This window comes from Galendromus occidentalis, unplaced genomic scaffold, assembly GCF_000255335.2.
Source record: "Galendromus occidentalis unplaced genomic scaffold, Mocc_1.1 scf7180000075740, whole genome shotgun sequence".
NCBI classification, from domain to species: Eukaryota; Metazoa; Arthropoda; class Arachnida; order Mesostigmata; family Phytoseiidae; genus Galendromus; species Galendromus occidentalis.
The window spans coordinates 20,713-159,336 of record NW_003803730.1 but is presented as its reverse complement, the minus strand read 5'-3'; the positions used below and the strand labels follow the sequence as shown (position 1 = coordinate 159,336).

Below are 138,624 nucleotides of genomic sequence, written 5' to 3'. Positions count from 1 at the left end.
GAACCTCCACAGACGGACAAAGAAGTGTGAGCTCGGGACAAGAGACGATTAGAGGACGATGTAGAGCTGGACGGTACGATACCACGGAAGCGAGCCGGTTATGCAAAGACAGGTCACCGGATCCATGGAAGCTGATTCGACGGAAGCCCATCCGAGATCAGATGAGAGCCGGTCCCTCCCTCTCAAGCTGAATACAACGCACAACGAAGCGGAGTTAGACACAAAAAACATTGACCTAATTAATCCGGATCGAGTCGATTTTAAGCGCCGGAACGACATTCAGGCGAGAACGAAAAGGACAATCGCGCTGACCATTCAGCAGTATTGTCACCTATCACCCACACAGAAAGACGACAGATCCGAAAACTCCCATTCGGAAACTGATTTTCCCTCAGAATTCCAACGTCCCAACCAACGATCGACACCAACCAGTTAGGTACATTCGGTGGCATCACATATGGGGTTATTCGGTGCAACGTATCGACGAAGAAAGTCCTCTCACTCGTGAATAGAATGATTTTTCCTAATGACTTCCGATTCAATCCGCAACCCGTGGTCGGACTCATCGAGCGGAGTCTAATTTCCCCCTCGGAGAACGAAACGGGTTGGAAGAGCTATTATTCTTGTGAGATCGCCTCCGAGTTTGAGTGTAAGAAGTCTTCGTCGATCTGATGTTCTACGAAAGATTAGCGAGACTACGACAGGTAGCGTGAGTGAGGGAACATCCGACTGTTAATACTTCGAGTACTCACGGACGTAAGCGACAGCTTGGTAGAAAAGACACGCCACGAGCAGCAGAAGTCGCAGACCTGCCATGGCTGCTCTGGGGGAAGCCAATTAGATCTCACTGGAAAACAACGGATAAACTAGTTATTTCGGAGTTTTCAGCTTTTCGACCGGGAGGATATTCGGGCTTTCGATTTCGTTGAGTATCTACTTCATCTGAGGAATATAATCAGTGAAATAATCTCCTGCCGCCAGTATAGTACAGAATTTCTTATAGGATGTAGTTATTTATTGCCATTCGGGTTAGGTAGACATGAGAGGCGTCACACTGCAAAAAGCGAGGTTTCTGAATCGGAGATTGGGATAAGTGAATATTCTATTTGAATAGTTTGAACGATCCGACTCAATCTTGGGATATTCGGAGATTTGTATATTCTATACGAATCTATGTATTTTCATTCGAGCGGGGAATACCGATGCTTTAGAATTCTCGTGCGCTCCCTCGAGGGGGTTTTCTAGAGGCCATGGCAACTCCCAAAGTCACACGCTCGATGTGACCGGGATCGGTCCACAATTCGTTCGGGCCATCGCCGAGAAGCGGCCCCCGAAAGAGCCCGTGGACGCTCCGGGGGAAGTCCTCGGGAGATGTAAGATTTCAGCCAAGGTTAATTGAGTAAATACTCGAGAACGCTCTATCTGCTGAGGAAAAGACGAAGTAGCCCAGAGAATCGCTCTACGACCGCATCGATGACTCGCGAGACCAGGCTTCATTATTTTCCTAGTGCACAAAACAGTGGAGCGTGAAGGTCCGCTTTCAAGTAGCTTTGATTAAATACGTTTTCAAGATTTATGTGGCGTCGAGCGATATAAATGACGCCCCCGCGTGTTGTTACTGCGCGCGCGAGTCGTCGTATTCTGTTGGCATTGTGACTGTTTGCAGCGCAGCGGCGTCAACGACAATTCCTTTCAGAAGAACAAAGTGTCGTCACTCTTGTCGACCGCAGGGAGAGCAGAACTTCTGCCAAGTCTGTTTTTTCTGCTTCTGTCTCCTCAGCATTGCTCGTCCGAGCTTCGCACCGCGTCGCTCGGTATCATTTAGGGATGGTTTCCCGCAAGATGCTTACTCACACCTTCTCGACTTCGTAGGAAGACTCAGAATTCATTCTCAGAGAACCCACGGAGCCATGCAGTGAACACATCCGGTAGTGAGCGCAATCAACGTAGGCGCCGAAATCGATCTCGCTTCGATCGAGCCTCGAGTCTTCGCGCATGAGAGCTTCCGCGTCGACTCGAGGAACTCGAGCAAGGTCCGAATTCGAGCTCGAGAAGAAAATGCGGAGCTTGGTTTTACGGCTCGAGCGAAACTGGATTCGGTTCTCGTGCAGCGGAAGAATCGATCCCTCGTACGCCAAAACCTGACGGGAATCTTTGTTCGACATTGCTTGCGCGATCTCCTCGCTCGTCTGCTGCTGCCAGAGCATGCGGGACCGGCGACGGGCTCCGCTGTGCATCCAACCGCGTCACGAGCTCTTGTCGAATGTCCAATCGATGATGGATCTCAACGATACCCCTAGTTATTGGGATTCTTGATTGAAGGTTGTTCGAAGCCGATCCACAGAAGAAGACACAAATTTGAGAAGAAAACGTTGATCCTCCCTCATGTTTCCTTCTCTCATGGGCGATGCGTCGCTCCAAAAGTTTGGAGTAAAGCCACGAAGTATTCCTCATCTATGACAGGAATGCTCGAGCGTAATCCCATAATTTCTGGGTACAGTTACACGCTTCTCAGAATGCGGAAAATGCCTTTCTGAATGGGAGGAGGAGTCCCGATAAAATCATTGGACTCAGATGATGGAAGACGAATTCAATCGAAGCCGATCGTCATTCTGCATCCGCGTCGGAACCTCGATGATGCTGATATACTCTCCCAGCGGGAAATCACCATACGTTCATCGATTCCTGTGGGATATTCGCTCGTTGAAGAGCGATCTTTGGGGAGAAATTCTCCCTCGCTTTTCGGTTTTCGCGAGTGACCACTTGGAGGGAAGGACCCGCCATAAACGAGTCGAGTTCCGGTTGCGGATAAGATCCATCCGTACAGCCCGAAAATCCGAAAAAAACACGCAGAACCGAGAGAGGGTGACTTCGGAAAGAGTCTGGTCGGGAGCCCGAAGAACGGCGAGGTAGAGAAAAGTTATGTGGAAACGCGTATCACGTTTCATACATCTGTGAGCGAGAGCTCCTCTTCAAAAGATCGCTCTATGACAGCTACTAGTCTTGTATCGGCTAAAAAAAGCGAAGCAGAAAGCGTCAGAATTTTTCTAATGACCTCCGAACTTCAGATGAGGAAGAGTCGTCAACGAGACGGTTATGCAAGCTGTCGATTGGGCCACCTTCTATCTTTTTGAGAATTCTGGGCGATGATCAAAACTACGTAGCGTCGAGGCGCACAAGGTTACTGCCGTCGAGGGTGGGGGTCAAAGGGAAGGCTCGCCGGAACTTTTCGAATTTCTGACAGAAGCCCACCGGTCTCTTCTTGAGTGTAAGCAGTGAAGATAATTGTCAGTGTTCAAACATTGTTGCGAAAAGTAGCAATTAGAAATCTCAGACCAACAAATCACAGCGTGAATATTTGTGCCGATTCACTTTTTCCAAGGGAGCGATTTTCGGGAGAAGCGAATGATGGAGAGAGTTCCCCAACTCTGAGGGCGTCCTCCGGAAATCCAACTTAATTCGCCGGGCTGTGGATTTGACGCGACGCGCTACTCTCTCGCGATCAATCGCGGTTTTTCGAGTCAATCATATTCCAATAGAGATATAATGAGGGCAGCGACGAGTCGCGATGTCTGCGGCTAACCGCGAAGAATCCTTAGCCCTGATTATGCGTGATTTTAGCAACGGAAGAGGCTTCCGGATCTACGATGAACCCTGATAGGGACGAAATATATCACGCTGCACGAAAAAATGAGATGGATTGCAAAGACAACACTGCAGAAATGTCTCAGGGTTCTCAGACTACAATGGTGGAGATTCATGACTAATGGAATCCCTCTCGCGATCGTCGAGCCGAGACGATAGTCAGGAGCTCGCTGTCTTCGATGGATACATCTAAATACAATCGGAGTCAAGGTCCGATAGTCCCCAGAACATGAGGCTTCGCCGAGAGGAGCGAGATTAGGCGGCACGCGGGATTAAACGGAATGTGGGATTAGACACCTCACTCTGAACAGCCGAGAAGGCATCCGTGAGTTGTCGAGAAGGCTTTTCGCTGGATTTAGACTTGAGACTCACCTCAGTTTTCAAGAGGCCATGTCAGGGAAAAACTTTGAGGGATCACGCTTGTTCAGATGAAAGACTCTTTGGATCTGAGACGTCCAATACATGTGATCCGCGGTACTCATTGAGAGTGAAAAAAGAGACGGGGAGGATGGATGAGAGAGTGGGGAAGTTCTGCCGAGCTTGAAATCAAACATCTCTTGCAAAGAAGCCCGCCAGACAGCAAATAGAACCTCTGTATTGGTATCATAATTATTTAAGATCCGAGCGCGGCGCGAGCGCACCGGGGGCTTCGAGCACAGCGATGCGATCGACTGCTCGATTTGTTTTTTCTTTCGCTCCTCCGAGAAACTGACGAGCGCTCGAGACCGCAATCGAGGGGCGTCCAGCAGTTTACGCCCCCTCCCGCGTCATCTTCAGTCGCGACAATGGCGATTCGTTTGAATCGGTGTTCGTGCTCTCATACACCGCCCCGGTACCGCTATGCGGAGAGAAGAATCGTACGGAATCCGGTTCCGTCACAGATGAATTGTTCGGCCAATAGCCGACATCGAATACGGACAAAGCGTCTCATGTACATAGGTACTGCTCCTCAGATAATAGGATCTGTGGACATACGCGTTCAGGTAGACTGCGGAACTTTTTTTTCAAATATCAGATCGATGATGCATCGATCTTGAGTCGTTGATAGCCGACGCAGGTGTCTTCGAAGCGCACCTCACAATCGGAGGAGCTGCAGCGAACAGGGATGCGCATGAGGACAGAATTGGCCTGCAGAGTCAGTGCCTCTAGATTGAGATTCACCTGAGCTCTTAAAAGATGATCCGAGACGAGCCGGAGAGCCAACAATGATCAATCCGTGGGGGCTAGTGATTCAGAAAATCTAGTCTATCAGCAGACCCGCCTCTACCTGCTGTCATAGACGGCCAGACGCAGGGTCAAGTTTGAAGTTCATCACTGTCGCAGTAAAAGCCGGATTGACGCCTAAATGGAGGCGATATGCGCCCCTGAAACAAATGATCAAGCACGCTCGAGTCAAGGCTTTCAAAAGTGAAGCGCGATAGACATGAGTTCATCATCCCGGCGGAAGATGCGCCTAAAAGCAAACTTCTGTGACGGTGGTGGCAGAGGCAAGAAAAGCAGTTTCTTCTACAGCTCCTCCTGCTGCCGATAACGACCGTGATTTTCTGAAGTAGCAGAGAATGAACTACGCGCGCTATCCGCGTCCTCAAAGTCTTCGAAACTTTTCAGGCCGACGAGCCAACTATCCTCCCACCACTCGTTTCGAACGCATCGTGCCCAGCAGACCATCCTGCCCAACCGCCATAATGATTGATAAGCCCCGAGTGAATCACAGTGAAATTCTACTGAGTCAATATGTGGGAGGATTTCTGTGAAATATTTGCCTCCCAGCATCGGGACATAATGCCCCGCGATTATCAGAAACGGGAGTGTGGATCCGATGACAAATTATGCGACACTACGTTTCGTTCCTGAGATTTTTCTCTGGACAGAAAAGAAGAAGACACTTGCCGATTCCGCGTCGCGTCTCATAGATTTTTTTTTCTGAGAAGACATCATCATTTTATGATGGTCTCAAGAGCCGCCCAGTGTATGTGAACGACGAGCTCTGTTCTGTCCGCGCGCGCTCGTTCGTCGAGTGCGCGCGTGAGAACCGCCTGATCGATTGGGAGTACCAACAAATGGCAGTCTAGCCGGGGTGCATTGCCAATAAACAAAAACTCCACGGGAATCGAATCAGAAAGATTTTTTTCCGGCGCGAGCTGCACGTTTCCTGATCGAATGCGAACGACGCAGGTCCTGAGCTAATTCATTTGACGGAAGAACGAGTCGTGACAGAAAGTGGAATTTTCATGATACTCTCGACTTCACACTCGACCGGTCGGCAACGCAAACGGAGGTAGTGTGACGTTCCAGCGAGAAATTCAGATTTAGATGTCATCTGAATAATTGCTATCGCGTGTTCCACGTGTTTCTCACATTTTAGAAGTTTAAATCACGAATTCACGTGACCGCGAACGTTCTTGTGAATTCGCCATCCAGACCCCGTCAAATGAAAGATGAAACGAATTCTAGCATTTAAACAGAATCCGAAGTTCCGGAAAGTCGCCCCTCTCTGCTCCTTTAAATTCAGTGACTCGATCCAGTCATGGGTCAGGACGGTCCTCTAGTCGTCTGTACTGTGAGTGATCCCGCCCAGAAAAACACTCCCATTTCATGTGGATTCCCGTCGATGCAGCTCATATCACTCCTTCAATTCCGACTAATATCCATCCGAGCTCGTCATCCGGTCTCGCGTGGCAAGATGCAAGAAAGATAACGGAATCGATCAGTTCTTGATTGCGCCCGAGAGGATCCGCGTCCGAGAAACTGGGCCATAATTGGTCGTTCACTTCTGGCGCTCGGAAGATTCTCGTCGTGCCAAACTGTTCACGAAAATTCGTGGTCGTCACCTTTATCCAAGTTCTTGAGAACGCTCCGCTACGATGAGACGGAAAGAAACTGGCGGAGGGCGCTCGAGAGGGCTCCCGACTGGGAGTACGGAAGATTTTGCAACAAACCTTTTCGCACTTGGAGCGCCGCCTGTCACAAAACTAACACAGATCCTCGATGGATGGACCTCGGCACTCACCTCGGATTCACTTTGGTCATGAACCGAGGAGTCTGTCAATGAACTAACTCTCAATTTTTGTTCTGACCGACCAGAGCTCGGCAACAACTTATAAGGTTCCCCCTCTCCTCGATTCGTTTTCCAGCCTTTCCACTGCCTGTTCCTGCATGGAGACGTACGATGGGAACTCTTTGATTTCGGCTGGCGGTGATCTTCGGCCCTCTCCGGCGGCGGACGCCCTTTCCGTCGTCGCTAACTTCGGCATCAACGTTTCCTCTCTCTCTGTACGATGAAGTTGACGTCTTCGCGAAGCTCGCTGCCGCAGAATTCTGCTGGGCGCGAGACCTAAATCAATTTTATTCGGGCAAACTCTGTCCTGTCCAGCCCGTCTACCTCGAGACGCCGTTATGCGAAACTCTTTCGAGGACAGTATGTTCCAATTCTTCAGGGGGTCGTGGAATTTTCCCCGAGCATTCCGGCAGTTGGCAAGCTAGAAGTAAAGAATTCCATGTCGTCGGAAACGCGATCCTGTAGAGCAGTGGTTCCCAAACTTTTTCCTCCACGATGTGGGGTTTCTGCTTTCTTCACAGGGGTTCCGCAGGTAGACTTTGGGGTTGCGCGCAATCCGCCACGGAACCCAGTTCGGGAACCTCTGCTGTAGAGAACTCCGATGCCCGGCTGACGGCCTCTGCATGACTTCCAATGCTGGGGCTCGCCGTAGCATCGATCCGACGAGGAGAAATCGGTGCAATGCTCTTTCATTGGACCTATGCCGATCCTCAGAATGGGAAGCTCGGAAAAACTATTCCGCAGCTGCCGTGGTATCGCCCCCACCCCCCTCGCCTTGCCCTCGGACTTGAATGATCTCTCTATTCATTTTCTCGGTACGATGTGATCGGCACTCTTTTTTGTGGAGCTCCATTCCGAGGTGCCGGAGTGGATCGCTGTGGGTGCGCATTCAGTACGGAGACTTATAATCGAGCTGCCCCTACGTGACCAATCATCCGCACTCTTCCATGGAGACATGGAAATGTCGTGGTGACGTGCACTGCTAAGTCAAGCCATATGAGCGGGCGTCCGTTCGTCAACTCGGTTTCGGATTACGCATCTGTTCCGAGCAAGCAGCCAGATGCGAAACGCGACGAGATTAAATCATTCAATGGTATTCATTTAAAAAAAAAGCCCAAGAGATATTGTAATCATACAAGGCCAACGATCAGCTAGATTTGAAAATGCAATACCGTAGCCGATCGCTTCCAGGTTGGAGGGGAATGAATGGAACGGATGGGCGGCGTCATTTGAGCTCCTCAAGCAACTTCGGAAGCCATTTACGGATCCAGCTACTTTCTATCCGCCAGTCGATACGGACATCCATCTGTTTGTTCTTACGGATGTCTGCCCAAAGCTTGTAGCAGGACCCCCGAAGACATGCGTGCGTCACAAAGGTCACTTCGGCAATCAGAAGAGAAGAACAGAAAATTTTCCTCCCATAGAAATCAAGCTAAAAGAGCATCGCTGTCTGCCGTGCGCGATCGCCCGCTCGCTCGGAAGTCGCCCACAACCTTTACACACTGAGGCTTTTCTCTTACCGGAATTGTGGAGATCGTGTAACGAGGCGCCCCATCAGTCCCCAGTGTCCATCATCGTTACGTGACTTTATGAAGCGGACCCTCGGGACAAGCAACTGTACACGAGCAAACAAACAGGAAATAAGATTTGCCGCCGGTTCGTCGTCTAGTCAAATGTTTTCGGTACCTAATGGCCGATTCAATGGGTCATCGTAAGCGAGCGAACACGGGGAAGACTGTCGCTACTCATCGAATTTACGTGGGAGCCCATTTTGAATGGTCAATTGACCGGCGCATCAAACGGGTAGCTTGTTGCACAATTATCGTTCGCGTCCGACGTGTACGCGGGGGTTTCTGTGAGTAGCCGCATCTCCATTCATCAGCGCGGCAGATTTTGTTGCGGTGATCTCTTCCGCGCTCAAATCTCTGATGTGACGACTCGAGGCAAAGTCGGGAACTTCTGCTCACGTCTTGTCTTTGCGCTGCTTCTCTCGAAAACGGGATACGGGAACGAAGGGACAATGAGACTCGTCCGAGGATCAGCTTCTTAAGCTTGGTGGATTATGCTCTTGACCCCCCCCCCTCCCATTCAGCCAAAGACCCTCCGATAAGAAAATCCTCCCCACCTCGCAGAGGGCGGCTCGAAGTCGTCCTTTCTCTCGAAGGACTCCACTAAAATTTCAACCAGCTGCCCGATAATGACTGTTGCTACTTGAGATAGGAACCCGAGAGTCGATGCAGTTCCGCGATGGCATCTTCATGGACGGATGGCTCCTCCATGAACTTGCGGCTGATTCTGCCCGCCATAGAAATCTGTGTTGAGCCGACCGAAATTCCTTACCCTCATCTGATATGAGTCGAATTCAGCGTATTTTGACACTCTTTGAACTATCGTCACATGGAGTCACTTCCAACATTCCCCATCTCAGAACACACTGCAGTGACTCGAAATTGTGAGGGAGATTCTCGACTGACTGAGAATGAAACTCGTGATCTGCCCTATGGCCTCCATTTTTTACATATTCCGTCGCAGTTGCCTTTGCGGGAATCATGATTTTTTTCAACAAGCAAGGAAGGGAGCAAGCCAGCCAGCAACGTAACGTCATCGACGCTTGCGTAATCCGGCATTAAACCATTCTTGGAAGAAACGCGCACAACTCCACTCGGGCGTGGCGTTTACTCGTGTACATAGATATTGCCCGATGGGTACGCTGTACTCTAACCTTCCAGCCCCGCCGAGAATGAGGGGAACGTGCCAAAATGAGGAAGTTCTGTGACATCGTCCATCTGTCGATCAACGGAGACTGAATTTTCCTTTCGGTCGTAGACAGGTCACTTGTCTGCTCGATCCGAGTCGTATCGATCGCCGCCGATGCATGTTCACCCGTTCTGCAACCGATTACGGGCATGACAGGCGATTCTCTGATCGATCAATTCTCTCACTTTCTGACGTTTCTGGGTGAACAGTGATCCGTGAACCCGTCTTCCAGAGCCGCACACCGAGTTCCACACCCTCCTGTCCGGTGTGAACGACAGGGGTGGTGCTCCCGCCGAACGGCGAAGCGGGGGACCATCCATCGCGACGTCGGCATCGCGTCGGTCAGATTCCATGATCTCTTCCGTACTTCCAGACTCGATTTTCGGTGCAGGTCTTGGTCCAGGATCAGTCTGGACATCCGGAGAAAGAAGTCTTTGTTTGCTCGGGCGGATGATTGATTGTTATTGGCGAGCGTTCCCTTCCGTTTTAAGACTCTTTTGGAATTGCGCGGAGCAAGAACCAGAGAAATTACGAGGGTTTTCTGCGGTTTTCTCAATATCTACGATCGATCCCGCGGGAGGAAGAGCGAGTGAGCCTCCATTGTGGCGGCGTAAATTTGGTTCTGGAAGAGACCAGTGCTCAGGATATGAATATTGGAATCTCGCAGTGGTCACCGCTTCTTATGCTGAAGTCTACACGTCATCTGCCACACAGCGTTAATCGGTGGTTGATGTAAATCAGACGTACTTTACCGAGTCAGACTAGTTAGTAAACTGAACATTCGATGATAACAATCGTTGGGATACCGCCAGAGCGATTCCAAGGATGCACGCGGCATACTGCACGTGCTAAGCGCATAACTCTGGAGATGATTGGGAATAAGATCGAGCGCCGGGGCGTCTAATTGAATCTCATAATCAGTCCCAAGAAAACAAGAAGCGGCTCTCTCGGAGAGTGGACGTCACCCGTTCTTGGACTCATAGTCTGACGCTCCTGAAGCACAAAAGCACACTACGATCGGCGCGTCGCTGAAATAAAGCCTATGCACATTCGGGTTTACGCGCCCTGAGAGCGAAATATCCGACGGATCCAGTCAAGGAATTTGCGATTCGGATAACATTCGCATGGTCGACGATCAACACATCCGTTGACTCGCCGGACTCGGAAGACCGATGACTCCGATCTTCTCTCGGGTGAGTCATAGGTAAACTTCTTCGGACGGCGCTCCGTCTGGTATCTCCCGGGGATTTGGGAATTCTGCTCCCCGTGCTCCGATTCGTCACTTTCAAAATATTACGATGAGTAGGATTACAAAAAAAAAATACTGTTACTGATGATCTTCTTAACCACATACTTCATTTCTACGCAGTACTTGATTCCGAACAATCGATCCCAAAGGAAGTGAGAAATCTCATGGAGATCAAGTGACCTCGTAATCGTGTCATCAGTCATCGCTCATAACCCACTCTCGTGATCGCAGAGAACGTCTCTTATCCTTTCGGTCCGGCTGACGCCATCCCTCGTGACATCAGCTGGCGGGACCAGCGAGCCCTGTGATTAAGAGTTTAAGGTCCCGTCCGAGTATCCTCTGGGGTCCGCGGGGGTGGAGTCTCGACATGAATAATCGTCATCGATATTGCCAAGCGAATTCCGAGGAGCGGGAAGCGCGATCGCCTAGCGATTACCGTGCAGAACTCGAGACGTCGAAAGGGTGATCACTAGATTTCTGGACATCTCCCGTGAAAAACCTAGAGCGAAGTGATTTAGAAAGTCGACGAACACCGTTCTGCTCTGCACCGGAGAGCTGCAATGAGGGGCCATTGATAGCACTAAATTGACTCTCCGTTCCTTTCAATTCGGCAATCGTGAAAACTTTTCTGAAACTTTCCTCCGACCTGCGCTCGGAATGGACGCGCACGATTCCTGCGAAAAATGAGCCTCATGCCAAGTTTTCCCCTACTCGCAGATTTTCCAACAACCAGTTTATCTCCTTTCCCTTCCCCCTAGTGCACATGGGATGTTTTTCAGGCCGTCTCGCGAATCGTTCCCGTGCCGTTCGAATTCGGTTACTACATTCCATCGTGGGAGGCTTTCGGGGCGGGATTTTCCGTTTTCCCGTTTCGTGAACGATGCTCACCGGCAGCGGAGTTGTGAAGCGTCGGAAACCGCTGCGGAAATATTCGCATAACGCTCGAACGTATGGATCTCGTCGTTGGCAAAACGAATGGTTCGAGATTCGATGAGATTCCTGTCCCGAATGAGGAGACAGTGTCCCTTGACATCTGTATGTACGAGTGAGGTAACATCTCGGTATAGTACGACTGGTAGTCATTGGAGACATGATGGAAAAAAATGTTGTCATCTTGAGCTCCTTGAAGAGTTTCCAGAAAGTCTGAGACATGTTCTGCGCCTCAACGTCATGCGTCCACGGAGCTGTTGCAACTCGCGGCTCGGGCGTTACTTTCAATCGGAAGCACCTAGAATTCTCATGTTTCTCTAAAATTCATGACTTAGGGGCGGGCGCCCTCAAGAGCAGTCCTGACGAATCGGGAAAGTATGGCTGGACGGGTTTCGGCTCTCGGCTCGAGAAGTTGCAGAATCGAAACGCGCCCTGCTACCAATTGCGTCTGAGATTCTGCCTCCCTGCACCATCGAAGTAGATATCCGATGATTCACCGTGATCGCTTACGAGACGGGTACCGCGTGATGACATCAGGCCTGTCCAGCTGGTAATCGTACAGGAATATGGGCGAATTTTCTATGGTATCGAGATGAGGAAGCGGTGAGGGCAGCCACCGATAGGCTTCTCCATGTCCGGACGGCTCGAACATCTAGCGAGAAGGTAAGGTTTCTACGCTCGCGGTACTAATCTATAGAGACCATCGGGGCTCACTCGTCGACGCAAATGTTTGTGAGCGGAAACATCTGTGTATCATTGTTTCTAAGGTCACGCCGAAGAGAAATCGCTCCCGCCATTATTGAATTAATCGACTTCGTCTTCGTCGCTGTTTACATTTCTCATGGTGTATTGCTGACGGATTCCAGAACATGGTGCATCGCTCGAGTAGCGAGCATTCCCTACGCAAACGGACATGGTGAGCGACGGACACACAGACAGACAGACAGACGAACGGACGTATAGACAGATGGATAGATGGCATCACCGAAGTTTACATCACGCGTCCTCAATTTCTGACGAACATTTTTCGGCCAGAAAAGCTCCATGTCGACCGGCGAAAGGCTCCCATGAGAACACGGTGTCAAATATATTGGATAACAATCAGCTCTGGTGCATGTGTTTTTGACTGAAAGAGCAGGAATATTTCATGAAGAATCTGTTGTCCGGCAGTGTACGACCTATTCCAGCTTCCTATCTCATCGGATTTTTGGGAGAAATTCGGTTTTCCCCTGCTACATCAGCGTCGTCGCGAGGATCAGGGTCGGATTGTATGTCAGCCTAATCCACGGAGGTTGGTCAGCCGGTAACCTAACCGCGCACGCAGCATAAGTAAACATGCAAAAAGTGATGTATGATGGACGACCCGCAAAGTTACCCAGAATGGATCTTGATGACATCGACTCGGGTAGCGCCGTGGGGATTATTCCGTTGAAGACGCGCTCAGAAATAATCCTGATGCCGCTTTCTCGCCGAGACTCTTCCCGCTTAGATTACTTAGTCGGTGCGTCAACTCTATCGGTCTATTCTCCCTGGACAGGGAAACCCTGGACAGATGCACGCGTTCAAAAATTCCGCCTCCATCAAGCAGACTGTGAGGTCATATTCGTGATCGACCGAACATCGTTTCGACTTCACTGAGCCTCAGAAACATTTCTGGGCTTTCCCGGTAGACTTTCCGACGAGATGACCAGAAAAGCGATCGGGATAAAACCGAAAAAAAGTTTGAGCTCAGAGAGGAGAAATAGTTGGAGAGCGCGGAGACCGTGATGCCGCTTGCCAACCAACCAGCGAGAGGGAGCGACACCGACTCGACTTGGCAAAAAGTCACGCGAGTTTTGTGATGCCCCAACGAGCGCCACGCTTGCTAACACATTCAGATCTCGACTCGAAATTTGAACGTTCGACGAATCCATGCGGCTGCGGATAATTTAGCGTAGACGAGCGTCGATAACTCCGAGGAGGGATGCCGCCGACGCGCTCCAGGAAAATTCTCCGTCAGACTTGTTCAGGGGGAGAGTCCTAGAATTACAGACATTTTGGTTGACCGACGATCGGATAAAAGACGATCTGATTGCGGTCACTTTCCAGTCATACCGGAAAGTGACCGGTATGACTGGAAAGTGTTTCCCACACCCCACCGCGACGGGAAAAACTTATCAACGGCGGTCCGCATGCAGATGTGGTGGTCGATCCGTGTCAAAAATTCAGGAGCTCCATCAGGTAGTTTTTTCCTTCTTCCCGACGAATATAGTTCTGGAACAATAAAAACCAACGCACTGCGGACGAGTCGATAATCAAGAGGAAGACGCTCGGTCAGGACAGAATAGAACGAATATCGAAGTATCGTTCAAGAGTGGGCAGAAATCGGTTGGACGTGTTTTCCGTCGTGAAGTCTAACGGGTTGGTCATGAGGTCACAAATTCTGCGGGGTGTGAATCAGGCAGGCAACGGTTCATCGGCGCATTCTGCTCCGACGTCATATCGGTCATTCACCTTTGCTGGCTGTTATCTCTGCGGTGTCTCGTTCGGGAGTACCGTCGACGCTGTTCATCAGCAACTTTTTCTTGTTTTCCGAAGCATCGAACTGTCCAGCTCCGCGTTCCGGGATCGGTCGGACAAGTCTGAATTACTTTGTTGCTCGATTTGTGCCCCAGAAGGGCTCGCCGGTACAGCGTTGTGGAGCTGTTGACTCGCGCGGCGCATCATCGGAGAATGGGATTTCAGCTCTTTTGACAACAAAAAAAAACACCCTGTGACATCCTTCGCTTAATTTCTGAAGGCTAGCCGCGATGTTTTCTGGGACAGACTTCTTTTGGAGGTGGGACCGCGTTCCCTGTCGCGCTCAGTTAGTGGACAAACCTCCCGTACAAATATAACAGATGCAAAAGAATTGATCCCTGCTCGGTTTCGCCAGAGCGTCCGAATGCGTCTCGGGAAGCACGAACGTCGTCCCTATCCACTTCTCAGGCATGAGTGCAAGAGCAGCGGAACCGATGAACGAGTGTCGTCTCATCGTCAGTCTTAGGTAGTCTTGTGGAGGGAGCTCGGACCAGCGTATCGTCTGAAACCTGTTGTGGTGCTATCGTGATTCAGACAGATATGGATTGAATAATGGGATCGTACTGCGTTCGCACCGCGCCCCTAATCCTCCGATAACTATGTCGCCGATCCTTCCGTTCATATTCTTCCATTATGAGACCATTGAGTAGATCTTGGCGCCCGTCGGAATTTCTCAGGGAAAAAACATTCACTGCCACGGACTTCAGAACGCGAAATATTGGGGATTGGGATATCAGAGAAGACGGATAGAGACGGGAAAACGGTTTCCAGCTGGATCGCTGTGGCTCTGTCTGTCAAGTTCATGTCAATGAGGACCTTCGATGCTGATTCGGGACAAAAGTGAAGAAAACAGAATTTCACGCGCGAAATCTGTCCACAAAAAAACGAACTTCGGGCGGATATAAGTGAACTTCCAAAGCATGGCGACAGCATGAAGCGGGGAGTCGGCGTGGAGAAGCTCGCGTTGCTGTTCGAACCTTGGCTCGGCCTCCCAGAACCGGAGGTCGGGACCTGTGGCTGAATTCGAAAACGACATCACGGGAACGACGAGAGAAGACGTAAAGATCCCCTCCTCTGTCACCCTCGAATTCGCCATAAATTCCCCGGGTAGAGGGCCAGAAGTGTACTGCAGGGCCCAGAAGAGTACTATCTGGGAGAAGAATCCGAGGATCTGACGACAAATTCATACGCTGCTCACATTTGATCTGAAAGGTTTCGCCTTGCCCTCCCCCCGCCAGGCGTCGCGGGGACCGGCAGCCCCTTCCTTGATGCCCCGGAAGGCTGCTAACATCCGGCGGCATCATCAACTCTCAATTCTCGCTCAGGTTCCTGATTCTGCGCTCGGGGGGTCCTTCTCAACCCTCATCGATCATATTGTCAAGAGTGTATGTTGGAGAGGTCCTCCAATCCAAAACACCAGAAGAGACAGTTACTATCGGACTGGACTAAGTATGATGTGGACGGAGACACTCGGTCATTTCGAAAAAGCCGACATTTCGAAGAAGCGAGTATGACGCGATTTTTTTTCAGGTCAGCATCTTGGCTCGACGGTCCTCCGCTGCCGGAAGTATTGCACGCGATATTCGAAAGCCGATCGGGTGAAATGCGGAACTTATGAGGTATCTTCCTCTAATGGAGACTAGACGCTGGGGTATATTGCTAACAGAGCGCCTGAGGGAGAAGTCTGAGTTTGAACTTTGAGCAGGGCAAGTCCCTCGGGAATTCAAGGGAGACGGATTTATTGTGCTCCGGTCACCAAACATCCTGTCGAGGATGAACCGTTCATGTTCTGAGTCTCTCTCATTCCGTCTCTCACCTGAGCAATTGAGCTCGTCAGATCCCGGGACGAAATTGAGAGTAATGCGCTCGACTCGGTCGGCCTTCGACCTTCGCGAATGCTTTCCTCATCAGAAATATTCGCGGCTCGGCTGGGCATCCGGGGCGGTTATAGGGCTCAGGGTTTGTCAGAGAAAATACCCTCCTTAATTGATGAATCCCGATATCTCGTGGACATAGGCTCGGTCAGTGCGAGCTCTTCTTTCAAGCGCCAGAAGTGCGCAGAGGACCATCAACGGAAGATAGTGGCTCCCTAGGCTCGGGCAAGCCCCCGCAAACGCGAGACTTCAAGTACTCTGGAGACAGGCTGGCAAGGAATCGCGACAGGGTGTATACATATGTATGTACAATTGAGCGCGGTCGTGCCCCAATACGATACCGATCGGTATCGGCCCAATACGGTACCGGAATTCATAGGAATAGTTCTTCAGGCGCACGAGAAGCGTCACGCGTGACTCGCCGATTCGACTCCCGCTCGAACCGCGGTGATGAACATCCGCAGCAGAAGCATAATCTGGAGAAATAACTATGACTTGGTGATACTTTTTTTTGCCCTCAGCTGGATCCTGGGAATATTTCAGAAGAGATTACGTCACGTCGATCAATCAATCGAGAGCTGCTAACACTTCAAAGCGCTTCATCCGGCTACTCAATCTATACGAGATCGCTCACCGGGTCATGAAGGCTCTGCTGCTGATAGGTGCGATCCCGCTTCGATCCCAATCGGTCATCCACCTCCAACGAGTGAGATCTTTCTCCGCAGGGCGCCGAAAATTCGACTGCGGTTCAAGCCACGCGGCATTCTGACCGGGACAGTCGGCGTTTTTCTGTACGGCTCTCGGGTGCGACGAGTGTCAATCAATCCTGTGAGAGGGTGTGCTGATAGCTCCACAGAAGCTGTCTCGGCTGATAGACTTCAGAGAATCAACCCGGGGAGCTGATCGCTCCCTCGAACACATACCCGCAGTTTCGACAACGGATCAACCTCAAGGGGCTGAACCGTCTCCTCGCCTTCGATCTATACTTGGCTGAGCCGAGCGATATGCGTTGTCGCTATATTATTGAGTCATTATCCGAATTTTATTGCGACTGGAAGTGGCGCTCGAACCCTGGATGAAGTGGTGACTTGAGCGACCGTCACGAATGGCTCGTTCGTTGACCCTCCATTCGATAAGCCAGGACTCCTTTGCTATGATCTAAGTCTGTATGTGATATCCCTGGCACCCTCTCCAACTCCTGAAGATCCTTCCGCGCGTTTGGCGTCTCCTCCGCGACGCACTCGCTTAGCACCATCCGACAGCTCATTGAGAGGTGTCCTCGACCGCGGCCACTGCGAGAATTCGCAGGGATCCGGCATCTGAGGTTGAACCATCTCTTCGCGAGATGAGATTCGTCCCGCATATCGACATCATTTAGAATTTCTGAGGAGACCTCACAACGGGCGCCACGAGGCGGAAAATCCATGGCGGTTTGAAAATCCATGGCGGTTTGAAAATCCATGGTTCGGCTTGAGCCGGAATGGACTTCCCGTTGGATACAGCGTTCTACTGCCACTCATCACCCCTGGGTCCCGAACTTCGAGATTGTGGAGAAGATGTAGGGTATTGCTTTATGGTGGGTGAAATCAACGATGTGACTCATGATTTCTCCAGACGGGAATAATGCAGTATCATTAACCAACCGTTGCTTGACGTGGGTTCGGTGTCGAACCGCGCCTCCAGGAAGCTCGCTCGCTTCTCCCTGCGATGAGTGTAATGATGTACCGAGTACGAAGAGAATCCTCCTCCATTCCTGAGTTGGAGAAGCATATCTCTAAGGCTGCAATGGCTGCTTTGGCCGACGTATGGCCTCGAGGCGGACGATCCCCCCACCGCTTCACGGCCGGGAACTAACTCAGATATATGCTGCCCATTGTCAGAAGTCGCGATACCAGGTGTGAATTCCCTGAGATTCCAAGCAATTTGGGGGGACGCTTATCGACGAAAACGACGGGAATTCGGGAGATAAAAAATCGGTACATTCCACCTCATCCGACGTCTACCGTTCGAGTCCTTCGCGACCTGGACTTTCCAAGCGCGGAAATCTGGTGTTTGACCCGAGAGAACTGGACTGTGATTATTCTCATACGATCGCTTGATCGTTCTTTCCCCATGAAGTCGACTGTCTGAGGAGATTTTTCTCAGAACGCCGTTCAACGTAAGCGTTTCCCTGGGAATCATCGCACAAGTCCTGAGCGGTCGGAGGCCTGGCTAATCCGATTGTGGTTGGCATCTGGCGCCGTACCCATGACGTTCACTCGTTTCGATATCCGTCGAATTCGTCCTCCCCGATACAGGGTCTATAGCTGGAACAAAGGACGCAATCCATGGGTCAAAATAGACCTCTGCTCGCCGAGCGACTAGAGATTGCGTTTAGTCGATCCCAGTACCAACGTGTCGGTACTGGAAATTCGGTACCGTCGCGCGAGCAACCATCAGAAACGAAATCGTGCGCTGAAGCGGCCTCTGTCCCTCGGAGCTTCCACATACAAGGTCCTAGGCCGTAATCGACGATATGAGACACGGGTCACGGCCAGAGGGCGTGGAGGATCTCGTGTTGCGAGCTGTACCATCTCGCACTAACTCCGTGGTTGGGCGGGTTTCGTCAACACAGCGATGACATGGGCGATTGACCCATTATTCATCCGGCGACTGTTGTCTTATCTCCCCCTTATTCATTTCGCCGGCTGACGCTGCGCGGGATTAGTCGGAGAGAGGGGCACTTAGACTCTCCGCCGACTTCCCTCTTTCGATTCCCAATTCGTTGCCTATGGAAGCTATCATCTGAGGTGAACGAGAAACTCATCTATGTACCACGGTATTCATTCGTTTCATTCCTAGTGCGTACAATGGGATGCCATTACGCCCCATTCACGGATGGGATCATCCTCGTCCCTACGCTAGCACGCACGAACGCATGAAAGCACACAAGCCGGGGTGCATTTTGAATCTCGGAGAATGTCTTCAGGGATTCCGATTCGGGTATTTCGGGAAGAGAGCGTCATAATGGGGGCGCAGCGGCCAGATCCATCCGCAGGTTCTGGAAATTTCCCTGGCGTTTTTCTTCCTCTTGGTTCCCAGAGTTGTTGCCTGTCGTCTCCGCGAGATAGGAATCGAGATCAAGTTAGGTACAGTGGGCTCGGCTTGATGGGACCACGTCGGAATCGAGCCATCTCGGACGGTTGGTCCGACTAGCCGGAGTGGTTTTGACCAGGGAACCTCATTCGGGGATCCGGATGCCGGTCCGATGAAGCCGAGGGCCCGATTATCCGCTGGTCCCAATCGGCGGAGTTTACTCGTTAAATCAATTCTGAAATCTGAAGGGGATAGTCGTAGCGAACAATTCTCGAACGGCGAGGGGACCATTGTTGTAGCCTCCACGTCAGGACTGGGAAGACACCAGCGAATGCTGGCAATAGATTGGGAATGCTGGGAGCATTGCGATGTGTTCCATCTCGAGCTACGATGCGTCGCTGAGGATGAGTTAGACATCAAGCTCGAAGCATTCGTAGTGAAAGGCACATTTTCAAGATGAAAAGTCAAAGCAACATCTGCTGATGATTTTATTTTTCCATTCACTAAACATTAACTGTGATGTATTCTTCATTTATGATTCACTGAAAGGTCATCTTAGATAACGCGCCCCGACAGAAACTCAGTGATGTGATCTACTTAGATTGGTTTGCGACTCTTTTCCGAGCGATTATCAATATTCCCAGACGATACCGCTTTCCCTGAGCAAGTAACTGGCTTGGAACCACACTTTCCATCGAAACGCAGGAAAGTTCCGAGACTTCCAGGATTCGTCCCGGCAACTGGAAACTTGGACAATCATTCCGCGACTGGGATCAGTTCATTCGTCACCAACAGAGATCGACCATCGCTGTCGATCCGTCGCTCTCTAAACAGGGAACGTCGAATCCGTCAGAAAATCTGCTCCATCCTTGCATTCGAGACAACAAATAACATACAGGCGATTATCTGAACTGAACTCTGATTCTACCGCACCGTGTGGAATGTTCAGAACAAGAGAAGTCAGTCAAGTTACTCTTGCCTCGTCATCACGCCGTATTGCGTGCTATGGCCATTGATGAGAAAACAGAAAAAACGTGTCATAGCTGATTGAATTGAAGCATCGGAGAACGGTGAAACATAGCTTCAAAGCAGCGATTCGATCGGAGATGTGGTTTTACAAAGCTAGTGATACGTCATCGTCGTATTTCAGAGCAGGAACCATCTCTTCGCGACAGGTCGGCCGTTTGCCTTCATATTCACACCGCACACGTCCCATCACTCATCAATCAATCTTCATTCGCTCATCTTCCCATGCCAACATCACCATAATCGGTCATGCGCACATCCGTTCATATCAGATCGAGTTATTGATCTTGTTCCTCCGTGAAGTTAGGGTGCTATGCGATATTCAGTTCTATGCTCTTCTTCCCGTCCGTTTCCTCCCTCCTATCTGAACGATATAAAAGTGAGAGCTCGTAGAAAACTGTGAAATCGGTGCGTCTGTACCTAGGGAATAGATGTCTCTCTTACTCTCTCGTTCCGAAATCTCAATCAAGTTGATCGCTTGCATGACATCATCACCCCCAGCTCGAAACGCTGTACACTCGATTCTTCTTCCATCTAATCTTGAGCGAGCGTTGATGCTCCATGACCACAGTCGGCAGTGGTTTCGTTTCTCTTCCTCATGCTGCATTTGCGTACATAGCATATATATGTATTCATGGTGTCCGTCGAGCTCTATCCATGATGAGAGACCGCGCGCAACATTTTGGGGAAAGCTGTCTCGATCTTAAACCTTCATATTTTCAGACATCGCCACCAATCTATGTTCTCCTACCGCAAGGCTTCCCGTCGATCCGATCGAAACTCGTGAGTTAGACCCAGGACCGATGCTTCAAAACTCCATTGATAAGGCATACACAATAATTACAGTATTCCCAACGAAGATCTCTCACAAGATTATCGACGGGCCTTACCTCACACCGAATCCCGGGCATCCACAGTCCGTCCCTACGTCAGATCCCGGAGCACCACAAGGAATAGGCGGGAAGATGTCGGCACAGACCGGCAGACTAAGGAAAAGAGAGCCATAGATTGTCCACAGGCTTCCCCAAGCATCATCACATGAGTACCACATAAGCTGAACATTACATGATACGCTTCAATTTGTTCCCGTTCTATCGACTTATACGTCTGTATATCGCTTTTTGTCCGAACATTTCTCCTCTCAGTCTGCTCCGTACAACCTATGTAGGTATGTATTTCCATGTAAGATAGACAGTTAGCCACAACAGGAGCTGTGGTCGAGCGAGGTTGTTGTTGATAAGGGACGCTGTCCAACGTCGCCTATCGCGTCAGGAACTGCTTCGATAAGGGCTTAGTTCAACTCACATTGTTATTCCGGCAAATGAGAAAAGTACTCGCGGGAAGGCTAGACGCACCGATATCCTGGTGGGGGTTACGATCTTTCAATACATTTCAATAGCTTAATGGTATGTATATTCAAATATTTCTCTTTAGTCATTAGCTGGTAGTATTGTTCTCTGTTTCCTCCCTCGCATGTTCGGGGATTCTCAATCCTCTCTTACGGCTCCTCCTCTACATTTGGAATAGCAGGTACGCGTGTCGCTTTTGTGCTGATATCATGTTGAACTCACCACGAGTGAGGTTGCTCTCCATTTGGTTTCGTTCTTTCGTTTGTTTCTCTGATCAGTCAATTGGGAAAGTTCACTCAATCGGGGCAATTTTACTTGCCGTGTCCAGATATCGAATGGACCTCCAATGAGATCGCTTGGGAATCCCTGCGCACCTGCTAACATTGTCATTCCGTATTTCGGCGGTCGTTGCGTCAACTGTCGAAAAGTTCACTCGCATCGAGATGGTTTCACGCTGAGGAACCTCTCCGCACAACTCAAAGCGGCCAGCGATCGATGCATTCTTCAATCGATCAGTCGTTTGTCTCCCTCTCATTGGCCGTGTTCGCGAGACCTGAGTCTCCATGCGACTGTTCGAATAGCAGAACTTCTTCTTCTACTCTCGAATCGATCCGAATCTCTCATATTGTGGGTAGCTGAATCAGGGTCATGAACAAGAGAGTCCATCCGTACGATGACGTTGCTTCAAAGTGTTGAGTTGCCATTTAGGGTGCCATTGAGAAGGTCAATCATGCAAGTGCAAGTTTTTGGTCAATTCCGTGGATTTTGGTCGATCGATCACAATCGCACCTGATTATAAAATAAATTTGCCGTCCACGAGAATCATTCTCCACATTATTTTCACCTCTGGCTTCCCGTGTTCGCACACCCTCCCCTTGTTTTTATCTGTGAATAACTCTGCCTACTACATAATGCTTGTTGTTGAGGATGTCGCTGGTGTCAAGGTCATCGTGCCTTGAGTGTCGGATTCAGGTCGCCTTCGGCGTCGACATGAACATTTAGTTTGCAGGTTCGATTTCCTTCGCCGTTGATGCGCAGAGTTCGATTTGTTGTGCCGAGTTCTGATGGTGGCTCCCTCAAACTGGAGTCGTTCTACGCAATGTGTCGAGCGTAGTGGACACAGTTGTGCAGGTGAAGTCCCGTGAAAGTTCACGCGACAGATCCCTGGATGCGGCTCGCTCAAAATTTGTGCCGGATCTGGAGATGGGCCGGTGATAGTACGACAAGTCCGTCAGCGATTCGGACAGAGGGATAACGTTCGATACCGATCGACGTCGTTGATAGAAGTCCTGCTCTTCTACAGAGTAAGAGGACTGCAGCTTTCGGATTGAGTTGTTTCTGTTGAGGAACGATGACTTAGAGATATCACGTCAGGAATATGGTTATCCTCATCACCTTCATCTGGAAATTTCTCCGTACGGCGCGGCGGGGAGCGAGGCCGAATCTCAATTCACCGTCGTAAGTAAAAAGAACGTGACCATGGATCGCGGTATCAGGTTCGTTCGAGATCCTCTGGCACGTCTCATAAAACCAACCTGTGCTGTGGCTGAGCGTGAACTGATCCTGAAGAATGGTGGTGGTTATGACAACGACCGAAGCCCGCGCCTACGACTGCTCCATAGCCACCAGCACCGCCCACCCCGACGCCCATTAGACCCAATCCGCCTAGGTTATGGCTGCCCGGATGAACTGACGTCACGCTTCCCGTCGTACTTCCTGAAATTACGGCGTTCTTGTGAGTCGCCGTGCAGCCTCGGAAAGAGACACAGACTGCAGGAGGAGCCACATTCAAACGAAGATCAGGGAATTTCGGGGCTTTCGATATGAAAAATGAAGAGACTCCCAAGGAGAATGGTTCTCTCTCGTATGTATGCTTTCGGGTCTCTTCTTCCCTTCTCGGTTCATCTCGCGCCCTGCACTTCCGGCTGATAATGCAGAAAAAGTGCTGAAGCTTCCTACCAAATCCCCGGAAATAAAGTACAATAGAACATGACTTGGAAAATAGGCGGGAAAAGTTCCTCGAAATCCTAGCGGCTCCATTTTCCGAGAATAATATTCATCCCGTGCTACAGAATGATGGGAGTCGATCGCACCGCGAAACGCGCGAGAAAAACACGGAAAAAGGGTGAAGCTCAAAAATCGACACGCACCACACTCACCGGTGTAAGAGAACCTACTGCCGTGTCTCCTACAATGGGGTACATGAGCATCGTTGTTCTGTAGGAACGAATCTATTTTTCGATCAAGGCCTTTCTTTTTCAATTCCTGCCGATACCTGAGGGAGAATCGATAATAATTGGATGCGCTGGCGCTCAGAGAGACACCAAGGCACGTTGAACTGTTCGAATGATCACTCACCTGTGAATACAGAGAAAAATCGCAAAAGTTCCTGCAAGTTCGCTTGACATCAGTCCAGTGACTGCTAAAAGGAACGAGTACCCGTATCGGTACATGAACAGTGGACCCTGCAAGGAATCAGCTCGCCTTAGTTCGACAATTCGTGCTGATGACATCAAAGAATAGTACTCGCTTTCACTAAACTAAGTCCGGTCATTATCGACGTAGGTAGCTCTGATTCAGAGCTCGCTCGGCGACGTCCGCCTACACGATATAATGATTCGGAAGGTCGGAAAAATCGCCATGAAAAAAACGGCTCGGGTCCGACGCGGTGAGTTAGAAGCCACGAGGATCGACAGCTTCACGCTATCGCCCGCGTGCCGGCTGCGATGCTCTCGGAGCCCCGAGCGAGTTTGTTGAGGGTTGTCGACAGAAAGCACAGATCATGGACAACCACTGCTCAGATTTCTCGTACTTGTCGCTGAATCTCTTGAAGAATGTGCGCAGTCCGCGCGTGAGTCTCAACTTTCTTTTTGTCGAAGTCGTTCGCAACGGAAACGAAGGAACTCCGACTGAAGTTCGAAAAGATCCGTGGACGCAGAGTCGGACTCTCCCATCGCTGCTATGGAGTAGGAAAAATGAAAACAGGTGAAATATCGAGGGCATCTTCTTTCGGATACACTACAGAATTATGGAAGACATAATCTCCTTGAGGGATGATTGTGGGAAGCATTGCGTTCGATTTCGTAGCTCTCAATTCTTAAGGAAACGCGGAGGGAGCTGTCCTCACAACTTCACAGAGTCGGGTGCTCAAAATAACATGATAGAATGTGCAGGAACATGATAGATCATGGTTCCGAGGCGATTCTAGCCTTCGTAGGGGTTTAGGGGAGCTCGCTCGAAAGGCTGCTGCGCCGTCACTGGAATGATTGTCGATTGTCGCCGGAGCAGTCGTAATTTCATTTGGAGATATTCTGGAGAGCTCTGCGTTCGATCTCGGAGCCATCGGCTCATCGGCCAATGCAAAGCGAGCGGTCCTCGTAGTTTCGAAGACTCGGGCGGTCGGGATGCCATGAATGACAACATGACTCTCATGCGATGCTGACTCGCGAGCTGCGGTAGTAGATGAGCTTCTGAGGCTGGAGGGAATGGAACTCATTTGTACGCTCTCGATCCTCTGATCATCCGGATGAGCATTCGATCACCCCGATCATGCTCACTTAGGAGGCTGCTGCGTCATCGAATCGCACCTCAGCGGAACGGTCGGGGCACAATGTGAAGAGAGCTTGTGAATATGAGAAACATCTAGTGAACACCGGAGAAAAACTTGCTAATTTACGGAATAACTTGACAACGATGCGATTGATCGAGGGGGGAAATTTCTTCTTACGCTAGCAGGAATGATTCTGCATCGTATCGAAGTAATATGAAGTCCTTCCACACGCTATTAGCTCCGATTTCTGGTACGGTGACGGACCGACATCACGGCTTTATTCTATAAGGTGGATAAGGTGGATCCCCTTGAATGTTCTTCCCCGTACGGAGGAAACTCCGTCTCGAGCGGTGACATAGACGCGCCATTTTTCCTCCAGCCAGGAGATCCCTCCAGGTTGAGGGCCGAGACGTCGGGTTAGAATCGTCGGGCTTCCAAGCCGCTACGACGACGTCGATTCGTGCGCGTATCATTTCGAGTCGGAAGGAAAAATCAGGAGCGCACAAGCTAAGCCGTCCGTGAGATCGCTGCCAGGGATGGGGGCTCTGAACGCTGGCTAGTCTCGGCCGAAACTGGACTCCGTAACCACGGTCTACGAGCACACGAGATGCAACTTTTATACGGGCGTAAGAGTGTGGATTTTAAGCGGCCGAGAGAGGGAGCGGCAGCTCCGCAGGAGGAAGCTTTTCGAAGGCTCGATTTGAACCACGTCCCGTCCGTTCGAATGATCTTTCTGAGCCGATGGATACCTTCAACCCTTTCTATTTCCAAGTCTCGCCCACTCGTTCGTCCGCCCTGAGCGAGCGACCTGCCAACCGACCAGCGGGCCGACCGCCTCGCTTTCTCTCAGGGTGCCAGCCCGGGCGTACGCTTTCGCTTCTGTCGAAAATTCATCATCCGGAAACTGACTCGGTGTGCGTGAGTGGACGATCCGCAACGGTACCAGTCACTTTTGTTCGGGCACGTCGAGAAAGAGCTTACCCGAACAGAATTCCATCACGCCCGCGTTCCATCTAGCTCGTCCCCCGTGACGAATTTGTTAGCCCATGCTGAGTGGTACGCTCCTTGGCGCCTAATCTCACTAACTAAGGCTGCTTACCTGGAAGGTTGATTTGGGTCTGAGTTTGGCTCCGACTTCAGCCTTGAATGTTGAGATGTAGATCACCATTCCCACGAGGATCATGAGGCCCGAAATAATGAAGCATATGCCCGCCGCGAAGATTAGTACACGACGCCTCTTCAGTAGATGGCCCAGGAAACAGAGCACCTCGCCCAAGCACAGGATCAGCGCCGATACGAGGATGAAGGTCGATGCGCGGTTGACGGCATCTGGAATAATTGAAGTGTTGGGAATTTCAATATCGACCTCCTATCTGTTCATCTCAGGCGCTCCCTTCAGGCTACTGCGGAAATCCGAGGCCTGATTATCAGCTCTGATCTATGGTCTGACGCGGCTCCCGATAAGGTCGCGCTTTCCTTGCTCAGAACTGGAGGGATCCCCAGCGAATGGAGGGGGCTGAAGTAGGGGGAGCCAGGGCGGGGACACTGTCAGAGCCGTGGTGGAGAGAGGGCTTCCGAAGCAAACTGGGAACGAGGCCTCGGGAGCTGTCTTTCTGTCTCCTAAAGCTCAACCGTAAGATGCCCGGGAAGAGAGCGAGAGGAAAAAGCTCCGGAGACGACTTCATGAAGAAAAAAGGAGACTCCCCGAGTCGGCGTAACAGGAGAGAGGATAATCGTGTAGGTGAAACCGAATGGACCACTCGGTCTCGGCCGCCGCCGAGTCAGTCTCTCTAAGTGTGTTCGTTCCTCAGGGGCTGAGCACGAAGAGCGGAGCTCTGCAGGAACTTATGGCCTCCGCTGTTTAATAATGCAAAAAGTGACACCTTCACCCCCTCGGTCAAACAAATAGTTGGTATACCAGTCATTCCAACACATTTGTCGTCGAGGCGTTCCCAACGAGAATTTGGTCTGTCCATCTACATCTAATGTGGCATTGCGGGGCCAAGATAGCTTTCCGAAATCTTTCAGAGAAGAAAAAGCGGAGACCATCTCTCTCGCCTCCGACGTCACGACTTCGTACAAAATCGAGGCACACGGCAAAGCTCGGGCACTTGACTTGACTTGACGCTATGCGGGACGCGGAATTCTTCATGAATATGAATATATTCATTGGCTTCGTAGTCTGTGGATCCTGTGTCTGAAATTTCATTCTCGAGAATCCAGTCAACCGTCCCGAAATCGGCCCGTAATACCAAGGATGCCGGGCGTATTCCCTCTATACTCACAGGGGATAGCCATCGTTGAGTCGTTCGGATCCGGGCTGTATTCTTCGGCGGGGAAGTAATCAATATTTACGCATTTTTGAGCAATTTCGCCAGCTGTAAGGAAATATTAATTCATTTAGTCTCAGCTTCTTCCTTACTCCACAGGGAGCTACTCAGCAAAGTCTCACATGGGAGGTAGCGGAAAACATGCTCAGTTTCCGTCGAGCACGACAGGAAAATCGACCGCCGTGAGTCTCCACAATACAACAGACAACAGAAACTCGTCCTGGCAAAGTTCGAGGGACCGGAGGATTTGATCTGGTGAGGCCGGAGTTCGTTATATCCGAGAGAATCCAAATGGGAAGTATGAGAGGGCGGGGTCTCTCCGCTAATCCGCTATACAGGGAGGGTCCGCTGTCACGGTTTCTGTATTCGGGACCGTGATAGTGAGCTCCTTCTGAAGTAGATTTCTCCAAACTCTGGGCCTGTACGATCGCTCGCTTCCTCATTGCTTGAGCCGTTATTTCGGGCTTTGATCATTTTCGTCAGGCATAGAAAGTTTCTAAAAATTCGTCTCTCGATCCACGCTTCCATTCCAAGCTTGCGCCAGTCAAACAGAGAGTGATTTCCCTCTGAACCATCACAGAGCAGAACTCAACAATTTCTTGGGGTCCATAGTCCTCGCAATACTATCTCCTCTGAAACTGCTGGTCTGACGCATCTTCCCAGGGAAATTCCCCATGCCCCGAGTTCCAACAGCGGCTCCTACACCGCCGAGCGTCTGATAAAACACACCGTGTTCTAGGGGCTGGACGCTCCTGTTTCGAACGAAGCGATGGCGGCCGATGTATGTTGCAACATCTCATTCGTTCAGTCCAAGTCGCGGAACTTTCCGTTTGACAGAACTCGACTCGTCCACAACAGAAGCAGCAGCAGCAACATCAAACAGCGGCGGCCGTCGAGTTTCTCCCGCAGGGCTCGTAAACCGTAACCCTATTTTCTGTGACCCGCGATGTCTGCCGACGAATGGCCGAGCGACCACTTCCACTAAATTGAATGCCTTCTAACTAAGTATCATGAGCTGTAAACATTCCATTCAATTGTCGATCGGCTGCCGTCGTCATTCAACGGGAGCGAGAACGGCAGATGTCATACAGCGCACGGTAATAGAGACAGCTCGTGCTCTCACCTCTCGCACAGTTTTTTTTTTCGCGTGAGTTCGGCGATCTGCCGTTTGTTCACCGATTTCCATTCACAGACTCCTCCGGGCCCAAACAACTATTGCACCTCATGGTCGCCGATGGAGCGACGGGATCTCCACTGGACTCGTAGGACGGATCTGCGGAGGCACCGAGAGCATCGCCGGGAGATTGTTCATAAGAAAGTTCTCATGCTCCACTCCATTATAAGCCCGGCCGTCTAACAGCGCGGTGAGGTCGGCGGCCGCCACTGCCAACGCCAAGCACCTCTACCGCGGGCACTACCGCCAAGTGCAGTATGATGTATATCTTTCATGGAGATGGGTTCGGCCAGAGAGCGAATATAATTTACGAGATCTCTTCGAGCCCAACTGTATTCTACGCCGGGGCAGAGGAGCGGGTACTGATTGGTCTTCAACTTCATCTCGGCCAGTGGAAATCCTTGTCGGAGACGGCTACGCTGATTTTGCCTCGACCACCAGCACTGGCGCAGCTTGTATCGAATGGCGCTGACTCTGAACCGTGTCGACCGAGTAACATGAGCTGTGGTTCTTTTCCAAGATTCGCCCTCGCCGAGTTTTTCCTATGATGATAGAGAGGACGGGCTCCGTGGAATACGTGGTTACGCCGGATTGGCGGGCGTCCGCGCGATATTTGTGCTACAGCATCGCAGCGAAAGGCGGGTCGATAAACTTAGGAGCTTTCGAAACACGCTAATCGGTGCAGAGGAGAAAAATGCTCCCCGTGAGTTTCATGTAAATTCGGTATCAAAAACAGAATCTTGAAATTATCTGACGACCGACGCGTATGAGACCCGCGTTTGCGTCGTGCATTTCCGCGACCGAAGACGGGCTCATGAATCGAATCGTATTACCGAATTCTATCCGCGGCTGCGCACCCCGCGTAACGGACGAAATTATTTTTCATGGAATCAAATCGAAGAGTTCCGCAGGCTGCAGACCCCGGTTCGTTTTCGTGCCCGGATCGATATCATCGTCTGTCGGCAAAAATTGTCGGGAAGTATTCCATTGCTTTTTTGGAGCGACTTTCGAACATTGAATTATTGATGGAGGTCACAGGGACCGTTCCGAAGATTCGTCCCAAAGGATTTTCAGAGCGTAGCGATCCGGCCGGAGGCGACCAGAATGGAGGGACGCGATTTGTCCGGCAAGTTATGATTCAGGAATTCAATCAGAATCGGATCCAATGAAGTTGGGAGATGAGCCGACTATCCGCAACCAAGGAAATGGAACAGTTTCCCCATCAGGAGATAGGTAGTTCCTCCGTCTTCCGTCCGCTATATTGGACGCAGAACTCGATCCCTGTCGGTCGCTTGTTCACAAGGTCGTTCGGCCTGTCGGAAGGCGGTAGGTTCCCGGCGAGCTGGAGCTCCGAGCGCAGATTGTCAAGCGGGATAGCGGTATCATCCAGTCTTTCCAAAAACTATGTTTCCTTTGATTCTTGTGTCCCCGTCGACCCGCTCCGTGGCCGAGTGTGGAGCGCCGAGCCCACCGTGCGACCGCGAATTTATCTGAGCCGCCAACCAATCTTCTCTTCTCAGCAGCGGGAAAAGCGGAGCACCGTAGTAGCAGGAAAGGATATCACAGATCCAATGCAGCCGACGGAAGCCCGGCACTGGAGTCGCGAGGTGCCAGTTCCTCCTGAGACTCCGGCAAGAAAAAATAGGAACAGAGTAAAGTATTGAAGTTTCGTTCGGCTCCTCCAGAGTTCGCTGACTGAGCTCCATGCACGACTGATCCACTGGACGCCGACAATGAAGTTTCCAGGATCGGGGGCCGAAGCTCTTTTCTCCTCGATTCTCGCACGAGTTCAGTTCGAACATACTGCAAGTTCCGGGACTTCCTCGGATACGGAACCGATAGCTCTGGACTAAGAGCCAGAAGAGAAGGTTTGAACGTGGCCCCTCTTCCGGAACTATCTTTTTCGGAAACACGCTCGGAAGCAGGTGCAAGTTCCTCGGTCAGAGAGCAGCGGGAATAGGATGGAACGATCCCTCCGGTAGTCTCCCCTCAGTAAGTTGACAGACAGGGCTAGCTCGAGGCATCGGGAAGGCGGCGCCAGTGATGGAATGGGAAAAATAGGAGTTTGGAAACGGCGGTGCAGCGCTTCGCCTCGGAGAAGTTCCCGTTACACAAAGTAGAAAAGGGAGTGCCATCCACATACGACCACCCGTGCCGCTTCGCAGCTTGGCCGACTACTTGGCCCACAGGCTGGCTGGAAGCCTCTGCTTCGGAAGCCATTGCTCGACGGGCTATTTCAGTGCTCGCAGGAAATCCCGTCAAGAGACACCTCTTGCCTGCCGCTTCTCCTGGAGGACGGCTGAGCAGCAGTTAGGCGGACCCGCTGGCTGAGCGCACACCTGCCGTCTTCGAACTATTGGCCGATAGAGAAACGCGGCTTCGATCTGCTTTCGGTCAACTACACCCGACTCGGACGAGTTCCAGCATGACCGTGCAGTCGCCTTTCGCTTTGCTGCAGTCCGACTGACTCCCTAGTTGGCGGTCGTAAGGACTTTCGGTCGAGGACTCGGCGAGGGTGGGAAAGCCTGCGCACAGACCCAATGAGAGCCGACTCGGTGGTTCATAATGTAACAAGCGAGTCACATTTGAGCTCAGCCGAAAGCACGTTGCTTCCCCAAACGTCTCCGGCATGGACCGGTAAGACTGACAGACAGACCGACAGAGGGAGAGATGGTGGACAGATCGCCGTTCTCCGATGATTCGTCCGTCTGGTCCATCCATCTATCCATCCACCTAAATCCTTCTAACTCAGTGGCGATGGGGGAAAGGGATTTCCGAGGTCGGAAATCGCAGCTCCCGGTGCCCCGAGGACACACGCTTGCCCGAGTCGATCGGGCCCCTTCGTCTCCGGCGGCGCCTACTACAGTTGGACGATATCGAATCGACTAAACTTTTAAAATGGTCATCTTCGGATGGATACATGGAAGTGGCCGGCTCGATCGCTTCGCCTCCGATCTTGGTGCCCGGTTGCACAGACGCGAATCAAATCACCGAGACGCGGAGTGAAAACCGCGGAACTCCAGCCCAGGCTGTGAGTGAGCTGCCTTCGGGTTATTCAAATGATACTCAACTCACGCCTTGGAGTATTAGTTCCGCCTTCTTATATTCTGAGAAATTTATTCCGCACCGCGAGCTCCAGTCGGGGGTTCTGGCGAAGCCTCCCGACCAAGCTTAGGTGTCAAAATCCGTTTTTCCTCGCTTTGTCGACGGAGAGACAGTGGAGTGTTCTCGGTCCTCGAGTCGATGGCAGGGACGCGAATGACGGTCGAGAGTGGGATCCGACAATCAATTACGACCAATGAGGCAATCGTTCTGATATTAAACCTTGGTGGCTTTCGAGATTCAGCGTGATGGGTTTTCCTTGCAGAAGTACATTGCGTGGATGGTGCTCCTGGGAATGCGCTCGAATCGTAAATACGAACTGAGCTTCTCGTTCAGAGTCAGGATGCCGAGCATTTGTGAGCCGAATATTTAGCGAAGTTCGGATAGCAAACTTGTATCTATGATTGCAGGGGAAAACTAGGGGAAATCGAGTAGATGACTTTTTAGGAACTTTGTCGCTCAAAGAGCTCAGCGGAACTCTCTCCTGTTGGGGGAATGGTTCCTCGGAAACTAACGTGGATCGCATAGCACGCATGAGCGGCTCACCTAAGAGCTCGTATACATTACCGAGCTTCCCCTCTTGCGCGAGACGTAGGCGAGCGAGAAGGGAGGCTCTGTTTAGATGAATTGGAGAGCCTTCTTCTGGAGAATTATCATCGATCTGCTGTGACGTGTACCTTAATTTGCTGTTCCTATCCGGACCGGGGACTCTTCTCTGCAGGGAAGACTGCTGGCCACTCGATTATTGGCTCCTCCTCGACACAGAGACCAATACGGCGGCAGCAGCAATCGAGCACATACACTCACACAGCTCATCATAAGGAAAACCGTGCGACGTCCCTCTGACCTGAGACCCTGGATACGCCAATTCGGGATGCGGGAGCATGAAAATGAGTCCGTCTGATTCCTTGTCATGCCTCTGCGCAGAGAACAGCAGAATCAGCAGAAAATCGAGGGCGCTCCCAACCGCGAGATTTTTGCCGGTGAATATCCGTCTTTCCAAATGTCGCAAAGGATCGTAGGGATCGCTCGGGTCGAAGAGATGAATAATTCGTAGGGGAGAAGTTCGTCAGAATAGAACCCTAAGTACTACCCGAATATTTAGTGGGGAGCGTTTGCGTGAAGAGCAAACCACAAAGCGAAAAAAAGCGTCTTGCGGTTGCCGTCGAGGAGAACTCGGATGCGAGCGTGACCGAGGGTCACGCCACGCGGGCTACTCCTGCGTGAAGCCAGCTCCCATCAACCCCGCCTCCATGGCATTAGCGAAAAAAAACATCACGAAGCAGGATGTAGCGTCTTCTCCTGCCGAGACATCCACCCGAAATGCGTCATTGGTAAGAGACGCCAACGCGCGGATCGTGAGATCAATCTTGAGGGTATTCCTCGATGATTATCACGGAGAGAGCTTCGGCCGAAGTCCGTGCTCACCGGCATCGAGGTTTACGGAATTCCGACAAGCAGTCGCCCGCAAGGCGGCGTGATCGCTACGAGCGAACTCGGGAAGGGCACACTGCGCCGACAAGTCGATCCCTTCCATGTCTCGCTCAAATGATCCTCGACGGTGAATTGTCACAGCGAACAAGCAACGAGAACTGATGGTTCTCACCGTCTTCGGTAGGTACTTTTATGCTGGTGTAGGCAAGAATGCGTGTACTCGAGCTCGACGCTCAAGGCTCCTACGATGGCGCTTGGAATTGCAAATGTCTCCTGGCCCCTCCGACTTTCGCTTACTCTTCCAAGGAAGCTGCGGGAATCCTTCAAAAAAAATCTTCGAAGCGTTCGTCTCGCTCGCAGATAGAAACAGCGAATCGCTGGAAAGCGACTACTAGCGCGGCCGCCGTACGAGAAAGTGCTCAAACTACATACAACCTGAGGCTAGGAGTGAGCGAGAAACTCTCCGTCGGGGATCCAGTGATTCAAAATTCATAAACGCCCGATGAAGAACGGAAAAACTCAGATTTGCTCGCTTTGCCCGCAGTGATTCCAAAAGTACGATTCTGACGACTCACGGCGCAGTGCGGGCGCCTACGAGAGAATAAATGCTGTTCCTGATCGAGTATGAATTTTCCACTTCCGTTTCCTGGGCACCGTGGTCGGAAGCGACCCAGAACCGAGATACTCGGACTGTGGCTGATTGAACGTAGAGTTGAGCCCAGTCGTCAGAAACTCAGCTCGGTTGAAGATGCTCACCACGTACCGTAGCATCCGGGAAGGCTCACGGTGTCGGAGTCGTGATCCTAGTCGGAGCCCAGACCCCAGCGGATCCCCGCTGAGATCAGACTTGAGGAGGTTCAGACCTCGCTGTCTCTACGACCGTATTGACTCAGGGTTTTTTTCTTAGAATTCTCTCCCGTATATCCCACGCTCATCCGGCAAGCTAGAGCATCCGAATAGAATCGCCCGATCCCACGACAAGGGCTTGGCCCGTTCGTCAAGGTCTCTCATGCCCAGACTTGCTCGCTCTAGCGACGAGGACTAAACAAGGAGCAAACAAAAGTGGTATAAGATTGTTATACTGAGCTTCTAGGATAGACGCTTAGGGCGGAAATCGCTCCAAACACGGAATAGTTCCCCAGGCAGCTCGAGTCTGTGTGTAAGCAAGAGAACGAGTATTTATAATGGCGCTCGTCGGGAACGCCGGCTAGGCGGCTGGCGAGCGCGAGGGCTGGCGGCGAACAGACGGTTCGGTCGTGCTAGAGGTGCTTATAGTGTGTTTGATCGGTCGCATCGCTGGGGGCGATTCTAAAACCAAGAGCAGTGACTCTCGTTGCAGGGCTCTTGTTGTTGCTGCCGCTACAACGCCCCCGCAAACGCTGCTACCGTATTTGTTGAGTCATACGAGACGATCTTGCAGTACGCCATTCACTCGGCCGGACCGCGCGACGGCCGACCAGCGGTAATCCGAGGGACGCTCAGAGCGGAAATTTCAAAGAGAGGGCGAGCAAGCGAGCGACAAGACTCCATTCCTTCGAGTTGACCTTGCCCAAGGGCATGACGTTGTTTTTGAGGACGTATTCTTCTATATCCAAACGCGACTCAGGACACCCTCGCTGCGACACGCGGGCTTCTGCGCGTGACTCAGTTTACCAGATCGGGAGTCCATCTTCCCGTCGCAGCGGTTAGGGAACAGGCAAATCTGCGAAAAGCACACAGCGGGATTCCGTATCTCCGTATGCGTACCTGTTGCCGTCTTTCCGACTGTCTGACCGTGACTCTCTCCGTTTGTTTGTCTGTTGCGTGTTTTCTCAACCGAGTGACCTATCACTTGCATCATCGGGTACAACAATCACCAGGAGAACGCTTCTTACAGCAACAAGTTGCTCGCCTGGAGAGCTTAGTTCTTCAGCCGCTATAGTTCCGCGAGAAAGGAAACTGAATGAACGCACACGGAGGGGATCCTCGGGGTCAGCCAGGAGAGGGGCGAAGGAGCACCCGCGCAATGCTTCCGATCCCGACTCACGCCAGACAACGAAGGCGCTAAGAATGTGGACGAGAGGAATAAGGAACGCGCGAGGAAAATTCCGTCGCCCGCCGCCGTCAGCTTGCCCGAGCGGAGACCGACGCCGCGACGCTGGCGAGGAAGCCCGGGCTATTCGGAGCAGGGAATCGCACACAGGAAGGCGTCAGGAGAAATTTCATCGGCCGCCGCTCGGAGCACCCGTGAGCTCGAGCTGGTAGAGGAGGAAAGTGGGTGGCGAGCGTGGAGTCTCTTGGACAAATCAATCCCCGTTCAATTCGAGGACTCGACTACGGCTCTTGTCAAGCCCCGCTTCTCGCATTGATTTTTCCCGGAGGTTGAGAAACCTCCCGGAATTAGAGCAGGCGTTACGCTCTCTCAACTTCGGAACCTCCGAATTTGTCTTCGCGGGCCCTGGTACTCCCCCCATTCGAAGCGGAGGGACAAGGACAGTCTGTGGCGGAGTTATTGCACACGTTCTACAGAAAATTCGAGATCGATCGACTTCAGTCCTATTCATGACACTGGTCGATGGAGCCGTTTCCTCCCGAGGCAGACCTGATACGTGATCCGCATCGCTCAGGCCTTCCCGCAGAGTCTATCCTTCCAATCGGAATTGTGTCACATGATCAGTCGTCCCGGATCAGAACTGCGGACTGAAGTTCAACTTATCGAATGGGGGGGGGATCCTCAAACTTTTCGAAATTGAAGATGAGCCTTACGATTGACACACTCCGCCGGGGATCCCTCACCGCCCACTATCTGCCGCCAGGTTGCGTTCTCACGAACCGACAGGTTCTCGAGACAGGTCCCATCGAAAAGGTTGCTGCCCGATACTATTTGAGAATTATTCAAACAGCTGAAACGACACTGGCCGAGTTGAAGAAACAACGAGCGAAGCCCGAGAGCGAAGCGAGAAGATAAACTATGCGTTCTCCCTCATCCGCTTTCTGTCAGCGTTTCGCTTGATCCCTCGATTCCGTAAGAACGAGCTCCGAATCGTTGGGGCATCCTCAACGCCACAGGTCGTTTCCCCTTTTTTCAACAACTCCGCCGCTTTCAATTCTGGTTAGAACTCCACAAGAAAATTCATCCGAGAGAATTGTTCGATGGCCACTGTCTGAGATTCCGGTGCCATGGGAACAATTAACATTCCGGCGGGGGACCATCTGGGAAGCCTGGGCCGCGAAGCCGCAGAAGTGAGAGCTACCGGTTTCTGGGGAAGAAATTCGCAGCGCAGAATCTCACGAAGTCCTGGGAAAATGCACTACAGGAAAGGCGAGATGTTACAATAAAAGGAGGACGCATACGATCAATGCCATCATCGGCATCATTAACGAGCCGCTAAGGGACTCTATTCTCGTCCTGGCTCCGTCCGCGCGCGAATATTCCACTGCGGAAGAGGCGGAATACTTCGCATTCTCCCCAGATCGAGTTTGCCTGCCAGCGAGAGCAGGCTCCAGCGTTTCTCTTGAGACTTTCCGTTTCCCATTTGGGTAAACGCGCTCGCACCGGATTGTCGTCCAGAACAAGCAAGCGTGATAGGTTAATCGCGTGGAGGTTTTCCCCTGACGATGAGTCCGGTTCCCGCCTCCTATGGAGATTCCCGATTAGACCATCTGCGTATCGACTGCCCTAGCTGACTCCGGACACAGCAGATGAAGCGACTTCACTTGTTCCATATTGAGGATATAATTAGAAATCCTGATCGGGGACCTCCCCACGGCAGAGGAAATTTCGAATGCGGAATCTGGGCATAAAATTCTGCTTCCACCCATGATTCTCGGATTTCTGAGTTATGCTTCATCAGCATTTGCGTGGTCGGGGGAGGTGCCCGATCGTGTGAGCGCTGAAGATGTAGAGTTTTCATCGACGATGACTTCGTGACAGTTTCAATAATTTCGGTCTGGGCAACTCCAGAGAGAGAGCGTCTAGTCCACGTGGTAGAGGAGAGAAAAAAACTCACGATCATTGAAGCAGATTTTCCAGAGTCCGCTGATGGTGAACTTGGAGAGATATTCTTTATCACCGGTTCCATTGTATCGAGGATTGGGCATAAGTTCTTCGGACTGTAACCATCGATCGGTGAACAGCGCGACCCCCTGAGCTACGAGTGAGCCCAGGGCCGTCAAAGGCGTCAAAAGACGCAGGAGACGCACCGTGTGACGTGACATCCTTCACCAGCGATAGGAATGGGATCCACCGCTGGAGGATGGGGGGGCGTCTAGAGCGCCAGGGACGTCGGGGGTGTTCAGGCCGTCCGGGATGGCAAGCGTTGACGTCCGGATGACGACGAGCTCCTCGCTGAACGCCGTCGACAGCTCTCCGCTCATTTCAGTCAATCACATTGATGGGCCTGTGTCGGCCACACGCCTGCGTTTCCACATTCTTTCTTCACACACGTCCACCAGCCGATCTTAGCGGAACACCGGAAACGAGCAGAAGGTAGAAATTCGCCAAAGAACCGAATGCGACTTTTCGACGAACTGACTAGGAATCGATGGACTCGATCAATTCATTTATCGAAATTTCATGAGGATGTATGCGACGACTGGTTTTCGCCGGAGTGAAATCGCGGAACCGGCGTCGATCCTCCCAGAAGGAGTCCTGAGATGTCTGAGCGTAGACGGCGTCCTTGTCGTTGACTGTCGCGTCGAACTGGTCATAAACGTACGGTCTAATTTCGAACAACGGGTGGAAAAGAACGAGAAGTCGGTGTCGTACTCCAGGTGAAGATCCCGAACAGCGTCTCAACTTGAGTTGATTAGCACATCTTGCACAACTCGTCGGCAGTAGGTCTCACCGAACACCGGCAGGGACCGTCTGTATAATTCCGCGAGGTCTCCTCCTGATGTGGTCTTCCTGGTGGTGGTTCCGACCGACTAAACCGGGTCGGAGGATTCTCCGTACTCGGTCTCTGGAGGGCAGCTCCCGAATGATTCAGGTTCCCTGTGTTCCTCGCGTGATCTCCGATCGACGCCGAGGATTTCCCATATTTGGATTTTCAGTATCCTCGCTCGATAAACGGAAGTATCCGCTCGACGATCGGCTGCCGGAATATTTAAGAATCAGGAGCAGTCCACTCCGAATGGAAAACTCGAGCCAAATGCGTTCTCTTCACACAGCTGGGGTGTCCTCAACGAATCGTTTCGGGAGGAGCTGACTTTCAGAACGGACGTTCGTCGGACCGCTCCCAGAACTCGTGAGCTATGATGAGTGGAGGCGGGCGTGGGTTGTTCGGTTGATCGGAGGTACACCCCTATCCTGAAGTCAAGGCGTCGCGCAACAACGTGACAGACTCACGCCTCGGGGTCTGACCCCGCTCATTCTTTGGGCGTATCTCACTCAGACGAGGAACTGTTGCGCTTCGTTCGTTACAACCGGGTTCGCAGTCTCGCTCGAGCTGACGTATCCACTGGGCTGGCAGGAGGGGCTTGTTTGAGACCGTAGGTGCCGAGAAGCTGGTTCTCCCTCCTGGAGATTCGCACACACTTCAATTCACCTGGTATCCACGTTGAGATCAACTCGACGTTCTATCATGGCGATTCCAGCTCGTTGGCGTCCTTCAGTCGATTTCCGAAGCTCCCTGCCCCGATCGAGGGATGAGAGACACTCTTAGAAACACATGTTTTTCCGTCGTCGACTAGCCTCGATTCGCTTCATGTTTCAGCAATCGGCGCCACGGTCGTATGAGCTTCGAGACGACAGCTCGGTAGATCCACTCCGAGAGGAAGCTGATACTGGTACACTAGAACGTGAAATCATATCCAAAAGAGAGAAACCAAAAAGATGCGAAGTTTTCTAGCACGTTTTCGAATGCAAGCGGTTGAGTTGCAGACCGCTCGGCACTCCGGGGCGTTCTACAACACAGTGGAGGTCCGCGCGGGAGACATGATGGCGTAGATACACACTCTGCTCTCACCGCTTTTCCTCACACTCACACGGGTGCGCTGGCGCTTTTCCCCCTTCCCCCCGAGCCGCGCGTCGTCCCAACATCCGCCAGCCTGCAGCCTGCTCGTTCCCGACGCCCTTTCCCGCACAACTAGCAGCACCTTCTGGCGGCGGGGGCCACGTCACTTCCCGTTTTCCCCGGCAGCCAGCATTCGTGGCATCGACGACTGTGCGCGGACCCCTCTCTCTGATCCGATGCGGCAGCACGCGGAGCTTCGCGCTCCCTCCGAAGAACAGACGGGATCCCTTTCCCTCCAGCTGCTCCTGAGCTTCCCTCCTCCTCCGATCCGTGAGCATCCTGCTGGTGAACCCGATTCGGCAACGAACTCCTTCTTCCGCTGCCTTCCTGGCAAGCTTGTCCGCCAAGCCAAGTAGCGACTTATAGTCTTTCTCTCCGCTGCGGCACATCCTCGCGCGATCGAAGAAACAACAATGTACAACGAAAACTTCTCAACACGCTCCGATAGAACGGCAGCAGAAACCGAATGCCACCACCTGTGGCAAACCAGTTCAAGGACCACAAATCGGAACGAATCAATTAGATTTCATTCATTTCGAGGGAGGGTCGGATTCCCGGGGATCCCGCATGCCTTTTCCAACAAGTGGATATCCGTCCTCGATCGCGGGGAGCTTATCGCTCCGAAAGATGCCGATTGCGCAGCTCACAAGAACGAGAGAAGCAGATTCGGTGCGCGATGGCGGGACGGGGCCGTGTGTTCTTAAAATATCCAGCCGGAAGGGTACACCGCTCCCCGTCGGCCGCAGATACAAACACATCCCATGACACAGCTAGAGCGAGAGACGGATATAGTCGGTCGTCTAACAAATTACTAACCGCAGCGTGAGATCTTCATTCTTATTTTCCCAAACTCGCATGGACTTCTGCGGCCTGTCGCGGTTGGAGCCGCGACGAGGACGCCCAATCGAATGATCCTCTTTGAATGCGAACCGTATTCGAAGGAATCATACGTATATCCCTCGGTTCAAGCGACTGAAGCTCTTGAATCTCACGGACGATTCAAGGGTTCTCCGACTCCGAGCTCCGGGATGCTACACGAGGGATAAATCGTGGACTTTCGGACTACGGACCGTCGGAATCCTTCCCGACGTCTACTGCCGACTCTGGATGCTGAAGTCGCTCATTTCACGTCGGGAGTTGAGCTCACTTCTTCACACCTAGAGCGTAGAAAGTGACAAGCGCTAAGTACCTGGGAGATGTATAACGGCGAGGACAAGAACAGCAACAAGTGGGGGCCGAACGATCGTGCTTTCGGATTCGGGATATCTGGTCCGAGAGGTGCGGAAGCGGATGGATGTGTCTCGGAACAGGCGAAGAAAAGTTTGAATCACGGAACGGTCCGCACAGAGAGTTTTCGAAAGTTCAATGACAGCATCCTTTGTTTCCTCTTACGGTGGCTCTAGTCCAATATCTTGGCGGAGGTCGACACCTCCCCAACGAAATGCATCCACGAAGACCAGCAGGAAGAAAAAACCCATATCCTCCGATTCGCGGCAGTATTACTGTATCTGCAACGCCCGCGAGACATTCGCGATTACCGAGCTCAGCGCACCTCTGCCTGCCGCTTCCGAACATCAATAGGAGCCTTCGCCATAGAAGCAACGAAGATTTATGACATCATAGGGGAAATCTATCCGCGTCGAGGGATTGCGCCGGAATCGGCTTCATCAGGTAGTGCTGCGTCACGGCGCGGATATTGGAGCAGTTTATTCCACATTTTGTTTGTTTAGGGTTTCAAGTCGACAATGAAGCACGCCGCACATGAACATCATAGACCATCGCGACGAATATTTGAACTGATCGATGACCGACTGCGAGTGGTATGAGGATCGGAATCCCGAAAGAACACGATGCTCTAGGACCCGGCCCTCTCTGCGAAAGCAGACTGTGGGCCGTAGAACCAGGGACCGTGTCCTGCATCTGTGCATATATGCTCTGATTGTCCTTGGAACGCAACAATAGCCGGGGAGCTTCAGCTCCTCTTATCGAAGCCTCTGTCCACCTTTCCGTTAGTGAGTGTCCTCGCGCCTGCTCGCTCGAGCGCGGAGCGCGACGTTTGCAGATTCGTCGTACCGGTCACCTACGGAGCACTGGGAAAAGAGGCGAAATATTCAGTGGTGCATCAAAAATTCAGTAGGCATGTACGCGGGAAAGAGGAGTACGGGAAATGTTTGATCCTTCGAAATTGAGTATCCCTTGTTCCCATCCTCTTCGAACGTAGCTCTGCGAGTTCGATTAGCGGATGAGCTAGAAATATTCCCATGAGCGCAAATCCGAAACTCGTTGTAGCATTATGATGTCTGGAGGTCACCTGCTTAGCTCAGAGCATCGAGATAAGAATTTTGAGCTCTATGCGGCGTATGATACACACCTGATGATGAGTAATGACTCCGATGTAGTCCTCGGTATTTTCGCATTATCGCTCGCCTCCGACAGTATCCTGTAAGTCGAATACTGTGCCCTCGATAAATTTTGCGTGACTGACTCCTCCTCATGATCCGAAGCATCCCGCTCATCCCTCTCCTCGGCAGGTCCCTGCGATAGCTTCGCGCTATATTCCTTCGGCTAAGAATAGCAGTTTCAATGACGGTAGATCCTCCTGCCTCGCCGGCGGGTTGATTATACGCTGGAGGCCACAATGGTTTCCTTTCTCACGTCCGGAGAAATCACGCCTGAGTGTTAGGGGGATCATCTCACTCGGATAATTCATTCGAAGATTCTCATGGGTCCCGGGGCGAAGGGAAATTGAAACGAGATGCATCGACAATGGATCGTTCACCGTTACGCACGGTATCCTAAGCAGATGATGCAGCGAGGCGTCATTGTTCGTTCCCCGAGATGTGATCGGACCAGTTGGCAGCTCAATGGACGGAGACAGGTCTCATAGGATCAGGAGGACGGAAGATCGCGACAGATCTTCGCTGATGCACTCATATACAAGGATAAACGAAATTACGTGATGATGCACGCTTTCTCATGCAGCCAGCAGGTTGCCCGTACCGAAGCGACGAGTGAACGGACCTTGTTTGTCAGATAGCAAACATCACCGGCTTCATTGACCGATTGAAGATTCGACCTCTGGCTCCTCTCCGCACTTTTTCAAAATTTTCTGACGAGTAGATTCCTGATTGACTGACGGCCTGAGTCGAAAGAGTTTTGACTTCCCCAAAGTGCAAGCAGTTCTGACCGCTCAGGCAGCTCTCGTCATGCAAAATGAAGGAATTTCTCATTAAACGGCCTCTCCGCAGGAACTAACCTCGTGAGGAGCCTCCTTCCGGACAATAGCAATGGTAGACCACCAATTCGCTTGGTCCAGGGCGGACCTCGACCCATGCAAGATGAGGTCAGAATTCTTGATCCGATCCTCTTTCTTTTTAGTTTCAGAAGGCTACCTTCTAGAAGAAGACGCGCGTCGTTTCGATTAATCATCTGACTGACTGGGTGGGAGCTATCGGAAAGCACGAGGGAAAGCTTCTCATGTCGACGCCGGCGCCGCAATGCGACAAATCATGAGTTGAGAGCAGCTTTGTCATCAACGCAGGTCTGATTTCCGACGAAAAGCAGCGCTCACGCCCCACAGAGACAATATTACTAAGTGTTCGTGCTAATGCTGTTAGCGAGTTGCTTAATGCAGGTGATTCGCTCGGATAGAGTTGTTGTCATTGTATTTGTTTTTCTTGCTGACATCGTTGCCTTTGACGTCATTGGCTCTGCCCGGCCTGACGTTGCCCCAGTAAGTAACAGAAAGAGCTAAGAGAAGGATAGACTTTTCCCAGCGGGCTGCATAGCGTGAGCTCGAGTCAGGGGTCGTCGGTCCGATGCCTTGCCGCGGGAAATCAGCAACAATTCCGTCCAGGAAACCTGATTCGACGAATAGACTTCAGCCGACCAAACGGGAGCGACCGCGAGCTCGTTGGTCGTTTGTCGGTCGATACTCGTTACTCTCTCTAGCTCTGGACTCCATGGAGTTGTCCGATTCAAATGGCCAGAATCGAGAATCAAGGGTTCAAGCTCCCATCCGCATGTCATCAAAATTCTCAGCAGCGATCGATTCTTCGGACGAGACTTAAGCATCCTCATCGCTCCACGTCCGTCACTCGGACAAACGGCGATTATTCGCTCCAAGGGAAGAGATGCCGCCGGTCAGCGAAGAAATCGACTCGCAGGACGTCCAGATTGAAAAACCTTAGCTCGTTTTTCCTTTGCATTCTTGTCGCTTTCGCTCCTCCCGTATTTTTCTTCTTCGCCGTTTTCTCTCGAGCTCAGTCGAAGTAGTTTGCTCCAGCGGGAGCGTCGACGAAAGCAGCCGTCACGGCGCTCCCAGCGCCGCAACAGGTAAAATCCCCCGAGTCGGGCAGAGAATTGGCATGGTTCCGACCACGTTCAACTAATTTACCGCTACAGCCGCCCAAAACAGCCACATCAGCGCTGAGCAGGGCAAGAAGTGTTTTTATTGCTCCGGGGCCTCGACTGTGAGGGAGGAATATCGAATCTTTCGCTTCGTCCGCCGGATGTGCGCGATAAATTCCCTAAACTGCATCCCGCAGGATCACGATCGACTCTAATTCGTTAGAAGAGTCGCTCTCCCCGCCTACGATGAAGTCCCACGCGGGGATTCAATTAGCGCATTCCGGAAATTCCATGACCGCCTCGTATGCTTCTTCTGCTGCGCTCATCGTTTCAGCATCTGGACAAACTCAAGAGGCCGCAGCGGCGAGGACAACCGACTTCCTCCCTCACTTGCTTGGTAATAATAAGGTTCTCATCAGTTCGGGGATCGAGAATGCGCAAGCGTTGCGACGAACTTTCCTGGGAAGTATCCTGCCCCAAAGGCCTTGAAGCTCGATCATCGTGAGCCAATGCTCCCTCCGAGCATGGGATATAGAAGGATGTGGAAAATGAAAAATATTCACCATGGAAATTCTCGAGCTGGTGCGATTTGACTCGTCCAATCCCCAGGTCAACCACTGCAATTTTATGGGAGGACGAGCTCGAGGCTCGCGAAAATTGAATTGCTCGAGGAGACAAGTTCTCTTATATCGCTCCGTTCCACTGAGCGTGCATTTCCACTCAAGGCGCCGACTCGGGTCCAGAAGCACGGCGGATATCTTAAAGCCGATCCCGGATATCTAGGCTAGACATGCAGCAAGACGTCGGAGAAGACGGGCTCGGGATACTAGTTTCACTCGGATGACCACATAGTTCGAGGGGATCAAATCGTTCGCCCCGACCGAAGCCTCGGAAATTCGGGGAATCCGAGTGCCCGCTGCCTCGCGTGTCACCCTGACCGGACAAGTTCTGGATGGCAAAATGCTTGATCAATCCTTACCATTCGTCGATCATTGAAATATAGTGCTCTGTAATAACACGTCTCCTGAGCTCCGGTAAGCTCCACTGATTTATTCATGGGAGATTTTGTTTCTTGTTTCCTTGTGGCCGCTCTGTGGGGACTCAGTGTGGACTCAGTGTGTCCTCTTACCCCACCACCCTCACGGATCTGGCGGCGGGCTGAAACAGCAATTGGGTCCGGAATCGCTTTCCGATCTTCGTTTTTCGGTTCCGAGTCGATAGCGTTCTCGCTCTGATGTCGGAAGGAATGGAAAGAACGAGACGTGAAGGCTTAATGGAAACCCGGTCCCCTGGCGGCAGCCGTGCGTGAGCGAGGCTGAGTCCTGCGGACACTGCGCATCGAAGGCTACTCGGCTCGATCGCCCTGCTCCTGCGTATTCTCTAAATTATCCGATCGGAGTTCCGTCTGGGTGTCCGTCGCTCGCTCCCGTGGGCTAGTCTGGCTGGAGTCCATTCGATCCGCGTCCTCGCAAAAGCCTCGGGGCCCATTCTCGAAGCTAATCCGATCATCTCCAATCGACAAAGATGCACGGGGCAGCAAGTCCGGAAGGTCTGTGAGAAGCTTTCGCGCATCGAGGACAGCGCACTGACTCCAGAAACGTTCCACTTTGTTGTGTCTGCTCTGGAAGTGTGGCCGGGGCGATTCGCTAAGATCTTGCGCCGGGCATAGAAGACTGACTGATTCTGATTACATATGCCCGAGCTCGACGCGTGTATGCAATTATCGGCATCGAACTGAAGCAGTGCCGCTCCCTTGAGATCAGAGCGCGAGCCTCACTGCAGAAGAGTCTGCACTTTCTCTCCGCTGTTTTGCGATGATGAGGAACTCTTTGTTCGCTCGCCGCGTTTCGAGGATGATCATTGATCACAAGAAGCTAGATATTTCGAGTGTAGCAGTATTCTCAATCGAAGAAAGCCGCCTAGTTTCCCCGGTAATGTCATTTATTCAGCCCCGGGGCGCATGACGGGCGCCGTGAGCTCCTCCAGTATGATTCTTATTCCTTCAGCTTCGAAGGAGGCAGAAAGTGGACGTGAGCCGCCGGGATCAGAGGACTGGCCTGATCGAGAGATGAATGGGGGGATTAAAGACGTGGTACAAATAATGATTTCTCCATTGGCATTCCCACGGCATGTGATTAGCGTAGCACTTTGACGCAGGTGCCATTCACGACGACGACCGGCCAGCGAATGGCGGTGAGGGCGATACGCATGAGGTCGAGGCTGCACGACTTCGGCTACCGGGGCGTCCGGCCTCCTGGACACTTCTTCCGGAGAGACGGAACAGCAAGTACCTTTTATAGACCAATAATTCCGCCAGAAACTTCCACTTCATCCGAATTAAAGTCGAAATTGCTCGTGGGGTTTCACCAACAGTCAAAGTGTTCATCAAAGACTGCCTCGAACTATCTGGGACGGCATCACGCTCTAAATTGACGAATCGACTAACGATTACATTATGCATTCGCTCTCAGATCGGCTGTCACAATCGGGAGAGGCTCTCCAATCGGCCATCGCCCGCCATAGAATACCCTTCAATCGCCGCCGGCGAAACTCCTCCAGCTGTCGGTCGGTGGTCCGGAGCTTTTTGCAAATACCGAAGACGTTACTTTTGTAGAGGACGGAGATGCTTGAGAGACATGTATGTCGAGGTTGCTCGGAAACCCTCCAGCCTTCCGTCAGAGACCCTTAGGGAGCAGCTCCAGTGACGTCCCGCTAACAATATCTTTGCTGTCGACGTACGCAACCCCACCCCCCGACTCCAATCAATTTCGAGAGGAGTCTCCGAGGCTCTCAGGAACTGGATTACGACAGCTCTGGTCTCGGATCGGGTCATGAGGCGAAACTTCTCCTCTCGAAAGCTTTTTTCTAGATGGAAGAAGGGTCTCGGCGTTCTCATCCGTCATATTGTGAATCCGAGGACGCGGGCCCGGCAGAAACGGAATCTGTCCATTGCTGGAAGGGAGGCCTCTGCGCTGAGAATCCTTCGGGGGAGGTACTATACGTACACCGTATCATGGCCACAGGGACGGTCTGTTACAGCCAGGCCGGGCTCCAACGCTCCCGAGAGAGGTTGTCGATCTTCGGATGCGATTCTCCATGAGAGGCGTTCTGGGAATCGAATGAGCCTGTCATTGGACCGTTTTCTCACCCCTGAGCGTTTGCCATTGAGCATTGGCGAGGAGCATATGGAATCCCCTCACGATCGGGAGCCAATGCTCTGACTTCGAAAAATTGGATGAGTGTTGTAGAGGACTTTGCATGGACAGGATGTGATATGTGATTTCTTTCCTGTGGTGTGAGAGTAGTTTCACGACGCGGAATTACGTCGGGAAGCTCCGGCCTCGGAATCGCTCACAAGCAACACATTGTACGGAAGGAAGTTGTGGAATCCCTCAGGACTGAATCTCTCCGACGCTAGCTTCGCTGCTACTCACGAATCGCATGGCTTCTGGCTTATGAGAGATTCTAATGGTCACGGCTTTTACCGTTTGCTGAATCATCTTCTATGACGGTACCCTCGGGGCTATCGGGAAGCGAATCTCCGGGGAAGGGGAGGAAAATCATCAAGTTCCGCCTTGCAGACTAGTTGCTTGAAATTCTACACTTTCACCACTTGGGTATAATTTGTAACTCAAGTCGCAGTCGGAACCATCGCTCCGTAAAGCCTGATCATCGACCCATTAGCTTCTTTCCCATCCTCCCGGATGTCGACGAAATCGAATCGGAAAATCGGCATAGTAACGACAGCTCAATCAATGATTATGATGATGATTCGCGACGAAGAGATTGCTCACTGCGCTCTTTTTTCTCTTTGTTTGCGAATATTGTTCAGCATCACGTTCTCTTCCTATCCATTAGGCCTCAAAGGCGGAAGTGCATTCCTGCGTCCGTTCGAGCTTCGGCCGAAATCATCGTCGGCGTGCAACATCCTGATTCTTCCCGTGAGGAAGTCTTTTAGATGATTCAAGCGTGAGTTACCCCCTTGAACAGAGTGGATCGCCGGCCGACGGATGAGCAGTCTGAGCTCCGGTGACTCGCGCTTTTGCTCGCTCGTGAGCTCCATGGGAGCCGTCACCGCAATCAGATCGTTCGATCAGGAGAATTGCGCCTCTCGAATTTTCTGAAATCTCGGACCAGAGTCATCCAGCAGCGTTGTCGCTGAGCTCCTCCTCCGCATCGGTTCCCCCGAGAAAATCCGGTGCTTTGAGTGATGGATTCGATTTCCCGGAAGAAGTACCGCCACTCTAAGTTTTTCTGCCCGTTCCATGTGCATATCAGCGCGCACGGCGGAACGGTCGAGTCTCGTGGGCTCGAGCTCCCTGAGCATCCAATCGGCAATCCTCGGATACGATCCCCCTCTCTTCGTCGACACTCATGACGCGACCTACCTGACTCACCTGACGAGTCTCATTCCGTGGCTCGAGCTCGATGGGATACATGTCATGGAATAGACACGATTCGCTCTTAGGATTACCGGGACACTCGCACCCCCGGCTGAGCGTGGAGAGTTCTCCGGTGATTCTCAACCGATCTCTTCTCCAGCCCCTCACTCCGCCCCAATAAGTGCTGAGGTCGGTCCCCCGGGACCGATTCCCACGATTCACCTCATCCCCCTCAGAGGAACGCCTGTCCTTCTATTCTGTGTCCTCGAAGACTCTGGTGGTGACTCTTTAGGAAGTGTTTTATCCTCAGAGCATATTTCCCTATCAACAAGATGAATTTTATGTTGAGTCGTCCCATGATCGGAGACGATTACCCAAATCTCACGCGGACGTTCCCACTGGCTGGTATCGTATCGGAAGTCCGAATATCGCGCGGTGTTCTGACCGGGACCGACAGGGAAGGAGGGCGCTGGCTAGGACAGACTCCGTACCTTCTCCCTTTCCCTAAAAGCGCTGAGAAGTGTTCGCTGAGAAGTTGTATGAGGCTCATGTGCGCTGAGAAGCTGCATGAGGAACATATACGCTGTCGGGAAAGTAACACACAAGGGCGACGTACGGGATGATCATGAATTATTAATGGGGCTGTCTCTTGACAATAAATAAGAATCATTCTAGTAAGACTTGCATCTACTTTCGCTAATATGGGAGTGTATCCTCTCTGTCGTGTCATCTTCCAACGAGGTAAATTTTCTTGTCACCGAGGGTATCGTGATGGGGTGGCTTCCTTTTGGGTTTGAAGAGCATCTCCAGCAGATGGCTCGATGAATCTCCGTGAGATCCCATCCAGTGGTCATCGTGAGTATCCCAGGGCTCGGGTTCATGTTGAAACGGTAGCTTGCCTTCAATCATTCTGTGACAGTACAGTCCTTTTTTCAGCGAGTACTTGTCCCACGGGTCGTCGCAGATCACTTTGCAACAAGCATAATGAGGATCTTTGCAGTGCTTGTGAGTCGTACAGGGTCGTCCGCAATTCTTGTGGTAAACTCGAACCTTCGGACAGACGTCGTCGGCTGCACCTCCCTTTATATGAGCTTTGAGGATGTCGTGGAGTTTGGGCTGGAGACTGTCGTGTAATTTGTGTATGTGTTTGATTCCATCATGAAGGACAGACGTGTGGCCATGTAAGCCCTTCTTGATGTTCTTAATGAAGTACAGCGAAGGTTCCGTTTCAGATTTCCCCTCTTCCAACAGCACCTGATCTTCGGACACGGTGGTCTCTTCGTCGACTACCGTCGGAACCAGTAGACCCAAGCCAGCTGGACTGTGCGGTATGACCTCGTTGACGTTAGGAATCTCATCTGGAATTATTCGAGCTAATTAGAGCTGTGGAATCCTTCGGGCTAGACGAAAGGGACGCATGCCAGCTTGATGGGTTAAGAGCGTGTTCGTGAGTTAGTCTCTGCCTCTCTCTTTCGTCTAGAGTCTCACACCATTGATCCTCGGGGAGAGTGGGTCTCAGACGTATGCGGTCTTGAGACCTTAAGCTATCTCCCCAGCGATCAGCCGTAGAAACAATACCCGTTGCCATACCCGTCGACCTAATTTGGGAGGAGAATAAGTTTTCTGAGAAGATTCATCATCCAGAATGAAATCCAACCAGCACACTAGCCGGAATACGAGTATAGCGTCATACCGAGTTGAGCGCCCAAACGGAGCCAATCTGAAACATCGAATACGGAAGGATCAGAAAAAAAAACCCGGTCCATCGCCTACGTCAATATTGATCAGTTCTAAGAAGAGCGTTCGCTGCGATCAAATTTCATACCCCGTGCCCACGGACGTTCAGCACAGGAAGTTCGTATCAGACATGAGCCTACCAGGGATGTTTCGGGACGAGCTTGTTAGAACACACGACCCCTTAGCAAATGATTTGGATAAGGAATTTCGCTCCGCCGGACTTGTCTGAATCCATAAACATGAGGATACGTCCCATATATTCTTCTCGGCTCACTACCGGGTCGATGTCTGCCGGTTTCTTGTTCTCCGCCGCGACTTTCCGATACCATGAATGAGTTGACTCCCATAAGTGGGTATCGCGAAGCGGTGGATGCTAAGTCGGATGTCTCTGCCGGGGGCTCATTCCAGAAATCCCGAATTAAATCCCATATGATGGGAAGATGCCCTCTCACGCGCCGACGGCGGATGAGTCATCAATGAAAAGGTCCGCCCTGAAGGCATTCGCAGTAGAGCTATACGCTGACCTATTTCGGAAACGGAAGAATATCTTTTCTGTTTGTTTTTGCTGACTGTTCCGGTGAGGGATTCGCTCTGGCCACGATTCCGCGTCTTCTGTACGAATACCACTAGTGCCGAAAAATCGGGAGGCTTCCGAGCTGAGTTCGCGCATGGATTAGGGCTGATGTCTTCACTGCCGACATGCGAGATCATCCAGGATCGGACGAAATATATTCCCTCGGACATTGGCCGTGGGAGATGAGTGTCTCTCGGTGCCATTGTTCGGGGAATTTATTTTCCGTTCTCAGGTTAGAAAGTCTGATTGCTTGCAAGCAGTGCACATGGGATTAGTCGGTTTTCGGCGGAGTGAACTCTTCATCGAACTAACCTGTTACGCTGGGTCTTTTCTCGCTTTTGATGCAGAGTCTCGCAACTCTGGCGACTGTCGTCACACTGCTCGGTACACAGCAGGATCTTCTCCAACGGTTCGGACCCGGGAAAGCGTACATTCCGCAGCATTCACTTCCAGCGCACTCGGAAGACGACTCGCACTGATGGAGATAGTTGAAAGGAAATGGACACATCTTGTACATTCCAAGACCGAGATCAAAGTTACTCAGGGCCGTCGTCACTTGTTGGGTTAAACTGGAGTTTCCACCGCTCGCCTGACGGGGTCCGCCAAGCATAGCGGTTCCGTTCCCACTCTTTGGGCCTTGGAGCGTTTTTGTGGCTGCACTCAGAAACTCTGCTTCTTTAGTCGTTCCATTGCGTACTTCGCATGTCACACAATGAAGCACTAAGACCGCAACATACAGCTCCCATAACATTTTGGACTCGCTGTGGAAAACCGGCGCCAGCTGACGGAAAGTACATCTTTGCTCTTAAATAGACGCGAACGCGGAGAGGAGAAAGTGAAAGCGCTCCTGTCAACCGGATCTGCACGCTGCCGGCCGTTCCATAGACCGGCTAGCTGGCGAAGTGACTCGGTGCCTTCTGCTTCCCCTGCTTGCGTGAATCAATGAACTTAACGGGGTTCGAGCCGTGGCTCCCACTCTGCGGAGATCCGGGTTTGCGTAACTCCGGGATCGCGGTCGAAGAACATATGAGCGTATCCCCTCCGTAAGCGACAGTTTTGCGCGTTCCCCCCGCTGGACGACGGACAGCCCAGACGGAAATTTCGCATCGCTAATCGGCGGTGATGCATGCGGTGGCGGGGACGCAGCGCCCCCTTAATGGGAACCTCTCATTCGGAGGAATCCTTGTTCGGGCATGCCTCCCGTGGTTTCCGCTCAGGAGAAAGTATCACTTTGTACCGGTCGTCACGGGAAATCATCTTTCGCTTACCTAATGAACCGCTGCTCGAGCGAATTACGGCGGAAGCTCCTTCGGCCAGATAGAATCGCTCTTGTCGTCGTTCAGTTCCGGCGCGGGGCCAGAATTTCGTTCGGGCCGAAAGTCCCGCCGGGGATCGCGAATCTAGCTCTCGTTAGATCGCCACTTCGCCATTGGGTCGATGCGTGACACGAGGCTCGCGGCTCATTAGAAGAGCCAGAGTTTCGCGGACAGAACAAAATCTGGGAGCACTGTTACACCTGAGATTGTAGTCATCGAAACGATCGGAATTCCGTCTGACGTCTGTTGGAGCAGGAGATCCCCATCGGATGCGCGTCTTGGCTCCGCCAACGTTCGGGTACGATAGTAACAATTGTAGTACCTACATATAACTGAAAGTTTCAATGTGTTGATGGAGGAGAAGCGCGTCAGGTAACCATTCAGCTCTATCGTCTCGGCTCGAAATCAAGCTCAGCGCTCTCGAGAATGAGGGTCCTCTAAAAATTGAAAACACGTGATGATGACGTCGCGGGTATTTATGCAGCCGAGAAAGTTCCCTGCTCCCAAGACCATTTACAGCCGGGACTCAAATCCAGAAAACTGATCGTAAGAGGACCGTGAGTTTCTTCGTTCGTTCGCCTCGCTCCTAACAGAGGGGAACTTGATGATTTGCTGGTGCTGGAGTTTCCTCCAACCCAAGTCCCGTAGGTGCCATTTCCCCATCGAATCGGGGAGTTTTCGTGGGATTCATGCGGGCTGAATCTCATTGCGAGTCTGCTGTGCGCTTTCATAAAATTCGATTTGATTCCATTGAAGGAATTGCATATTTTCCACATGAGGAAAACGGCATATAACTCAAGCCCGGGGAGGGCAGAATGAGCATAATTTTGGAGGGGGAAGATTCCACGTGTTCCAGATCAGCGACAGTGTTGTCGCGTGTGCTCGAGCGGACTAATAATCCGTGTCAGAGAAGAATTCGGAAGCTCGAAGCTACTTCCGCAAACGCAGTACGTCCACTCTCCCCACCTTCACCGTCAAGTCGCAGAGATCCAGCCGCGTATCCAACGAAAGTCTTCGAGGCGAATCGCCCTGGAGGCCGATCCTTGGGGGAAGCCAAGGATCGGTCAGTTCCACTTCGTCAGTTCCAAGCGGTAGTTTCTCCCTGGGCTGCCACGGCCCTGATCAACGACAGATGGCAATTTTTCAACTTCCCTGGACTTCTCGTCAATCTGTACTAATCGTAGCGTATTGCGGGTTGATCGTGTTCATCCTTCTCATGGTGACGCGATCCTCCGGAGAGTCCGACGGAGTTTAGAGAAACGGATAGTCCCACCCCTTCAGTGATGTCCCTCTTATGTCCTCTTACACGGATTTCTTCCATATTTATCCGAGGCTGGGTGCAGAATTCTTCCTTTCAGGCGCCATCATCGTCATGGTGGAAATGTTCGGAAGGTGATTTTGGAAATCACTGGCAGTCGAGGATCGGGAGCGGACTGTGTTACGAAAGTGCAAGCGTGACCACGCGTTGAGGAAGTTGAAAAAATATTCGGCCTGTAACGCCCAGCATCCCCCTGCGTCCATCAGGTCTCCTTCCCATATTCCGGGGGACGATTATTCAGATGTCCGTTCCTCTTCCTCGGACTCCAGACGCGGCGAGGCTGGATGTTCACGGCTCTTGTCGCATCAAACCGAAGAGTGCAGGCGCTTCGATGGGTGTATTTACCTATATGCTCGTCTCTGTGTATTTTGATGAGAATCCATCCGCAGGAGGGAGTACCACCGTTGTAGCACAATGATATGAAGCTCATCGCTGTCCTATAGGAAGAGAGCGGGTGAAGCTCATCGACCAGGGCGACTTCTCCTCCCTGCATATTGAACATATTCAGGATCGTTCTCCCCGTGATGGATTCCCACTGCGAAGATTTATAGCACGAAGATTGCGCACACCCGCTTCGATCCTGTGGAATGGGAGAATCATCCGAGACAAGCCTACCCTCAGGAGAGGCTTGACGGTCGGATTTCGAGAAGTCGCACATTGGACCGCCCGGTGCCAGTGAGACTGAGTGTACGGATCATTGTCATCATCGTCATCACACATCCGCGGTGATAGACTCCATCTTTGTGAGGTTTTTGCCCCCTTTGTATCTCCACGGGCTTCCTTCCGGAGCAACATACGTTCTGTCGAAAGTTGTGTTCGGCATTCGTATTTCCGATCGGTCAACATCGTTCTCCTGTGTAGCCCGCGCGAGCATTCTCCCGTCTGCACGAAGCGCTCTGCCGATAAGAGTACACAGTATACAGTGGAGCTGTCAGCCGTCCATCCTCTTTTTCTGAAACATTGAGCGGATCCCGGGGACCTCCCCGACAGTTTACTCTTGCGAAGGTTCTCCCGTGCTCTCGTGTCTCGCCGAAGGATCTAAGCTCCCGAAAGTCAACCACCCTCGCTCCGAGTCGAGAGATTCTCATCCGGACCGGACTGCAAGGTGAGGGGGCTCATGGAATCAAACCAGAGTTCATCGCCGAAAGCTTTCAAGACCTAGGAAGCAGGTCCTCGAGATCGCTTCCCTGCCGGATACCTGTCACGTCCCTCTCAGCAATCTATATTCCAACTCATGAGCACCGCATCCGCGCAACTGCGAATGTCAACAGTGATGCTCATTCAATAGTCGCCTCAGCGTTTAATATTTCCAAACAGATCCTTTTTGGAGGGTTCGAGCCTTCCGGGTTGTTTGACAAAGATCCTCGAAGCTCATCGCCGACAATGGCGATCCGCGATGCTCATCTCGGATTTCAGGTCTACCCGTTTCGGAATTTCGAGTTTGAGTCTCGCTTCTCTCTGAATTCTAGGTGATATATCCGGCATTGTCGGATCGAGCATCACGATGGAGGCACTTGGCGGTCCCGTTACCAGGGGGAAGAGGAGACGCCTCGAAGGATCCGGTGAGTGGATCTCGATTCTTGTGCGGAAAGCAATGGCGAAACAGCCATAGCGAGGCTGCCTAACGAAACTTTTTTTCCAGGGCACTCTGCAGCTGGACCTTCGGGGGGACCGTCTTCCCATAAAATCGCCTTCAAGCTCCAACTGACGGAGGATGAAGCAGCTCGTGAGTTCTAGAATTTCTATGCGTCTTGCAGATCCTCCTGGTGGCATGACGCGTTCAATCCCGCCAGAACCAAACCGATAATATTGAACGATGCAATTCCAGCCGAATGGATTGGGGACGTACTCCGGTCGAATCAGCTGATAGTCGCGAAAATCTTCGAATATCTTGGGGTTTATGGCCTGAGCAGAGCGGCAAGAGTGTGCCGTTTTTGGAGGAGGTGCGCCCAGCAAGCTGCGCGGAACCGTCAGATGATCAAACATTTCAACGTGGTACGTGTTCAAGACATGTTTAGGCTCATATGCCTCCGATTCAGAAGAATCGATGTCCGTCCGCTGATAGAGCGGCGGTTCTCTCATTGGAGTCATCAGCCCAAGAACTTTCAATTCTCGTTCGACTAACTCGCGTCCCGACTTGCAGATAAATCTGGATGTCGGAGGTTTGGACAGAAAGCTCTTCGGCCGAGAGTTGGTCAGAGTACGTAATGGATCTTCATGACGCAATCTCGATTCGTCCTCCTCAGGACTCTTCCCAATCGAGTTCTTCTATTATGTTTCCCAAAGTTCTGGCTGTTCGTCCTTCTCACTTCCCATCTCGTCCGTACAGAGCCTACGCGAATGCTACGCCGCTCCGAGCCTCGTCATGATCTTCACAACGAAACATATGGCAGACGAAGGCTCGAAGTATTTCGATGATTTTACCGGATCCAGAGAGGAATTCAGCCGGAACGTCAGAAAACTACAGAGAACTGGGAAACTTGCCTACAACTCAGCCCGTGAGCCAAAATTCCTTCTAGATTCCCCTCGTCCGATCCATAAATTCCGCATGATCGAGTGCTGCTGCAGCAGCATGAACTCGGTCGCGCGAATGTCACCGTGTCGCGCAAAATTAACCGATATTTATTTTTCACAGTATCGAATTATCTATCCACCAAGCTGCCACCCGGATCGCTGCTCCAGCTCTGTTCCGGTTGGGGTTTAACGGTGACCGATGCGGTCGATGGTCCCATCGAACACGAAGATTGCGAAGGTTTCGCCGCGATCTGTATCTCACAATTCCCAAATGTCAAAATCCGCACTTTCTCTGTGAGAGAGCCTTGCCGCCCCAGCGAGGGAAGAGTCCGTCCCAGCGCGTGTCAACTCATTCACGCAGCTGGTCAGTCGCTCAGGAGCATGAAGCACTCGTGCTACCATCACGATCGAAGCATCTACTCGAAATGAGAATATGCATGAGCGCTTGAGACCGATCTGGCCGTGGGTGACACGTTTTTTTTCCAGCTCTGGGAGATGTCAAGGACGCCAAAGCTGTGATCGCATTCTCGAAGGAAGCACCCGAGCCCATTTCCAATGCGATGCATTTGATGGATGCATTAGTCAAAGATTATCCGAAACTTGCTATTGCCGGGGCTACTCTGCTCAGCCATGGAGTCTACGAACCTTACTCGGTAGGGAAATCTCGCGAACTTCGTCGCTCTACGCGGAAACACTCTGCCCCTAGTCTCGTCGAGAGGGTGGCGAAGGAGTCGGCCTCATTGGAATTTCTACTCGATCCACAGACACAGCAAGACTCCTCCTGGCCGGGAAGGAGCAAGCCAGATCAGAGTCCGCACGCTGAAGTGGGACTCTGTGGGATCGTCATCGAAGGGGATGTTAAGGCAGCGAGCATTGTCCTCGGCCACGACTGCAGGGGTTCTGAGGCTGTCAAAGAGAAGATGTCGGAGCTCAAATCGTTCCCAGTCATCCACGGGCGTACCGTGGGTTTCATGTTCTCTTGTTGTGGCCGTGGCCAATGCTTTCATTTGGTGAGTCTCTTGGGTTCTGGGTCGGAATCCCGACTGAGCGAAGTAATTTCCGTCGCGAGCTCTGATGCGACCATCCGAGGGATGACAGAATGCTCAAAGTCCCGTCTTCGACGCGATGGAAGAAGCGATCTGATCAGCTTGGACACCTTCGTTTCAGGGCGTGAACGTCGAGGGTAGTGTCTTCGGTGAACTCTTCCCCGGAGTCCCTCTGATGGGAGTGTTCGGGAGCGGAGAATTCGGAGTGGATACTTTCAGCGACGTACCTCCCGCCGATTTCCGATTTTCCTACACTTCGGTGATCATGTTGATAACCTTCAATCCTCCTCCAGAAGACGGGCAGGCGAACTAGGCAGTGAATAAATACATAAATCTGAAAGCAGCGGGGCGTTTTCGATTTCACGCGGACAGACACTGTGCAGAAACGACAGGGGACTTCCGCTATATTAGACATCTTTATTTACAGAGGCGTCTGAATGTAATGTACACTTCACCAAGATGCGTTCAATAAGAGTGTTCCCGAGCACGACACACTAATTCTATTGCACACAACCAGGCTCTCTCTCGGGTCGCATTGAACGAGGGAGCTCAGCTAAAATCATGATCGTCGAATGATGACGATGATGAGAACATTCTCCCAATTTTGCACTCTCGGGCCCCTCATCATCGATCGTCCGATGATTTCGACGTCATTCCGAAAATTGATCCATGTTTCGAATCAAGCTCAAATACCGCTCGTACTCTGCCGACATGCTCATTCTTTAGGTTTGTCTTTTGTTTGCGAGAGATAGAGAGCTCAAGTCGTCGTCTCGCGCACTTCATCAAGTTAAACCCCATGCGTAGTCTGGTTCTGCTTTGCATCACTTCGAGATATAAGAGCGGACGCACAATCCGCACTGCCAACAACGGAAAAAATATATGAACAGCACACTGGCCGTATGTCTTTCAGTAGGTGAGAAACAATGATTAGAAATTTACGACAGAAGTGAAAAATGAGAGGACGCCTCTACCCTATCGGCTCGGAGGACTCCGCGAGACTCTGCACTGCTTTCTCGGGCCGCTCGCTGGAACGAGTCCCCATTCCATCACTTGGCTCAACGCGGCGATTATATGAGTGAACACTGGATTGAGACTTATTACTCGGACTTCGCTTTTTCTTATTCGATGTCTGAGGGCGTGAATTACGGTTCCTGCGACGATCCCTCCTGTGCTCCTGTCGAGCTGTTCTTGTTGAACTTCACTGTTTTGAGGTCACGACATCATCCACATTCGCTCTTCATCAGGTCGATAAGGAGCGCTTTGTGACCCGTTTCTCTGATGTCTCCGACGCTATGATTCGTTATTTGACATTATTCGTTATACATTAGCTACGATCTCGGCTCACGGGATGATTGTTAAGGCAAGATTGAGACCTAGGGAGCGAAATCAATTCCTTAAGGCAAGATTTCCACCGATTCGGGCGATCGTTGTTGAAGTCGAGTGCGGTCAAGACTCGAATAATTTGTTTGGAGGGGAACAACAAGAGGATGGCGCTCCGGTCGGAAAGTATCGTTGCACAGAATTGTGTATCTTTCGGAGCTTCGTTGTATTTTTTACAGCATCGGTACAAACGATTCAGTGTGTGTGAATTTTTGGCTTCGCTTCCGATTATAAGACGGAAATTTGTCCGTTCTCTGTTTCGTCCAATTCTAGTCGCCGTATGCGGCCGAAGAAAAAGCTCGGTCCTCAGATTTTCCGCTTCGATCCCGAGCTCTTCCTTCCCGCGGCCACATGAGCGGAGCTCTACACATTGGAAGCGCTGATTGTATTGACGATTGGAACCCCTTTCTGCTGAGCAGCCCTCATGCGATTCTCGATCTCACGCTCTTCGCGCTGCTGTTTCAATTCTAATTGGTCGAGGAGCACCACGAGCTTGTCTCGTTTTTCGAGGATTTCGAGCATCTCACGCAAGATGACTCTCTCATCTTCGACGTCCTTCGGTGATTTCTTCGAATCTGTAAGGAGAGAGACCGATCGTATCAAGCGAAACTTTGTCCCTTTGAGCTTCTCCAGTCTTTCCGGTGCTCGGAATAATTTCGAGCACCGATGTGCAGCTCCCGGGAAATACACAAACCTTCCATTGCCATGCGATCACGCATTTCTTTCTGTAGTTTAGCATGGCGATTTTCCAGCTCCAGATCCTTGGCGCGGATCAGTAACTCCTGTTCCTGACGGTTGAGTTTGTTCTTCTGACGCATCAATTGGAAGAGTTCCTGGGATAACGCTTCTTTCTCGGCGGCGACTGCGCACCTCCTGAGCTCCTTCTCGACATCGACCCCTCTTGCTTCGATTCCTGCTCGAGCAACTTCGATTTCCTCCAGTTTTCGTTGTACTTCTTGAGCTATCCGGATCCTGTGGATTGAAAAAACACAATCATTCACTCCGGGTCCCGCCTACCAGACCGGACAGGTCTTCGATGACGCGTGGAGAAATTCCCGCTAAGCATGTACGATGAGCGACTACAGACCTTTTCAGCTCTTGTTGCTTATACACCCGCTGCTGGAACTTCTCCGCCTTGTCGGCTTCCACCCGTTTATCGCTCAAAATATCCTGAACGTCCGGAAACGGTTCATTATCGTCGCTCTCGCAGAGTAAATCAGTGCCAGAGATGAGGGTGCTCATGCCCATACTGCCGAGACGCATCTCGTGGATGGATCCACTCATGGCGCTGAGGTCTACGGAGAATTCCGACGAAGCTTTCGATGCGTTCGCCGTACCGCGGGTGGAATTCGTCGCATTCGCGGCCGAAGGAGAAGTTCCGGATGATTTCAGGCTGTCAAGGCTGACGTTCTTTTTCATTCGACGACCATCGACCGCGTCACGGCTGTCGACGGAGGTTACCGAGCCTCTCGGCGATTTGCTTGTTTTGGGTGAAAGGATTTTCAGTTTAGACGAGAGCATGGTCTTGCTGCTGGGTGATTTGCTCAGTCCCGTCTTCTGTTGTCCCTGACTCGACGTGGTGGGCTTCGTATCCCCCCCATTGGCCTTGCCGTCCGGTGAAGCGCCACTCGATCCGCCACTACTGTTTTTGCTTCCAAAGTTGAGCAGCGAGAATAGCGCGTTCTTGGCTTTGTTTCCAGCCGAACTTGGCCGAGACTGGGGTGCGGCTGTCTTAGGAGGGCTGTTTTCTCCGCTCGAAAATAACCTGCAATCGGAAAGAGCGCGACTGAGACAGCCGCCTCCGTGACTCGCTACCGAACGATATCGTCGTAGACCCCGGATGGGAAATGAGACACCGAAACGTGGGAGATGGTTTCGAGCTACGAGACGGCACGAAATGGTCCACGTAAGGCACCGTGCCGAGGCTGCGTATGACATCGAAAAGAGGCTTAAAGCATATATCTTACCTCTTCTTGGCAGACGCAATGGCGGGAGTCCTGCTCGATTTAGGGGCAGGCTTCCGCGACGAATCGATGACCGGCTTCTGAGACGAAGCGCGGAACACGGGGACCAGATCCGGATCCGGAGTTCTCTCGATGTACTCTGACTGGGGCCTAGGGTGTGCGCCTCTTGGCTGCGTTTCCCAGTTCCCATCCTCACTGCCTAGGCGTCCCGTATGCCTTCGCAGGTAGGCTGAGGGCGGACTTATTCCAAGTTCGGCATCCGATTTCAGCTTGGCCCGTTCCCTAGCTTCCTGTCGGGCGCGTTCCCGATCCACGCTGCATACGGAAGAGACGCTGCCTGTACGGTAGCGCCAGGCGTCTTTGGTTGGCTGGCCTCTGTTCGAATAGTGATCACAATTCGGAGTCACGAATCCGCCAGAATCCATCGGAGGGTTGTTGGTGTCGATTTTGAAACTGGCGAGGCTTGCCCGGTCGTCAAAGTATGGCAAGTTGTGCACGTTCTCGTAGACACTGGCTTCGTTGGCTGCTTTCAGTTGCGTCAGAGCAGCGACAGGATCGCGAGCTAACACTTGAGATTGTTGCGAAATTCGACCCGGAGACCTCGGGCCGAGGTCGTCGTTTCGTATCGACTTGGCCGTGCTGAGACTGGCGTGCAGGTTCTTGTTGTGGTCTAGCACACTTGGCGACGTCGCCGACTTCTGCAACTCGGCTGGTCTACGGAAAACCGAATCGGACTCTTCATCCGACAGAAGATCATCCTGGGAGCCCTTCTGGGATGAATTGGCCGACCGTATCGACGGGAAATCCACTTTCTTCAATTTAATGTTCAGGCTCTTCAAGTAGATCGAGTCCGATTCGGTCGGACGACGAACTTTCTCCGCAAAACTACCGCCATAGCCAGAAAATTTCGGAGGTGGTGATTTCTTCTCGGCTGCTTTCTTCGCAGCCTCGTCGATGCGGTTTGCGCTCGAGGACCTCTCCAACGGATTACCTGGAAACAACAGTATCCACTGAATATGTATCGGTGTTGCGTCCCAAAAGAGAAACCCAAGGGAAGGATGGCACGATGATTATGACGGCTAATAATAGTTATTGGTGTCCACCATCACCAATCTGGTTCTCTTCATAAAAAGATCTGCTGACTCACCTAAGAGTGAACTGTGCGTTTTGAAGGGTAACGTTCGATAGTTGTCGAGGAAGTTGATGTTATTCTTCTGTTGAGTGTCTCCAGCGTGGAGTGTTTGCTGCACTGGGGGTTTCTTCGGGAGCGTTGTGGAATTCACGTTCAGCTCGTCCATCGAGTTTGTGGGGGTTCGGTCTTTCTCTTCGTTCTCACTGCGGTCCCTCCGACTGCCACTCAAGTGGAAAGTATATCCTTTCTTGAGTTTAGGCATGCCCGAAAGCGGCTGGAATCTCTGCTGCATATTGAGGTCTTCAACGGTACTCAGGTGCTCCGAGCCTTCCTTGGCCCATTCAGAAACAGTGAGATCTTCCTCGTCGGATGTCTCCAATGTTGCGACAGGAGCCATCGTGCCATCGTTCGTCATCTTCACAACAGGGAAATCATCATCCAATCGAGAGATCGACTCATTGTCCGGGGACGCAATCGAGGCACTCGGCGCTGAGTTCGGCGTCACGGGCGACGATACTTTGTCCTCGTTGACGCTGGTCATGTGCGCGTCGGACTCACTTCTGAGGAGCGAATTCGGTCTGCCAAACGGCTTCAGCCGCTCACATGCAGGGGAAGCATCGAGGGTGTTCGTGACGCTTGACTCGCTGGTTTCGTCTTCCATCTTGTCGACTCTTGCACATGCTGCGAGGAATCGCAATCGAATTGATTGATTTTCATGGATATTAAGGATTTATGCATGATAATGCGACGGATGGGTCGAACGTCTGGAGCAACCCGAAAAAGAAGACGGGGCCGCATAGACATCAGGCATCAGGCATCTATCATACTCACGGTGCTTCCGATCAGAAGGTTCGCTCTGGCTGTCTTTAATCTGATCACAGCTGGCTCTCGGGGGAACTCGCGGATTTGATCTGTGAGAATCTTTAGATTCCTTCGACTCGTTGCTCCGGCGGGAAATATTTTCCTTGGGGTCGCTATCTTCCCTCAGATCTGAGCTGAGCTCCGCTCCGAACTCGGTCACCTGAAGCCGAGAATACGATCGTTGAGAGTACGAGCCTCCCGAAATGAACTTCCGGCCATTATTCTCTACTACCAGCGTCAGGTGCGCCCCGAGGGCACACACCCTTTATTCGCTACAACATGTATATATTCTCTTGATGACTTCATCCTCATCTAATCCGAGCAGAAGCACGATGGGAGGTCGCGTGAAAATCTCCCCCAACAAACTCACCTCAGTTAGGGAAGCGCTGAATGCGGCTCCAGGACTCGAGCCATCGTCTGGCGGGGATTGCATATCGGACGGAGTTAGAAGCGCTCCCGCAAAACTCGCTCGTTCTGGAGCGGAAGTTCCTTCAGCCGAGAACCCGGTCAGGGAAAGAACCTCACGGATGCCGTGTTCTCCCCAGAGCTCGTCACCAGACTTCTGAGGAGCGATTTCCTCATTCACCACGATCGCAGGAACCTCCTGGGGGCTCTGTGAAATGGAAGGTCTCTTGGAATTATATCTCGCGGTAAACGGGGCCTTCACGGCGAGAGAGGCTCTGGCGGAAGAGAGCGAGCAAACTTGGAGGGCTAATCGCAGGGAATATGAACAGAATCCCGCTGAACGTTCCAACAAACCGGTTCTGAATGATGCTCTCGAATCTACCCACCTTCGGATCCTCATCGTACGGGCCCTCCTCTTCTCCTGAGCTGTCCGTGATACTGAGAGTAAGTAGATCTTCTGTCGAGTTCCCTTCGTCCTCCGCGTCCTCCTCGTCCCGCTCTTGGCAGTCTGAGTCCCTGAGCTTTTTTGAGGAATCGATGATGAGCGGCGACACTTTCGGCACTCCCGCTGGCTTCTTACGTCGTATCGTCGAATAGTCTCCTTCAGTTCCTGCAAGGGAACCGTCCAAGTGAGCTTTCGAAAATCGCCTCGTTTGAGATTCCGAGCAGCCGGACAACAGTCACAACACACGAAGGACACAGTTGTACAGAAGCAGATCGCATAGCTTTAGTGCTGATGGAAGGTCGCTATGAGAGTGTTCCTCATACCGACGCCGAGCAGTTATTCTCATCCGTCTCGTGGGGGTCGATTAGAAAGCGATTCGCAGTTTCTCTACAAAGGAGGGTGAGCGACGACGGTCGCGGTGAAAAAACTACTGCAGGCAGCCAACGGATCTCCGTCGCAGTGCCTTTTGGTGAGAACCAGAAGTTTTCAGACTGAGAAACTTACTCCGGGAATCACCTTCGAGCCGATGGAGGACGTCGCGCGAGTCTGAGACCGTGAAACGTTCGATTATCGTCCAAACAAAATCACATCCTCAGATTAGATCAAGAAATCTCCTCCCCCTCCCCCAGCCCCCATACAGTGGACGGGACGGGGAACGGGGGAACCGCTTCGGGGCCGGAAACCCGAGAAACGATCGATGGAACCTCTACGAGAACCTCAAACTCGGCAACCGCAATGTTATTCTCCTGAAGATGCGAAATTTTGGCGCTAGGAAAGCCGATTCACCACAGCACACTTCAGGCTCGCTCCTTACCACCGGATTGTCGACTCGCCTAATTTCGGTGCTGCCCACCGATCTGTTCCACCAGTGCTATACATGAGATGCCGGCGTTTGACTTTGAGTTATTGGAACGGCATTCGTTCGCGTATGAGTTGTTGAAAGCAAAGTCTAGACAATCGATCAATACAAGCACGCTCAATAATGATAAAAACAATAATTAATAGTTATGATGATACTTATGCTAGTAAACCCTTGAATTGGTTTTCCGTCGGAAGCATAAAGCAAACGGAGGAGCAGGAAATCCTCCAGCGTCCCAGCGTTCAACAGATCACGCAATTGCTCTCGGAATTCACAGGTCGTTTCTTCTTGCTATTCGTTTCTAAGTCCTTGAATGCGGCGTTTAACTCGTTCAATGCCGAATTGACGCTCGCGCTTCTCAGACTCTCGCTCAGGTCGGGCTGCACATCTCGGAGAAGGGGAATACCTTCAGTGGGCATCGTTCCTTTATCGAGCGAAAAATCCATGAGCCTCTTGAGCTCGGGCTCGTGGTCACTGCCGCTGCTGGGGTAAGCCCAATCAACGCTGATGTCGGAGCTGGAGCGATCGCTGATACCCTCGAAGTTCGCATCGAAAATCTTCACTTTCGAAGGTTTCACCGGTTCGACGAATTCCTCGAGATATTTGATGCTGTTCGAGGATCGGCGCCGCGGTATCTTCGGGGGCGCGGCCGGCTGCTCGGGGGCCGCGACGCAAGAAACGATTGGCGGAGGTCGCTGGGGTGCGAGGCTCTGTTGGGGCGCGATACCATTGTTTCCGTTTGTCAAGTGGAGTTTTGTCAAACTGAGCTTTCGAGGCGGTTTAATGGGAGCCGGTGGGATATCTTGCAGATCAATATCCGAAAACGAAAGGTCGCAACTATTCCGCCTCATAAAAGGCGAGTTCCGCACTCTCGAAGGTGCGGCGAACTCTCTTTCGGCTCCGAGAGCGCGTCTCAGGAAGGCACCTTCGGACATGCTCTCTATTGAATCACACTTCTCCCTCTCTAAGATGAGACTGTTACGTTTCTTGAATTTCTCCGCCAATTTACTATCGGATGTTCTCCGCATGAAAACTGGACGAGGGATGGCGTTCACCGACTCAGAGGAAACTGCTCTGTCGTACCGCTGTTCGCTAGCGGCTCTAAACTTGAGCTGAGAAGCAGGGGAATTCTGAGCGCTGAACGAATCTGAGAGACTCCGTCGAAAGGGGACCTGTTGGCGTCCCGCAGAAGGGCACGTGCTCATCCTGGGTTTCGGGGGAGGTACAGGGGCCCGCGACGCAACGGACCGCAGAACCCTATCGCATTCGGTCACGAGGTCCTCGCCGGCACCTGTTTTCGAAAGCACTCGATCCAACTCCCCGAAGAAAGCCGGTTTCCCGCATTCGGGTCTCTGACCCCCGGAAGGTTCTACGATTCGATTTCCTTCCTTGCGATCGTTATTGAACTTTTCAGCTCCAAAATTTATCGCCGGCCGACGAATCACCGAGTTCTTAATCAGAGGAAACGAAACTTTTCGATGAACAACGGGCTCCATACGGACATAGCCTGACGGAAGATCGACCATGCTGGACGCTCGAGCGGTTCTAGGAGTGGGGACCATTGGGACTTGTTTGTAAATCGGAGCATGGAGATGTACTGGTTTGTTTGGGTTAATTTGCGAGACACGGCTATGAATATTCTTGTTGTTAGTCGAATTTCTACGGTGGTCAGTAAGCGCATCTTGTATCGCAACTGGTTCAGACGGTGGGGAAGGTGTGGACGGTGCGCAAAGAAAGCGAGTTGGTGCGCCTACGCTCAGAGTGGACTCGGAAGAGTCGGACAGCTCGAAATCCCGGAGAATTGGTTTCCTCGCTCCTACTGCAATCAAAGGTCGGCTCAGGCAATCGCCATCCTTGGTAAAATTTCAAGGAAGTCGATTGGATCTGCACGGGGTTACGCTATCCTCCCCGAGTTCTTGGAGACGCATCCTGACCGAGTCGTGGAGGGAAATGGTCCAGAGGGAATTCATGAGAGGACCATGGCGGGGAAAAATCATTGAATACACGGTACAGGGGAAGAACGAGAATACCGTGATCAAACCCGGATCCATTCGCAGTTCCCCCTCCTACTGCTATTAATCACGTTGCTGATATCGTCAAAACGATCGTCAAGACTGGATTATATCGTTTGTTTCAAAATCGACTTGCTCCAGGAAAATGTTCTTGGAAAGCGAGCGTACCATCTGAAATCTCATCGTGGGTTCCCGTAGACTTCGAGTCCGTATCTCCTTTGAGTGACTGGGAAGCTCCTGCCTGAGAAGGATGCGAATCCGAAGCGTATTCGTAGTCGCTATCAACATCGTCCGTCGTCGCGCCTGAAAACATAGGCGGTGCGCATGCTACAGTATTCAAGAAGCCGACAGTGGATAACAATGGATACATCGACAGCTTACGGCGAGAGACATTCACACCAACGAGTTCCACTAAAAATCATGGACAACACAGAATTCATTCATGCTTTTCGAGAAGGGTTACGGTTGAAGTTTACGCTCGAGGGGGATATCATTTGGGGTCTCCCGAATTATTCGAGAAAATTTCGATCCTCCGCATTATTTAGGAATGCCGTTTCATCGGTGGTATTTCGTTGGTGACAATTGATCATCTTGTTAGAGCTCAGTCGATTTCGAGAGATCTTCCCCCGAGCGGAGAATCCACGAGTATGGAATGATTATTATCCGTCAAGCTCGCAAAGTATACATACGTAGTTAGTCATATTTACCGTCATCTTTCTCAGTGGAGCTTTCGTCGTCGGTCGTTTCAGAACTGTCACAACAGCTCTGATTGTGCTTCTTCGACCAGGTTTCAGCCAGATGTCTCGTGGCGTCCGCTGTCAACGAGCGATGCAGTTGTTCGTCTTCTCCGACCTTCACAGCCACTTGCACCATCATCTCGTCTTCGTCCTCATCAGTGCTGATATTTTCGAGATCGTCGTCGGTTTGGACTTCGGTAGCGCCGAGGTTTCTTTGGGTGAGCTCTTCCTCTTCGAGTTCCGAGTTGAGTAGATCGTCTTGGTCCAATTCGGACGCGTCGCCGAGGTTCTCGAATTCGGCTCGCTCGGGTGTTCGATCCCTGGAGGCGACGTCACCGTCATATTATTTTTTGTGAACGTGCTCGACGACTGCTCCCACCGTCAGAAGGGAGAAATCCCCCGAACTCACCGATTGATGTCGATGAGACTGCTGCTGATGCCCGGTCTGAGTGTGTGATCGGGTGTCATTCTTATGGGTGTCGATGACTTCGGAATTTCCTCTCTCTTCAATGTCGGGAGCTCCTCTCTGAAAATAAACTCCGAGCTTGATGGAGCTGACGACGTCCTCCGCGTATTCTGACCACACGGGCACAAAGTGAAATTCTCTAAAAGCGTGAGCACAGTCCCCGCTTCGTCCAGGGCTGATTTCTCTCAGATAGATCGAGAGAGAAGTCGTAACATACTTCTTTGGTAGTATCTGCGCCGGTCTGGGCTCCTCCTGGAGGAAAGCCTCTTTCCTCCGCATCATCTGAGACCATCGCTCCGAAGGTCTCTCCATTCGGAAATGAGCGACGCAGAAGAATTTCCCCTTGCAGACACCCGAGCTATCGTAAGCGTACGAACCGATGCGTAGGTTCTCGTTGCAGTATTCGCATCGGAGACACGACCTGTTCGGACATGCGCTGTTAGTGCGGAACGGCAAACCATCATCGGATACCTAAGCTCACTGCAAACTGTTACTCAAACTTCGGCAACCAGTTTAGCTAGAAGAGCCACACTGAGCACCTACTTCCGCGGCATGACTCGTCCGTGTGTTTGGCAACAGCTGCAACGGCAGAGCCAACCGTATATTTCGAAGATCGCTCTTTCGAATCGACATCAAATGCAGTTCAAATCACTGCGGAACAAACGACACTGAATGTCCGATTGAGCCCCCGCCAGTGATGAACATCTACCGCTCTTCTCAACGTTGATCAGAGTTCCCGTTCCCCCTCCTCGTAAATATCAATAACAGACAGGACAGAAAAACTCACCGATGGAAAAAGTGGCCTTCGGCACTCAGTCTGTCTATGAGGTAAACTCGCTGACCGCAGAAGTAACACAAGTCTGAAGATTCCTGGGGTGGTGGGGATTGGGTGCGTTCACGAGCATCCGCATCGATATTGGGCCCTGCTTCGATTGGAGGCGTTTTCGTACGGAATGAGGCGGTTTCGAGTTCACAAGAGCCCCCACTCGATGAGCCAGGCAAATCTTCGTAACTTGTGGTACTGGACGAGCCGCTGGTATCGAGTTCCTGTAGGAAAATGCCGAATGAAGAAAGGATCACGTCGGAATTCATTGCGCTCTCATGCAGTTCAAGAACGGGGAAATTCCACAGAGCCGTGCCTAAACTTACCTTGCTATAATCTTTCCTAAGATACTTGTTGACCTTCGGAGGATTCAAACGGTGGGCAGGACGGTTCTGTTGGGCTTTGACGTCGAGCATGGTTTTCAACTCAGCCACCTTGTTTCGACCACGCTCTCCGGCATCCATAATGACTCCACCGTCCTTGAGCTGCCTTTCGACCCGTTGTAGTTTTTCGTCGATTACGCCGTATTTCGCACGTTCTGGGGCTTCACCTCGTAATCGACCTTCCATTTGTGACCGTTTGTCTCGAAACAGCTCCTCGAAAACCTTTTGGGAAACATAGAACACTCACAAAACATTCTCAGAACAGATATTGAGCGTACTACGATCTGACTCCGCGAGACAGCATTCTCCACCTTCAGCCATTCGACGATCTCATGCACAGCAGGACGATCCGGTCGGACTACCGAATCAGGCAGGCTCAGACATTTTTTCTCAATCCTGTTTCCATTGTTCTGTCTCGAGAAACGAAAACTACGAGATATCGGTTGCACGACGATATTTTTTCTTGCCTTCGAATCCCAATCGTCCAAGAGTTTCGCGCGCGCGAAGGGCTCCTCGAGATCCGGGCCCTGATCGGGAATCCGCTCTTGACCACTCCCAAACGGAATCTCCCGCGATCAAAATGCGCATCAATCTTCTCCCATTCGATAGCTTGCTAAACTCCTCCATTACCGCGCTCATAAATCGCTCTATAGCGACGAGCTCCAACATTCCTACAGTCCAGACAATCCATCTCTTGCTATTCGTTCACTATGAATCCATCCATTCATTCACTCATTCGATATGCTCTAAAAAAGCCTGCATTTCATAACGTCAACGAGGAAATGTTCCCCCCAGATGCAGATGCCTTGCACGTTCTTATCGATCAGTCTCACAGCGTCAGAACTCACTCGCTCTCGCGGCCCTCGGCCGTTCTCCTGGAGTCGGACCGCCTGGACATCGTCGCCATTTTCGCAAGAATCTAGCCGTCTAGATTGAGGCAGGGTATCTACCTGAGGTTTCTCGACCTTCTTCTTCTCTATCTTGGTCCCTTTTTCTCGTTCTTTCAGCCGTTCCTCGAGTCGCCGAACGTTCCAGTCGTCCTTGCCGATTTTGCCGACATAATGTCCGGGCGGTCTGTCTTTTTTCGGTTTATCTTCCAGGAACAGCTGCTGCTGAAGCTCCCTGATCGTCGGCCTTTGACCCGCTGAGGAAGAAGGAAAATAATTAATTTCCACCCACAATTTTGGACGAGCTCGAGGAGAATACAGCCCGATGGGAGCTCGGCAGGAATTCCGGGAAGCGATCGAGCCTTCCGAAACGTCGGGGTACGAACCTGCCAGACTTTTCCTGGTGTTCACTTGACTATGACCAGGCTGCTCGCTGACGGGCTTTTGTCCCGTGGAGTCGAGTTTGAATTGCTCTTGGATTCTTTCCTTCCGTGCGGAGAAAGCGCGCTTATCCATCGTATCCACGACGCGCTCCAACTGCGGTGAGGCAATGTCGGATCTGCAACCGCCATGACCCCGCGTCGAAGCTTCGAGATGAGCTCGCAATCTGTGCGCACGTTCGGTCAGCTTCGACCTTTTCGCCGCCTCCGGTGTGTAGCTCTCGTTGGTGGCCAGATTAGGTTCGTCGTATACTGACTTGCTCCGACTGTCGCGCAACGCCCTAGATCCTCTGTACTCTTCCACGGCGGCACGGAGATTGGGACGAGGCGCGACCGGTCGAGAGTTTTCGTGTTCCTCTAGCAGATCGGCGAACTGCAACAAAGACACTCGCGGATGAGTACCGCAGCACGTGAGGACAGAAAAATAAAAACAGGAGGAAGGAAGGAATTCCACTTGCCTTATAAACTGGCCGGCCCGTTCTCGGAATGGCTCCGCGGAATATTTCGTAGACCTGTGTCAGGTAGCTGACCATGGTCAGCTTATCGGGTACCTCGCTGGCATCCATATCCGCGCCTGTCATCACCGGAGGTATTCCGTATTCTTTTTCGAACAGATCGAAAACCCGTTGGCAATTGGCCGCGACGTCGAGAGGATTGATCTCGTTCGGATGTCCGATCAGCTCGGGACGATACCGATGGAGGATCGCCGTCAAAGCCCTTCCGTCCCTCCAGCATGACGTCATGTCGTCGACTCGGATGTCGTACTGGTACACCTGTCTCTCGCACCATAGCTGCAAGCTGTCCGGATTGACAATACTTCGATTTCGGATCCTCTTCCGCGCCATGCTCGTCATTTGCATTTCGGTGTCCGGTATCTCGAAGGTCATCGTCTCCATATCACAGAGATGTGTAACTTCACCCGGGAGTACTTTGGCCTCGCCTAGATTCATGTATCGCGTGGCCGGGTTGATAGTGTAATGGTTGAAGTCTTTGCTGATATTTTCCGGTTTCGTCTGATTGAGAAGTCGGTAAATGGATTCGCGCTCCGCGATCACCTTCACCGGGGGCTGACTCTCCCACGCTTTCATCATCCACGCGGTGTCCAGCGCGCTCAGAAAGCCTCGGGCACAGCCAGACCCCGTAGGCCAGAATGGTTCGAGCAAAGAGTCGCCGACAAGGCACAACAGCAGCTTCTTGCCCTGACGCTCGACCATTCGGCTCGCGTTCTCCGACGCGAACATCGACGTGAAGTCGAACATCGCAACGTCCGGCCGTCCGAAATGATTCACCGCGAACTCCAGGTTCGGGAGTTGGTTCTTCGTGGCGAAACGGGCCGCGTCCGTGGCGTAGTCGAGCAGAGCCGAATTGTTGACATTCTCTGGTTTAAGTAGGTTCGCAACGTCGGGATAATCGTTGATGATGACTCGTCGTTCGATGAGCGACTGCTTCTTCGCCGTCATTACGAAGTAATGGGTGTCATCCTTGTAATATACTATGTTCTCGAGATCGATGCCCGTCGCCATCTGCATGTCGCGGAAAAACTTTTGATTGAAGATGAACGTCACCCCGGAAATTTCCGGAACTTTATTCTCCTCCTGAGTCTGTCGATTAATGAAGTTGGCCGTGATTCCAATAGCGAGTTTTCCCCGAAACTCGTTCCTCGCGAAACCCTGGAACAGAGCGAGAGAATATAATATTTCTCTCGGCCATCTCAACCGCGTCGGCGATCGCAAAGCATTCTAAATTAAACAATAGAGCAAGACTCGAGTTCCGACTGGGGTTTGGTTCGGCGTACTTGTATGGTATTGCGTTTGCCATCGGCACAAACGAGGAAGTCGAACTCGTAGTTCGACGCCTCGTGATCCGAGGGTGAGAGCGCCGCTCTCCAGCCGGTCTTGACGCCGTCGATTTCGGAAGGTTCCACCAGGCCTTCGAATGTGACATTTTCGTGGATCTCCACGCCCAGCAGCAGGCAAACCTGAGGAAGGAACATAGTATTTTTTTTGGATTGACGTCATCGAGGGAATCTCCTCCCCGCTGCTGACATCTAGGGCACAGAGGAGCATGAACGAACCTTGACCAATATGAGCTGTAACTGCCTGATCGATATGTGGTCTATGCTGCCGGCACAGAACTTCCCGAAGAATTTCTTGGCTCCTAATTGTCTCAAGTCGGAGATGACGAATGGCCAGAGATGCAAAACGTTGTTCCGCGAGAAGCGGTCTCTCTTTTCTATCACGACGACCTGCCGGAGCGGAAAAGCGATCGTTCAGATTTCCAAACTAGACTGAGTTTCCTCCAATGCGATCTTCGAGCTAGACTTCAATTCGGAGGCTGAAAAAGTTACCCTCGAGAGAGGGTATCGGGTAACGAGATCATCAACGAACCTTCGCCCCCAGGAGTTGCGCTTCGATGGCCGTTCGGAGACCAACGGGACCCGAACCAATGATGAGAACTCGTGTGTTCTCGCAAGCGCGGCCTTTCTGATATTCTTTTTGTGCGGCTCGCTTATCTAATTTAGCCCAAAGGTTCCTCGCTTTCCATGTGTCTACTTTGGCCTTCAATTTGGGATAAAATTGATTGATTGGAGCCGCGGTCAGCTGGAGGAGGTCTGTCATCTGGTGGGTGGGAAAAGCGTGAATCATTAGGTGAACAGATCGGTAGAGATGAATTTAGACGATTAGATCCATGGGGGATACAGAGTAATTTAAAATTGATTTTCGATATTTTTTTCCATGTGATCACTCACCTGTCGGTAGTAGGCTAGAACATGTTTGAATGTGCCGGCAGATGTGAAGAGGTCGAACTTCGGACTTATGTAGCCGGACGGAGTGCCCGTTGGTTGGCTCTCTCCGTTTGGGCCGAGCCCCACCGGGCTCGTCTGCCTATTGACAGGCATTGGCCCTGCCAGAAGGCCTTATGGCCTAAGGGCCCACCGGGATACTCTATCGCATCCTACGACGAAGTCGTCTGTCTGGTACGCGCGCTCATGGTTGATATTCTCAATTATTTTACCAGTTTGATCTCTCGTTGCGTTAATCTTTGGTGCAAACTCTGCAAGGGAGAAATTAATTATGGATCACCGGGTCTAACACCATGGGGAGCTCTGAAGAGCTTGGACCGGTTCTTTTTGTCCATCTCCGAAATCGCCCTGAGCTTCTGCAATACATCCCGGCGCCCCCCAAGAGGCTGATAAGAAATCTCTATAAGTGACCCCTGGAGAACCGATTGCGACGTGACTGCTCAGTCCCCGACTCTTTGAACCATGTACCGCCATTCCGCAAGGTTGGTATCACATCGATAGGATAGTTATCCGTATGAATATGATGAATGAAGGTGAATATCCGCCGCCTGGAATCGCTCAGAACGATCTCTTGTCGGCATGATACAAAGCCGAGCTGAAGGGCTGTTTCCTATAGGATGCGCGTCTAATGAAAAGTTTTTCTGTGGCGACGTCCGATGCTCATATAATCGATTTCGTCGATGCGAAAAATAGTATTCGAACCGCACCGAACATATGCCATGCTGTCGATGGTTGTTCGCTCGTCCATCAATCTTGCCGGTCGTCTGTTTACATACGATCGCAAATTCGCTCCGAAGAGCTAGCCAGTTCGTCTCAGACATTTTGGAATTCCGAGACTATAATCAGAGCTACGAGTTGCCGATGTCATCGGAAACCAAAAAAAGCCGAAGGGACTGGAGTCTTGCATTAGAAGATGTGCCGATGCTCACGCAGGGCGTACAGCCCCAAGAACAAATGACAAACGCAACCCGTGACTCCGATCGAAGCTCAACCGCAAATGTGGTCGTATCTATTACGAGCGGCGAAGGAGATAACAGGAGGAAGCAGAATTTATAGACTTGGTCGAGTCGTGCCAGAATGGCTGCGAAAAGCGCTGGACGAGCATCAGAGTGGTTAACTGGGTGTCTCTAGGCCATCAGACTAGCTAGTAGCAAATTGTGTGAAGAATGATTCCGTCGAGTAATCACACGCATGACAACGGCAGAAAACGTCGATTGATGACATACAACGACTTCAGCCGTATGTTTTGCTTCGGGGCTGTTCTGGCGGCTCGTCTTACTTCGCCGACCCAGAATCATCGCGGCTTCCGTATTCGTCGACCACGAAACACTCATTACGAGCGACTTCATGGAAGCCAGCGATCCCTATGCGGCGGCGAAAGTTTTCTTTCCGGGAAAACCCTCCACACCGCGCTCAGATTTACAGTCAGGACTCCCGATCGCTCCCATCATCGGAACTCCGCGTACTCCCTGAGACGAGGCTCTGATGTTTCCCCAGCGAGAAAAAAATTTGCTGAGGAAGTCGCAGACTGGTCGAAACTTCCTCTGACAATTCGACGCACTGTAAAAAATGTTGACGAATGCCTCGCTCAGAGACCGTTTAGCGAACGTCAGTCGGTCGGTCGGTCGGTCGGCGGTTCCATTGTCATCCGTGGGGAAGATGATCTATCTTACGCGAGTATGGATTAAAAAACACGCCGGTACAGTTATGAGAGGCTTGATCTGTAGTTGGGGGACGCGCGATCGTTACATCCACTGATAGTTGAATGGGAACGGTTGCATCACCGCGAGGGATGGATTCCGCCGTTTCGCGTAGGAGCCTCTCAAAACACGCAACTGAGCGACTGCTTGAAATCGGCGGACAGTGATCGCACCACGCTTCCACGAAGAACTCCATCTTCCCGTTCAACCGACTCATTAAAACAAACGAACGTCTTGCTCACCGGGGCCAGTTGAAACTTAGCGTTCTTTCACGTTTTCTCCCGTTTTTCCCCACGCTCGATAGAGCTGACTGCGGATCGGGTATTGGATTCAATAGTCCGCACACAGCTCACAACAACTAAGTCCGGTACTTCAACGGCTTACTTCGGAGAGCCCACGTCAGCTTCAGGAACATGCACGAACAGCCACTCCGCGAACGTCTCGATGAGATCGGCGGACTTCAGTGATCTCGAGCTGCGGAATTTCGACCGATAACTTCCATCCGAGTAGATCAAAGAGTTCAACAAAAATCGGTGTTCAACTCCGTCGAGAGAGCGTCTGACTAAGCTCTTAAAGCGTCGACGTCGTTAATCGCGGTTGCGTAGATCCGCACCGTGATGTCGAGAACGCCACAGAGGCTGACAGGTGAAATCTGATGTCACCGGGGTCAGCCGAGTTTAGAAACCGCGGTGGCTGATGTTCCAAAAACGTTCCCAACGATTTGTATTGCGCCATCGATGGCATCGGAGATGGTTCGCCAGCCAAACAGCGCGAGTAGACCTGAATATCTCACGCGTGCTCGTGTGAACCCACCCGCCTGCCTGCCTGCCTGCCTGGCTGTCTGTTTGTCCACCTCCTCGCAGGTCCTGTTGCGCAGAGTCTCCCTCCTACGCAACGACTGCAAGCTCTGGTCAACCTCGCGGCTTCAAACCCGGCCAGCAGACTCATTCTGGGCTTCGAGTATCGCGAACTGAGAAAACGACGAGGGGACCGCTGAACGATGATCAGCTGAGGTTAGCAACCGAATGGCACTTCATCATACCGAATCGAAGGCTCAGCAAGAATACTAATCCCGCGATGCACCACGATACGTCGCCGCGCGGAACGGCGGCGAGGTATGGGGGTGTCGATGGGAAACGAAATGTCAGAACGGAAATCGAGCGAAAACCACCGTGGAGGCGGCGAGGGGAAGACCCATCTCGACCTCATACGAGTGAAGTGGCACGACTCTTGCAGGGCCCGGAATCGTATTCTTTGACGCGGACTACAAGACAGGGGCTCAGGGCTTCAGTGGATCAACTGGCTTCCTTTTTTCAATATATTTTCTCTCTTTCGTTCCGGTCTGAGCTCACTTCCCCCGACCGCAGTGAATCTCAAATATGAACGAAACCTGCGCAAACTTGGTTCGCTTGATGGTCTGTTGAATGAGAAAATCGTAAACCAACGCTCGTCGAAGAACCTGAAGATTCCATTAACTCCGCTCATATTGGAACGTCCGCGGTAATCGAGAGAAAACGTTGTGGATACACTGAAGCTTGTATCGAGAGTTGACTGCTCCTGAGCGGCCTCGAGAGCTGCTCGTAATCAAGCCCGGAGCCGATACGAGATTAAGGGCATCGAACAAGATGCGAACGGCACCCCGAAATCAATCCAGTGCTTGCATGTGACCGACATTCGGGAACACTCCTCAATGACTCCTCCGCAGTCGAGCGGAAACTACGGCGACTTGTCGGTCAGCTTACGTGATGCTTTGTTATAACTGCACCCCCGCGGTTATTCTTGCCAGAGCGTTCTAAATTCGTCCGCTCTACATCCACCGAGCTCCAGACCCTGCGAGCGTCTCAACCCGAAGTCTCGCACTCAATCTCGTCCAGAGAATGGAGTTTCCATTTGCACTTGATTGCATGCGCAGAGCTCCGCCATTGATTCCGATGTCGAAGCTCCTGTGACATGATGGGTGCCGACCGATAATCCTAGAATCACATCGAAATTCTCGGAACGCTCGTAAATTTCCACGAATGACTCAAGCGTCGCAGCGTCGATCTCCTTGATGGAAATCGTGGTCGTTCTTCTCTCAAATTCGGAAAGTCAACTCTTATGTGAGTCAGCTTCTGGATAACAAAGTCGAGCGCATCTCGATCTTGGATGCTTTTTTATGGCCGGTTTGTCTGTTTGTCTATCAGGCTTTGGACTTGCAGCTAAGACATGAGAAAAAGTGAAAAGTGAAGAATGTCCACCGAGAACGCCCGGTCCGGATCTTCACTTCTCCGTTCGGCGCGATAATTCACGGTGAAATCGAGTGACGAACGAAGAACCACGACACCGGTCCTCAGCAGTCGTATAAATTCTGCGCTTAGTCACGCTAAGACTGCTGAGTAATCTACCAAGTAGCAGCCTTTGTTTGTAACGGCTCTGTATCCGGAAGGACGACCCGGAGAGTGTGCTCTTGGCGACGGAATACGGCACGAGAAAGCGAATACCGAAGAACACCACGGCCCAAGAACGGGTCGATTGAGGATGAAGGGACGAGCGTAGTCTGATGGACTCGAGACGCGCGTCCGGTCCGCCTCTCACGATATGTACATCTGCTAGAGGGTCCGAGCCCATGTTTGTTCGCGGACGGGGGAAGGAGTAGACGTCGGCGTATCGATACGCTATCTGTCGAATACGTGGGCCTGTCGTATATTGAATGGGAGTCTTCTCCTCCGTCTGTCAACGTCTGGATCTTTTCGTTCTAGAATTCCATCCGCGATGAAGGGAGCGTCGAAGACAGCCTTGAATTCATGATGCTCTCGAAGCTCCAGAACACGGTTCCACTGGATGCGATACCGGTTCGGCATTCCTGTGGCCACCGCTGTATCCATCGTCACCAGATTCAGCACCTCCCGACCGGGAGAAGCTCTCCACCCGCAGCGCAAACAACCGTTGAGCGCAGAACCGAATGTTTGACAATGTGATGAGCCAATATCGTCTAAGCAAGTAGTATAATGATCGAATCGAATAGCGGCGAGGAGCAGGGCCGTCGACCACGCGGGGGGAGGTCCAACACAGCTGATTGAGATTCCAGAAAGTCGGATCTACAAGCTGCTGACACGCGACGTTACAAGTCTTACGGAAGCGATGAGCAATTAATGATGAAATCAACCGCGAACGGTCGATGATCGCACGAGGAAATCCAAAACATCGAGGGTCTTTGCTCGAACTGAATTCCGATCGTCGAACGTCAGAATCCTCGGCCCAATCGAGTTCCAATATCGAATGAGGGAATTGTTCTTCTGAGAAATGGCTCAGCGACGTCATGCCAATATTACGGAATTGAACTTAATGAGCGACGAGTGAGCATGAGCCAAGCGCGAGCTCAGTGCAGCCGCTGCGAATGTTTTCTACATATTCGGCTCATGTGTCTCGACATGTGGGGCCGTCCTTTCAGAGATGCATCACTCGATGGGATCATCATGAAATAGTAGTCGCCAGAACGTTCTCAACTCGCAATGGAAATAGCCATCGGCTCATGACGGCATTGTTAAGATTCCGAACACTGCCAGCAAAGGCAGGGGGAAAAGAACAGAGAGAGAAGCTCAAGTCGTGTGATCACAACTCCATAGGTTCCGAGCTCGTAGCAATGATTCGTGTCCGCTGCTGACGTCGCGTCGTGGTGTACGTTCGTTTTTCATTCTCATTGGGTTTATCCTCGGAACGACTGTACTGTTCTCCGGTCAACTATATTCTGCACTGAAAACGTGTCGGAGCATTCGACTCACTTGATGTGGGCCTTATTCGACATCGGCAGCGAAGAATAGCCTCGCGATACCTAGAGCAGCAGCGGGGAAGAGCCTACTGCGTGGATTCATTCCTCCATGAGGAAGCAGCCCATCCAGAGCAAAGCTCCAATCGAACCGAGCATCTCCTCGGGTTCCCGTCGGGATTGTAGGGAGCATCCGGAAATCGAAGACGGAGAAAATGGATAGTCGTCGCTAGTTGGCGAAGACTACCTCATTCTCCCGAGACAGCCGAATCGGTCGCCGACGTCTCTTCAGACACGAACGGTCGGTCGCAGCGATACTCCGGCTGCTTGTAGGTCTCTTCACCCCTCTCTTTCACCAACGGATCTCTCTCAACCGTCGTAGTTTCTCACCTGAGCTTTAAAGCGCGCAGTCGGCTCCTCGGACCGTTCCAAAAATAATGATCTCGAATGATAAACTTTCGGAAGCGGAGAACCGACGCACTGAAAATCCCCCCGAAGCCATTCGATGAAGGGGAAAACGATGTACTTGCAATGACAGACACCAAAGACCGCTGAAACCAGCCTCTGCTGGTTTCCAACCGTTCGGTTCCCGGGACTCTGTCCGCCCTGGTCGGGTGGGAACGAGTGCAGCCGCTGAATGCATCGAGATCGCAGCTATTTCGCGACCGCTGGGATGACGAGTCTCGGAGAAGAGTCATTCCAGAGAGTCAACAGAGTCGCCCAGAGAAAAATCCGAACCGACTCGGGACACGAACGGAAGCCGTCCCGGAATTCTATTCGGAAAACCGCTCTGCCGGACGACGTATCAATCCACGGTCGGTCAACCTCTGTGCAGAGGCGACAATCAATGCAAGTTACGGAGAGAAACGAATTCTTCCGGAGGGACAGAGTTCGGGGACGTTTTGCAGCGAGAAATCATTTGTCGCCGACGTTGTACGTTCACTCCTCCACTCACAACCGGGACCCACCCATAGCAGCTGAATGGAATCGGACCTATAACAACTGATGTTCGATGTTCTTGTCCGGAACTTACCTCAAACACCGCGATCTTCTCGCTGGAAGTCACTCACTGGAGCGAGAAGTTTATGAATCCTTCTAGCGAACACCGTCAACCATATACAGATCTTCAGACAACACGGCGGCGGCCACACCGAGAGCTTTACACTAAACGAAGGCAGGCGACAGTCAGATCTTCCACTTAAAGACCATCCGGTCAGCACAGCTGTCTCGCGCGCCCGATTTCAAAGTCGACCCGTCACGGCTAGGCTTGTTCTCGTCGACGAATGAAAAATCGAGCCGGTCACCCGGAGACGTGGAGATGACGATAAGTAAGACGTCAGTCTCGTCCCTCGATGAAATTTCAGATGGCTGTCGGACTTTGTCACGCACCGCGCAGCTCCTCGAATCATCGCGTCGACGGTCTTCGCGCCTCTCATCGACCTATGAGATCTAACAACGAGAGCCTCGATAGTGGACGAGCAGAGGACAAGACGAGGAGTCTCTGGCTATATTTTCCAGATCTGGATGCTATTCGGAACCGACATCGGGCTTCCGAGCTTGAAGCACGCAAATTATCCGTTCGGTCCACGCGTTTGGAGGAATGAAGTTTTTTCGGGTGAGCGATCAAATGAGCTCCGTAGTGAAGCCCTGCGGACTCACCAATCGAGATATCCTCCCCTCGACTGGACGGCGAAAACAGCATGCAGAAGGAACAACAAATGACGAACGAGCCTCGAAATTATTCATGCTGGTGGTCCCCGCAAAAGTTCCGACATACCCGGATCAAGATTTTGAATTTCCCGCGCTACCCGCCTCTCCCAGCATATCGTCACTAGGAAAAGAGCATCGTAACATTCGAATTTCTATTGCCGGTGGTAAAGGCAGCTGCCGCTGCCGAGAAGTGACAACACATACTTACCGCCACCACACTTCTGACAAATCGTAGAGTGTCTTTCTTAGCGAAAAATAATCCGTGCAGAAGTATGGCTTCGGCAACCCCCTACGTGAGTGGAGAGGAGCGTGCATGGCTCTAGCTTGCAGTTTTCTTCCAAGCAATCTATGGGAGCCGAATTCGGGGCTGCGCATGCAGTAAAGGATATGAGTTTGAGAAGTGGCTATGTGGCAATTATCGACCGCGAGTTCTTGTCCCAGAGACATACCGTCGAGCTCGCATACGACATGTCCCAGGAGCAGTCTTGAACTTGGACGTCCCAGCTGTGAAGATCAATCTCCTGAAAATGTTTCTCTTTCAGCTGGTCTTGGAATCCTTGGCGAAGTATTCATCACCAATCTCGCCGGTGATCTATCCTCATCTTTCCCTTGTGCTCCTCATGGTGGGACTCATATTCACAGGATGGTTTTTCGTCTATGAAGTCGCTGCCACCAAGTACACGAGGCAACTTTACAAAGTGAGCTCATCCTTCGGTGATCGTCGTGAATTCCCGCCGATAAGTGCATGCGTAGGAATAATTCATGTTCCCCTTGGAGGGAATATACCGGGCGACTCCCTGAGTCTTATTTACATGCTCAGTATCGTAGGTTCTCTATCGGTCTGATTGTGCGATCTGAGCGACTACACCTAACGCTCGTCCCTCAGTATTGATCCAGGCGCTGATTTGTTTTTTGTTCCCCTTCCAGGAACTAGGTATCGCTATTCTCGCGTCACTTTTCCTTGGCTTCGGATTCTTGTTCCTGTTATTACTGGTGGGAATTTGGGTTTGATGACGACGACGACCCTCGACGCATTCGACCGGATGCTCTGATGATGTATCAAATGGAAAAGCTGCATTGACGGGCCCATCGATGTCTTCAGGGAGGAGGATCGATGACGCCGACCATCTCATCTTCAGTTTTAAGTTATATAAAGAGAAATCTATTCCGTAGCGCTCCAGGTTTTCTTTCTTCGTACGCTCCATGCATGCTTCTCGGTCGGGCTGCCTCCCCATCCGAGGCCCCACTTTACCCTATCAAGCATCTGAAGCCTTCAAAACTCTAAACTCTAAGCGAAAAGCACACCAATGCTTGGTGCTCCCACCGAAGAACTTACGCTCACTCTCTTCGACATCAGCTCAAAATGCTGATGTCGAAGAAGGGGTTTTGCCGCATAATATTCTCCGTTGACCTCCCGAATCCCAGAGACGAGAGCATCGCAGAAGTTTCTCCAGGTTTTCTTCGGGACCCCTTATGTGAGCTTCTGCCGACGATGTTCTCGTCAATGATTTCCGCTTGCGGATAACGAGGTGCAAATGTGTGTCGCGATAGCATGGCGCCGTCAGGTGGTAGTGAAATCAGCGCTCCGAAACCACGGGCCGGGAGCATCTTTGGAACGGTGATTAAAACTTCCTCCCAAAACTTAGAAAGATCACAGGTCAAGTTTACGGCGGTCGTTGGTAAGGTGTCGCTCTCACTATTTCCTCTGTTCAATCGAAGCTGTCCTTCCCTTTCACCAGGCCTGACATTCCTTCAGGAATATCCGACCGACAGAGACTATCCTCGGAAGCTTTGCGCCTAAAGATTTATTCCCTAAGGAGTATTTGCCAGCAATTTTTGGCTTTGGCTCTGGAATGCCTTGATCATGCCTTCCAGATATTCAGGAATACGAACAAAGCGAATATAACCTTGACTCCTCGTCTAACAAACAGTACCAAGAGGAACGCCACAGGGTTTTTGATATCGTGGAAAAACACTATCCGAAGTAAGAGTTAGAGAGCATTCTCCCCGTCCGGAAGGGCTGGGAAGGACGTTTCGTCATCGTATCGGAAAACCGACGATCTCGCAATTATCCATTGCGAAGAACTTGGGACTGACCGGAGATATTTCTCTTATCCTTCTCGAATTATCCACTCCTCGGACTGATCTGTGTCTCGCCTTTCAGCGAGCTAGCGAGCTTGAAAACGTACTTGCATAATGAGTTGCTGGATCTCAGAAAGAAATCCTCGGAGTTCAAATACCCTTTCACGATACATCCCGCTGCGTCCTACTTCTTGCATCAATACATCCTCTGCTGCACGGAGCTCCTCCTCCGTCTCGAGAAGCGTAAGATATCCTATCGGAACTTCAGAGACGTAGCCGGCAATCTCGCGGTTCTGTACGAACAAATGGTCAAACGGACCGCCTCGAGCGAGGAGTACAATGGCGTTTCCATGGTTGGTTCCGTACCGATCCCGCTATCTGCGGGTTCTTTGGCATTGAGACGGTAATTCGGGAGACATCCAGTCAGAGAGACAGTTCCCACTGTAACAATTCATCGTAATCACGCAGTTGATGAGCTGGATGTTGTCGAAGCTCTTCGAGAATTGGGACGTCATCGCCATGGTGCTCGAGGATGTTCATCAGAAACAAATGACGGATTGGGTAGAAGTGGCTCGCGTTACCCGGAGTGTCTTCCCCCAAATGACGAAGCAGCCATCCCTCAAAGTCGTCGCGAGACCTCCCGTGAACTTGAGCGCATTAGAGGTTCCGTATGTGATTGGCTCCTGCAGCTTTGGGAGATTGTATTTCAGTCAACTGGGTCGAGTACCACTCGTCCTCCGAGTCGCGTCCAGCAAAAGCGATACGGACGCTTTGCGAAGAGGTCAAATGCGAGTTTTCAGTCAGAGTTCCTGTCAGCTCCGGCATCCGCTCGTTGAACGATTCCTGGCTACACTCGTAATGAAGGATACTTATATAGCTTGCTCGGATGCGATATTCGGCATCAATATCGGGCAGCTTGTGGAAAAAGTTTTCCCCCGGCTTGGATGTCCTCTGGAACTCACCAGGATCGTCGTAGGGCAGGTCGGTCTCGCCCTCTTTTACCTCCATTTCAATGGCTACATTCACCTCGATGTTCAGGTCAGTGGCTCTTATTGTGGGAAAAAGAAGGCTTTTCAGCGATGATGAGCCTTACTTGCGCTCTGTGGATCTCGGATCTCTATTGACCGCTGTTGGCAGGCGGTGAATATAATGGTGTCGGCAACGTGTCGAATCAAGTTGATGGGCCATGAATCGGCGAAAATGTGTACGGGCGTTCACAATATTCTGAGGAAACGAGAATTCTTCCGTCGAACAGCGAGAGAACTCATCGGGAATGAGCATATACCGGACTCGCAGTTCTGCCCGCCCGAAATCCTCAAGAATTTACCGTACGGTAGAGCGGTCGACTGGTAAATTCTGCCGAATCACTTGGATTGCTCCCTTGAGAAATTATTTTCCCGACCGACGGAGTTTAAGTTCGATACCGAGTCCATAGGCTCTACCCACTCTACCCAGCCACTCGAATGAAAATGAATATTTCTCTAATCCTCTATCGAGGTGGTACCTCGGAGCCCTGGCCTTCTACATGTACTACAAGAAGAAGCCGTTCCAAGGCAAGACCGACAGCGAAACTTCCGATCTGATACTGAGAGGTCGGCTCCGCATGAAGAAAACGTTGGTTAAGGGCTTCAAACACTTCAAGGCATTCATACATGACACCCTCAATCCGAGGCCTAAGAGTAAGCACCCTGCCTCTTCTCTGGTAATTGGGATAGCGGCGAATCGATATTCCGAAGCCATCGTCTCGACGAGGGTTTCGTAGGTCCTCGAGCGAATCCCTCGAGCGGAGTCTCGGATCACTGTCAACGGAACAGAGCAAAACGGTCCATACGAGCGGTTCCACTGTTCTCCATCTGCAGATCGACTTTGCTCCAGATCATACGCGCAACTCTTGAAGCATCGCTTCTTCCGGGGTCTCGACTGGGAGGTGCTGGAGAAGTCGAACGCCCTCATCGAATTGTTTGAAATCGAAAACCACATGGAACCCCACGAGGACTATTATATACCGCCGCATTCAGAGCCGGCATCGCTGGATTCCAGAGACTCGAACCCACGGCTCAGCCTGACAAAGGTTCCTACGCTTGCTGCAGGTATCACGATCGATAGTAGAGGCTTCATTCCGTGAGAATCTTAACAATTATTCGATCTCCAATCAGCCGGACTCCTCGCAATCTGTGCTAAACTTCACTACCAGCACTCTGAAGCGGAGTTTGGAGCGGTACGCTCGTAATGGTGTTCTGGAAGAAATGTTGTGGGAAGACAGCGGTGCGAAGTGGTTGGCGTTGAAGGAGATCAAGAACAGAGACGCGCCTTATAAGTTCCGCAAATATTTCAAAACAACGCGAGTCCCACGAGAGATGGACAAGTGAGCCAGTCTCGGCTCCTGTATCGTGTTCGTTCGTAGTTGTGTGACTCATATATTTCAATAAATGGTTGTTACTAGCTGTTATGATCATCATACAGCAGAGCAATGGAGCTCGATCTACCCCGCCACTGAGAAAGGGGCTAATATTCCAACAAGATCGACAGGTCTGGGTGCCATGTGTTCGCTTATGGAGAGCGTGTCATTGGCGCGTGTTTTCGTCTAGCAGACACTGCCGACCCCTCAGAACTCGACCGACGCGGGGTTCTATTCAGATCAGGCGGTCAGTTTGTAGAATCTCGCCTATTGTGCTCTGGAGGTCTTCATGGAGACACCGAGGTCCCGTAGAAGCTGTTTCGTGGGGACCCCTGGCAGTAGAACCCGAGATACCACCCCGACCGGCAATCAATCAATGGTAGGTTCAGATTCTTCGTTACATCTCGAGAGCTGGAACAGAAACCCCCAATCGATCTCGGCTCGTGCGAAGTGCGAACAGCCAATACTGGCTTGAGTGAGCGTCTATCAATCAGTCAGTCAGTCGTAAGAGCTCTTGTGGAGCACTCAAAACCTGAACTCTTCTCCATAGCTCACTCAGAATGCGACTCCGTCTGTCAGACCTGCGCGACGAAGAGCATCCACAGTGGAGGTCCCCACGCGCCACAAGCCGCCCATCGAATCAAAGATTCTGGTTCGAAAATCAACTTATTCCGCATTTGCTAGTTTCTCGGCTCCGAGGCTCCAATTCGATTTTCATGTGGTCCACTGCCCTGATGGATCTATCCCGGGAACGAGGATTGAGGGAACCTTACGTAATTCTTCCAGACGGCCAGTACGCAGAAGCGAAGCTTCCAACCAGATGACGCGCTCCGTTCCCCAGTAAGCCGGACGCCGGGTCGACGACTCCTCAAACGCTCGTCGATCATTCCGCTCTCGACGAGCGACTTATCGAATGTGAGTCTCGATTACCGTCCAGTCGGATTCGAATGATCATGAACATTCGGATAATGATCGGCAATGATTGCTAATTCTGGCAGTGTAATTCAAATGGTCCCGAGTTTCGGATCTCGAGCAAGCACAAGTCGAGGCAATATCCAAGTGACTGTGAAACTTCGATCATTCTTGGGATCGAGTTGTCTCTCCCGATTCATATCGAACCCTTGAATATAATTATCACCGACCCGGAATTTCCAGCTCCGATCTCCACCGACCCCGAAGAGTGTAGGCCCCGAGCTCGTCAAGAAGCCGCTCCTTTCCCCGGTGAGAGAAAAATTTCGGAAGTGTTTCCTGATCGGGATCTCAAGGGGAACTCTGATATCACATGATCATGCAGGAAGCTTCGAAATCCTATTCTCGAAAATTTTCCAGGCTACTACACCGTCGGCAGCCAGAGCTACGCCACGGAGAATATTCCGGAGCTCCAGCCGCTCGATGATCCCGAAGAAACTGTCGAAGGAAGAAGAGTTCAAGGAGTGGTATGAGCTACTTGAGAGAATCAGAGTGAGTTCTGCCGGGGATGACCTGGAACGGGTTTTCGAGCCGCTTTGGTTTACTCCGAGTCTCCTCGCAGATGTCGCATCCCTCATCCCTCTCGCCATCCGCTTGCAGGCAACCACCGTCACTGATGGAGGATCGACATAAGACTTGTGACCATCCGCAAGCCAGGAAGAAGATTTTATTGTGAGGGGGCTCGATCGGAACGGATGGAATGATTAAGCGACTTCCGGATTTTAATTAATTATTCGATTGATTGATTAATCAATTCATGGATGGAGCGAACCGCGGCTGATGCTGGGGAAGAACTCCATCTAGATCTAGCGAAACTGATTTTGATGGATTTATTGTGATTCTGGTAGTCCAATATTTCAAAGTAGATAGATTAGAAGGCCAACAGCATTGTGAATGAGCTTCTGAAAAGCAGTGCCGGGGGAGGACGGGGGGGGGGGGGAAATCATGATCCATAGCACTTGGAGAGCTCAGCATCGCCTGCGTCCGGTCTGAAGCACTTCCCCCGATTGCAGGGAGATATCCTGGTTACTCCGGCTTCTCGGCACGCTAGTTCTCGCCGATATTGCGATCGTTCCGATGAAAGTTACCGCTTTTGCTTGTTCTATGAGCCTCCCGTCGACGCACCGCATCGAACGGGATGTCCGATAAGGTAGTGACCTCAGTTCGGGGGAACGCAGGCAGACGTTTTCGCTCTCGGGAAAATCGACGCCGTGATTCCTCGCGTCATGATCCGTTTGTGAGCCGTATTCATGCAATGCATTGTGAATAGGCGCGCTGTATGAATGTAAGATACGATACATTGAAATCCTTACGTACCACCGAATGGCCCAAATATACGAGTTCACCACTTTCGAATCTGAGGATTGTCTTCTAGGACGGGAGCGGAATCGAGGCCGTCGAAAAAGTTCGCTACTCATAGGGGGACGTCGATTGATAACGGCCGAATGTGATTCTTTGGCTGGTTTCTCGACTCCTTCACGTAGGTACGCGCGTTTCGAGAGTTCTGAGTTTGAAACCCTCTAACTGTTTTCCTTGGCAGGTCTCCGGCATCGATCGGAGTTTATCACGGATTCTTTCGCAAGTTTCCGATTCAGGAACTCATCTCATGCCTCTCATGAATCCGCGATCCTGATACGACCCACCTATTCCGTATTCCGTATTACCCGAGCTGTTTTCATTGATATCATCATTCCGTTAGGAGCCCTGGAGATTCGATGGCCTTCGGATTTTTCCTGACTCCCTCGCGGACGGCGCGGCGATGTTATGCTCTCTTGTCCAATCCATCTCGGAATGATTGCGATTGGAGGCGCAATGGTCGGAACACGACCGGTACATTCTGAGCATAGATGTCTGAGTCTTGGTGCATGACTTCGCCGGGAACACCCTTCCTCTTGAGCCCCTTTTGAGCTCGTACTTGACGTTGAGTCGGGATCGGGTCGTCCGTCTCTAACTGGTGAAGCACGCTGAAGGTAAACCCACCGCCTCGTCTGCCTCGATCGCTCATCATCGTGCGAGGGCGTATGGGAAGAATACGCTCGAGTCTTGCAAAGCTTCGATTTAACCCGAATGGAGAGTTTAGCTGCTTCCAGAAATCTCGACGGAGTAATTCAGAACATCTTTTTCCCCGAAAAGTTGCCGAACGGCCTGACAGCCGTCTGTGGACGAAATGGTGATTCTCAACTTGCTCGTATATACGATCATCATACACATCAATCATATGGAGGGAAAATCTCATGAGAAATTACTGAATACTTTCGAGATGACTTCTTGAGCCTGGTTCCGCGACTGTGGAACGCTGAAGCCGAGCACCGTGACTGAGCCATCGAGTTCTGCACAGTGGAGGAGCTCAGCGGAGGCACCATGATGACTGATGACATATCCTTCATGACTGAGCTTTTCTTGGTTGCGACTCCCCTGCCCCCGAAGAATACACAGCCTCCATCTCGCTATCTTTTTCACGAGAATGGGAGATATTCTGTGTACCCTCTCAGTCTGCGAGAATTGATTCATCCGCTTGGTCTCTCAGCATAGGTAGATACATAGTTCATGTCACCCAGCCGAATTAGAACCTGAGCCCAGTGTCAGGCGGTCTGTCGGTTCATCTTCATTCGCAAGACTCATCTCAGCAGTGGCCTGGAGACGGACCAGGATGCTCAAGCGCGATAAATATTCGTGAGGAAAGTTGAATCAGCTCGGTCGGTCACCATGGGCCATAGCTGGACAGCTGAACTCTTTCATGAGTCGCTCGATTTTTGAGATTTCTCCGCGGCTCGACGAATTCATCTGCGAAATTCTGCGCGAATGAGGTTGCCGCGAATTTTCCCAGCACATCGCCCTCATCATACTAGTTTAGAGGGGAAGGGAATGGTTCGAATCTTATCGACCGACATACAAAAGTAAATAGGTGATGATATCAATGAACGAATTCTCCTCGAGGGAACCCTACCAGATCGACCCGCGCAGAAGGCAACGACACGAAGCTCCATATCCGCTCCGTGACCAGTCCCCGCCGAGGCTAAGCTCTTGCTTGTTATGCTCCTTTCCTCCACGGAGCATGACGCTTGAGGCTCCGATTCAAGTTTCAATTTCTGAATCTTCGTTAAAGAAAGTCTCTAAACGCAGATGAGGATGTGGATGAAGCCGCGGCCTAAGTCGTACGCAAAATTTCCCTCTTACGGGCGGCTTACAATCGGTGTTCTCTCGATTCAATTACTTCAAGCGGAGCCCCCGACGACCGGAATCGGAGGAGAAATTCAGTTGCCTCAGAAGCCGCGAATGATTTTCGAACGATTGAGACCGAAGCGAAACAGTTCATTTCATGGCATGGACCACGACATTATGAGGACACGAAGGGTCTGAATCCAAGCGTTTAGAATAACACTCCGAACATTGTCACCGAAATGTCCGAAGGCTGCGGACATGTCGCGAAAACTCGTTCGACTCAAAGGTCAGGCAGACTCCGAGAAGCGGCCGGAGCAAAACACCCGAGAATCTTAGAAATGGGATTTCGTCCGAGCTGTGAGAATATCGTGTCCGCTGAATATTCCGATTGTCGTTAAGCTCGCCGGAAACCTGCCAGATTTCTTCTACATCGCCTTCCTCCGCAGCACAAGGGCTCTTTAACACGCGTCGACCCAGCACAGAATAAGTCAACTTCTCCGATGAGAAAACCTAGTGGGAAACGAGAAATCGACTGTCGTCAAGTAATTCGTGACTGGGTCGCTTATGCATGACTATGTTGTACGTTGCTCAGCTCGGGGTACGCTTAATTCATGAGACTCATCTACGCCGAGAGGCAGTGGAGGATGTTCCGAGAAGGTCCCCCAACTCCTGAGCTTATGGGTGAGAACAATGAATGCTCCCCGATCGGGCTTTTGTCGAGTCTTCCTCCGGGAGCTCTCTCCAAGCTGCCATTGGAGCAATCAGGGTCGGCGGCTGGGAGATGAGGCTGACCCTCCTGAAGAAATCGCTGCCCTAAGGCCTTCGAGTCGTAATCAGGACCTGCGAAAGGGGAATCGATCCTTCTATCAGGCCACGCAATTTTTTTCCATCTACTCCCAGCAAGAATTAATGTACATAGACGGAAGCAAAGCGTACGGGGCATCGAAAACTCGCTGTAGATGAAGCATGCGAATTTTGCGTCGCGGATCGAGCCGAATGCTCAAATATCGTAGTTACAAGTCTTCTAACAGAATATTGGAAGTTATCGCGTACACTTCAGAGCGGCCTTGGCGTCGAAACGAAAGTCTCTCTGGCTGGCGATCGACGCTCCGTTCTTCAACGTTACACGGATAAATGAGTGAAAAGTTTCGCAGGGCATATTGGCTCCGCAGTTAAGCATCCCTACGGTGGGACCATATGATTGCGCTGCCAGAAGAATAACCGTGTGGCGTTCAATGGAACGGGTAGGATCCCGTTCGGCGTTAAAACTCATTTTTCATACTCCCCATCGATCAGGTTCAAGGTCGGCACTTGGATTCCCCGGGTTGTGAATGCCTCGATGCCTAGACAGTCTCGTCTTCGTCGATGCTTCTTCCTCAATCCCACCCAGAGTTTTGCCCTTCCAGAATTCGGGATTTGTTCCGAGCGTCTTTTGCATCCCGATTCTACTCGAAGGAGCTCGCTGTTTTCGGGGGCTACCGCGGAAGCCCTCGTACCTGCCTGACATACAAAATTTCCGCTCTTCATCGCCCGTGGCAATCGTCCTCCGTCTGCGAGAACAGCTCCTCGGCGAGAACTGTCCTGAAGTTTTTCGAGGACCAAGGACAGTCCGGGGGGTCAGCGTCGAATTAGCGTTATAAATTTTCGACGGCGAGTGGGCGACCGACAAGAGCTCGCCGAGATATCCGAAGGGAACGAATTCTGTGTCGATTGCGCCATCGCTCGACGAGTGCCGTTCCATTGTTCGCGAATATTTCCGGCGAGTCGGTCTGTGTCAAGAAAGCGAGCATTTTCTCTCCAAGATCACTTGGACCAACTCCGGCTCTTTCGGTGAAACGGCTGGACATCCAATCGGTCCTGGATTCTCTCACCGCTGAGCTTATTCGTACCACGGGACCGCCGACGATTCCGTCGAGGAAACTGCTGTAAACTGACGGGAGACGATTGCCCGCTCGAGAACGGTAAGAGAGGCATCCGCCACAACGGAAAGAAACGACTCGATTGTCTCAGCTTGCAGCCGATTGATTTCTTCGCTCGAGAAGCGCGAAGACACGAACGAATCTTCCGGAACTATCGGAAGCGACCGACGAAGCATTTTTTCTGGCAGTGGCCCAATGAAAGTGAACAAGTTTCCCTCGCTGGTATAGCTCGATACCCAGATTACATTCTGGAGTGATGGTAGAGTCATGGCGACGATTATGGAGATGTGCCCGCTGCTTCTTGGATTCACTTGGAGAACAGTGTTTACCGAGAGCTCATTCTCCCCCGCGACAGGGCGATATCTGTGCTCTAAACCGGATCCCGCCTCGGAACTCACAGTTCTTCAGGCAGCGAGCTCCGACCCATCAATCGACGGGTCCTCCAAAAGACTTCTGAGGGGTCACCCGCTATCCGCTCAGAGCCTGAGTGAAACCATTCATCGGGCTAGAGAGGACAGGGTCATCTCTGATGTTTGCCGTGCCGGAACGAGTCATCGAAACCCCCGAGGCTTCCGCCGAGATACTCGAAGGCGACAGAATGGACCTCGCTTCGAGTCGATTTCAATGACAGAAGCGTTTGAAGAAGTTTATGTCCACTCGAATCTGGATGTCCGGAACAGCCGAGCGTCTCTGATTCTAATCGACCTATTTATCTGATGCTGATGAGTGATTCCACAACGCTCCGGTTTGCCGCCAGCTCACCAATGTTCGTGATTCTTCGGCCTCCCTCGGATGCTTTTCCTACTGACACTTCCCGCTACTCGAGCCATTCATAGACTGACATTTGGACTATTATACGGCTCTCGCCATCGTATGCTGCGGATATATTCCATAGAAACGGGTGATCGACTCGACCGGGAGCGAAACTGGGTACATGAGCTCTACTGCGTTCGCGCAATCCCCAATCAGAAGCGATTTTGAACCGAACGATGGACGGCCCACAAGCCGTCGAAAGATTCGAAACGGTAGATCTTGATTGTGTGAACCCCTGTCCCACAATCTTCGCTCACAGAACAAGAGCTTCGTATCGTGATGAGATCTGGTGGGATAATCAGAGCGAATGGTGAAGAGGAGACTCTCAGCTTCTGGAGTTCGAGCCGGAGCCGAACATCGACCGACTCCAAGAGAATCGAAGACTACATCCGAAAGCGTTGAAATTCTCTATTAAACGAAACTACCACAGGAAAGTAGTGGAAGGCCGCGTCAGACTGTCTGTCTGTCCTTCCGACCGTCCGTCCGTTGATGGTTTTGTCCCTTCAACGATCGCCTGGCTGTGTTGCCCCGCCGTTTCCAGCGCGGCCAGGGCACTGGAAAGAGAAATTCTAAGGCCGTTCGTTTGGCACTGGCAACAGCGTTAACTATTTCCCGCGCTGGTTACCATTGCTGGCGACCAGGCTTTTCTTACAGCCGCCGATAGAATGAGCCCGCTTTTCCCCTGCCCAATGAGCCGCCCGCCGCAGGAGCTTATTCCTCCGATTCTCCAACGGCGGTAGCTGCTGCTGGGCAAGCATACGCGGGCGGCTCGTTCGTCGTAGAGCGGCGATGAGAAGGCAACCAGCAGCGGCCGCATTCAATGCAGCCGCAAACCAGCAGGGCTGCCGCTGGGTGGTGAGGGTTTGGAATTCTCTTACCGATCGCTGGTGCGCATGCGCCGACATCAGCTGTTGGATGGGTTGGTTGGTCGCTGCTTACTGCTGCTGCTGCTAATGTTGGTGGCTACCTGGCTCTGACTGACTGACTGTTTGACTGGTTGTTCTTCCGTTGGTTGCCGTCGACGTACATCGGAACAATCACTGTCCTTGCTCGAGGCAGAAATCGTCAAGTATCGAACAGAAAAATCAATGAACTCATCCGCCTGACGAGTGTGAACTGAGATCTGTTTGTGTGTGACGACCCAGCTCAGACTGCCGTGCCGTTCTCAAGTATCCTCGGGATAAGTGGTGCTGCACGACGCAGAAACATCTTGCAACAGAGGCAACAAGCAAAAGAGCAATACGGGCCACCGGACGAGTACCGACTCGCATACCTCTGCGCTCCACACCCGACAAGACTGCTGCGACGCATCTGGCCCAAGCGACGATTCGTAGCACCCCGACGTCCTGCGTTTCAACTGTGAGCATATACGCACTCCCCCAGAAGAACATCGCACACACTCACACGAAAACTCGTTCAAATGAAATAATTCAAGGGTGAATCCGCTTTATCGGCCGTTGGGGCTGGAGAAGTTCGCTTACTTTCCCACAGCCCCGAGCGAAGCTAGAAAAATAGCATTCGAGAATACCGATTCTGGTCGAAACTCGGTCGGTCGCTTCGTCGGTCTGTTGCCACCGGTCGAACCTAGGTGCCCTTTGGCTCTGGGAGAAATCGTTGATTTTAGACATCTTGAAACGTTTCCCTCGAAATCCACTGCTACATAGCGGAAGCTGGAAGTTCAATTCCACATTGGGCTCGATAAGCTTTATTTTCGTCGTCATCATCATCATGATGTGAAGTGCTCCTCCTATTCCTATCCGGGTCGAAAAGCAGCTGACTGAGTGCTCGCTCGCTCTCTCTCTCACTCGCCTGCTCGCTCGTTCGCCTCTCTGCCTGCCTGGTTGGCTATTCGTCTGACTGACTGAGCGAACAACCGAGCGAGTGAGGGAGAGTAGTAGATGGCGTCGTCGTTCTCTTCTTACTGCGTTGTTTTAGAGGAATATCGTTGAACCCGAAGTTAGCCCACACTTTCGGTCCAGCCGTCGCAATCTTCAGAATGGCGTCGATGTTGTTGGCGTTGAAGTTTCTCGAAGAATCTCCAGTGGTGACAGATTATTCAGGAAAAGTGCTGCGCTTCGCGGAGAGAACCTCAACTCGATACAACAAGATCAGCTGGGAGGGTCAAGGTATCTAGGGCAAGCAAGGCACCCCTCTCCCGTAAGTTCGTTCTGCTCACCGCGCACCGAGTACTACGATGCAATCGGTACATAACTCTCTATTTGCTCATGGGTCCATTTTCAATCGAACGTTTTGCGCATTTACATATGCGCGTACCGATTCCTAGCTGAGTTTTCGTGAGCGTTCTGCGTCTCTGCTCAGCCGTTTAGCCCGCTGCCCAGCAGCTGTTAGAGAGTCCACATCGAGGCTTGTCGCGGACTTCCGGAACCTTGCCACTTGAATCGGACTCCGGTCCCGGAAGACGTTTCAGAAGTCCCCGCATATTTCTGGCGGAACACGAGGCGTTTCCGAGCAAATTCTACCGAGCTCTGGAAAGCAGCGTTCCTGACTGGGATGAATTCGCTCTCTGATCAGAACATGTCGGACTTCGGTTGTGTACTCGAATATCCCCACATTCATCGACGAGACGGCATTGCCGCTTGGAAACATTTATGGAGACAGGCAGTCAGGCAGGCACGCGAAGTGCCCTCTCCCAAGCGATAGCTCTCAGTCTCGAGCCCAGCTGAGCTTGCCCATTGTCGCGCGAGTGGATGCTCTCGCCTCGACGATGACAGAAAATGAGCGAAGCTGGGAACCGGGGACGATGATGACTGCGACGTCGACGACAAGCAATCCAACAGTAACTTAGATAACTTCGAGCGATCATTAGATAACATTAATAAGAGCTCGACGGCGAAGTTGGTTTGCCCAGCGCGAAACAGCTGTCGCTTGAATTTGGGTCATATTTTGGTTGGTGCTTCGCTCGTTCGCCCATTCTCCTGTCGGTGCGTCTCCGTGTAGCTATGATGATGATGCCGCGGCCGGTGGTGGTGATTGTGCTGCCGCTGCTTCCTTCTCTCAGCAGAAGCAAGCGAGCAAGCAAGCAAACCGACTGACTGACAGGCTTGCCGGTCGGTCATCTAACAGCCATCGAGCAGGCAGCGGCCATCATGGTCGTCGTCGTCGTCGCCGTCGTTGTTGGTGTTCCTTGCTGCAGCGGCTGGACGACAGACTGAGTGGCTGGCTAGCTGCCGGCAGCCGCGGCAAGCAGGCAGGCAGTCAGTCAGTCAGGCAACGCTCATCCTCTCCACCTCCTCCGCTACTGCGCTAAAGTCACCAACACCACCACCACGGCGATCAGCCAACCAGCCAGTCAGTCAGCCGGGAAGAAGAACTACTCGCTGCTTTGTGGCTACCTTGGAGAACTTTATCAGTCGCTTCGGTTGTCGCCTTTATTCAGATCCTTCTTAGGTTAGTCCGGCTCGAGGTGCTCTCTCCTCCAACATCAGACCCTTACGTGTACGTGGGTCCGGAGATCCTTCTCGGCGATTCGCTTGGTCGCTGCTCCCTCTTGATTCAGTCATAGGAAGCTACGGGTATCGGGAGAGCTAAAAGCATCGCGTCCCGCAGCTATCTTCGACTCGATTCTCCTCGTCATCATCCTCGCCGGTGTTGTGTGCTGGATACCGTCGTCGTCGTTATTGTCGACGCATCAGCAGTCGCTGATCCAGTTAGTGTGGTGCTGCTGCCCTCCCTGATGCGTTCTGGAGTCTTCTGAACAGCGACTTGAGAGCTTCTGGGTCCGAACGAACGAGGACGCACACGCACAAGAACATCTGCTAGGTGGACATTTAAACTCAGCAACCTGTGGGCAGCTGTTCGCGTCTGATAGCTGTACCTAGGATCTTAGGGCACATAATCTAGACATACCGTTCGACGGTACGTGCCAATGATGGAATCGGTGATATCATCCGTCTGAAAGAGGAGTTTCTTTGCAGAAGTGCTGTTGTCCGGGCTCGAAGAGGAGGAGCTCGCTGTGATCTCGTAGCGAGCTTCATCCGAAGAACCAAACCCCAAACAAACTACAAGATGTCGTCGCCAATAGCAGGAAAACGGAGAATGGATACAGATGTGATTAAACTCATCGAAAGCAAACACGAAGTCACCCTGCTCGGTGGCCTCCACGAGTTCTGCGTGAAATTCTTCGGACCACAAGGAACGCCATATGAAGGTGAGATTGCGAAGCTATTCTCCTCGTGATCCCGGAATCCTCCAGAGGAATCAGGAACCCAGAAGTTCCGAATTCAGGAACTTCATCCCGCAACAGAACCCATTCCGGAAAAGGCTTAGACGGAGAAGCGACGCCTACAATCGAGCGACAGAACTCGGCATTGCCGAACCGGTGATCATTGGGATCGTACTTTCCTTGTGTGCTGTCGAATATGCCGGCCGCTAACCCTCGACGTGTTTACGTTCCTAGGTGGCGTCTGGAAAGTGCGAGTGGATCTACCAGACAAATACCCATTCAAATCTCCGTCCATCGGCTTCACCAACAAAATCTATCACCCGAATATCGACGAAGTATCCGGGACTGTTTGCCTCGACGTCATAAATCAGGTGAGAGATTCGAGAGCGGATGTTTCTGATCAAATAAATGTTTGGACATTTCTCATCGGAGCCCCACAAGCCTTTGTCGATCTCACGGTTTCTTCCATTCATCCGCTTTTCGTGATGATCTCGATGAAGATTCCTATACTCCGTGGTCGGCCCCTCCCTACGCTCCGGGGCTGCGATCGACATCATCTGAGTCCTCAACATGATCATTGCTCGGGTAGATTCTCTGATCAGGGCTGAAGCACCGTGTGCTTCCCTGAGACCGATGGGGGAACCCCATGCGAGAAACTCGATATCGTGCGCGAAGAACTTCCCCCGGCTGCGTAATCAGCCTCATACATTTTCCCGTCTGCTCGCTCGCGGAGCCGAGCCACGCGGCGGGATAGGTCGTTTGAAATGCGAATGGACGATGATGTCACTATTTCCACGAGATAATGATTCGATGCTGAAAATTAGTCATCGTGTTTCGGTTTCTTCCAGGCCTGGACCGCGCTGTATGACTTGACGAATATCTTCGAGTCATTCCTCCCGCAACTGCTAACCTACCCAAACCCCGTAGACCCACTGAACGGCGAGGCAGCCGCCATATGCCTCCATAAACCTGATGAATACAAGCGAAAGGTACTTATAGCTCTTTCTTGTTTGTTTTTCTCAACATCGATTATCGTATGCGTCTGGAATTCGAATCTTCGACCTACATGATCGGGGTCTCGCGAGTCCAGTGCTGCTTTCGGAGTCCTTTTGGGACTATTGTGAATAGAATTCGGCCGGTCCCGACTCCGGTCAATTTGCTTCCATAAAGCGAACCCTTTACTCTTTCCCGCGGCTTCCCACGTCGCTTGGGAAAGGGTTGTCGTTGACGTCGTCGTCATGTCGACAGAAGAATGGGCACTGGAGAATGACATCCTGCCTACAGACTTTTGTTCATCTCGACCGATGCGATTTGCGTTCCCGCCCACCGAACGCTCCAATATTTCTTCTCGAACGGGATCGTGCCATAGTCCAGGACTCCTCGATCCTCAGAACTACGTCCCAAGCCTGTGATTCCCGGAGCGCACCATGCCCAGGGTACATGAGGGTGCGCGGGACTTCGAGGGATTCAGTGAACGGCGGGGGGCCATCGAGGACATAATGCTGAAGGACCTTAGGGTGGTCTTTCGGTCGGGAACGATAGTCCTAATTCCTCAGAGAAACTTGTCACCGATCCGGATTCTATAACTCCAAGCTGGGAAGATTTTTCGCAGAGCCCCGATTCCTGACCGAACTTATCCTTACAGGTCCAGGAATACGTGAGAAAGTACGCGACCGAGGACGCCTTGCGGAGTACGTTCGGCTCGGAGTCTGAACGTAATGGAGGTGACTCCGACTCGGAGTCGAGTATGAGTGAATTCTCCGACGACGATACAGGAGGATCATCGTCGGATCAGATAACGAAGGATATGGAACTTTAAGTAGGTGCTCGGTGATTAGCAGCTGACTATGCGAGCACCGAGAGTGCGATTCCAAGAGAATTTATCCGCACTCTGCTTCGGGGAAAGTCGCACCGTGTCGACACTTCCATAATTCTCTCTCAACTCTCGTTTCAGCGTTGCAATGACAGCGGGGCAATGGCAACGGCTCTTTTGCCTCGTCGCCATAAAGAATAAACACACAATTTGAGAGGATGAGGTTGAATGGAGGATATCCAGTCTGTCCCGAAAGCATCACAAAGAGAGAAACACGCTCCACTGGAAGACGGGACCTGGTATCCGCTGTATAAATAGGGTAGCAGGACAGCTTGCGATACTGATATGCTCTCTAGAACGTCTGAACAATTGCGCCACCTCACAGATGCGGGTGAATGGATTCGTCGCTAGGACGGGACGACGATTTAGCTAAACTCTATTGCCTCGAGAACCATTATGGGATCATTTCGAATGAGATTCTTTTTCGTCAACAAGGAAGGAACAGATGCGCTGCGCAGCTCTAGGCTTGACGATCTCGATCGATTCGATCGTTCGATCGGGACTCGATCAGCTGATCGATGCTGTTGCGGAGCGCGTGTCGGAGATTCTTTGTTGAGTTGGATCATTGATGATTGAGGATTGATTGATCGATCCATGGCTTATATGGATGAATGAATGTTTTGAGAATCGCTCGGAGGGTCGGAACTTCCGCGGAGCTTCATTGAGTGCCCCTTCCGACTTCTCCGCTCGATGCATTTCGCGCAAACTCCTTTGCGTTCATGTAAACATACGTGTATGATACGTGATGACTTTTCGATAGACTCGATAACTCTCAAACCATTGATCTATCGAGGTGAGAGTGCATGATCCCTATTTCATTTAATTGAGAAACTGATTTGTATCCGGTGGCATTCGCCGCACGACTCGATTGGGATGCCCCGGCTGTAGCTGATCCACGGTACGGTAGTCACGGGTTAGATTCCTTTCCACACGAGTCGATTCGGCAGTTGTGTCGATCGACTTCCCATTTGAATATACATTGTATACATCCCATTCCTCGGAAAGGCCGCGACTCGTGAGCGGTCGGAGCCACGACCGTCGTACAGATTCCGAGTCTGCAGCGATCTAATCGAGGAGCTCCCAGATCCCGTGACGAACGGTGGGACACTAGTCCACTGATTGAATACCCAATCGTGTCTCGCACCCGATGTGGGTGCATAAACGGAGACTTCATTTCAGTGGCCGATAGTAGATTCGTCAAATTTGAATGATACCGTCATGTGGATGGGAATAGGTCGTAAAAATGAGTGGATACGGTGTGTATGGGGTTTCAATGCATGTGTCGACGGTGAGCGCAGTCTGCACAGATGATAGAATGTGATTTAGCTATACTGGAATTTCCCGAGCGCGTGAAAGCAAACGAGCGAGTAAACCGATTGGAGAAGGTTATGGAATTTCTCACCCTCTGGGAAGTCTGAAAGCTCTGAGAAATACGTTCGATATCAACGCGTCAGGTCGGCCGTCGTAGATCGAGCAGCCCAGCAACATGGGCAGATGGATTTGAAACTTGATCAGGAGCGGAGAATTGCTGGACCAGAGGGAGATCCGGATAATTTCTGAGATCAGAAGTCACTTGGAGGTGACGAAAAAGACCTTGATTGGATGATTGACGAGCGTTCGGGATCGCTCCATCGTGCGATTTGATGCCGGTGGAGGCTGCTTGACGATATATTGTTGATTTATTGCCTTCGCCATTGGAGTGAGGAAACAAGTGCAGCTGTTGTCGCTGCGATTGTATCTGCCGCTACATCATCGAGCAGACCGCATCATCAACCAAGTTTTCCGGTGGGCAAGCGGGGCAACTGCTGGTCGAATCACTCGCTTCTACAGCCCATTTCATCCGTGTTATGAACATTATTACATGAGTATACAGTTATTATATATAAATATAAGAGAGATAAATAATCAATCTCTGTTGTTAAGTCTTATGATGGCGATGATGAGGTACGATGGAAAATACATAATGAAGCGGATACGCAGAACATATTTACGGAGCGAGAGGGAAAAGAAATAAGCAGCACGCGGATCGATATTACGATACGAAATAAATCTACTGCTGTAGTTGATCCGCTCGGTGGCTTAATAGGCTCGCGGGGCGGATATGGAGAGATCGAGATCATGCGTCCGAGGCGGGCGGCCGAATAGGCCGGTCGCGGATGATTCCTTTGCAAGCACAGCATGCGTGAAGGCGATCATGCCTGATAGTCGAGATGCGGACATCAAGTAGAGGGTGAAACTCGGTGGTCTCGGCGCGTACCCTGTGTTGCAAAAGCATCCCGGAAATAGCGACGGCGAGGCAAAAGATGCATCAGGAAATGTTCAACGGATGTTGAAGGCAACCATTAAAAATCCTTACGATCGGTCGAATGAGTGCACTCATCCAGATTTCCCTGGCAGCAGCCCCGAGCCTATGGAAAGGGACGCTCTTCGGAGTGTTCGTCAGGCCTGTGGTGGCGATCAGGAATCAAGTCTCTGCGGGCGTAGTGATACAAGCGAGCAGAATTAGGCGACGACACCTGCCGTGACTTACCATCGCGTAGTCTCGATGATGTTTGCTATTGACACAGGAAACCCGTGAATCATGCGAGGATGATGAGATGCATATGTACAGAATAAAGAGCGCTGCTTAGTTACTAAACCTCAAACCGAAATCTTCCATTACCTCGGAGAATTTACAGTGGGAAGAATACGCCTCGGGAGCTTCTCCGACGAGAATTCTACGTCAGAGCCCGAGTCCCTCCGCTGGGTCGACGATTGCTGCCCCATGTCATTTCCTGTCTAGCGCTCTCAACTTACGATAGAACGGAGAGCCTGATCTATCATTGGGTCTGTACCCGGATGTATCATATGTATCATATGTATCATATGTATCATATGTATCATATGTATCATATGTATCATATGTATCATTTGTATCATATGTATCATATGTATCATATGTATGTATCATATGCATCGGGGGTTCGGGGACTTTTGATCCAGAGCTTGATCACCAAGTGTAGACTGGGGAACCATGAAGATCTTCCACGATAAATGAGAGTGATTCAGGATGCTATCGAATAGCTTCAGGCCCAAAGAATGCTGATGAGTAAGTTATGTTGCCGTATCAAATTCGTATATGTTTCATGCCGAGTTTAATGACTTCTCTTGCTGGTCAGATTTCGTGATTGGCGCCGACTATGGGGATATGGTTTCTCAGGGTGTCTCAACGCTCACCGTAGCCGTGGGAGCGTGGACGGATTGGAATATTAGTATAATTATGCAATCGGGTCCTTGATGCACCGATTCTACATGTCGTAGGGCCACCGGCAGTGTCGACAACTGGCCCCCACAGCCCGCTAGCTTTTTATCCTTTAATGAAAGTTTCGGGCATAGTTTTCTGGAGGGCATCTCCGCTTATTCGGCTATCGGGAATCAGCTTATTTTTTATGAGCTGGATTTGAAAGGGGAGCGGATTCCACGGAAGCTCGGGGAATAAAGTCACAAGTAGAATATCTCCGGACGAGACTGTGATCCTCTTCTAGTTTATTCCTCTCAAGTTCGCATAGGCGTTCGGAGTCTGAAGGCTGAAGCTTCTCGTTTCGCTCAGCATACATCCTCCAGATATATGGCTGATTTGGTATTCCCGGCGACATTCTCTTTGTGTTGAAATTATATACAGTAGTTGCCAGACACTATTTCGCGAGCATCTTACGCTTCGCCAAGACTAATCCTTGAGAGGCTTGGAGGTCGTATGAATAATAATAATCGACGCCACGAACTTTCTTCTATTTCCTGAAAGCAAAGTAGTCACCGGTGGGGTCCTCAACCCATGGGTAGTTATTGGGGCATTCTACGCAAGTGTGGAGACGAATCGTTTCTCCCGGGAGCTCTCTGGTGGTCAATGGGCAGGCATTTGGCAGAGAACAGATCGGTTGACCCTTGACCTCGCACTTCTCTTTCCAGGGGGCGAACTGATTGATCGAACTGATTTCAGTTGGCTTCTGAATCCACTGGAGGACCTGGGTCATGGTGACGAAATAGACGTCATTTTTCTCGAGCATCTCGTCGATCCACTGAACGAAGGCGTCCTGGTACTCCGGGTTGAGCTTCAGCCAGGACGCATGGAAGTAGAGTCCGAGAGGCGCGCGGTTCGTTTTGTAATGACGCTCGAAGTTGTGATTTAGGAAATTGTAAAATTGCTCGCCAGAGATGATATTCGAGCACGCGTCAACCATCGAACAACCTGCGAGCTCCTCGTCGAAGGTAGGATCATCTCTTCTATCCAACTCGTTCATGACCATCTCCCAGACAGCGTGCGAACGCGACGGACAATTCTGACCGTTACCGTGGCATCTGTGGGGCATGCGGAAGTACAGAGTGTATGGCCAGAGCGGTGGGTTGGAAAGAGGCGCAGCGATCGTCGAATCGTAGAGGAAGGCTTGTTCCTCCATCATGAAGAACTGGTTGTTCCCTCCCACCCTGAGATAGGGCGAGCGGACACCCACTATAGAATTGTCGGAAATGTTCGCAAATCGCTCCATGATGAGTCTAGCTCCCGCCATTTCTTTGGCCCAGGTCTCGGCAGAAGCGTCGGACCAGTATTTCTCGTCGTTCTTATGACTGCAAAATAATGAAAGGGAGAGATTGAGCCGGTAGTTCATCATCGCTCTTACCAAAATTTTCTCAAGTCACACCGATTACCCTCTCTTTGCCCCCCCCTCCCCGATACATTTGAAGCTATCTAGGAGATTGCCACAATAATTGACTTACGTGATCGAGTGAGCCGCCATCTCGTGTCCTTTTCGGTGCATTTCCTGGATGGCCGAGTAGTTTGAATATTTGTGCGAGATGAAGAAAGTCGCTTTGATTGAGCATCCATTGGGGTTATTCCTGCCTTCCTTGAAGATTCGGTCGTAGGTATCGATGTTGTTGTTGTTGATAGCGTCGTCGAAAGTTATAGTGATCATTTGCGGGACGGTAGACGGTTCCAATTTGTTTGGGATCTGCGTGCCGTCGCTCGAACAGAAACAATCGGGGAGCTGACACTGAGCTGTATCGCAATGTTCGGCGCGGTTGGGATCCTTATCAGGGGTGCATACGTTCTCGTCAGAGCCATCATTACAATCTGGTACCCCGTTGCAGAATTTTTCTTTTTCGATACAAGTGGAATCTCCGCAAGCCAGTTTCCCGCTCTCGCAGATCGGCTCATCTGTCGCCAACAACGGGAGAGCCAAACGAGGTTTCTCTAGCTGCTCGCAATTCTTGACATTCGCTTTCCAGTCGCAGGTCTGCTTCTCGATATCGAAAGCGAGACCAGAGGGACACCGGAGAGCGAGCAGGCCCTGCACTGAGCACCGCACCACGTCTCTGCAATCCTCATCGGCCGTGAGCCGGAAATATTCCGACGGTGGTCTCCCCTTGCAGAGCTCCTCGTCGTTCTGGCTGTCATCGGATTTGCTTTGACGACGGACGCGTCGATTTGAGATCGTGGTGCTCGCAGCCACTGAAAAAAAACCATCGGAATGAGTCGCAGTAGCTGGAGGAGTATTCGCTCAGCGACTAGAGAGACTAGAGAGTGAATAACAGTACCCGGGACGTTAAACCTTGGCTGTGTGGATCAGCCCGAAAAAGTTTTGACTAGAGAGACCGTGGAAGGTGAAGACGGCGGACATGACGGTTAGGGCTGAAGATCTTTCGCGAAGAAGGAGGAGCAGCCGGAAATTTCCGCGAAAATTCGCGGAAAAATGGCGGTCCGCGAAAAATCTTCAGCCCTGATGATGATTGTAGAGCCGCGATTCGCGTGTGACTGTCCTTTGAACCCCCGAGACCAGATCGATTTCGATGAGGAAGGGATATTGAATGAAACCAGCCCAAGACCTTTCGCTTCGGTGGGCCTAATCGTCGCCACAAGTTATCGGAAGCTGACAGAAATCGACTGGCAATGGTGTCAAAGATCGCGCCATAAAATTCAAATGCACATATCTATGTAAAGCTCGGTCCGGCCGTCGGGGGAGCGGCAGCTCTAGGTAGGCCAAGGTTCCTCATAGGGTGCGGACATCAATTAGTACCGTCCAGAGCACTTCAGTCACTGGCACCTCTCATACCGAGATATTCCACGAATACAAAACCACAGAAAAGTAGTGTTTCTCGGTAACGAACGAACTCCCGTGAAAATGCCACGGACCCCTGTCGAATGCCAGGCGGTAGATAACACCGGGGCGTCCGGATCCGAATAGTGGTGAAGATGAGGTGACCCCAGTGTGACCTCTTAATGCTTCCTTTTCCTCTTAGCTTGGGCTTGAGTCAGTTTGTCAGCTTGAATCACAGAAATCGATAGCTGAATGTCCCTTCCTGCTCCAAGATACGGTCCGAGCATTTTAACGTCCCCGAGCGGCTTGCTAGAGTCGCGTACGGCGGACGAGAACCGGGAGAACTCTTCGCTGGACGGATGCCGAAGCCGAGGATTCAGTGAGGGACTCTCGGTGACTTTTTCGAAGAGTCAGTTGATAGTTATCCGGCTCCCTTCAAACACGGTGAATAAGGCGAAGAAATCAAGTCATTGACTCTTCGTGATTAGAATCGACTCAGTTAGTTGGAATCATGATTGCACGTGGTCTCGGCAGCTTCAAAATGTTCAAGGCGGTGATTTGTCCTTGACCGCATCTGTGACACGGCATTTGATGCAGTGCAAATGAAAAAGAAAATGGATACTACGGACAGCCACAAGCAAGTCCCGATAGATTATCATCAGAACCGCCATATCATTGGTTCAGAGCGGACAGGTGCCTGCATGGCCAGATACTGGCAAATACCGATGTGCGGATGATAACGTCGCTCACGCGCAATGATTACATTTCGAAAAGTCTCTCGAGGTGGGCTACCTTTCAAAATTCCTCCTGATACAGACTGAGGAACAGCTCCCTCTCCCTCTGGGAATCCGATGGAACCATTTCGGCTTTACCCACTGCAGCTGTACGGCGCTCACACACATCATGGGCAGCTCGATGGTGAGTACCCGGTAAGCATTGCAGAAGTCAGTCGCTCGGAGCGGAAGGCTAGCCCTTCTCCGCGCTCGGTACAACAGCGGGGCTTCGCGTAAATTCGAGAAGTTGGAAAACAGCCCCGCTTGAGAGGTCAAAATCGATATCGGATCCCGCATAGCTCACTCGGCAATCAGCCTTATGATCATTTTCCTGAGACTCGAGTTCTGGGAGAATCTGCGCCGTCCCGTAGATGCATATGGTAGGCGGCATATTTGATATCCGCTAATTTCCAAGGTTGCCCCGAACGGAATTCGTGACGATGGAGCGTGAGAGAATTGAAGACCTGCACCCTCCCGAGTCTTCGTCTATGACAATGACTGTGGGCCAGGATCGGTCAAGAATCTTAGCAGAAGGACTTCGGTCATCGGTCCGAAGTGGCTCAATCAAGGTTCTAGAAATCTTTTCTAGGAGAACCTATTCTAACGTCGGCACTCACCAGCTACGAGAGCTGCGACCAGCAGAAGTATCCTCATGTTGTAGCTCCGGAGAGTTCCCTATAGATATGAAGCACTTGGTCGACGGCAAAAGTACTTCACGGATGAAGCCGAACCAGAGTCCTCTTGAACAACTTACGCGCTTCGATTTTATATGACGTCCTTCTTTCCGTCTGCCCTTTCCTCAACTGAAGCAGTGAGAAGCCTACGGCATGTTCTCCAAATCAACAGCCAGACCCGACCGGCACTTCACAAGATGATGTTCTTGCCTTGCCCGTAATCGATCCGGAATAATCCATGCATGACTCGATTCGGACACTTGCGTCGGACGTTGGGAAGCGAAGAAGGTTGAGTTTGAAATAAAACATTGGATTCGTACGTACTTCCCGCCTCCTGACGACCTATGGTCGACTCTAGTTTTCGGAAGACGCTGCCATGTTCTCTCTCGAGTCGCGAGTTGAGATTTCTTCTGCTTGAGCCACTCCGTTCGCGTTGTTGAGTCGGCTTCCCATCAACGAGAAGAGTTTCCGAGAAGTTTTTCCGCCTCGTAGAGCTTGAGGCGGCGCGAGCTTGATCTATCTACGACCCAGCTCTTGTGGTCATGCATCGAACGTGCTCATGGATATTGATCGACTTTGCGCCAGACCGAGTCCGCACCCGCGATCACGGCTCTTGTTTGCCTAATGTGCCGCTCTCTAGTCGCAGCCTCCTCCGAATGTTTTCCTTCGATGCGAGTCGGTGGGACTTCTCAAGACATCATCGTCTATTTTGCTCAGAAAGAAGGCCCTTGGAGTTGAGCTGTCTCGCTCCGTTCACAGATACAAGAGGATACTCCAAATTATAGAATATCCACGGTTCACCGCGTCTCAAATGCGACGGATAGAATGTTATTCTGAGTTGAAATCCGGGAGAGGAATCGAGTGATTTAACTCGTTCTGGAGTCTTGCCACGGTCTCACTTGTAGTCCGAGATAAGAGGGAGGGAATTTCTATCGCTTGCGAAGGGTGAGACTCGATGCTCTGCCTGTACGATTCCTTCTTGGTTTCGAGAATCAGTGATTGGAGAAAGCACTCCACTCGACGTATGTATGTATGTAGCTTTATGGCATGGAGTCGGGATTCAGTAGCCCTGGGAGCGCGAAAGCTTCTTGGTGGCCGAGTCGGGCCCACAAATCTGGATCCGGAGCAGTTCCCTTCAAAGTGGAACATAAAACTTGAAACATGTTCTCGACATGCGACCTTGAGCCCTGCTGTACTCAAGCTCCTCCTCCCACAGGCACCGAGCAAGACAGAAGTCGTTCCTTATCGTTCACGAGAAGTGAGTCATCGATCGCTTTCTCTGCCATCCGGGAAATTTAAGATCTTGAGCGACGCTGGCGAGGATAATCTCAACCCCCCCCCCCCACCCCTTGATGTATGAGCCGCCGCCACCACGTCGTTTACCTTCCGCCAGAACTTGCGAATCTACGATGTGGGCTCCTCTCTTGGTCGAGAAGGTGTCCAGATGGAGCAATTAGCCGACTGCGATTCAATATGAGCTGGTGAGCATCGAACAACACGCTCATCGCCGAGTCGACCAACCAGGAACGACGTCCGCCGCGAGGGGCTCTCTCAGCGCTTGAGACTACGGTTTGCTGGCCTTAGGAGGATGAAAATACGCCGAGAGTTCGGCTTGATACGGCGCAGTCTTCACCTGATTCCCACTTCATCACATGAGGCAGGATTAGGGTCGGGACGCGGGATGCATTCAATGGAAGCTTCGTCCGTTGAGCAGCTCCGTAGACTTAGATGAAGAGCGAGTTCCCCATAATAAATTTCCCTCACAGGGAGCCCCTGCCTTTTCATCGAGCGGAGGAGTTCTTGGAGAAGGACGCCCCAGATCGATAATCGGAAGTTTGGCAGATTTGCCCATCGAACGAAGTCGTCTTCATTGGGGATTTGAAGATATTCAGCACTGCCCTGTGCCGGTCAAGAAATCCGCCGCTTCCGGTCCCTGTCGGTACTTTCCCTGGTGGCATTCAATAGATTCTGATCCTGAGGAATTCGAAGTATTCAAGACGGCTGTTTGTTTTGACATTGCCATTAATCAATTCACTGCGCAGTAATCGAAGGCTCGCTGCTCGTGTAACGAATGCCGGACCTCTCAAGCTTCTTCGGAGGGCGCGTGCGACTGGACCTGCAGCATCGTGAACGTCCATCTTCTGATGCATGATTGCTTGACGCGCCACCAATCGCGTGGAAGATATGGGCTCCTTATTCTAGGGACTTAGTTGCGATAAGCCGCAAGTGCGTTATCAAGCATCGGAATATCACGTCATGAAACGTCATACGAGAACGGTAATTCGAAAACTTCGAATGTATTCGTCGATCGCTGCTGTTGACGTTGTAGAGTCGCGTCGTCGGTTTTCCAGTTGTTCAAGGGAGGGTCGGTTGGGGCGTCTCCCCGAACTGTGCGAGGGAGGTGTCACAGCTGTGGTTTTACAAGAAGACGCTGCGGCTCAGCAGCGATTGTATAACACTCAGTCAGAATGGTTTCGCCCCCGCTTCAATCCTACTGGGCTCTGGGTAGCGATACAACGCATTGGGAAGACGGTCTGGACTCGTTGGGGCAGATGGTGGAATGGCAAATAATGTTAGAGGAACCATTCAGAGCGAGACAGATCATTTCATATATGTATCATCGGATCGTCCGGTATCGAACTCCGAGAAGACTCCTCAGTCCTCAATACATGGAGCCTCGAAGGGTTGTTCCTCTTATCCGACAGTCTACGAGCACTCATGTCTTCGTCCGAGCCGTCCGAATGTCCCGATCCGCGATCTCGTGCAGCTGCCTGAGGCGCTGAAGGGAAGAGGGCAAGGCTCGCTTAGATTATTCAAACGCATTCCTTATATGTGCGGAGTAGAAATCTTGGAATGTAGAGCCCGACGCGCTGCAAGCCGGTTCTTGCTTGTGAGGGTTCTGAGTCAGAGTTCTTCCAGAAACTCTCGGCGGGTATTTCTACAAGAAAGTCGTGACATCTGTGGACATCAAAAACGAGCGACGGCAGTCGCCAACACGATCGTGAGGTGCACCCTTATCGCCGACATTCCCTTTGGAATGATTGGATAACAAGCGTACAAGCTTATTTGTTATGTATCGCTGCCCTAATTGCTGGAGTATTTACAGAAACAAACCATCAGTGTTACCCTTGAACACTGAATTTCCTATGCAGACCGCCGAGACTCAGCTCATTCTCGCTCTTCACGTCATGAAAAGATGTCTCACCGAGTTCTCCGCATTGAATTCCGAGGAGATCTCATTCCCCCTCCCTCTCATGTGGAGAATACTTCCCGCATTCTTCCTTCAGCAAGCGATCACTTTCCAGGATATTCTCTGCCTCGATCGAATCGAGGGTGCCTCAGCCGACCAAATTCGGTAGGTGTCGGACTTCCGAAATTCCCATCTTGATTTCCACATGGTCTGTCTGTATAGGTCATGTGGACAAATTCGATGAGGCAAAGCCTCAGAATTGCTCGATAACAAGCGCACCTCAAGGTCGGATGACGAGGTGTTCACGCAAGACCTTCACTGTTTTTCTGGAGCAGCAGGTTTTTCTAGCGACATGTTGTCCTCTTCACCAATTCTTCTTTTCAATCGCCCGAGCTGAAGCCGGATTTCGAAACGACGATCGAATGAGCGGATCGGTAACGGTAATTGGCCCGCGCGATCGAACGGAACCATGTTGCAAGTCACACAAGTGTGATCGGAACCGTTGGCGGGACTCGATTAAAAGCAATATCGAGGTTTTACCTCATTCCACATTTCTTTTTCCCTCCATCTGGATAAGCAAACGGTCGTCAAGAAACGCTGTGTTGAGGCCTCTAACCGAAAGGGGATTTACGACCCGCATTCCGCCGGGCGGATGAACCTCATATCGGTAAAATACTTGACGGTATTGTCGATCTACATCGATCGGTCAAATGCCCATGCATCATGATTCGAATGTAGCATCCGACTATGTACTATGTGCATAATACATAGTATGACGTCGGGGACATGCGTCGAAGATCCTCAGAGGCTGCGGATCCTCGCTCGGGGTCAAGCTCAGCGGGAAACAGCGAGCGAAGCTCCCATTGTACATCTCAACTCCTAGAAGTATTCTCCGGACAAGAACTCCACGATTTACGAGCTCACTCGTTGAAAAAATATCAGTCGGAGTTATAGTCTGACTCCCTCGATGGAAAAACAGGCGTTTCGAAGTGAAAAGAGAACACATTCTTCCTGAAAAACATCAATTTATACGGGAGGACGATGACGAATTTCCGAGGGTTCGTCGACGCTCTCCCAAGCAGTTCCCCATTTCCTTTCTCAGATATGGAGTCCTTTCATCTTTTGCTAGTAGAGTCCCTGGTTAAAAGTTCCGTGCACCCCGCACCGGAAAAACTCTCTGCTCTCTTATTCGAACTGGATCAGTTTTCCAAATTTGTATATGCAATGAATCTTTGCAACAATAGCTTGCCCCCCTCGCCGACCTCACATTTCAAAATTTACAATCACGTGCCAGTTTCTCGACGCACAGTCAATCGGGAAACAGCTCTCAGCGAAGATGCTACATCGGGCCTCCCTATGGACTCCACAACTCTATGCGCGATTCTGACGACAACTCAATGGTCGGTCCAGATGTGCGGCTAGTGCGTACAATGTTGCTCTCGAAACTCTCGTCGACGACCTGAGACACAGAGCTCCCCAATCAGCGTCGCTCAGCCTTCCTGTCCGAAGTCGTCCATGAATAATTTCAGCTTCTCAAGATCTTTTTCATTCACGGTGGGTTTTGTCTGTGCGAGACTTAATTTCATGTCTTGCATCGTCATCTGCAATTGAACAAAATATATTGTTAGGAACACATCGTGAGCACGGAGGGATATTGTAGTTCTTTTCTTGCCAGAAGGAACGAGGATGGCTTAAGAGCGATCCCGAGGCTCCAGAAACATACCACAGGCTCGCACAACTTGTCACTGGGCACGTCCATCCAGTTCTTCTCGATCGCATCCGGGTCTCCAGGACTGCATGGAGTCAGCAGGTCGTGGATTATAACGTCCGGATTCGATCGACTTGGTCCCGACACTATTTTGAAGTGTGTTGCAGTCTGAACTTTTCGCACGGGTTGCATCAGAGCGTCTCTCACCACGATTGATATATCAGCCCCGGAGAGGCCTTCAGCTTCTTTTCCCAAAGTTCGGAAATCCTGGAAAGCCGAAGCTAGTTCTGAGCATCGTATCACCACTCATAGCAGCCGCGCCCGCTAGGATGATACGCTTTGTGCTCAAGCTTTCTGAGCCTTAGATCGATGGGTGGGAGGGCCTACCTCTTCTGTCAAAGTATTCGGAGTCTTGCCAACGTGCAATTTGAACATTGCTGTCCTCGCAGGAGCTTCCGGGAGCGGGATGTATATTCTTTTTTCAAAACGTCGTCGAATCGCAGAATCCAGCATCCACGGAATATTCGTGGCTCCCAAAACCAGAACTCCTACGGAAAGAATAGATTTTAATCGTCGAATCGCGTCGGAACACCGAAGGGATGGAAGCAACAAAAGGGTTCCAGCGCTCTGCCGTTACTCACCCTCGTTGTCGTTGCTCACCCCTTGCATTTGCACAAGGAACTCAGTCTTGATTCGTCGAGTTGCGTCGTTCTCGTTGTCGGACCGCGTTGAGCAGAGAGAGTCGATTTCATCTGCAAGGCACCACGACGGGAAGTGAAACTGAAGCTCTCCCCCTCATTCTCACGTCTATCGCATCATCTAACCAAATCGGGAGCAACACTTACCGATGAATATTATAGCGGGTTTCCGCGCCCTAGCCAATTCGAAGAGACCCCGCACCAACTTCTCAGATTCACCAAGCCATTTGCTGACCTGCGGGCAAGAACACTCTCTAGCATCTCGATACAGGGAAGTTCCCGAAGAGGATCAGTTTCACTCGTGCATAGGCCGGATAAACTTGGATACTGACGAGATTTGAGCTGGAGACGGAGATGAAGGTGGAGTTTTCTGCTTCAGTCGCCACAGCTTTTGCCAGGTAGGATTTTCCAGTCCCCGGAGGGCCAAACAGCAGAATTCCCTTCCAGGGTTTCCGTTTCCCTGTAGCATGAATAAAAAACTTGACGAGTCCGAAGATGCCAAGTCTCCAAGTATGCTCAGGATCCTCAGTGAAAATGGTATTCATATCGCTGAGGAATCACCTTCGAATAGGAACGGGAACTTGATTGGGAGAATGACCGCCTCTTTCAGGGATTCCTTGGCCGCGTCCAGTCCAGCAACATCCTCCCATTTGATGTTCGGCTTATCGACTTGGACAGTTCCCTCGAGCTGTTGCATCAATTTCTTTTTCTCAGGATCTTCTCTACGGACAGAAACTTGATATAATCAACCAATAGAGCCTTCCAGAGTGAATCGAATTCTCATGAGATTAGGTAGGTTTCACATCTCTGATATCTCTCCCCTTTCGATTCGAACTCACTCTGAATCATCATCGCTGCCTGCATCTTCTTTGACCTCCTTTTTCTTCTCGGGTTCCTTGGGCTGATTCAGATGTTTCTTGAGTTTTTCAGCTCGGCCGAGGTATTCTTCGCACTTCGACCGGATTGAATCTTTGGCTCGTTCTGAGGACGTTTCGTATCGCATGGCATGGATGAAGTAATCGATGCCATGTTCATACAGTCGCAGGGCTTCGCGGTAGTTTTGATTCCGATCTTCTTCGGTAGCCTGTGGGTTCATGGGGAGAGATCAGTCAGATGGGGACTCGAGCAATAGTAATAATGTATCGTCAGTCAGTAGTTAGATCACCAGAAGATCTACAGCCGAACGAGAGTCGGAAACGCTGAATACCTTTGCGATGGTGTCGATGCCTTTTTGTAGCGCAGTTGTCATACTGGCTCAGTGGTTTTAGCTGGAAACTGTAGGGTTTTTAACGTCTCGAAGAGCACAGGCTGATTAGCGCCTCCGACACGGCCTCAAACTCTTTGGGTTCGGAACTATACCGGAACTTGAGACACTATACGAGGCGTATATGCCTCCCCCGACTTGAGCACAATGACCGATTCCGGTAACCCACGGGACTGTCCAGGGGATCAGCTGAGTCACTAGAAATATTGTCTTGCTTCGACTGACATGTGGGGCGAAATCTATGCGAAGTCTGGTAAAATGAAGTCAGCTCCCGACTACCCAACGAAAGAAGCGGAGACCTCCGTCGCCGAGTCCCAACATCTTCAGCCTGTCAACTGCTCCACCCATCCTGTTTCGAAGTACAATCTTATCTCACGGAGAGTTTGGGGTGACAAACGCTGCCACTAGCTCGGAGGAGACGAAATACCTCAGACCTTGAGTCCAGCGACCTCACCTGCTATCAGAATGCTGGAGGATCTCTTTCCTGGACTCCACGGATTCCGCTGTCAGAACAACACGAAGTAACAGTGCCTTCTGCCAGAACCCAGAACGTCGGGAAGCTCAGAACATCATCTTCCTAGACTGCACCAAAGGTAAACAATACGAACAATCGTCTGCTACAATGTCTGGCGCGCGATCTCGACAGCCGCTAAGACTCAGATGAGCTTCCTCGGCTCAATCGTGCATGATTCGAATGCAGAACCGAGAACCTATCCCCGAAGTTGAGCTTGATGTAGAGCCCTGGTTGCTACCATAGCGGATCGGAAAACCGCGTTCGTGATTATCCAGCAGGAAACGCGCTTGCCGGCTCAGCTCGTTCGCCCTAGGCGATCTTCCAGGCCAACCGGGAGGGAATTCCGGTCTCTGAGCTGGCCCAAGCATAGAGAGCTAGAAATAGAGGACCCCTGATTTTAGCATTCAGATTCCATAATTTTTGGCAGGGAGGGAAAATGATGGAAAAGCAAACACTCCAGCAGGACTTCAGAGAAAACAATAGACCATAGCTTGTACTTTCGAGGGACCACAAACATATCAAACAGTAGACTTCGGGTCAATTGATGGGAATTCGTCGAATACCCCCGTATCTCTCGATCCGACATAGATCCTCGCCGGAGGATATCGAAATAGTCAATCGGAATAATGAGACACCGTGAGCCGTTTTGAAACTTTGCGCCAATAACCTCCTGTCGACCGCCCGCATTGGTGCGGAATCGGGACTTTCACAACAACACTGGTATTCGATAAGCCGCTCTAATCCGAAAATTGTTCAAGCTGAAAGGATTGTCTGTTCGCTGTCATGTGTATGAATCTATTCGCGCTTGAGCCCCGAAGTTACGAACCTCCGATAGTGCTTGCCCGTTCACCCTGCTCGTTTTGAAACTCGGGAGGAATCTCGTTGCGAAGCGATAAAAGACCTATGCGAGTCTAAATGTGTCGGCTCCCTCCGAGAGACATCGCTGCGCACGAGGCGCGCAGATTCGCTCGCAGAGGACTCGACACCGTTAGTTTGGATTCAGATGGACTCCGCGAAGCAGCTCGACGCGACGCCCGGACCTTCGAGCGCATCTCAAGAGGCCGAATCTACGTGCGACGGACCCAGTGCAGGCAAGCAGCCGGCGATGACAGTTGCGCCCGTCACTTACCAAAAAGGAGCTCTTCCAGTAATAAGTCGGACTCTGCGGCCCGCTGACGTCGGTGGGCCGAGCAACATACAGATTGCTCCCGATCGAGGCCTCCACCATCAATCGGGTCGATATGTTTTTACTCAGTCTCCTCGAATTGATGCGAGCTTACGACCGGACAACATCCATTTCATGCCTCCGAGATTCGTTTATCTACCCGTGGCCAACAACTCGGTGAACGTTCCGCGGAATCCGTGCGGGCCAATCGTTCACACCAGTCAGCACATCGCTGTCCCGTATCAGTACTCGAACATTCCTGCTGTGATCCGAGGAGTTCAATCGTTCTCGTCGAGGTCCACGGTCACCGCAATTCGGGCGAACGGTACTTCGCGTTCGATCGCAGTTCACTGGGACAAGGGGAGCGCAACTGTGTCCAACGAAGCGGCCCAACCGCTCACGAACGCCATCCAGGGATTCTTGAGTGTGACGGAGATCGACCGAGTTTCGAATGTCTGCGGTCAGGCCGTTATGAAAAACCAGGTCGTCAACCCGCAACACTTCTCAACCTTGCCTCAGATACCAGTTCAGGGGATGTATCCGTCGAACGACCCCCGGCTGGAAGATTGCACCGTCCGGATCCCAGGGGCGCCCGGGGAGAACGTATCACGGGGTGATCCTCGGAGCGGTGTCGTCGTGCCGAGAATTCTTCTGCGCTTCACGGGGAGTCACGGCAGCGTACCCCCCCTGGACCCACGGTCCCAGCCCTCGACGTGCGCCCCTCGCAAACCACAGGGCGCCGAATCCCGGCTCAAGGTCGATGTCGGTGCTTATGCGGCTTCAGAGGATCGCTCTGCAAGGTTTTCGCCTCCGGCCCAGGATCAGCTGAAACTTTCGGGAAATGTTTGCGAAGTCTGCGCAATATCCCTCCCTGAGACTGCGTCTGAAAATTGTCGGAACTCTGTGCCTTTCAATCGATGCGCACTTCACCGCAACGTACAACCTGACAAGTTTGGCCCTGCCGATAGCTCAGTGGAGCTCCCATGGGGTCAGGACTCCTCTGGAGCGGATGGTAGCGTATCGCTAGCTCTGGATGCGGCCAGCGGCGTTTGCGCAGGTTCCAGAGAACCTGTTGAGGTTCTGCCAGACCCTAGCGAATGGCTGAACACGGATGGTGAATCGAATGCAAATGAACCTGGGGCAGCAGCTCAAATCGCGTCTGACGATGACGGTACGGAATCGGAAGGGGGTTCCCCTCCCGAAGATCCTCGATGCGGGCTCCTGGCTCGGGCCGGGGCCTCCCGGGGGAGCCCTGAAGACGCCATAGAAGATCGAAAGCTTCTCTCTCCGTCGCACTTCGATCCCCGGTTGGGAAGCTCTCGTCCCGGTTCGCTCCCGAGAATAGGGGCCGCCAACAACGATCGTCACAAAACCGTTCAAAACAAGGGGGCCGTCGTATCCATGGACCTTATGACGAAGACGTCGACATCCTCGTTCAGAAGCAGAAATCCACACGGTTCCAGTCTCCGGCGGGGGGACCTCGATCGAAAGTGACCGTGAGACTGAAAAACTCCTCCGGGGGCTCGAAAGTCGTTCGGCTGAGACACCCGGCGAAGAAATTTCCGAGCAAGAAGCGAGTCAGGTTCGCTGCAGTTGATCATTGCGAGACTTCACCGAGCGAGGACACCTTCAGACAAGACGACCGAGGAACTTCGCAAAACCTTCCTAGAGGGAGTTCCGAGAGCGGGAGACGGTCTGCTCAAACGAGTCCGAGGAACGCTTCGCAGAAGAGCGATCAGACGACCAATGCAGCCTCGGACAAGGCGAGAACTGACGCGCCCAAGAAGAGGTGCAGGGGGAAGTCCGAACGGGTTTGTCTTAGCAACATCCTGCCTCACGGATCCAGGAAACGTAAAAGAACGGAAGTATTCTGTCCGACCTTGGCGAAGAGGACCTCTTCTTCTTTCGACGAGAAAAACGACGACCTCGACCGCTCCGACTCGCGAGAGGCACGGCAACCGAAAAGGAGACGACTCGACAGCACAGCTCTTGAGGACTCGGAGGAGCATTTGGCTCTCGGAGAGGGTGATTCTAGCTGTGGAGCATCATCCGCGACGGACGCACGGCTGGGCGCTTGTTCTGGAGGTACACCGAGAGCGGGAGCGCGTCAGAGCAATATCTCGGCCCGGGACGGGAGCCACCACGGGGAGAAACACGCTCTTGTCGATAGTCGATCGTTCACCGAATCGGGAATTCTGTCGAGAAACCCGGAGAAATCCATATTCACGAGACCAGAGAATTTCGACGCTGCGTCTGGCGACAACACCGAGACCGAGAGTGAGTCGATCCAGAGTCCTTCTGGGCCAGTTTTGCTGTCTCGAGAAGAGAAGGAGTTGCTCGAGGAGCACGAGCTTTGTAATGCGCGGACTTTGCACTCGAAAATTCTTCAAGTGTCCCGCGCACTCGAGAGGAAGACCCTGAGGAAGGTTGATGACGGTCGCTTGAAAGTTATTGTTGGAATATTTGACGAGCTCCTGTCGCAAGCAAGTGCTGATATTGAGGAATTGCCGGACGAAGCACCAAAGAATGAGCTTGTCGAAACTAAGGAGGCAGCAGCCGCGGGGGAATCTGTGCAAGAGCCGTCGGACGGTGAGGAGGAATCTCAAAATCCAGAGGAAACCACGAAGGAAAAAGCATCAGGAATAGACGCGAGTGGCGCCGTCGCCGCTAGCCGGAGAAAGCCTCCCTCCGGTTCAGTTTCGAAGCTTTTGGAGGCTTTCAAAGATTCTCTGGTCTGGTCAGCTTACCGAGACGGGAATTCGGAGACGCTGGCGGTGCCCGTTATCGCTCTGAAGGATATCATGAAGAAACCCTCGACTACAAGAACCTTTGGCCTGAGAGCGAGTGAGATCAGGGAGCGCGAGCTTGCCTGCGATTCTTGTTCCTATGTATGTCTGAATCCCTCTAGCATGCTTAAACATGTAGAAAATGATCATGCCCAGGTACGATGAGGTGTGCAGTTTCTGGTTTCTGGCACGGGTTTAAGAATTGTTAAGTCGAGAGGGATGGTGATGTGGATATAAGCAGCTTGTTAGCTCCGGAGTTGTTAACTTGTGTGTATATCGATCTATCACTCGATGATAGATGAATTGCGCTCGCAAGCAATCGGATTTTTCGACATACGGGATGGGAAGTGAGCGCCGGGTCGTGTGGGTCACACAGACGAATTCAAATATTATGGTGAGAAAGGATAAATGTAATGCTTAAGTCAAGCGAAATGTCCGAATATACTACAATTAATAATTAATTGTGTATTCATTCACTGAGGAGTCGGGGGGCGACAGCATGGGAAGGGGCGATATGAGACTCCACCTTGGTCCCACGGTGAAGCGAGGGATTTCGGAGAGCGATGCAAATGTTCGACAGCCAAAACAATTCGAACAGCCCTCCTCGGTGGTCTTAATAGTCGACCCCCTCATGTTGATTTCTCCTCTCATTACAGCGGCTCATGGTGTTGTCTCGAATCCAATGACGCCATTTTTCACACATCAATTCCCTACAGCCTTTATTTCCACAAGATATCATGTTTCTCCATGGTTAGAAATATTACGGAGCACTCCACATTTTAATGCACGTGAATGACTAGCTGTGTCGTTGATCGGTGGATGTTCATACGGCGCTCTCTCTCTAGAGAACCTCAGTTCGGAGAGTAGAGCCGGATAAATATTTAGGTAGAGAAAGACTCGGCGCGAATCGGAGCCTGGCCTCGCCGAGGGAGATTACAAAAGTTCTACCCTCTCAGCAGGAGAACCTCGACAGGTATTGTTTACGGCTTCGTGTTATGGTAAGCTCCAGATGATCCACTTATCCGTCGACGCGATCCGTCGCACAGAGGGGGACTCCGAAGATACGCTTAGATGTGATCATGAAGACCCGCTTAGAGCTTCGTTTAAATATCTGTGCGCGCTCAACTCACAACTCGGTGACTAGTCCGCCGGGGTTTTGAGTGAGACGTTGAACACGTCGAGCGTTGCAATCTCTGCACAGTATGTGCTCATCCAGAGGATAGCAACCGTTCTCTTTGCCGAGGACGAGTCCACAGTCCTCGCATTTGTAGCAGTTCACGTGGAACGATCTGTCCAGAGCCACGATCCGCACAGTTTCTCCTTTTCCCTGAGGCATAATCGGCTCCTTGCACACGCAGCATCTGCAATATCCTCCAATTGGTAGAGGAGACCGGAAATAGGGGAAGGAGGGCTCAAGGGACTTGGATTGGTGGAATCTGGGGAAGTCTAACGACTCATCTAACGTAAGATCACACATCTCGACCAATGAGACGAGCACTGACCTGGGAGCGAACTTTTTGTGGAAGTCTGGTATACAGTATATGTTGTTCGCTGCATCGACCGTGAAAGGAATACCGTCCAGAGCATTCCCACATGCGGAACATGTGAAGCACGCCGGATGATAGGGTTTGCCTGTTGCTCGAAGGATACGATCCAAAATTGGTTTTTGGCATTTGCTGCACTTCTCCAGTGTGTCCTGAAAAAAATGTTCGAGATGAAGGTCTTCGCTTGTCTCTCCGTAAGGTGGGACGACTTCGAACTCGGGAAACTCCTGAAGGAACGTTCTTGACCGGGTATCCCTCGGAGGCATTCTGGAGCGAGCTCTAACGCTGAACGATAAGACTCACCAAATAATCCTCTTCGCAGTACGGCTCCCCGTGGACCGCGAAGAACGGCCTTCCCTGAAGATCTACCTTACAGACATGACACTTGAAACAAGCGATGTGATAAACCTGCAAGAATGATTGATGCTTCGTTTCCCCAATAGTTAAGTCTTCAAAAGACTCTGGTATCTGATTCTCCCATGGGAATACGATCCTCCATCGAGGAATGGACCCATGTGCGATCACCCACTTTATCCATTGCGCTGCATCCGGACCCATCATTCATGACGTCTTCATGGCACACCACACAAGAGCCAATGGGGAAACTCTCTTCCGGACCGCCCAACTCTTCTTCTGCGAATGAACACATCATGTATGTAGACTGCGAGCTTAGGAGGAGAAATTCATAGGAAGTGGATGGTAGAGAGCACATTATCCCGCCCGATTTGGGAACCCACCATAGTAATCGCTGAAAGACGAAGACCCTCTGAAGCTAGAGTTGTTCGAATACGATGATCCCGAATACGCGCTGCTACATCCCGAATATCCACTGAGCTGACTAGGAGCGCGAGGCCTGAGGGGCTCGTAGATACTTCCAGTATCGCTCTGCAAGGAGTCATCTAATGAGAATGAGCTCTCCCATCGAGAAAGCTCTCAGCTACAGTAATAGAGTGAAAATGTCAATATTTTGAGACGTGAGAAGCCTAAGAAACAGGAAGCGGAGTCGAACCTGTACTTCGTAATCTTTGACGGACGAGGGCGCGGGTGGAGGAGGTGGATTTGACGCTCGACTATCTGCTGAAGGCCTGGAGATTCTCCCATTCGAATATAAGGACATGTGGTCCTCTTTCGGTATCGGCGGCATTGGCTGAAGCGAAGCGATTTCGGACTATTGTAGAACTCACATCCTACCTGAACTGATGAATTTTTCACATAGGATAAGGGATATGCGTTCTCGAGCTCACTTTGTACATGACTGGGCGGGGTGCGTTGACGTTTTTGTTGGCGTAAACTTCATCTTCGAAGAGAGCTCTCGGCGAGGGGGCCGTCGACAATCTCTCGAGCTCTTCGAGGGTCTTCTCCAGCAGATCATCCGTGTACGCCATCTGTAACGAGAAATGAGTGCTTTGAGCTTGCAGCCTAGGAGCCTTATCTTTATGATTCTGCATGACTTGTCGAACCCGAGGAACTAGTGCATGTGATTCGGCTCGTCAGCTGGTGCGTGAAGCAGAAGATGGAACAGTGACATACGCACTAAATCACGGAGTGCCCGGAATATAGCCGTGCGGTCGTTACAAAGTTCGATGGCAGCGCTTCCCGATAACTGGGAGGTACGGCGGGATGTCCCCGAGACCCGAACAGAACTCAATTTGCGAGGTACAGAGTATGGTCCCGCGTATATGGCATCTGGGAAAAACTCGCAAGATCGAATTCCGGAGGCTCATTTATTGCGTGAGAAAACTTATTTCCGTGGAGAGGCTCGGAAAATTTTCTGGAAGAAATCCTCCGGAGCCGGAAGCAATTCCGGTTCTTTGGGCTGCAAGGACTTCTCTCGAGAGACTCGCGTCACTCTCGACGCGGAACATACCTAGTGACATCTAGGTGAACCGCTAGACCACTACAAGGACTCGCTAGAGAAGGTGAACATGTATGCTCTGTGCACCATCAGGAGGAGTGGAAGGTGGTTCTCAGAGGTACCGTCGAAAGATGAAGCGAGGAGAAAGTCGTGAGCTCACATTAACGCCTGTGCGCTTCCACCGATACGCCATGCACGTTATTTAGAAGTACACGTGAGTACTCCCGAGCGGACAACTTGCACAGAGGCGGCCTTCGCCACTGACATCAGTAGTCAGCTCACATCGCTAAGCGCTTCACGGAAATTCCTGGAGCAACCTCTCCACATTCCACTTACCGCCCTCCTCTGCCAGTTCCGAGAGATCCGATTATTGGAGTGAACTGCTCGTCATTTTTGGGGCAGAACAAACATTAAATAACAGATCGCTCCCGCGAGTCAGATGTTTGCGGCGGACTCGGGCAGCAGTCTCGCTGTCTCCACCTCACTCTCTCTCTCTTCACGAAGACCTGCTTCATCTGTGTTTATTTGGAGATACAGGGAGAGGCGCGAAAGTTCAAATGCCGACAGGACTGGGCCGAGTAGTAGCGGAGGAACATCACTCGATGCTAGTGTTATTCGCTTCATGGAATTCTTGCGCATGCAAGCTCTCAGAGTCCGCTCCATGAGTCGGAAGCGCATGGCCTCAGGCCTCACCTCTCGTGGTTGTCCCAGTCGCTTCCGGCAAGCACCTCGAAAAAAGCAGACTCCCTCCTTCTCCCGCATTCACGTAAGGCTCACAATCAGTTTACGCCAAAATTCGATCCCGTGTGGTGACGAAAAAGCGCTTGAACTGAGTCAAGTCTGAATAGTCGACATGTGATACGTGTAGGAATTTCGAATGGTCCATCGGTTCAGAATGATACGACGAAGGCTCGTCGTCGGAGAGTGCAAGCGACGCTCGAACGACGATGTGTGCCGCGAACGCCGGTGCTGCATTACTAGATGCCCGAGCGCTGAACAGTGCCTCCCGTAGACGAGTACAGTGAGGACCAAGCGGGAGCTCATCACCACGTCGCGTCGTTCCCTCGGAAGAAATTCTTCCGAACGACTCGATTAACCGATGGCGCGGAATTCCAAAGAGATCAAGAATCAAGAATGTCTCACTGAGAGTTCTCTTTGGGTCTCAGGTGAGCAAGGTCTGTTGCCCCAAAAGTTGATTTCCGATATTCTGGCCGTTCAAGCGTATGAGCCGAATTTCTTGTTCATTTTCATTCCTTTTTCAGCCTCCTCGACGACAATAAATGGGTCGCGCAAGAGTCCTCGGACGGCGGTCAAACACTTCAGTAGAAGGGTGACTTCGTGAGATCTTGGTGGGTGAATGATTCATCTGGCTCTCATGGTTCAGGCTCTAGATCACATCACGGGTCCCTGGCCTACTGTGATGCGATGTCCCTCCATCCGCGTGGTCGCGGCCGGGTGCCCCGATGAGAGACCGGAATCGAACTTCTATGGCTGCATATGCTCTTATCTACTGGAAGACAGACCCTGCAGGCGTAGCGCAGATGAACAACTCCTAATCAGACGATCCGACGGCATTCAGCTCGGAACTCGTCCGCATGGTTCTCAAGTTCCAAGTTTTTTTATGGACTTTCAAAGTTTCCCGCCACAACGACGAGAACCGTCTTCTCACCGCCATCGTTGTTAGGCTCCTCCCATTGAGCTTTGGGACTACCGTTGGAGAGCTCGGTGGTGTTGTGTAGAGCTACGACAGAGGGAATCGCGATTTCGTTTCTTTCGGTCTCGATTATCCTTTGCCGAGGAAAAGTTCGAGGAGTTCTGTAATCTTTCATCAAACTTCCAGAGGAAACGCCAATAACCTAATTCTTCAGGTTAGTGACTATCGACGGATTTGGATCCGACGGTATTCATCAGCTGTTCTCGGCTTTGCGGCTGAAGCGTAGTTCGTAGTCCTGATCGTTGACGAATGACTTCACTTCGTTGGAGCTAAAAAGCTATCGATTTCGGAATTGCAACTACGACGAATTTCTTTGTCCTATTTTTGGTTGCTATGCGTCGACGGCGGACTTCCTACGTCCGAGATAAGGTGTTAGGCAGCGACATACCGCACAAGCCTTTATCCTCTTTTCAAGAATTTCGATCGTGAATCGAGTAATGTTCCATGGAGAGCCGAATCGGTGTTTTCACAGTTCTAGACGTAGGCCCGGTTGCTGAGGTCCCGTCTACGTTCTCAACCAGTGACCATCCTGGCGGTGACTGTCGCAGTCAATTGAACATTAAGCATCGCTCGCCCCGTTACGATTTTCTTCCAACTGACTCATTGGATCGTTCCCGAGATTAGCTCGCGTTAGATGACTCACTCCCCTGAGATCCCTCGCGATTCAAATCCAATAACCGACCCGTGTTCCATATTGCAGGATGGGAGCTGTCCTCGGGCTCTGCTCGGCCGCTCAGATGGCGTGCTGTTGCGGATCGGCGGCGTGTTCGCTGTGCTGCTCCGCGTGCCCGTCATGCAGGAACTCGACCTCTACTCGCATCATGTACGCCTTGATGTTGGTCGTGACGACCGTCGTTGCTGCCATCATGCTATCCCCGTCGTTGGCTGAAACCTTACAAAAAATTCCAAATCTCTGCACCGCCTCAAAGATCTGTCAGGAAGTAGTCGGCTATCTCGCAGTTTACCGCATCATGTTCGCGCTGACCATCTTCTTCATCGTGATGTGCGTCATGATGATAGGTGTCAGAACGTCGAACGACGGGAGAGCGGGCATACAGAACGGTTTCTGGGGACTGAAATACGTGCTCCTGGTCGGTCTCATGGTGGCGTCGTTCTTCATGGGCGACGGACGTACATTCGGTGAAGTGTGGATGTACTTCGGCATGGTCGGAGCGGCGCTCTTCATCCTGATCCAGCTCATTCTCATCATCGACTTCGCCCACGGCTGGGCCGGAGCTTGGGTGTCCGAATACGAGAACAACGGCTCGCGCGGCTGGTACTGTGCTCTGTTCTCAGCCACCATCGGAATGTATGCCGTGGCGATCACCACTGTTTCGCTGTGCTTCACCTACTACACAGTTTCCGACGGTTGTGGACTCCAGAAGTTCTTCTTAAGCTTCAACCTCATTCTATGCGCCATCTTTTCCGTGATCTCGGTGCTCCCCATCGTCCAGGAACACATGCCGACATCCGGATTGCTACAGTCGAGCGCGGTGAGCCTCTACATCATGTACCTCACGTGGTCGGCGCTCACGAATTCCGGTGATACCAAGTGCCTGCCGGAGTCCCTCGTTGGAGAGAACAAGAGCAAACTCGATCTTCAGAGCATCGTCTCTCTGATCCTGTTCGCGGCTTGTGTTCTCTATTCATCGATCAGAAACTCGTCGAATACCCAAGTCGGGAAGCTCACCGGTGTCAATGACTCTAACGATGCCGAGGCGGGAGTTCAGAGCGGGGCTGTCCATGAGGAAACTACCAAGGTCTGGGACAACGAAGAAAACGGGGTCGCGTACTCGTGGTCCTTCTTCCACTTCATGTTCGCTTTGGCCACGCTCTACGTCATGATGACCCTGACCAACTGGTACCAACCCGGCGATGCCACGAAAACTGGCAGTTTCGTTGAGAATCGTGGATCTATGTGGGTCAAAATCATTTCCTCATGGGTCTGCGCAGCTCTCTACTCCTGGACGCTGGTAGCACCAGCCGTGTTCCCCGATCGAGAGTTCTAATTCTCATTGATCGATCTTAACAACGGCATGGGAACTTAGGATCGATGACCATCTCCTGCCGAGGCGGGAGAAGAGGAGGAATGATTCGAGAGCCATCCTACTCATGGCGCGAGAATGTTGCGCCTATTCCTACGCAAGGACGTCACGAGCTTTATTCGATCTGAATAATTTGTACATTTTTCGAGACGCGCCGATCGACTCGAAATCACGCATTCATCGCACTTCCTTCATCATTGAATTCGCGACACAGCGTCTTCGCTCAAGTCACATGTGTGCGAAGCCCTCCTGTTTCCCCTGATGCTCCGTTCTGGTTCGGCGTTCTCGCGCACGTTTGACGCGTGTGTACCCGCACCCGCAAGGAGGCTAGCGACATAGCTGGGACAGTATTTCTCTTGCTTAGTTCCCTGGAATATGTGTACACTTACTGACTGTGTGGCGGAATTCGAGAATGGAAAATAAATGAACTCGTTTGCTCTAGCATCTTCTGCGCCAGAAAGTGCAGATCCTTCCCAAGACTTGTTCTGTCCATGGTATGGTTAAGTTGTATATAAGGGGGAAGGCTTGGAACTTCCCCTCCTCCTCACGAAGGAATCTTGTGTACGCTACGGGAAGAACTCCGCTCAAACGTGCTACTCCGCATGGCCCACAGATATGGGCCAAATATGTAGATCCCGAAGACAACCAATTAGAAGAAATGGAGAGTGGGATCGATTCCATTCCGCTACAGAGACGGATCGATGCTCTACCTCGGATCATGACAGCGAGGCCACACCGCCGAAAACCTGAGCTCGGTGTGCTCTGCATGCGATGGAGTCAAGCGGTCCCCAAACTTTTTCGGACTGGATCACTAAGCCAAGTTTTGATGTCCCAGGTACACAGAGGAAATGTACCCAAGAGGATCGAAGCCGAGTGACTGCATATTATGATATCACATCATAGAGTCGAGCGGTCCCTCTCAAAGACACTCGATACCCTTGTCAGCCGTTCATTCCGTCCTCAAGTTCTCCAGACCTCCCGTTCTTCTTTTGCTTCAGGATACGGCTGCGAGCGGAGACCAACCCCGCAAGCAACACAGCAGGGTCGGAGCGTCACATTTGCGAAGGAGCGGGAAATTCAGGTCTCGCTCCCGGCTCGAGGGAACGCGGTCTGGCCGAGGATCGGCTGTTTAATGCGCCCGGTCCAGTGCGAGACAGATGAAATTGAACCCGATGCGATGCCACTCCGGGAAAGCCAATCTCTCTTCCGGAGAGGTGTCTTCTACTCTGAAGTGCTTCCTCCGACGTTGGTGGGGTGGTGCCCCGTTGTAAGAGGCTGCTCGTAGAAGCCCTCAAGAGTGTCGCAGGAGACACTGACCAGAAAACTTTTGCTCTTTTTTCTCCCTCCCTCCCGCCCTCCGTTCCCCCCGACGAGTCGATTGAGGAGATTACTGGAGCTCTCTGTGTACCGCTCTCCCTCCAGCGCGAACTTCACTCTCTGAACACTCACTCTTTTGACGCTCCCCCTCCCAGAGCCCTCGGTAGTCTCTCTCTCAGCCCATCCCTGTGTTTCTCCCTCTCGTCTTCCTCCCGTTGGTGTCCCAACCCGTTCGTCCTCCAGCGTCGCTCCGTCTTCGTCGGCATCGTGCCCTTCTCGCGCTTTCTCGTCTCCTTTCCTCGAGCGCACGCCACGCTCTGCCCCGCCGCTCCCTGCCTCACAACTCTCGCTTTTGCGCTTCCGGTTCTTCCGAGTTCCCGTTTGCTCCCGCCCGCCTGCCCGCTCAGCCGCCCCTCCCTTGGAGTCGGACCCGACAGAGCTCAATATCCCTCTTTCCTCTCTCTCTTTCTCTCGGTCCCTCCAGTTCAGGGAGCTTGACTGCTGGTTAGAGAATATATTTCTCCACCGCTCTTCGTAGTTGTTTCTCCTGCTTATACACGCGCTCCTCCTCTCTCGCTCATTATCCCTCTCTCTCTCTCGCTGGCGCGCCACCGCCGCCACTTCTCTTCTGTGGTGGTGTGCATGGTGTGTTGGTGGTGCTTGTTGTTGTTGTCGTCGACGTCGTCGCCGACACTATCCTCCCTCTCTCTCGCCGCTGCCTGGTGTTCTCTCGCCCTTTCTCGTTCTCTCTCTCGCTCCGGCCTCTCCTCCCTCGCGTCGTCGTACCTCTCTCTCTAGCTGGCAGCCAGCGAGCGAGCGAGCGGCGGCGACCAGGCAAACCAGCGAGCGGCATCGGCAGCAGCTCACACACAGAGCGAGTGAGTGGTGGTGAGCAAGAAGGCAAGCAGAACAACGAACAAATACCAAGTAAGCCCCCCCAAAATTCGCAGTTGGTGTTGCCGCTGTTTCCAGAACTTTTCTCTCTCAATAATCGGAGGTGATCCTCCTCGATTGTTCGAATAAAACAACGACTAGCAGCAGCAGCGGCAGCACCAATAACTTCGGCTGGAGGTAGCGCTCGCTCGTGCCTTGTGGTCTGCCCGTCGTCGTTGTTGTCCATCGTAGCGGCATTCGTTGTTGAAGTAACATTCGCCAACACCGTAGATTCGCCGCCGCATCTGTACACCGAGTCGGCCCTCGTGCAACAACGGAAAGTGCAGTACAAGCCGCAACAACATCATCACCGTCCTCGTCGTCGTCGGCGACTGTAGTAACAGCAGCACGGCTTCGTTGTCGTCGTCGGTGGTGCTGCTGCTGCCGCCACCGTCGTCGTTTACATCGAGGAAGAGAAGCGAGTGAAGGAGCTGGCCGTCGCTGGCGCTCGGCTGGCTGACTAGCCAGCGACTGACGAACTGGCGATCAAACCGAATATCTCACCGTGGCTTATTGGTTGGTTGGTCACTTAGTAAGTTGGTCGATTCCTTCGCTCGTTGAAAATCCGTTGGAAACGAACGTTCCGACGGGTCTTCTCCCAGCATTCTAGCAGACAGACCAACTGCCAACCTAACTGGCGCACTGACCAACAGGCCGGCCTCGCGGCCGGCTCACGAACGTGTTCGAAAATAAGTTCCGGGGTGGGTCGCTAACTTAATCGAGGACCGGTCGCCTGGGCAGCTGGTCCGCGCATCGAACGGTCAACCAGTCGTACCACCGAAAACGGGAAACGGGCTTGCAGACTCCCGGAAAAGCGCGAGAAAAACCCCTGAAGAGGTTGCGGCTGGAGCACCGAGTCTGGAAGCAACCGGTGGTGAGTCCGCTCTGTCCACTGATCCTCAGAGGGTAAATCACCGTTTCCTCGCCGCCTGCTGAAGCTGCCTTCGCCTCCGGTGTTGCCGTGTTCGTCGTCAACTTCCTACATTATCGACTTTGTGTGGATGTGCGCCAGTGAAGAAGTGCGCGAGTGGAAGCGCGAGCCGCTCGTGGTCATCGTCGACCTCGCGCGAGATCTCGACTGGACGGTCGCATCGGCCTGTGGACACGCAACGAGTCCAACGGGTTGAGCTACAGATAAACAGACAAGCAAACGACCAGAGTAGTAGCAGATTTCTCACGGTTTCTCCGTCTACGCTACAGTCGCTCTTCCTCACACTCTGACAGACGGGGATACGGACGGAAGAACTAGCTAGCCAACCAGCCGCCTGGTGAGCTCGAAGCTCGTCTCCTCTACTGTCGTCTAGACCCGACTCCTGGCTATATCAGCGCAGGATTCTGAAGGAAGCAGAAGTGCGGCATCGACAGCACGGGAAATAACTAGCACATCAAGTAGGGAGGAAGGACACGAAAGCATAAAGGAAAAAACTCGGAGACGAACTCCCAGGCCCGGCCCACGACTAAGTAGGGATCCGAGGCTTCCAACGTAAGTTCCCTCGAAGTTTTGTCCGGATATCTGTTAGATAGTCGGGCTCGTACACGGTCTTGTTTATAGTCTCCTTCGCTCAGTCTGCACCTTTGCTCACTGGTTCACCGCACTCTTCAAGTACTGGGAAGCTCGAGCGACGGAGTAGCGCACTCCAAGTCCAGCTTCGTGAAGTCATCGGCTGAAATTAACTTTACCATTTATCAAATGGATTCCCTGCCAATTTCCTTCTCGCGCGAAGGCGTGCGTGATTGAGCGAGCCGGGAGTGTGATGCTGTGGCAGCATCAGCCGCAGCAGCTCTCTGCATCGTCCTGCTTGGTGCGTGTTTACATTTTCTATCCGATGTTGCCAACTGGAGGCAAACTTGAGCGACAGAAGAAGCAGAGCCAGAAGCTAGGCAAGGAGCTCGGGCGACCGGACTTCATGAGCTTCCTGATTATGGCTTCCTGAGGCTTCTCCCAATCACCTCAGTAGTCGAGTTAGCCGGAATCCGAAGATGCTCTGGAGCATAATAATTTTCTCCAGTATGGAGAGCGTGCACTCCGATCGGAATTCCACGCTTGGGAACAGAGGTTTGCGAGGATTTCCGGTCGATACTTCGCTGTCAAGCACAGTATTTCCTCTTCATGTCGGCCTTAGTCCGGAGTATATTCGCTCGTGCAGTCATTCCCGTTTCCCCGTGCTCTCTATCTCTCGCTTCTCCAGCTCACTCGTTTTGTCGCTGGCTGGCAGACTCGCTGCTTGTGCTGCTACTGCATGACTCCACTACGCTATTCTGGTTAGAGTGAGTGAGCGAGCGGGCGGGCGGACGGGCTGACTGGCGGGCGGATGAGAAACTGCGAGAGAGCGCGAGAAGGGACGAGCGAGAGAGCAGGCGAAAAATGAGCGCCGAGGAGAGAGCGAGAGAAAATGAGCGCCGGCTAAGAGTGCACGAAGGCTCAGCAGGAAAAATGAGTGAGAGAGAAAGAGAAAAGAGTCCGGAGCGAGAGAGAAAGAGAGAATGAGCACCGAGCGGGAGAGCAAGAGAAAATGAGCGTCGGCCGTGAGCGAACGAGCACCCACCATGGGGCGAAGCGAGAGAGAAAGAGAAAATGAGCAGGGAGCGAGAGAGAAAGAGAAAATGAGCGGGAAGCGAGAGAGAAAGAGAAAATGAGCGGAGAGCGAGAGAGAAAGAGAAAATGAGCGGAGAACAGTGAGCAGCTGAGTACGAGCGACGCATGGTGCGGCCGCCGGCTTCCCCTGTGCTGTAAGCGCTGGCTGGTTTGCATGCTTAGTGTCGATATTACGCTGTCGTCGCCTGGATGAGCGAGCGGAGTTCAAACCCGCGCGGCCAAATAAGCGAAGAAACTTTCGAAGAGTTTCCCTTTCTGTCCTCCCACTGGGATAGGTCTCCTCCGCAACTGAACCTATGATTCTCGAAGAAGCTTCATCAAATGGGCCATTCTCATATGCTGGTCGTCGCCGGTTTTCGGCATCCGAGCTTCTTTCGCGCGCGATTCTACTCTTCCGCGCACCCGAGCTCGATCTGTTGGCGAACTCGATGGAAAGCGCTATGACGAGAGAGAGAAGAGATACACAGTTGTTTCCGCCATACACGGGCCGATGTTGATCGCTGACACGTTTGGAACGGATACAATTGCTTGTTAGCCGGGATTGACTCGGTGCATTACTGCGTTCCGTCGACACGAGCAGCTAGTAATATTTTGAGAATGGAGAAGGATACATCAAAACGGGCTGTGAAATCTTGGTGCCCGAAACAAATTCGGCGCTTCGATTTCCGCGACGCTTATCCTCTCGACATCGGAGAGCAATCGGGCCAGGGCTTGCAGCCCGAATTCGAGCCGGGATTTCAAGAAAAGCTTACTTGAAAAACTTTGGGGGCAAGAAAAAGTGACGGCGAGGAGAAGCCAACCAAACGAGAAGAGGCCTCTCTATCTTCTCCGAGCGGTACATTGTCCCTTCCATCCCACTCTTTCATTCTCTCTTCGTGTTGATCTTCTCCTCCGTCTTCTCGCTCAGCTTACTCCCGCTCTTTCTTCTTATTACATTTTGGCTCTCTTACTCGCTAGCTCGCGTCGCTGGCTGTCTGGTCGAGTAGGTGGCTAGCTCATCGCTCCTTCCCTCTAGATCTCTTCTTCTCGCTCCTGCGACTCCAGACCTGTCCTCTTAGTTTTCCTCTATTTCTCATTCTTGTTTCCTTAGCTCGGGGGACTTAGTCCTTCTGTCACAGCCGGTTCTCCCGGCTGGCTTGCTGGCTCGCTCACTCTCTCTCTGAAACTTCTCTACGCCATAGAACTTGGTTCTGGAATGGTCTTCGCGGTCTTTCCTCCCTTGCGACACGGACAGTTACCTGGCTCTGTACGGGTGAATTTCCAGACAGAAATAATTATGGAAGGAAGCGATTTGTCTCGCCTCGAGCAGCCTGAGTTGCGGTCTCCGGGAGCGTATCATGACTTTCGAACCCTTGCGCAGGCGTATTCCAGCGAGGTAGTAATGAATCCATTCCACGTCTTTTCAGCCTACAGTATCAGGTTTTGATCTCATAGTGACGATCCACTGAGCTCTAAGATGTCGTCTTGGATAGTGCAAGGGATATACCCCCATGTGAGTTCATTCCTCGGTCGAAATACCCGGAATAGATCAAATATTCTCTCATTTATCAGTTATTCATCGAAACTCATTCATCAGCAATCAAAGCTGATGCCTCGCCCGTACTAGAATCATCATTTATATCCTTCGTAGATGATGATTATCCCGCCGTCGTCGGGGCAGGGAAGTCCATCAATACCCCTAGCAACACCTCCCGGTTTGCCCCAGCAGCCGCAACCACCCCCACCACCACAACAACAGCAGCCCCCGCAACAACAACAGCAGCAGCCGCCACAACAACAGCAACAGCAGCAGCAACAACAACAGCCGGGGCAGGAGCAGCAACCAAATAATCAACAGGACCCCTTCGGAGGAGGGGGAGGAGGCGGCGCGGCCGGTAATGGTCCGGGCGCTAACGATAATGGGGGCGCGGGAAGTTTCACGAAGAAATCACCGAAACGTGGGGGAGTACGTGATGGAAAATTCAAATGCAATCTCTGTCCATATGCCACCAACAAAGACTGGCATCTTCGGCAGCATGAGGTTAGTACCTCGACATGGCGATCGAGAAATCTCTCCCTCGACTATCCCACGAGTATATCGCCGTTAGAACGTCGTCACGAGAGTTCTTGCGGGTCGAGGAATTCGATTGTTGAGAAATACGGAAGAGTGCAGAGGGTTTCGGTTCCCAGGGGTGACGGGCCGCCGGACGTGGCATTGTTCGCTGTGCTGAGACGTAGATGCGCTAAAGTTCGCTCTTAAATTATTGTCGTTGTTGTTGTCGTCGTTATTATTGTTGTGGTTGATTTCAATTCAACTTATTCTCGTTTGGCTCGGTTCCCATAGCATGTAAGTTAATGCCTGCTGTTTGATCCGATTATAGGTATCCCATTCCGACGAGAAGAATTTCACATGTGAGCATTGTGGTAGCGGATTTAACAGGAAAGGCAACCTCAAACGACACATGATGATCGTGCATGAGGGAGTCCGTTACGCGTGCTCCGTGTGTGGCAAACAGCTCACGTCTGAGGCGCATCTTCGAGCTCACGTAAATCGTCATAGCACTCCTTGGGAGGTAAGTGAAGGAAAAATCTTAATATCTTCGAATTTCGTCGCGACTCCACGTGACTCACTTAAATCTTCTCTCGAATATCTGCAGATGCGAGTTTTCCTGCAGAACGTTGCATGCGTTGTCCCGACAAAAGCATTGGAGTTCGTTACCACTGTTGATAACCTCTGTTTTTGGTTTGTGCATGAGAGGACTCTTCTTGCGAAACTTACCCCGATCGTTCTTGATCGTGTTCAATTATGGGTTCAAGCGAGTTCGTTGCGTGTTCGCTCTCTGTAGGAGTACTATTTCGTTTTTCATCAGAGCTTCGTAGGCGCTTTCAATGGGCGAGGCTTAAGATATCGCGACAGTGATGGCATCTTAGGCTTTGCTGAGACGTTCTCGGCCGTGCTCGTCCGAAATTTCGATATCTCTTCAGGGGGTGTGGACTCGTGGGTGCAGGGTTTTCGGAAATTCTGTTCTGATTATTCTTCTCGTAGCTTGGTTGTCCGTCTCACTGTTCTCTGAACGACTCTCTCAAACGTTCCTCGATGTGTCTTCTGCAAATATCGTGTAATTCGTTGCAGTACGTCTTCGACTCACGACCTCGGCAGCATAAAGGCGTCAAGGACGGCCGATTCAAATGCGGCCAATGCGATTACTCTACGAATAACGAATACCACATGAAACAGCATGGAGTAGTGCACTCTCAGGACAAACCTTTCGTGTGCGATTCCTGCGGTGAGGCGTTCAATCGCAAGGGCAACCTACAGCGGCATAAAGCCATCCTTCACGCTGGACTCCGGTATCCCTGCTCCGTTTGCGAAAAACAGTTCCACTCGGACTGCGCACGAAGGAAGCATGTGGCCAAACATTACCGCGAGGTGAGTTTACCCCGGTCAGATGGGCCCTAGACTGAGCAATTCATTTGCATGTCATTGAGGACGTGGGTTCGTCGAAATATTCTGTAGACCAGTGTTTCTCAAGGATAGTTCGCCAGGCCCCACCTCAGTGTAAACTCGCGCCCCACCGTGCCCCACCTTCCATGGGCTTCTATGGTGAAGAAAATTCTCCAGGCCCCACCGTTGGGGCCAGCGCCTCACCTCGAGAAACACTGCGGTAGACTAAGATATCGTCCATGACTATGGCGAGTATTCCAGTGGGCACCTCTGAGAGTGATAAGACTGGTCGATTATTAGCGGTATTCCGTGTGAAGGAATTCGGATAGATGACTCGATGAATCGGAAAAGGAAAAATATTATTCGCACATGAGGCGGATTCTGAATACCGAGAGTTCCGCTCATGGAAACCGTATGCCATTCGAATGGTTCGACGTAGGATCTCCCAAGGCGCGAGGATATGATGAGACCTCATACGTCAGGTCTTCTCGGCTCGGGGATCTCTATCCTCCATGTTCTCCTCCTCCGATTCCTGACCCCCGTGGATGAATTCACCATCCTTCTCCTTTTCATCGTTCAGTGCGCCCCCCCTTCATCACAATAAAGGTGTCTACCAACCTACCTGCCTTCTCCTCCCGACTTCTTGCTCGAATCATGCTGTGGTCCATCCTCGGCGAGGCTTGCGAGAGATGGATTGTGCTCTATCCCCCAGTCTTGGTCACCTCAGGTTGCTTTACGCGCCAACTTCCGAACCCGATCTCTGTCGACATCTCTCTCTCTCTCCCTGTTGTGCCTCCTGTGCGAGAACGCGCGGAAAACATCGTTCTCCGAACGGCAGGCCTGCGGCCGAGCCAGCAGACGGGTGTGCTTCCACCTATCTTCCTTGCTCCCTTCGTTTCTCTATTGCAATCCATTCTACCCTTTGCTCGCCGTCTTTGCACCAATTGTGCTTCGTTACACTCGCCTTCCCTCTTTCTCTCGAGCTTTGACTCGCTCACATCTCGCTTCCTGTTCTCCTCCCGTCAGTTAGCCGGCGAGACAGGGAGACTGAAGGATCCCGGCATAAGGCCAGCCTCCTTTTGTTCTGTCGCCCGTTGCCACCCGTTTCCTTGTTCTTCTTCTTGGCGGACGCCTTCTAGCGCTATCCTGATGTTCTCTGTGGCCCCTCTCCCAAGCGGTGTCTTTCTCGTCTCTCCTCCAGCGGCTGGCAACGTCGCTCGAGGAGCTGCTGTCGGTCCACCTCCCTTTATTTTCCTCCTTTACTTCCTCCCCCAAACACGGAAGGAGCAAGTACAGCTACTCTTCTGAGTCCTCCGTCCGTTCCTCAGCTCTGCCGTCTTTTTCCTTCGCATTCTCCTCTGTCTTTCCCCCTCTTTTCCTTCCTTCATCATTGAAGGGCTACAAGCGGTGTTCACCCCTCTCTCTTACTCGGTCGTCTCTTCTCTTTGTATTTTCTCCTCTTTTTCCTGTCTGCTCCATTCGTCGGCACAAGGCTCGCCGCCGTCCTTCTCCCCGTCCATTTGTTCAATTCGCGTCCCCTGTTGTTCCTCCTTGTCGTTTTGCCTTCCTTTCCGCTACAGTCTTCCTCGCTAGCCCGCGACTTAAGTCTCCTTCATCCTTATTGCGTCCCTCCATGTATCTTGGTTTTCTCGGTTTCCCTCTCTCCGTACCATGACTCTCCGAAGGGGAAATACCAACTTTATTCGTTCATTCTGTCTGTTTTTGCGATCTCTCTCGCGATTCGATTCGCGTGAAGTCTTTCCGCTCTCCTTAAAATCTCCCGAGGCCCGTCCGGTGATGCAGCAGCGTCTTTTTTTGAGGATACATATATCGCGATTGTCCTCCCCCTTCCCTCTGCTGACAGCGTCGTCAATAGCCCTGCCGTTCCCCTGCCTATTCCTCTCTCTCGGACTTTCTGCGTGCGCTCTCTGTTTCCGGATCGAGTTCTCCCATTTATTTAATCCCATCGAGATAGGTATTTCTCCCTCGTGAGATCCCCGTAGGCCACACGGATTTGACCCACGAGTCTCCGTTCCGACCTCTCTACTCTACAAGTCTGCTCCGCCAAATCATACAATCAAAAAAATGCGAGACGATTCGACAGTAATTAGTCACACCGGAACCGACTTGGAGTATATATCTTGATTTCGATGAATGATAACTCCAACAATGATCATACTCCGACCAGAGGTGGGAACGCGAGTCCGCAGCGCCTCGTCCTGCGGAACGCTCCTGCATCTCGACTTTTCCCATCGATTGCTACTTAAGGTGTGTCGAAGCGAATACCTGGTATCGGCCTGGGAGTCTCCCCTAATAATTCGCGGCGAGAAGACTCTGGGCCCTGTCTCCGGACCTGAGTTCAGAGGGGGAAGTCTTTCCCAGTCGCGATATTCTTCGGGACTCGGTTCGTGTTGAGGGCGCGAAGAGCTGGCTGATGATCTGATGTCAATGTGCTGCTATCGTAGAATCCGCACATTGCTATTCCTTCGGTTGATCCGCTGCTCTTCCCCCGCCCATCGATTCCTTTTCCTTCTCCCTTCCGCGGTCATTCCCTCTCTGTGTTCTCTCTCGCCTTTTCCCTTTTCTCTCCCGAACCATGGTGAGGCTTCTCGCTCGCTCCCTCCCTCTCTCCGTCTCCTCCGTCTGAACTCCCCGACATCATCAGGGAAAGACGAAGCGGCGGCTGCAGCTGCAACACCAACAGCAGCAGCAGCAACAACAAGCTACACAGTGACAGCAGCAGCTGCCGTGAGTGGATGAATGGGAGAGAAAGAGAGAGAAAGGAAAACACTCGAGGCGGCGTGTTCTGAGAACGGGAAGGATAGCCCGCTCGACTCCTACTTCACTATCATGTCGATTTGACAAGCGGAAAACGGCTTTGAAAACAATTGGAATCCACTCCAGGGATTATCGAAAAACGTGTCGCGTGCGAACTTGACGATATCCCCCGTCTGCTGCTCCCTCTCTACCTCTGGAGCAGGATGAAGAAGGAGGATGCGGCCGACCATGCGTGCATCTAGGAATTCGAACATAAGAGCGGGAGTGCTCCAAGAAGCCCAATAAACAACGACGCGCGGGAAGCTTCCGACTTGAACGTCTTACCTCAGTGGGCTTCGTTAAGTTCTTCGTCTTCACGCCTCGTCCCGGCTTCCCCATGTCGTGAGCTTAAGGAATCCGGGTCCGAAGGCTGGGAGAAGTGTTCGGCGAATCGAAGTTTGGTTTTTGTGGACACTACGGGAAGCGGGGCGACTCTACCCTGCCGAGGAACAGCGCTGTTCTGGATCTCTATCAGCTGTTCGTGTTATCATTGTTCGTGGACTGTCCATCTCCGGCAGCTGACGAACTTCTACCCTCAAGCAGCGGCAGTACCTGCCACTGCTGCCCCAGTAGTGAGAGCAGTCCCGTCCGAGGCGGCAGCGAAGTCTGTCCTGCAACATCCACATCATCGGCTACGAGTATCCCTAAGACGGTCGTAGGTGTTCCATCTTCAAGCACCCAAAGAACCACAACAGCACCTGCTCCGTCGAGTCCGCCCTCGACTCGGATCGGATCTGGAATGATTCGATCCGAGTGCAACATCCGTCAAGTCGCGGCAAGTAGTGATCGTCGATCCTTAGATCCCTGCTGTACCCCACAGGTGGCCTTTGTCGATTGACGCACCTACTCGGGGGCCTTCCCAGTATGCCTGCTCCGATGGCTCGGAGGCGTAGTGCTCTTGTGAGCTTGTGATTAAGTTCGTCCTTACTTCGAACCGGAGCTCATCATCTTCGATAGAGCAATAGGACCCCAAGTTTCTCTTCTCCTCGCGGAAGAGAAGAGATCGATCAGAGCCCTGTGGACTCCTGCTGCGAGAACTGTTCCGGCGTCGGCCCTGTTCCCGGGCACGGGGCACCCGGCGTGCGGTTTCCTCGGGCTGTCGCTTTGAGCACATGGTGCTTGAGTGGATTTCGGGCTTCCGTGGACGACGACTTTCTGATATTTTGGGTCGGTTCTTATCCCATGGGGCTCTTGCACGCTGCGGTGATCTCTGGTTCAGTCTGTCAGTGGGTTCACTCTGGCTATCTAGTTGGCTGGCGGGCTGGCTGGCAGAGAGTTCTAAACAAAACTCCGAGAGGGCCTCCTCGAACTTTAGGTGGGGTGACTGAAGCTAGTCAGCGTCGAGCTATCGAGCTCGGCGGCCAGATGGGGAAACCAGAAGAGGTGCTGCGCGAATGCCGCTAAGCCGACAGCCGCTCAGTCTCTGAATACGTCGTGCGCACTCCACAGAGCGGCTTGAATCAACGGCCACCGAGCTACCTAGCTCGTTCGCTTGGCGGGTAGGCATGAATGCTGCCGCTGCTGCTGCTGCAGAAAGACCGGCAAGCAAGCTTAGTGCTGAGCATTGGGACATGTACCTAGCAAGTAAACTCACATACGGATCCCTCTCTCGGAGTTTTCGGCGCTCTCCGATAGCGTCCCTTCTGTAGCATCAGGCATGCAGACATCGAGCGCTGGAGGGAAATAAGCATCGAGCCGATCCGCTCGTCTTCTGGTTCTCGCTCCGAGCTGGCAGTGTGAAGTTCCGAAGTGGAGATCAATTCCCTTCCAATCAGAGGGACGGAACGACCGACCGACCGACGGACGGACAAAAACAGAGGCGAATCCTTCGCGCTTACCTCGGGGCTCGTTCCCCCTCGATCTCTGTCGTGATTAGACACCTCACAATTCTCACTTGTGATCATCCGGATGATACTTATTCCCGAAAATATCGGCGTCAATCGAACCGTTCCCCTCGTCGGTCCGTCACCGTGCTCCTCCTCTGGATAATTCACTCATGAACCCGTGCAAACAGTGATCTTTCGGCGTCAACCGATGCAATTCCGTGTTCGGGGGTGCGTGCGAAGGCTGACATTTGAGTTTCGGTTTTGATGTTCGAGGAGCAGTTCGATGTAGGGCGAAACAAGAATTTGAACCTCATCAAGTGCAAGTGATCTCCGTGAATCATCCAGTGGTGGGCTCATTGATTCGGACTTGTCCGCTTCCCTGAGTTCATTTTCACATAGCTGGGATCGATTCGAAAAGAAAGCAGCTGTCTGAACTGGAGGCATACCGACCGGCTCAAGCCATGGCTTGGGTTCTGCAAAGTTTCTACATGCCTCAAAACCAGGACCCTGCTGTCCTGGACATAAACGACTGTCAAGTGGTAAATAAGTAATTTTCGAATAACTCTATACGGATCATCTTTGGAACTTCCGCTGCCGACTCCGTGTCGCCTCAGCTGGTCCATTGTTTCTCGACGATAATCCCCGCGTGTGGTGATTCGTTCTTTCACGATCTTGGGCCAAGCGTAATTCTCTAAGGTGTCACAAGCTCGGTACCCAATGTTTTCCCGCGAAAATATAATTGAGAGATCGATTCTCGTCGCTCCATCGGTCGGGAGAAATCTGCAAAATCGCTCGATCAGGCGACGCGCTAGCTCCTAACGGTCGTAGATTGAACTTGGATCGTATCACCAAGTTGGAGCGACCTCTCGTCAGATGGCGCTCACGGTATACTGTGACTACTCAGCGGTAGGAAGCTGGGGGACGCGAGTTTCATTTGCTAGTTCGACCGCTTCGAAATACTCAGAGAAGTTGCAGTTATTGTTATGAAAATTTGCCGCTGTCACAATCTGTGGTGATCATTCCCGCAGCTGTGCGTTCCTCGGGCGTTGTGCGGAGACTCATCGCTCGCAATAGCGGGGAAATTTTCTCTCGACTTCAGACGGAGAGCTCCTCCGAGCTCTGAATTGATATGTTTTTGTTCGATTCATGGAGCTCTGTGAGTTGGAAGCTTGTGGAAGTTCATCATTTTGGAATAAATTTTGTCTCGAAACGTTCTCACCGACCGATCCACCTGAGTCCGCCGCAAGCGTGTCAATCTTGCGCACGAAAGTTCCGCGATGGCATTCAGATGTCACTTTATTTGAAGTTTGACGTATGTCGTCCGCCCAACGCCGGTCCCCCCTCCGGGTTCTCGAATCATTCGGAATCTAACGATTTTATCAACCGCTTTTCCAGATGCGGCTACTTCCGTCGACAGGACCGCAGTCTATGACTTGTCCTGTGACTCCGGCTCTGCAGGCTGCTTCTCAGGAGATACTTCCGCTTAAACCGGCCCAGCCGCTGTTGGGACACGCACCTTGCGCTCCAACGCCTTTTCGTCCAGGGCACGGGCAGGACGAATTCAAGAAGATGGACCTCGTGCCGCAGGCGGCGTACGGCGTTAGCGTCATGGCGTCGATGGGACCACCCCCAGTGACAACGACAGTGGCCACTGTTTCAGCTCCATCGGGTCCCACACCCCAGCCGCCTGGTCCACCTCGAACGCCCCTGAAGGACGGACGCTACCGCTGCTCGCAGTGCGACTACACCACGAACAAGGACTGGCACCTCAAGCAGCACGAGGCCTCACACTCAGGTGATAAGCCGTTTAACTGCGATGTTTGCGGAGCGAGTTTCAACCGCAAAGGAAACCTGAAAAGACATCGGAACATTATTCATGAAGGCATCCGCTACCCATGCCCCGTTTGTGAAAAACAGCTGACCACCGAGAGCCATCTAAGGGCGCACATGAACAAGCACAATGGATACAAACCATATAAGTGCTCCTTTTGTGAGGCTACTTTCTATCGGAGCGACAAGTGTAGGCAGCACGAGAGGAAGAATCATCTCAACAAATAGAAATTCAACAACAACCACTGAGTGAGAGACGTTTCTCAGCCGATGAGCGATTTGGGAACCCGCAGAACTAAACTTCCCGATCGGATTCCACCACAGGATGAGGAGGTGGCTGTGAACGAATACCGAAACCTCCGGGCGGAGAAATTTCGCGACACCTTCCACCGAAAACCTCAAGAACGCATCGTTGAGAAATCACTCGAGAAAGAGAGAGAGAAAAATCTGTGAACGAAGAAGATGTGGTTCACACCGATGCTGCCAAGCATATCGTTCCGAGGTACACTCTACAGCGTGCCTTTCCACTCGACCTACTTGCCGAGCAGGATTCATCTACTCACAAGTCAGATGTTATGGCACCGAAATAAGGAGAGATGGAAAAAATGAAAGAAAGAAAGTAATCACAAGGACAGGAGGATCTCCGAATCGATGGTCAACCGATCCGTGTTCATTGCCCCTTGACGGCGCCCGTGGTCCGCGCGTTCGCTGAACGTTTGGTGACAACCAGTTTGAAAAACTACCGTCACGATGCCGACAGAATTTTGTTGAAAGAAAATGAGGACAAACAGCGATGGAACGAAATATAGTCCAAACTATAAACTCCACTGCGATACGAATGTCAAATATGTGCATAGGAACTGCAGCCCGTTCCTGACCGACATTATATTTGTTAGATTTTTCGTTCCCTGACGCATGGGTTTCGAAGTCTTGAGCCGCCCTCTCCCATGTTGTCATCGTCTTGTGAGCTGCCATCTAGGTGTAAATATGTAAATACTTCGAAATATTCAACACCAACCTCAATTACGACGGGAGCTGCAGAACTCAAAAGAGAAAACGTAGAAACCTATTCAGCAGCTAATTTTGAGATTCGTTCAGCAAGCTTCACGTTGGCAGTAGGAAGACGATGCGGAGTGAGGTATCAAAAACGTCGAATAGACTGGAGCCCACCGCCAGAATGGAAAACCGCAAAGAATAAGGCGTCGTTTTCACGACGCGATGCGATCTCAGAGAGACAGAGAAGCGAGGCTGGCCAGTTCCTTGATTTAGAACCATGTCATGAATCCGATGCGCTTCAATTTCCAAAGCAAGCGAAGCTGAATCCACCTATGGAACGAACTCGTCCTCGAAAAGTATTCATCGCTCTGACAACGACAACATCAACGAC

At 51.7% G+C, this 138,624-nt stretch overlaps 11 protein-coding genes across 11 annotated transcripts; 5 read left to right on the top strand and 6 right to left on the bottom strand.

Annotated features, from left to right (window-relative positions):
* Positions 1 to 22,598: 22,598 nt before the first annotated feature.
* On the bottom strand, positions 22,599 to 37,309 carry stg1 (stargazin-like protein). Its single transcript, XM_018641250.1, has 7 exons — positions 37,102 to 37,309; positions 27,358 to 27,450; positions 26,172 to 26,401; positions 23,881 to 23,987; positions 23,682 to 23,797; positions 23,058 to 23,238; positions 22,599 to 22,860 (listed from the first exon to the last, which is right to left on the bottom strand). The coding sequence occupies exons 1-7, from the start codon at positions 37,307 to 37,309 to the stop codon at positions 22,599 to 22,601; spliced, it is 1,197 nt and encodes a 398-aa protein (XP_018496766.1).
* An 11,254-nt stretch (positions 37,310 to 48,563) lies between these two features.
* Positions 48,564 to 50,907, bottom strand: LOC114828473 (uncharacterized). Its single transcript, XM_029112760.1, has 2 exons — positions 50,461 to 50,907; positions 48,564 to 49,195 (listed from the first exon to the last, which is right to left on the bottom strand). Exons 1-2 carry the CDS (start codon positions 50,897 to 50,899, stop codon positions 48,564 to 48,566), a joined length of 1,071 nt encoding a protein of 356 aa, XP_028968593.1. The 5' UTR covers positions 50,900 to 50,907.
* A 2,618-nt stretch (positions 50,908 to 53,525) lies between these two features.
* On the top strand, positions 53,526 to 56,678 carry LOC100906331 (F-box only protein 22). Its single transcript, XM_003737995.1, has 10 exons — positions 53,526 to 53,887; positions 54,252 to 54,344; positions 54,425 to 54,508; positions 54,611 to 54,777; positions 54,926 to 54,982; positions 55,112 to 55,280; positions 55,418 to 55,660; positions 55,783 to 55,949; positions 56,061 to 56,306; positions 56,464 to 56,678. The coding sequence occupies exons 2-10, from the start codon at positions 54,287 to 54,289 to the stop codon at positions 56,653 to 56,655; spliced, it is 1,383 nt and encodes a 460-aa protein (XP_003738043.1). The 5' UTR covers positions 53,526 to 53,887; positions 54,252 to 54,286; the 3' UTR covers positions 56,656 to 56,678.
* Positions 56,679 to 58,085: 1,407 nt separating this feature from the next.
* On the bottom strand, positions 58,086 to 74,005 carry Mical (Molecule interacting with CasL). The gene is made up of 22 exons (XM_029112754.1): positions 73,882 to 74,005; positions 71,886 to 72,190; positions 71,524 to 71,754; positions 71,211 to 71,381; positions 70,932 to 71,114; positions 69,595 to 70,806; positions 69,083 to 69,509; positions 68,760 to 68,953; positions 67,753 to 68,031; positions 67,391 to 67,650; positions 66,821 to 67,024; positions 66,547 to 66,663; positions 66,108 to 66,457; positions 65,569 to 65,703; positions 62,471 to 62,694; positions 62,050 to 62,292; positions 61,650 to 61,839; positions 60,834 to 61,499; positions 59,690 to 60,677; positions 58,810 to 59,487; positions 58,417 to 58,694; positions 58,086 to 58,297 (listed from the first exon to the last, which is right to left on the bottom strand). Exons 2-22 carry the CDS (start codon positions 72,033 to 72,035, stop codon positions 58,086 to 58,088), a joined length of 7,392 nt encoding a protein of 2,463 aa, XP_028968587.1. The 5' UTR covers positions 72,036 to 72,190; positions 73,882 to 74,005.
* A 5,231-nt stretch (positions 74,006 to 79,236) lies between these two features.
* Positions 79,237 to 80,266, top strand: kud (oligosaccharyltransferase subunit 5 kud). The gene is made up of 3 exons (XM_003737984.1): positions 79,237 to 79,387; positions 79,637 to 79,792; positions 80,022 to 80,266. The coding sequence occupies exons 1-3, from the start codon at positions 79,367 to 79,369 to the stop codon at positions 80,103 to 80,105; spliced, it is 261 nt and encodes an 86-aa protein (XP_003738032.1). The 5' UTR covers positions 79,237 to 79,366; the 3' UTR covers positions 80,106 to 80,266.
* An 11,114-nt stretch (positions 80,267 to 91,380) lies between these two features.
* Positions 91,381 to 98,366, top strand: UbcE2H (ubiquitin conjugating enzyme E2H). The gene is made up of 6 exons (XM_003737983.2): positions 91,381 to 91,796; positions 94,373 to 94,605; positions 94,855 to 94,991; positions 95,469 to 95,609; positions 96,266 to 96,439; positions 96,575 to 98,366. The coding sequence occupies exons 2-5, from the start codon at positions 94,464 to 94,466 to the stop codon at positions 96,437 to 96,439; spliced, it is 594 nt and encodes a 197-aa protein (XP_003738031.1). The 5' UTR covers positions 91,381 to 91,796; positions 94,373 to 94,463; the 3' UTR covers positions 96,575 to 98,366.
* A 1,629-nt stretch (positions 98,367 to 99,995) lies between these two features.
* Positions 99,996 to 104,076, bottom strand: LOC100904302 (uncharacterized). The gene is made up of 3 exons (XM_003737982.2): positions 103,955 to 104,076; positions 101,246 to 101,978; positions 99,996 to 101,095 (listed from the first exon to the last, which is right to left on the bottom strand). Exons 1-3 carry the CDS (start codon positions 103,989 to 103,991, stop codon positions 100,261 to 100,263), a joined length of 1,605 nt encoding a protein of 534 aa, XP_003738030.1. The 5' UTR covers positions 103,992 to 104,076; the 3' UTR covers positions 99,996 to 100,260.
* A 4,137-nt stretch (positions 104,077 to 108,213) lies between these two features.
* LOC100904161 (vacuolar protein sorting-associated protein 4B) lies at positions 108,214 to 111,450 on the bottom strand. Its single transcript, XM_003737981.1, has 10 exons — positions 111,326 to 111,450; positions 110,815 to 110,875; positions 110,447 to 110,691; positions 110,169 to 110,329; positions 109,940 to 110,067; positions 109,755 to 109,842; positions 109,551 to 109,661; positions 109,297 to 109,457; positions 108,925 to 109,176; positions 108,214 to 108,802 (listed from the first exon to the last, which is right to left on the bottom strand). Exons 2-10 carry the CDS (start codon positions 110,854 to 110,856, stop codon positions 108,692 to 108,694), a joined length of 1,299 nt encoding a protein of 432 aa, XP_003738029.1. The 5' UTR covers positions 110,857 to 110,875; positions 111,326 to 111,450; the 3' UTR covers positions 108,214 to 108,691.
* Positions 111,451 to 116,037: 4,587 nt separating this feature from the next.
* Positions 116,038 to 118,997, bottom strand: Zyx (lipoma-preferred partner zyxin). Its single transcript, XM_003737978.2, has 8 exons — positions 118,896 to 118,997; positions 118,125 to 118,265; positions 117,890 to 118,027; positions 117,618 to 117,765; positions 117,410 to 117,513; positions 117,184 to 117,288; positions 116,839 to 117,032; positions 116,038 to 116,697 (listed from the first exon to the last, which is right to left on the bottom strand). Exons 1-8 carry the CDS (start codon positions 118,926 to 118,928, stop codon positions 116,463 to 116,465), a joined length of 1,098 nt encoding a protein of 365 aa, XP_003738026.1. The 5' UTR covers positions 118,929 to 118,997; the 3' UTR covers positions 116,038 to 116,462.
* A 1,427-nt stretch (positions 118,998 to 120,424) lies between these two features.
* On the top strand, positions 120,425 to 122,963 carry Serinc (serine incorporator TMS1). The gene is made up of 2 exons (XM_003737979.2): positions 120,425 to 120,603; positions 121,150 to 122,963. The coding sequence occupies exon 2, from the start codon at positions 121,151 to 121,153 to the stop codon at positions 122,456 to 122,458; it is 1,308 nt and encodes a 435-aa protein (XP_003738027.1). The 5' UTR covers positions 120,425 to 120,603; position 121,150; the 3' UTR covers positions 122,459 to 122,963.
* Positions 122,964 to 128,796: 5,833 nt separating this feature from the next.
* On the top strand, positions 128,797 to 137,465 carry LOC100905894 (zinc finger protein 347-like). The gene is made up of 6 exons (XM_029112753.1): positions 128,797 to 128,832; positions 128,971 to 129,034; positions 129,194 to 129,360; positions 129,701 to 129,892; positions 130,366 to 130,749; positions 136,803 to 137,465. The coding sequence occupies exons 1-6, from the start codon at positions 128,797 to 128,799 to the stop codon at positions 137,463 to 137,465; spliced, it is 1,506 nt and encodes a 501-aa protein (XP_028968586.1).
* Positions 137,466 to 138,624: the final 1,159 nt, after the last annotated feature.

Bases quoted from the DNA above. Each gene is read 5' to 3' on its own strand.
- stg1 (XM_018641250.1), bottom strand. From the start codon at position 37,309: ATGTCACGTCACACGGTGCGTCTCCTGCGTCTTTTGACGCCTTTGACG. The intron at 23,988-26,171 runs GTAAGCAGCCTT...GATTCCTTGCAG, and splicing joins GACCCAAATCAACCTTCCAG to GGTCCACTGTTCATGTACCG. The intron at 22,861-23,057 runs GTTGGTTTTATG...GTTCCTCAACAG, and splicing joins CACGCTCAGCCACAGCACAG to AAACAACTCAATCCGAAAGC.
- LOC114828473 (XM_029112760.1), bottom strand. From the start codon at position 50,899: ATGTTATGGGAGCTGTATGTTGCGGTCTTAGTGCTTCATTGTGTGACA. The intron at 49,196-50,460 runs GTTAGTTCGATG...GAATAATTCCAG, and splicing joins GAAAAGACCCAGCGTAACAG to ATGAGATTCCTAACGTCAAC.
- LOC100906331 (XM_003737995.1), top strand. From the start codon at position 54,287: ATGGAGGCACTTGGCGGTCCCGTTACCAGGGGGAAGAGGAGACGCCTC. The intron at 54,509-54,610 runs GTGAGTTCTAGA...ATGCAATTCCAG, and splicing joins GACGGAGGATGAAGCAGCTC to CCGAATGGATTGGGGACGTA. The intron at 56,307-56,463 runs GTGAGTCTCTTG...CCTTCGTTTCAG, and splicing joins GTGGCCAATGCTTTCATTTG to GGCGTGAACGTCGAGGGTAG.
- Mical (XM_029112754.1), bottom strand. From the start codon at position 72,035: ATGCCTGTCAATAGGCAGACGAGCCCGGTGGGGCTCGGCCCAAACGGA. The intron at 68,032-68,759 runs GTAGATACCCTG...GTTTCCCAAAAG, and splicing joins AGAAGGTCGAGAAACCTCAG to GTTTTCGAGGAGCTGTTTCG. The intron at 60,678-60,833 runs GTGAGTCAGCAG...TGTTGTTTCCAG, and splicing joins AACGCACAGTTCACTCTTAG to GTAATCCGTTGGAGAGGTCC.
- kud (XM_003737984.1), top strand. From the start codon at position 79,367: ATGGCTTCGGCAACCCCCTAC. The intron at 79,388-79,636 runs GTGAGTGGAGAG...TTTCTCTTTCAG, and splicing joins TGGCTTCGGCAACCCCCTAC to CTGGTCTTGGAATCCTTGGC. The intron at 79,793-80,021 runs GTGAGCTCATCC...TTCCCCTTCCAG, and splicing joins ACACGAGGCAACTTTACAAA to GAACTAGGTATCGCTATTCT.
- UbcE2H (XM_003737983.2), top strand. From the start codon at position 94,464: ATGTCGTCGCCAATAGCAGGAAAACGGAGAATGGATACAGATGTGATT. The intron at 94,992-95,468 runs GTGAGAGATTCG...GGTTTCTTCCAG, and splicing joins GCCTCGACGTCATAAATCAG to GCCTGGACCGCGCTGTATGA. The intron at 95,610-96,265 runs GTACTTATAGCT...TTATCCTTACAG, and splicing joins CTGATGAATACAAGCGAAAG to GTCCAGGAATACGTGAGAAA.
- LOC100904302 (XM_003737982.2), bottom strand. From the start codon at position 103,991: ATGAGGATACTTCTGCTGGTCGCAGCTCTCGTAGCTG. The intron at 101,979-103,954 runs GTGAGTGCCGAC...GTTTTTTTTCAG, and splicing joins GGTCGCAGCTCTCGTAGCTG to TGGCTGCGAGCACCACGATC. The intron at 101,096-101,245 runs GTAAGTCAATTA...ATTATTTTGCAG, and splicing joins ATGGCGGCTCACTCGATCAC to TCATAAGAACGACGAGAAAT.
- LOC100904161 (XM_003737981.1), bottom strand. From the start codon at position 110,856: ATGACAACTGCGCTACAAAAAGGCATCGACACCATCGCAAAG. The intron at 110,330-110,446 runs GTGAGTTCGAAT...TTCTGTCCGTAG, and splicing joins GGCAGCGATGATGATTCAGA to AGAAGATCCTGAGAAAAAGA. The intron at 109,843-109,939 runs GTCAGTATCCAA...TCTTGCCCGCAG, and splicing joins CCGTCTCCAGCTCAAATCTC to GTCAGCAAATGGCTTGGTGA.
- Zyx (XM_003737978.2), bottom strand. From the start codon at position 118,928: ATGGCGTATCGGTGGAAGCGCACAGGCGTTAAT. The intron at 118,266-118,895 runs GTGAGCTCACGA...TTCTCGTTACAG, and splicing joins GGAAGCGCACAGGCGTTAAT to ATGGCGTACACGGATGATCT. The intron at 118,028-118,124 runs GTGAGCTCGAGA...GCTTCGCTTCAG, and splicing joins CCCGCCCAGTCATGTACAAA to CCAATGCCGCCGATACCGAA.
- Serinc (XM_003737979.2), top strand. From the start codon at position 121,151: ATGGGAGCTGTCCTCGGGCTCTGCTCGGCCGCTCAGATGGCGTGCTGT.
- LOC100905894 (XM_029112753.1), top strand. From the start codon at position 128,797: ATGTCGTCTTGGATAGTGCAAGGGATATACCCCCAT. The intron at 128,833-128,970 runs GTGAGTTCATTC...TATCCTTCGTAG, and splicing joins TGCAAGGGATATACCCCCAT to ATGATGATTATCCCGCCGTC. The intron at 130,750-136,802 runs GTGAGTTTACCC...CCGCTTTTCCAG, and splicing joins TGGCCAAACATTACCGCGAG to ATGCGGCTACTTCCGTCGAC.